Source organism: Erpetoichthys calabaricus, chromosome 4 (assembly GCF_900747795.2).
Source record: "Erpetoichthys calabaricus chromosome 4, fErpCal1.3, whole genome shotgun sequence".
NCBI classification, from domain to species: domain Eukaryota; kingdom Metazoa; phylum Chordata; class Cladistia; order Polypteriformes; family Polypteridae; genus Erpetoichthys; species Erpetoichthys calabaricus.
In genome coordinates this window covers 311,485,452-311,616,205 of record NC_041397.2, presented here as the reverse complement: position 1 = coordinate 311,616,205, position 130,754 = coordinate 311,485,452, and the positions used below count along the sequence as shown (strand labels likewise).

At 46.3% G+C, this 130,754-nt stretch overlaps 2 protein-coding genes across 2 annotated transcripts in view; both read right to left on the bottom strand.

Annotated features, from left to right (window-relative positions):
- The window catches only part of adamts1 (ADAM metallopeptidase with thrombospondin type 1 motif, 1), a 12,081-nt gene extending 11,837 nt beyond the window's left edge, over nt 1–244 (bottom strand). Inside the window, 1 exon segment of the mRNA XM_051926714.1 lies at nt 173–244. Within this exon segment, the coding sequence (XP_051782674.1) occupies nt 173–244 (72 nt within the window).
- Nucleotides 245–18,152: 17,908 nt separating this feature from the next.
- Nucleotides 18,153–93,042, bottom strand: LOC114644957 (A disintegrin and metalloproteinase with thrombospondin motifs 5). Its single transcript, XM_051926041.1, is given in 15 exon segments — nt 18,153–20,681; nt 20,683–20,735; nt 20,738–20,772; nt 22,791–22,852; nt 22,854–22,919; nt 22,921–22,971; nt 23,128–23,190; nt 23,192–23,232; nt 23,235–23,314; nt 23,410–23,450; nt 23,452–23,582; nt 26,086–26,379; nt 31,212–31,379; nt 37,590–37,722; nt 91,500–93,042. Coding segments are annotated over 15 exon segments (2,712 nt in total). The 5' UTR covers nt 92,526–93,042; the 3' UTR covers nt 18,153–20,213.
- Between the last annotated feature and the right edge of the window lie 37,712 nt (nt 93,043–130,754).

Genomic DNA, 130,754 nt, shown 5'->3' with positions numbered 1-130,754 from the left:
TGTCAAAATGTATTTTATAAAATGATAACGTAGCAATATCCACCATCAATCATCATCATGTATTTCTAAGAAGAGACCATAATCAAGATGAATGAGAATAATTTAATCTGACACACACTCAATCAGACGTCTATGGTGGGGTTTTGGGGGGTTCATAATACCCAAGACTCACCGTATACCCCATTTCGCAAGTGCGGTCCATATCTGAAACAATTATGCGGATCCACCTTAAGAATCCTCGCATCGCTCCCAGCCAGTGCCTGCACTTGCCATTTTCACCACCAGGTGTCGCCTGCGCGCCTCTAATGCCCGCTCGCTCAGCATTTCTTGAACAGAGGCAGGCAGGCAGGCAGGCGGTAGCGCCGCCGCCCCGACTTCAGACAAGCCGATTAGGATTTCACTGCGGGTGATGAAGGTCCCGAAGCTTTGAAGTGAAACATGGGGCGCACCCCCTCCTCCCCCCATTGTCTTTTGAATAGCTTTGTCCTTTCTTTATTCTGCCTCGGTTTCAAAGACCCTCGCACCTTCCGCCTACCTTCATAGACAGTGCGAGGTGGGGCGGGCCCGCGAGTGATGTCAATTAGCATTGAGAAGCGGCGCAGGTCTACAAAAGGGATTTGTGTCCATTGATCTGCAGCGGCTCCTTTGCTTTGGCAAACAGAAAGAAGTCAGCCCTGAAAGAACAACCTGCACATCCACCCGAAAGCTTTCTTCAAAGGACCTGGCGGCACGTGAGCTCCCCATTCTCTGCACACAGCCCCCCCATTGGCATCTCTGCGGGGTATAAAATCCACACAGGATCTAACACGTGTCGTGTACTCGGCCTTATCGCGCTGCTCGGCATTGTATTCGCGTTTCCTTTGTAAAGTGGCCTTTGATAGCTCATGAAAGGCACTACATAAAATAGACCCCTCTGAAAACACAGACACCCGAAACCTGGAACTCACTCGTCTAGATGGACCAGCACTGGCTGAACATAAAACAAAAGGGGGGGGGGTCCATTGGCCTAGGAAACAGTTTTTTATTTTTTATAATGAAGTTTAAAGGCTTCTGCTTGTCAAACGGGGCTGGGGGGGGGCTTGTCTTGATTTTTAGGTGTTGGGATGCGGAGCTTTATAATAATAAAATAAAAAGACGGCAGGTATGTAGAGCTCCCCCAAAGCAGTGGTGTGCCCAGGTGATGCCATTTCCTCTCACTGGAACTTTTTTTGTGATGCCACAGTCGTATGCCAAACCAAGAGGCAGCATCTAATGCGGACCCTCAAAATATTAGAATGAGTATCCCAGGTGACGTACAACATCCATCCATCCATTATACAACCCGCTATATCCTAACTACAGGGTCACGGGGGTCAACACAGGGCGCAAGGCAAGAAACAAACCCCGGCCAGGGTGCCCAGCCCACCGCAGGACATACAAAACATCCCAAATACAATTGGTTACATTTTCTTTTGTTTTTTTCCCAAATAGACAAAGAACAGGCAGGTGAAGTGATTTGCTGAGGGTCCCACAAGTGTCAGTTGTGGGATCTGAACCCTAAGTCTCAGGGTAGCCTCCGTGCCACATGTGTCACAGATGTGGAGGGCATTGAGCCCCTGACATTAACTCACTTAAATGGCAGGTGGCAGATTTTGACTTGGATGGTGCATTTATGAAAACTGAACATGTCTGGGAGCATCTGAGGAAGATAAGTAAGGAGAGCAAATTCTTACCAGCAATTAGGGATGATGGAAGAATTCATGAATAACATGGGGGGGGGGGGGGGGGCGTCATCCTTGACTGATGCGTTTGTCCAATAGCTGGCAGATACAGTTGGTTACATTTCCTTATTTTGCACCCTTCCTGCTGGGCACAGGCGGGGGTGAAAGTGACTTGCTGAGGGCCCACAAGTGTCAGTTGTGGGATTTGAAACCCTCAGCCTCAGGGGCGGGGCCACCATGCCACACGTGTCATGGATATGGAGGGCATTGAGTGCCTGACATTAACTCACTTAAATGGCAGGTGGCAGATTTTGACTTGGATGGCACAGTTATGAAAATTGAACATGTCTGGGAGCATCTGAGGAGGATATGTATGGAAAAGGAAATTCTTACCAGTAATAAGGGATGATGGAAGACTTCATGAAAAACATTAAGGGTGGTGGGGGGGGGGGGGTCCCTTTAACTGATGTGTTTGTCCAATAGCTGGAAGATACAGTTGGTTACATTTCTTTTTGCTCCTTCCAGCTGGGCACAGGTGGGTGAAGTGACTTGCCAGCGGTTACATGGTGTCAGCGGTGGGATTTGAACCCTCAGCCTCAGGGTGGCTACCATGCCACACGTGTCACAGATATGGAGGGCATTGAGCGCCTGACATTAACTCACTTAAATGGCAGGTGGCAGATTTTGACTTGGATGGCGCATTTATGAAAATTTAACATGTCTGGGAGCATCTGAGGAGGATATGTATGGAAAAGGAAATTCTTACCAGTAATAAGGGATGATGGAAGACTTCATGAAAAACATTAAGGGTGGTGGGTTGGGGGGGGGGGGGTCCCTCCTTGACTGACACGTTTGTCCAAAAGCTGGCAGATGCAGTTGGTTACATTTCTTTTTGCTCCTTCCAGCTGGGCACAGGTGGGTGAAGTGACTTGCCAGCAGTTACATGATGTAAGTATTAGGATTTGAACCCTCAGCCTAAGGGCAGCCACCATGCCACACGTGTTATAGATATGGAGGGCATTGAGCCCCTGACATTGACTCACTTAAATGTTAGATAGCAGAATTTGACTTGGATGGCACAGTTATGAAAATTGAACATGTCTGGGAGCATCTGAGGATGATAAGTAAGGAGAGCAAATTCTTACCAGCAATTAGGGATGATGGAAGACTTCATGAATAACATGGGGGGGGGGGGGGTTCATCCTTGACTGATGCGTTTGTCCAATAGCTGGCAGATACAGTTGGTTACATTTCTTTTTGCTCCTTCCAGCTGGGCACAGGCGGGTGAAGTGACTTGCCAGCGGTTACATGGTGTCAGCGGTGGGATTTGAGTCCGCAGTCTCAGGGTCTGCCTGGGTGTGCCCTTTTGTGTGTAACTCTCATGTCCTGAACATTAATTATGATCAATAAGTATATTTTATGTTTTTAAGAATTTCTAAATAAGAAGGGTCTCTTCAGAGGCAAACGTGTGTGTGTGTGTGTGTGTGTGTGTGTGTGTGTGTGTGTGTGTGTGCCAAGACTTCTAATCTCTTCAACTGTTTCAGGACCTCAATATAATTTTAAGACATGGTGGTGCAGTGGTGGCATTGCTGCCTGGCAGGGTTCACTTCTGGAGTCCTTCCTTTGTGCCGCTGGCATGTTCTCCCCGTGCCCCTGTGGGATTTCTTCTCACAGTGCTCAGGTGGGTTGGTGACCCCATCTAGAAGTTGTTCCTGCCTTGTGCTGGGTGGGTTTTCCTCTGGCCTCCCCCAAGGTCATGATTAAGTGGGCCTCGAAAACAGTATGGTAGATGTGTTATTGGAGGGCACCCTTTATCTGTGTGTGCTGAAATGCTTCCTGACCGCGCGCTGTAAATGAGCCCACCTCATCAAAGACCCCCGTCACAGGGAGCTGATCGAGTGCTGACTCCCCCAAGCCTGTGGTAACAGAAGAAGCGCATCTTGGATTCACTTGCTAATGGCAGCGCTTGACTATTCTTTAGTGACAGAGAACTTTTCCATGAACTGAAGCGCCCAGAGAAATGACGGAAACATCCAGAAGGTCACATGGATGGCCACTTTGGGGGGGGGGGGGGGGGGGGCAATTCAATTTTAGATGCTGTATCTGGAAGACCACTTCATGCTGTTTAAAGGTGCTGAGGCGGTGAATCAGTCACCTGCCATCCTGATTCTTCACTGTGGACCTTTGGCTGGTGCTTCTGCTTTGGTGGCAATGCCAGCTTTCCGGTGCCAGTCCCAAAACAGATAACTTCCACCAGTGGTCTAGCATTACGCCATACTCCCCTCTCGATGACCACAAACAACAACAACAACAACATTTATTTCTATAGCACATTTTCATACAAAAAGTAGCTCAAAGTGCTTTACATAATGAAGAAAAGAAGAATAAAAGACAAATAAGAAATTAAAATAAGACAACCTTAGTTAACATAAAAAGGAGTAAGGTCCGATGGCCAGGGTGGACAGAAAAAACAAAAAAAAACTCCAGACGGCTGGAGAAAAAAATAAAATCTGTAGGGGTTCCAGGCCACGAGACCACCCAGTCCCCTCTGGGCATTCTACCTAAAAGTACCAATCATGTCCCCTGTGAAGTCCTGGTCATGTTGGGGGGGGGGCTTGAAGGTCCTCTGTGAAGGGTCTTGGTGGGGGGGGGGTCCCCCATGAAGTACTGATCAAGTTAAAGCATTGGGAGGAATTCCTGATCACATTTGAATATAGTTGGGGGGGGGCAGTAAGAAGTTCAAATCATAGTTTTGGGGGTCCCTGTCAACTCCTGATCACATTGAAGCACTGGTTAGGGGGGTCCCCCTCATTGCCTCATGTAGAAGTGTGTGATCTCACTTCATTAAGTCTTTGCCACAAAGTCCCAATCATGTCCCACGTGAAGTCCTAGTCATGTTGTTGTGGGGGGGGGGGGGGGTTGCTTGAAGGTCCTCTGTGAAGGGTCTTGGGGGGGTCCCCCATGAAGTACTGATTAAGTTAAAGCATTGAGAGGAATTAAACATGGGGGGGGGGGGGCACTAAGAAGTTCACTGTGGTCGGCAGGGGATTGAGTGGAAAGCTGACATCGACTTGAAGACTCAGTTCATCTTTTGGGAATTTATACAAGTGACATTCTTCATCTTTTGCTGTCTCTCATTTTTCAGAAAATCCTAAATTAGCTTCACTTTCCTCCTCACCCACCCTGTCCACATGAACTGTCACAGTTGCTCTCCAACATCAGCGTGGCCTCCGTCAATCAATGTTACTGTGGGTTGGTGTGACTAGCGCCCCCTGTAGGTCTGCCCTCCTTGCATGAGCGTCACTTCTTCTTGACCACAGACAGGGCATCATCTTCACTATGACCCTGCTCAACCTTCCTCTTTCTGCCCCGTTCTGCATCATTCGCTTGGACAACCTGACCTTGTCATTCAATGATAGGACTACATGTAGTCCGGTGGGGTCGGGGGGGGGGTCGTTATAAAGGAGTTTCGATTCACAGACGTCCCCACATCACAGTGCACAGGGGCTGCTGGTCCTGCCGCTTGAAGTCCACTTGAAGTTCGTACTGGGCGGCTGGAGGAAGCAACCGGAGGAACTTGGAAACTGCACAAGTGGCCACCAGATGGCGCTCACGCATCAAAAATGGGTTTCAGCCTGCGAGAAAAAAAAAGACTTGTATGGCATAAGGGGACGAGGGTCCGAGCAACGGAAAAAAATGTCGCTGCTTGTCAGTGATGAGACCCTGAGCACGACGTGTCACTTGGCCAGCAATGGGAAAAATGGAAAGTGGATCTGCTCCGTGATGTGAAAGGCGCCGTGGAACAGAAAGGGCGCTGGGGACACAACACACAAAAGGGCTGCTGCTTCAGGAGAGATCTCGGGAGGTCACAGGACACCCGTCTAGTCACATGGACTGCCGACATCCTCTCCTTCTTCTTTCTCTTCTCCCTCTTCTTCTTCTTCTAGTCAAAGTCTATTAATCCAGAGTAACAGAATAATAACTGCAATAATAATCATCATTAATAATAATAATAATACATTCCTTAATTTTCCAGATCCACTTATCTAATATAGCGTCCACAGAAATGATAACATTAACAAAAAGACAGCAACAATAATAATAATAATCATAATAATAATGATAATACTTTATTATTATTAATAAAAATAACTTTTTAAGGGTGATTGGGAATAACAACGGTATCAACACTAATAATTTAATGTTTGACTAATCTCCCAATACTCTAATTATAACAAAGTTTCACAGAAGAAATAAATAATAATAATATAATAATAATAATAATAATAATATAACAACAACAAAACTTTAGAAGCAGCAGTAACAACAACAGTAATAATGATGTTGATGATGATGACGATGATGATGGTGATGTGTTTATTCACTTATTCTCCTAACCCACTTATTTAATCACAGAATTACTGGGAATAATAAAAAACAACAATAATAATATAATTTAAAATGATTTATTTATTGAAGAATTTTCCAAAATTATAATTATAATACAGTAACGGAACTAACAACAACATTACTAATAATAATAATAAACAGAAACTGCAGAAGTGGCAAAAACAACAGGTAATATTTAAAAAACGATGATGATGATGATGATAATAATAATGATAATAATGTATTTATTTACTTATTTTCCACCAAGAACAATATTTTTATTGACAATTATTTATTTATTGACTAATTTTCCAAAACTCCAATTATAATACAGGATCACAAAAATATCAACAACAACAACAACAATAATAATAACAATAATAATATTAATAATAATAATAATAATAATAAGAAGAAGAAGACCAGCTACAAAAATAATGATGATAAAGGTGATGATAGTAACAAGGATGATAATAATAATGATAATAACGTATCGATTAGCTCCTTTTCCAGATCCTCTTATTATAACACAGGGTGGCATGTCTACTATAACTACTACTACTAATAATAATGATAATACTAATAATATTGGCAGTGCCGCCTTGCCCAGAGTTGGACGGCTGTAATCTTCGTTTGCGCTCATCTCAGAAGTTCGACGGACGGTATGCGCGTGTCTACCTTTAAATGTTTCTACGCCTTTTAAGTGTCCAGCTATGGTGGTCCATGTTGTTAATTGTACTATAAAATAAACACTGAATCAATTTAATGAATGAACCAATGCTTTCTTTCTTTCTTTCTTTCTTTCTTTCTTTCTTATTTTCAAAACAAGAGAATGGAGCTGTCCTGCAGTGGGTTGGCACCCTGCCCAGGATTGGTTCCTGCCTTGTGCCCTGTGTTGGCTGGGATTGGCTCCAGCAGACCCCCGTGACCCTGTGTTCGGATTCAGCGGGTTGGAAACTGGATGGATGGATGGAGAATGGAGCTGAATGCAGGATGGCGTTTCCCTGACTGACTGCGGGCCTTTTCCACAACGCTGTCATTTTCAGCAGCTGCAGACAAACATCAAGTCACTGAATGGATACTCAGGTGCGCTTCACTCCACTACCAGCAGGTGGCACCAAAGTATCACACATCATTTGGCCTTCTCAGCTCGGCGCTACTGCTGACGTCAGATTTTTTAATTTGTTTCGTTTTTAAAGGATACTCAAGTGAAAATCACACAGTGAATTTTATAAACAGTATGTCCATGAAAAGCAGCACTTCTACACAGGTGCCTGCCTGCTCGTGTGACTCTAGCGGTGTTCGTGAGGCTCAGTGTCACCATCTTGGTCCCTGCTTTTCCCCCCAGTGACTCTTCTTGCACTTCTCAAAACTAATAATAATAATAATAATAATAATAATAATAATAATAATTCATTACATTTATTTAGCGCTTTTCTCAGCACTCAAAGCACTAACTGACTGCATAAGGCGGCCAGAGGAGATGGCCTGTCATGGCTGACTTGGTCTCTCAAACTCCTCTAAGCAGCCTGGCTCTGCCCCGTCGGTGCTGGGCACTGATGTTCACCTTTCAGTGGGATGGCCTGTCAGCACCTCACTTTGAGCCGGCAGACACGAGGAGCTCGCCAGGCTCAGCGTGAATCAAAGAGGGGCTCACAAACGAGGTCCTCATTCCTGGAAGCAGATCAGACAGGAGGTGTGGGCCGCCATTTAATCGGCTGGGCTTGTCAGGCAGCTGTTGACTTGTGGGGGATCATCCAGAAAATCCTCGCAACATCAGAGGAGAGATGGCGACGGAGACGGGCTGGCATGAATCTCAAGGGAGGAAATCGGTGAGAGAGGTGATGGAGCTGAAGGGGAAAAGTCAAAGAACTGGAGGACAAGCAACTCAGTTAGGGGATTTGTGGACACGTAGAAGGGGGGACTCCCACTCACATCTCTCACAGTTTAGTGGCCATTTTCCAGGTTCCTCGGCCCTCAAAGTGGGTATCGGAGCAGGCATTCTAACTGATGTCCACCTTCTTTAGGCCTCAGGATTCTTCGTTCCAATTTCATTTACCTCCACCCTTGAATTATGAAGTGCCGGAGCAGTGGTGAGCACAGATGTCTGACTCCCTTGGCTGGGCACTGGCAGCTTGCATGTTGTCCCATTGGAGAATTCTGGGTGTGCCCTGCAGTTTACTGGCACCCCACCCACGCTCTCCAGTGCTGCCAGCTTAGACTTCAAACTCCATGACCCCAGCTTGAATGAAGTGAGTTTGAGCGCATTATAGCCAGAGTGATGTGATGGGGTGCTGGAGCCAATCCCAGCTGGCACAGGGCACAAGGCAGGAACCAACCCTGGACATGCCATGGCACACATAGTAAGGTGGAAAACTTTATTGTCGTCTTCTCCACATCTATTGGTGTCCCTGAAGTTGCTCAGTGACACCCGGGTGTGGCATCACTGAGTACCTGGCATTACCCACTCACACTAAAAAAGTCTATATCGGCCAGCGTCACGCATGTGCGTCTGAGGTGCACCTTCAGAGCTCAGCCAAGGATATGTAATACACCACCAGGAAGAGAGGGGCAGCTTCGGCTAACTGTGCTGTCCTTTTTTCCTCTTCCTCAGCAGTGAGACGATGCCCATGGAGGGCACTCAGACCCAACTCTTCCACCCGGACACCTATAAAAGCCTGGCAATCCGGGACTGGGTGAAGTTAAAAGGACAGAGCTCTGAGATGCACACACGGCCATGACCAAGAAAAGCCACAAAGGCTGTGTCATGTTCTGTTTTGCACCCTCTGGTGCTTGTTTTGTTGTTTTTTGCCAAATTATTAAAAGGGGTGACCCAGCTGGCACTGACACTTTCTGTGGGTTGCACGTGACCACAGTCAGTCACACTGAAGCACTCATTATGCACATTTAGACTGCACTGCGATTAATACTGGGATACCTAAAATGGTTGTGTGAAACTCTTACCTATCATTGGTCCCAATACAGAATTAAAGAATTATTATGTGTAAGTTAATGGTTTTCTTTACCCATAAACACTCTAAACTGGTCAGGCTTTGAATTATGACACCATCATCAACATCATCCACTTACATCTCAAACTCTAACACAGTTTTTCCCATTGGAGCTCATGCTATCCACAAAGCAGCACCACTCTCCTAATGGTAAAACTTAAATTGTTGTGTGAAACTCTTACCTATTGTTGTTTCCAATACAGAATTAAAGAATTATTATGTGTAAGTTAATGGTTTTTGTTACCCATAAATACTCTAAACTGGTCAGTCAGTGACTTGTGACACCACCATCATCATCATCCACGTACATCTCAAGCTCTGACACAGTTATTCCCATTGGAGCTCATGCTATCCACAAAGCAGCACCACTCTCCTAGTGGTAAACTAAAATGATTGTGTGAAACTCTTACCTATCATTGGTCCCAATACAGAATTAAAGAATTATCACGTGGGAGTTGATGGTATCCATTACCCATAAATACTCTAAACTGGTCAGTCAGTGACTTGTGACACCATCATCAACATCATCCAGTTACATCTCAAGCTCTGACACAGTTATTCCTATTGGAGTTCTCGCCATCCACAAAACAGTATGACTCTCTTAATGGTAAACTAAAATAGTTGTGTGAAACTCTTACCTATCATTGGTCCCATTACAGAATTAAAGAATTATTATGTGTAAGTTAATGGTTTTCTTTACCCATAAACACTCTAAACTGGTCAGGCTTTGAATTATGACTCCATCATCAACATCACCCACTTACATCTCAAGCTCTGACACAGTTATTCCCATTGGAGCTCATGCTATCCACAAAGCAGTATGACTCTCCTAATGGTAAACTAAAATGGTTGTGTGAAACTCTTACCTATCATTGGTCCCAATAGAGAATTAAAGAATTATCATGTGGGAGTTGATGGTATCCATTACCCATAAATACTCTAAACTGGTCAGGCTTTGAATTATGACACCACCATCAACATCATCCACTTACATCTCAAACTCTAACACAGATTTTCCCATTGGAGTTAATGCTATCCACAAAGCAGTATGACTCTCCTAATGGTAAAACTTAAATTGTTGTGTGAAACTCTTACCTATTGTTGTTTCCAATACAGAATTAAAGAATTATTATGTGTAAGTTAATGGTTTTTGTTACCCCTAAATACTCTAAACTGGTCAGTCAGTGACTTGTGACACCACCATCAACATCATCCACTTACATCTCAAACTCTAACGCAGTTATTCCCATTGGAGTTCTCGCCATCCACAAAGCAGCACGACTCTCCTAGTGGTAAACTCCCTAAGATCTGTCATCAAGACTTGTCAACCCGTGTGGTGCCATCGAGCTGTCACACTGGGGTCAGCAGTCTAGCATGTTGAGAACTCTTTCGAGGATTTCCCTCGAGCACAGAGGAGTGACGAGAGTGTGGCGAGGTGGCACGTTGCTTTCTTTGGATTCATTTTCCTTTTCCGAGTCCCTAGTGTAACCCTGGGGGGTTTGGGGGCATCGGCGAGTTCGTTTTTGACTTAGAGAGTTGTTGTTTTTTGTTTTCTTTGTTCCATCGTTTTAATTCACACCTCGGAGGTTAGGCATGTGGACCGGTAATCAGAAGGTGACTCTACTCGGTTGGGCCCTTGTGCGAGGCCCTTGTGTATGACGTTAATCAACGTCCAGGTCTTCCAACTTGCAGGGAAAACTTCGGGGTCCGTGGCACTCCAGCCACCATAAAAAAAACCTCCCACTGGTTCCATTCCATCTGAACTTGGGTGGTCCTGAGGTGTCACCAATCGCAGGGCTGCACTCGGGTTCTAATCTGGGATGATGAGGTGGTTTGTCATGTGGTGGGTGTGCCAATGTGCTGCTCCTAACCTCCTCATCCTCCTCTTCCTCCTTTGAAGAGTGACTTTGCTAGTGTGAGTTTTGATTTTCTTTGTTCACCGAATTCACTTTCTTCACCTTTTCAATCCATCGATGTTTATTAAAACAGAACTGCCGTCTTTTCTCTCACTCTTCCTGCTACGACTAGCTGCCCCCTTTACAAGATTGAGCCACTAGGGGGCGTCGCAGCACCCCACACCCCCCCAGGCACAGCTTCACCAACACAGGTTCAGATTCCAGTAATGTGTTTTATTGCCACAGATCCCTGAATGATTTTCCACAGCAACACGACTCTTCCCTTCTCCACTTGTGCCAGGTGAGCTTCATCCGACTCATCTCCGGACCCCCCCTGGGGGGATGCCAAGCAGCTTCTTTTATACCTGACCCAGGAGTAATTACTGGCACCGTCACATTGCATCCAAGGAAGCACTTCCAGGTCAGACAGAACCACCCTGTGACAGTAGAGTCTGCCTCCAGCCAGTGCCAGTGCCAGGCTATTTTGCACCCTACACCAAGTTTATTAGTGTGCCAGCCAACTGTGCAGATGGGCTCCCCTCAACTTATGATCTGCACCCTAGGTGAATGGTGGCACCAGCCCTGCCTCCCGCAGCTCCCCTTAGTGGTACCTGAGAACCTGCACACCAAAACTACAACTCCCATAATGCCCTGCGCTTGGGCGTCCAATCAGGAGGCACACTACAGGTGGTCCTAGGGAATGAGTCTCTCCCTGTCCATCCGTTATAACGGCCTCCTGACTAGTTAAGGTACAACTTCCCAACCTGGTCGGGATGCCCATTCACACATTAAAAGGGCCTCACAGCCACATAAGGAACCATTGATGCCAGCCAACCCATGTGGCCCATTACACAAGGTATAGGGCGGGTACGGGAACTAATGCTAGTGTGGGGGCTACTTATTGTGTGTCTGGTGGTCACTAACCGCTACACAGCCAGACCTTAACAGCGGCTAATAAGACTTAAAAATGATGTGGAGAAAGACAAAGGAATGGGGGGGGGACGGGTGGGGGGGCATCTGTGCTGTATGTGTCTGGTGGTCCCATACTACTACACCATAAGGCCCAAGCGTAAGCTTTATTGGGTGCCAGTGAGACTTCTAAAGGCCCAATGAGGAGATGTGTGAATGTGGGCTTCATCTAGGGTGGGCTACCTGTGGTGGTAGCTGGTGGTCTCTTTCAGACGTAGCGTTTAGAATTGTGGCCAAACAGTTCAACCCTGCTTCTTGCTTCTGACAGATTGAAAATCCTTTGGCCTGCCTGTTCGCAATCTCCCGGTGGGCTCTCATGTGTCGTACGGCCCCTCTACCTCATCGGTGGAGTGTTGCAGTGACAGTTATCCTTCTGGAATTTTCTCCCATCTCCACACAGTCCCTCTGGAAACTCAGGGTCATTGTCACTATCAGGTTCTTGGTCACCTCTCTTACTACGGCCCACCTCCGCCTTTAGGGGACCGTTCATTGCTGCAGCCTCCTGACCCGAGACCTGTGGCCTGGACGAGAAGCCCACTCTCGGAGCTTGAATCTCTTTGACCTCTTGGCTTGCTTTTTGCTCATCTGTGCTGCCCTCTATTGGCAGGTCGGTGCCTTTCTTAATAAGTTACAGTCCATTGAATTGAGTGCGGGTGGCGTGGGGGGCTCCAAACAAGGGGCAGAAACATCTGAACCCTAATCTGTAAACGGTCACATTTCAAGTGTCCTACCATCCAAGTCAAGTCATGTGGCTTTATTGTCATGTGATCCATGTAGTGACACGGAAGAAGGGGACCACAGTGCAGGTCACAAATACATAAAGATTGGGAAGGGGATAGATAATAATAACTTGAGATAGTGAGTAATAAACAAATTAATAAATAAATAATAACAGCAATTAATAATAAAAAACATCAGTAGTGGCAAGTGCAACAAATGCACTGCACATAAATAGACACTAGGGGGAGATCTGAGGGCAGGGGGTCCGCTGTTAAAGAACCTGGCTGGATGCTGCAGAAGCTTGGTGGTCCTTCACAATGCTCTGGGCTTTTCAAAGATGGTGGGCCGGGAGGTCCCAATGATCTTGCCCTCCCTGATAGTTGGAGATGTCGCAGTTCCCAAACCAATGGTGCAGAATGTGCTGAGAAGATGGGGTGGTAGTCACTGAAGGACGTGGAGATGCTGCTGCACCTCCTTGTCTGTGGTGGTGGTGTTACTTGACTGAGTACGCTCAGCTGCCAGGGGGCACACCAAGGAATTTTGGTGGTCCAGTTCCCCCGCAGGGCTCTCGATGTGCAGTGGGGTGTGGACAGCGTGGGCCGTCCTGAAGTCACCAGTCCAGCATTAACAGGCAGGATCAGGACTGGCACTCCCTATGTGACCAGACATTAAGTGACACTAAGTGACCAGCGGACACACCACAGCACACCCTTAAAGTACGAGGGGGGAGGATCAAGCTAAAGTTAGAAAGTCAGACAATGGAACCAACCTTCACAAAGCTGATCATGCCATTCATTTCTCAATGGCATTTCCACCCTTTTCGATGCACTGGTGCCACCTGCCTGGCAGTGCCAGCAGAATAAAAGGTTTTGGTCTCGTCCTCACTGACACTCGTCATCGGACTCGAATCGATGACCACCCACATGTTTTTTTTAGTGGTCCACAAAGGTGGAAATCACTCGGTGCCATATCTGGCGAATGTGGCAATACCTGAAACTTCAGCTTCTCCAGACAAGCCTTGGTGTCCTTAGCAGTGTGTGTGCCATTGACATGCAGCCCACAAAAGGACCCCTCGAGACAGCAATCCCTGCCGGCTTCACAGTGGTCTCCAGCAAGTCACAGGGACTTGCACTTAGTGACTGTAGTGTTCGACAATAACTCGGGGGGCACTAATGGTGGCCAGGACAAGGCAAAACCTTTTATTCTGCTGCAATCCCGGCACTGCCTGGTAGGTGGCGCCAGTGCATCGAGGAGGGTGGAGACTCCATTGAGACATGAATGACGTGATCAGTTTGGTGAAGGTTCATTCCATTTTCTGATAAATCCACATTATTTATAACTTTAGCTTGACTCCCCCTCGAAAAATAAGCAAACCTTCTTGAACCTTCTTGATCCACTTTAGTGTTGCGGGGGGACTGGGGCCTATCCCGGTAGCATCAGGCACAAGGCGGCACATCCCAGGGACAATTTAGAGTCGCCAGTTCACAAAAGTCTTTGAGCAGGTGTAAAGAAAACCCATGCAGACAACAAGGAGAACCAGGGCCGTCTTAACAGCATTATAGACGCCCAACCTTTGGAACACCACACTGCTTTGGTATGGACTGGCATCCCAATCAGGATGGAGGGTGATATCTTACTGGGCCAAGAGGTCATAACGGATGGACTACATTAGTGTAGGTGCCACCTGGCCAGGATGGCACTAAGCTCCTATCCCAGTTTTGGGGGGGGGGGTCATATAATGGACAGACTGGGGGGGGGACAGGTTATCAAGGAGAGTTTATCCCCCAGGGTGAAAGGTGGCAGAGCTACTCTGGTACAGTCCTAGTTTAGACCCCTGCAACGTTCTGTTTGGAAATGGCAACCATCAGAGAAGATCCCCCTACTCTGAGGAGCCTCCACATGACCTGGAATTGCTTCTTCCACCGTATTATGTCACGACATCATAAAAGGAGCCATCATCTCAGCTCACTTAGAGGAGTCGGAGTCGGGAGGCAGAGAGCAAACCTCACGTGAAGAGTTTAAGGAGACGGACTTGTAGAGCCGTCATCCAGCTGTCGAGGTACGGTTATTAAGTCAATATCATTTATTGGGCTGTGTTTGGTGGAGATGTGTCTGATGTTGGGCGCCCCTGTATGGCCACATACTGTACTTTACATCACAAATTCACCTCATTACTCTTTATGGTCCTCTTACAGCCGTTCACATTGCAGAAGACGGCAGAACTTGCAGTGCTCACACCACTGAATCTCCACACTTTAGGCAAATCTGGATTTGAACCCGGAGTAGTGGACCTGCAGGCCCAGCCACCGTGCCCCCCCCCCCGTCTTCATTCATCTGTTCTGAGTGGTTTGTTTTAATAGCCAATACACGTTGCAATCAAAAGTGCATCCCGGTCAGACATGTTGAATCGGCGAACCTGCTAATGACATCAAGTCTGCCGAGCGTAAGTGTGCCATTTGTTAGAAGTGACGCGCGACATCTGTGAGTGTGTGTCACCTGCACAGGGGGGCCCAGCTTGTGATTTGGAGTAATGGGATTAGAGTTTGCCTCCCCCGCACCCCCACTGTGCGAGTTTCACGTTTCTTTCATGTTCTCCTCGTCTGCCTGCCTCAGCTATGCAAATCAAATTATCAGCCCTTGAAATTCCCCGCCCCTCGGTTTGCTCCTTCTTGGAGTTTCTCCCGGGTGGGTACACCAGTCCATTCCAGAGCCCACTTGCACTCCGTCACTCTGGGGGTTGCAAAGAAGAGCGAAGAATTATCCGTGACTCCATCTTCTGGTGGAGAGTGAAAGAAAATTAAGGAGCCCAGTAGTGCAGTAAGGGCTAGGGGGAGCTCAGCATCATATTTGGTGGCAAACGCTTCCATCAGTTATTTAATTAAGTGTTAAGATGTCTAGAAGGACCCCCAGCTTTGTGTTCATAATCCAATGTTTTTCTTTACATTATGCTGAATGTCATATGGTTTCTATCTGAGAGGTGGACCAATTGGCCCTGCAGTGGTCTCCATATCCTTGGTGTTGTGGCTGTGCATGTGCAACCTGAACCGTCCATGTTAAGCAATGAGGCTTGAAGGTCACCTCCTCTCTTTAAATGAGGGGACAGTTTAGAGTCACAAATTGACAGATGTCTTTGGGCAGGTGGCAGGGCACAAGGAGAACATGCCAACACCACTTAGAAATCAACAGTGTTGATGGTCGTTGGATCGGGAGGCCACAGTACCAGCCATTGGACCACCATACTGCATTTGTCTGTGTAACTGCTGGAACAGATGGACTGGGACCCTGACTGGGGTTGAGAGCAATGACTTACTGGGCTGGGAGGACTACATAAGTGGAGGGGCCATCTGGGTTTGATGGCTCCTATGCTAGTCGGGACCACCTGTTGTTCTTGTTTTTATCATCTCACACATGAACTTCTGAGGCCATGCAACACCACCCTGAAAAGTCCAGGAGCACTCGATGATTTAAAGGCAGCTACAGACATTTAAAAAGAAATGTCAGGAATGCGTCCTTCATGCGACGTTACACTGCATCCTGATTTTTCATCCACAGCTGAGGAAGACCACCCTAAGTTTGAAAAAGCCACAATAAAAGAAGCCGACATTTTGCAACTCTGTCCCCCGTGTTCTTGATGAACTCATTTTAAAGTCAGTGTTTCGATCCACTGGACTGATTTCCTTCATCATTTTAAACACCACACTCAGGTCTCCTCTTCATCTCCTTAAGGCTCAGCTCCTTCTGTCATTCCTCTTTGTTCATCCCCTGAATCAGCCCAGTTGCTCTTCTCTGGACCTTTTCGTGTGCTGCTATGTCCTTTTTGGAACCTGGAGACCCAAACTGCACACAGGACCCCAGATGAGGCCTCACCAGTGTGTTTTAAAGCTGGGGCAGACCCTCCTGTGACTTGTACTGCACACAGCAAGGCGCTATATAACCTGACATTCTGTGAGCCTTCTTAATATCTTCCAATTTTGTGTATTCAAAACTCACATTTTTAGTTCCTATGTGTAATTCTTTACATTTATTGACATTAAACTTCATCTGCCACAAATGAGCCCAAGCTGGTCTGCAGTGCAGCTCCCATTTTCTGCCCATCCACCTTGTCCAGCTGTATTTGTATTCTGGTCTAGAATGTTCCAACACCTGCCCCCTGCTGGACACCACCAAGACTTACCTTACACTGCAGCTCTCTCCAGTTTGGACTCCTTTCAAACCCAACATCATGTGTTTGGAGAGGCTAGTGGTGGTAGTGGTGGTCTTCTCCAGTATAATTGTACCCAGTTTTCTTTTTCCCATCCATCTAGTACTGCAGACAGTGAGGCCCCCTAGTGGTTTTAATTTGCCACTTCAGTCTCCACACCAAGCCCAAGCCCTGTTAGCACTCGCTCAGAATGCAGAGTGACGTACGAAAACTCGAGTGGGCAAAGGGGAGAACACGAGAGCTGCACAAAGATTGCGATAATGCACACACATAGGAACGTGTAAAGTGGCGCACGTGTTTGAGTTGGAATGCAGGATGTGGGCTTCTGGGGTGGAGGAGGAGAACAAGCTCCCCATTGGGTGGGCACACAGGGAGGTCCCCAAGTAACCGAGCCGCAATGTGTGGATGAGCATCTGGGTGTGTGTCATTAAGTCTCCTTGGGCATGCGTGTGTGTGAATGTGTCTCTGTATCCGGGCAGATCTGTGCATGTGGGAATGAGTGTGTGTGTGTGGATGAGCCTAAGTCTGCACGTTTGCATGTTCTTGTGTGTGAGCAACTGTGTAATTGAGTGTGCGTGTGTGAATATGTGTGTGCATATACACGTGTGTGTGTGTGTGTGTATGCTGTAAGGTCTTTGTGTGGGCCTGTGTGTGTGTGTAACTAAGTGTGTGGGTGCCTGCATGTACACGTGTCTATCGTGTGTGTGTGACTGTGTAAATGAGCGTGTGCGTGTAACCGTGTGCACGTTAGTGAAAGTGTGTGAGAGTGAATATATGTGTGCATGTACATGTGTGTGTGTATGCTGTAAGTCCTTTGTGTGGGCCTGTGTGTAACTGAGTGTGTGTGAATGAAGGCATGTGTGTGTGTGTGACTATGTGCACATGCATGAGAGTGTGTGTGTGTGTGTAACCGTGTGCATGTTAGTGAAAGTATGTGTTCATGCCTTTATGTCAGTGTGTGTGTGTTGAGTGTGAATATATGTGTGTGCATGTACACGTGTGTGTGTATGCTGTAAGGCCTTTGTGTGGGCCTGTGTGTGTGTGTAACTGAGTGTGTGTGACTGAAGGCGTGTGTGTGTGACTGTGTGCACATGCATGAGAGTGTGTGTGTAACCGTGTGCATGTTAGTGAGAGTGTGTGTGTGTGTGTGCTTCACACCCTCTGAGGAGAGTCGTCACAAACTGAGCACTCGGCTGAGACCCCAGCACGTTTTCGTCAAGAACACAAAGCCATCGGCACCATTTTTTGTTAAATAATAATAATTAGAATAATAAATAAATTCATCACATCGATTTCACATAGCAGTTGTACGAACAAACAATAAATTATTTCAGTGCTGTGTTTCACTTTCTCTGGCGTCCCCTCCCCTGGCGTGAAGGACTCGGGGGGCTCTGAGGCGTCGTCGAGGTGCGTGTGACGGGGGGGGATGGGCTGTGATCGGCCTCAGGGTGGGGTGTGGCCTTTTGTTATCTCCTGTGACGGACCCCCGTTCCCCCCCCAGGACGCTTCTGTGGTCCGTGTTGGCTGTGAGGGGAAACTGCTAACGGAGGCACCCCTGGCAAAATGACCCAACATACGTCGTCTAAGGAGCGCCCCCTACTGGCACCTTCCACCCGGCTCAAAAGCGGTGAGGTATGCTGGGAGAAAAAAAGAACCAACCCAGGAGGGGGCGCCACGCAGAGGCCAAGCCAGCAGCAGTGTCCGTGGATGAACACGCCGGCTCTCTGGGGGTCTCACTACCCACTGTGCTCCACCACAGTGCAATGACGATGGCTTGAAAGGGCAGAACCGGTGGCCCACACCTCATGCACCACATCCACACCGCTGGCACTCACCTCTGTGTGGCGCTGGCTCTTCACTCTTTACACAATCACTGAGAAATGGGTGGTCCCATTATGAAGTGTGGGTGGGGGGGCTGTAGAATTACAAGAATTACGAGACCCGCCTGCCAGCTTAAAATCCTGAACCACAGGCTGCCTGTGTCAGTGCATGTTGGGCTTCTTCATGCCCTCTGCGTCTCGCGTTGTCGCTGCTGCACTAGAGAAGGTGGATGCCAGGGGGGGCGCTCTGTCGAGGTGCCCATCCTTGTGTTCGGTTATTGGGTCACCACCTCGATATAGCACCATCAGCACCCTCATACTCAAGTGACTGGCATGTGAGGGAGGTGGGCTCTGAGGGCCATGTTTGATGCCCTTTCCCATCCAGCTGGCTCTGATCTTAGCGTCATTATAGGTGACCCGTTGGTGACGAGGCCACGCGTGAGAAGCCGACAAACGAATGAGAAACGTCCCGTGGGCTCAGCTGGCCTGCATTTTCCATCAGCGTCCCTTTTGAAGTCTCCCATCTCACGCCTCGGTGTATCGTGACGGGATTTGCAGGCCTGCCGGCAGGGGGCTTATGTGAAAACCAAACGTCAGGCGGGCATACGGGGATGGTGGGGGGGGGGACACGTCTGTCAAAGGCATTACTGGGATGAAAGCATGGACGTCTTTTTATCTCGTTTGTCTGACAGGCGTGTCCTTAAACTTTGACCCGCAACCCTCTCTGAAGTGGAGTTATGAAGCCCACCGCCACCCCGCCTGCAAAAGACATCAACCTTCCAAAAGCAAGAGGGCAAGCATTGGCACCGTGGTTATGAGTGGCACGATTGGTCCTGAGAGAAAGGTTCAAGTGATTTGAATTGATACAGATGAGCAGGAGGGTGGGCATGTCGGGGAAGGGGGGCCTGCGAGTGTGTGTGTGTGTTATGTTCACTCCTTATGTGTGTGTGTGTGTTAGGGGAGGGGTGGTCCAGCCATTCTATTTCCAGATGGACTGCTCCTCAGGAGTCCATGCCACACATTGTCATAATACCCATAATGCTCAGGACTGCTGTCGTAACCCAAAACCCCCGACCCACCCACCGTATGGTCCAAGGGGTAGAGACACATCCGACGACAGCCCCCATTTCCTGTTTCCAATTGAAGTCCTGGTCAGGGAGGGCGATCGCCCGGGGTCCGCACCACTGGACGAAGTATTGTATGTGCTCCAAACCCCCCCCCCAAGGACTCCAAGTGATGCCATTCAGGGGCAAAGAAGGCTCCGATGGGCACAGGTGGGAGCCTCGGGTCAGGTTCACTTGTGCAAAAACATGTCCGCCAGACGACTCCCCCACCCCACCTCCAGTAGCTCCAAAAATCCACCAGCAAGTGCGGGGGGTGGTTGCGTGGGCACCAGAACGGACCACCGCCCCTCCGCTGCTTTAAAAATAGTTGGTCTGTATAGTAAAAATACGGACAATAATATTCCTCGTAGCGCAATACAAAAATAAAGTTCCGATCCACAGGTTTTAGCATCGCTTGATCAGGCACTGTCTGAAGGCGGAGGGTCTCTGCTGCGCCTGGCAGCCCTTGGCCAGCTTATTCTGGCCGTCGTGACACTGGACAGTCCTCGTCTGCCAGCCGGTGTCGCAGGTCCGAGAGCAGGCCAGCCAGGGTCCCGTTACCCACCCCGGCAGGGCGGGCAGGAGGGCCGCGTTGCCCTTCGGTCCCTTTCCGGGGGGTGCCGCCGGCTTCTGGGGCACGAAGAAGCTGTAGCGTACGTCCAGAGGGTGACGGGCATCGGTGGCCAGGATCTGCACGGTGAGGCCTTCCCGCAGCGCGCCCGGTCCCATGGTGTGCAGGAAGTCGTCGCGCTGGCTCCAGCCGCTGTAGTTCATCACCGTGCCATTGAGGTCGATGATGGTCTCCGAGGTGGAGATCATGAACTTGCCGTTCAGCAGGTAGTCGCCGCTCTGCTTGCGCAGTGCCAGGTAGGCGGGTGTAGCGCTGCTGGTCCTTGGCCTTGTATTGGCGCACCTTGATGTGTGTGCTCCCTCGGGGATCTTCACCACGTCAGTGTAGCCTTTGCTGTGGCAGGAGGGAAACAGAAGAGAGAGAGAATGGGCAGTTAGAACAAGGTGGGGGTGGCAAAGCAGATGCCAGGCAATATTAAGGGCAAAGCTGGCATCATTTCTGTCTGTTCCACAGTGCTAAATAGGAAGGGTAGGAGCTTTGAACAATCAAGGGACACTCCCATTGGTCCGGTGATATGGGTGGTGGCTCCGCCCACTCGCCAACTCAATATAAGTCCTCCCTGACTTAAGGAGGCACTGTGGCTCAGCAGGCGTACTGCTGACCTGCTCTTGGCAGCCGTGCGAATGCCACATGGGTAAGGGTTGGGATGGGTAGAGCCCTGTGGATGAGCTCAGCTGGACCCTTCTAGACCTTTATTAGGCATGTGCCACCGACACCAAGAACTCAGGCTGGCATACACCTTTTAGACGTTTTCACAAAACGTTCTCCAACCCACCTTGATCTAATTAGGCAGATTATTGGAAAAGCTGGAGTCTATCCTAGCAGCGCCGGGTTCAAGGCAGGAACCAACCCTGAATAGAAATCGCTAATGAATGCTTTGTGGAGGAAAATGGGGGCACCTGAAGGGAAAAAACCCAAATGTCATATATAGTGAGAGAGACATGGCGCAAGTGGCATAGCGGTTAAGGCTTTGGACTACAGACCTTGAGGCTGTAGGGTGAAATCCCACTACTGACACCATCATAAAAAACAAAAGAAATGGAACCAACTGCTGTAAGTCATCTTGGGTAAAAACATCAGACAAATACGATGCAAACTCCACAATGATAACAACCAGGTGCCCAATTTGAACCTGGACTCCAGACCCAGGAGGCAGCAGGGTGAATCACGGTGCCATTCTGCATGTGTTTGCCCCACTTTGTTTAAAGTGTCACTGAAGACATTCACTCAGATATACTTTAAAGAGGCAACGTGGCCCCCTAGTGGCTAAAACACTGCACAGCATAAATGTGCCAGCCTGTGTGCCCCATGAAATGTTAGCACAATGGAAAGGTGCTCTTTAATGATGCTTTTTATTTATTCATTTATTGTATTTCTCCTTGATGGCATCTGAACTGTTTATGATATCATACAGGACTGACCAAAGTCCACGTCACATCATGTGACTATTTCAGCGATTTTCATTTACGTAATCCTAACGATTCAGAGGCGGTCAGCTGAGCACTATCTATAGGCCTTGCACTTCTATTTATTTGTTATATAGTGCCTTTTAAATCTATTTCTATTAAATTGTACCTCTATCTATCTATATATTATATAGTGCCTTTCCTATCTATCTATCTATCTATTATATAGTGCCTTTCATATCTATCTATCTCGGTCTTGACCTGTGTGAGATTTGAACCCGGGATCATGTAGCTCTGAGGTAGCAGCCTTATTCAACACTGCACCGTCATTAGCCCTGTGGTGTACTGGAACCCCCGTTCAGGCTTAGGTCCCACCATGCCCCCTAGTGCCCATCATTGCCCTAATTGGATGAGCAAGTCTGAACATTAAGATTTGGCCCCCTAGTGGATAAGATGCTGGACAGCAAGCCAGGAGATGCCAGTATAACCCCCCCGACCCCAACTGTGAGTCTCTTATTCTTCTGCAGCTCCTAATGTAGGAATGCAGAAATTGCACATGTGATTTGGAAGTCACTTTGGGTAATGACAGTGTGGTAAAATAAAAAGCCGCCAATGTGTGGGCTCAAATTTGATGAAGAGGGTCTTCTTTTTGACTTTGGTGCCCACTTTACATGGAGCGCTGTCGCCACTCAAACCCCATTTTTGCAATTTTACTTAATGGCAGAAACACCGAATTTAACATCGATCTCCGACTACTTCTGATGTTTATTGGGACCCCAAAATGTCACCAGGTGGTGACTTGATGCACTCCAAATGCCTGAAAGTAAACCTTCAGGTAAGTAAAGTCAAGCTGAGCTCTCCCTGGCACGACTCGACATACAAACGCAGCCCCCTTCACACGTCCCACCCCTCACTTTACGTGGCCCATAGCTGAAAGGCCATTACCTCTTCTTGGTGAAGTTGCCCACCACTTTGCTGCATCCTGAGTTGTCCCCACCACAGAGTGCCCCCACACTTGTCGAACATCAGCTTGGAGCGATGATGCCATCGCAGGCCTGTGCGCACGCACTTCCCCTCTCACACAGACAGAGTTGCTGTAAGGTCGACACTCGGTGCCATCGGTCACCTGCCAGGAAGGAGAATGGAGAGTGGTGAGTCAAAGGGGGCATCGCCACACTAAGTGTTTAGTAAAGAGGAAGGGTCTGTCAAAATGCAGCAGACTGGTACATGGAAATCACGTGCCATCCCACCGTCCGCTGCATGACCGTGTGCATCATCTTACCCTTGGAGAGAACACAACGTAGTAGCCAGTGCCCTTGGCGCGACAAGTCAGCTTGCACACGTCCCCTGGGCAGCACGCCGGCATACTTGGGCACCCACTCCACAAGGTCTTGACGCCCTTGGGGTCCGTCTGAAAGCCATTGCGGGCCTCGCACTGCTCCTGGCGGAAGCTCTTGCCCTGGTAGGAGAACACAGGAGACATTTTGAAGACCTTTGGCTGTGAGAGGCCCCCGCGTAGGACCCCACCTCACCCGAACTTGACCGGACTTACTGCTCGCCGGGCCACGCCTCCACATTGCAGGACCGGTAGATGGACCGCATGCCCAGTGCAGAATCGCCCGTTGTTGCGAGGTGGGGGATTATTACACAGCCGGTGGGCAAACTGGACCCCTCCGCCACACGTGAGGGAGCATTGACCCCAGGGACCCCAGGAGCTCCAGCTGCCATGATTGTGATCTGAGGAACAAAGAGAGAAAGAGACTGGCATGAAAGAGGTGGACAAGACAGATGAGTTGTCAAACAGTGACCACAGTGTGGCCACGCTGGACACTTCAACAATGGGCACACTGTGGACACGCTGGACACATCAACAATGGGCCACAGTGTGGACACGCTGGACACCTTCAACAATGACCACAATGGGGACATGCTGGACATTTCAACTTCAACAATGGCCACAACATGGACACGCTGGACACTTCAACAATGGGCACAGTGTGGACACACTGGACACTTCAACAATGACCACAATGGGGACACGCTGGACACTTCAGCAATGGGCACAGTGTGGACACACTGGACACTTCAACAATGGGCACAGTGTGGACATGCTGGACACTTCAGCTTCAACCATGACCACAACGTGGATATGCTGGGCCTACTGAAATGACCAAAATGCTGAGCCTGCATTCTAATTACAAGGACAATTATCCCTTCACTGACCAGAAGGCAGACCCTGTTCAGGTGGCCACAGAGTGGACAGGACATTCTGAACAGACACTATGTCATGAAACGCTACACAAAGCGGACATATCTTTTGGTGGGCTTGGAACTATGAAGGTAGTTCCTCACTGACCACAAGGTAGGCCGAACTCATGAGTTCACAAAGTGGACACGTCCTACCCATCATAACATACCTCATGAAGCTCACTCAAAGTGGACATTTCACTTGGTGGACTCTGCTTTCTTAGAACTATGGAAATGGACATGTCATTAGAGTGATACTGTGCCAACATAAAAACAAGACCTTTCACTTGGTGGACTCAGTATTCAAAATGCCACGCAGATAGTCCTTCATTGGCCATTGACCACTATCTTATGAGACTCTACACAAAGTGGACATTTCCGTTATTGGACTATGCACCTCACTGACCTCAGGGTAGGCCTACTCAGGTGACCATTGAGTACTAATCATGCAAGGGCCTCAAACGTGGTGGAGTCCTCTATTCAAAGTCATATGCATAAAGCCCTTCACTGGCCACTAGACAGTTGACCACAGAGTCACACTATCTCATGAAACTCTACACAAAGTGGACATTTCATTTGGTGGACTCTGTAAATGGTCTGTCACTGACCAAAAACATTGGTCTACTGAGGGGACCACCATAGAGTGGACCTGTTGCACCGATTATACCGTACTTTGTGGACATTTCACTTGGTGGAGTCTGTGTTCAAAATGTCACTGACCACAAGGGGGACCTACTCAGGAAGCCCACAGAGTGGACACGTTACAGAGACACTACTGTTAAAGTGCCATTTTCCAGGGTATAGCTGGTATTGTAAACACAAGTCTTGTCTACTCAAGTGTCAAACTGGACCGATCAAACACCATCCCATGAAACTGTCCACCTGGTGGACATGTACCTTGGTGGATCCCATAAAGTGTATAAGGAGACGACGTCCTTTAAACCAACCAAAAGGCAGACCTGCTTATGAAACCCTCACTGACCACACTGTTTGCCTGCTGTGCTGGTCACTCAGTGGACATACTCAAACTGACCAAATGCTATCACAGTAAACTCTCCACATGGTGGAGTCCTGTCTAGTGGAGTAGAGTGGACAGGCTTTAAAGGACATAAGCTACTCTCTTGTTGGACCTGCAGATACGTAGATAGTCCTTCAGTGACCACTGGCCTACCCACTGCTCACCACAGAGTGGGCATGCGGCACTGACCACAGGACACCTTTACTACTGAGCTAGTTGGTTTCACTTCCCACAACGTGGACACACGAGTGGACATACTGAGATGACCAAGTGAGCACCTCCCTCTAACTCTACACACAGGGAGCACTCGGCTTACTGGAGTCTGACACCTTAACATAAGGCAGGTGTCCCCTTCACCATCCACAAGGCTGACCCACTCAGATGACCGCAGAGTGGGTGGATGTGTTCTGCTGACCACCCTGTGTGGTGTGAAATATGCAGTTAGCCCTTCACAGCCACAGAACCTGCCTCTTCTGCTGACCATAAAATAGACTGCAAATCCCATTAAGCTCTCCACATAGTTGATGGACCCTTGAGTGGTCAGCTGAGTGGACATGCTGTGCTGGAGAATATGTCTGGTGGAATTCGTATTCTGAAAATAAGCAACATATTCTTTTAATGACTACCAGACTGACCACCTTCTAACATTGACGCAAGGTGACCAGCACACCGACCTCGGAATCCCAAGAGATGTTAACTGATTGGCAAAGCAGAAGCCAAAGGACCCCCCAAAGTTCAAATGGACACCACCGAGGTGACATCTAAACGTCTAAGTGGGCAACGCGGACTGGATGGACCAAAGATGATTCACTAAGTGGCCACAGCATGGTGACGTCTTTGATGTCACTGGCTGGTAGGACAATCATAACATGAATACATTGTGAAAGGTCAGGGTGGCTTGTAACTTAAGGCGATGCCAGCCTGGGATGGCCACCTATAGCCTAAACGGCCAGTGTCCCCCTGCTGTCCCTCCACTCCCACTCACCGAATAGTACTTCTTCCTGGTCTTGTCCACGCACTTGCCATGGAGACAGATGCGCCCTTTACCACACGGCGTGCCCTCCACTGCGGGTAGTTTCTTGGTGAGGCAGACCATCTGTCCTTGGCGAATGACGGCACACCAGAGTCGCGCACACACGTCCATGCCAGGACACACCGTGTACTCGGGTCCAAAAGCCAGCTTACACTGTCGGATGGCATCGTAGCTCTGGCCAGGAAGCTCCTCGGGGCCCAGCAGATGGCGCCGTGGAGGATCGAGAAGGCACTCCCCTGTGAGTAATGGAAGGAGAGAGACAGAGGAGGGTCAGTAAACATGCCCACCATGAGCCTTACTGTACTGTAACTGTATAATAGGACAATGCCAGGTCTAATGCCACTACGTCGGTCCATCATGTTGTCTCTGTGAAATGGCAGGGTGGCCTCGTGGTGACCTCCTTGGCGTTAACCCCTTGCATCTCTCGGGATTGGAATTCTATGTTAAAATGTTTAACCCTGAGTGTCTCTTAGGATAAGCTGTTAGGATCTCAGCAAGGCTCGGGAGAGCACACTGCTGCCATCTAGTGGATTTATTTTAAAAAAATAAAGAAAATGTTTAACTTTAGAACACGATGCATATAAATACTGTGTTTGTGAAGAAATAACTTTGACTTGGAAAAAAAAAAACAAACTTGCCCTTTAACTCCTTATGCAACCTGAACAGCACATTTTGAGCCCCAGCGGGTGACGCTCATGATGTAAGTGTAATTCTTGAATTGTCTTATGTTACAGCAGGGCCTCTGCAGACTGGCAAAGGAGCCGTGTGATAATAATACACACATGCCAGTCTGAGACTACCATTAAATCCACGTGTAACCTGATCGTCTGCCTCGGCTCAGAATGTCTAGCTGTGTACTGTGTGGTGTCGTGTTCAGCCTGTCAAATGTCTTAAGAGAGAACAGTATGGCACCCCCAGTGACTAAAGAGTGGTACTGCATAATATAAGGATGCCCGTCCTCTGCCAACAATTGACTACTTGTGTAACGTGAGTGAGTCTGATCACCTGTCCAGACTCAAATCGTATAGCTAGGCATTTCATGTGCACTGTTCAGCCTATTATATGTTTTAAGAGTGAACAGCATGGCACCCCCAGTTGCTAAGCAGAGGTACTGCGTAATATAAGGATGCCATTCACTGCCGACCACTGACTATTTATGTAACTTGAGCCAGTCTGATCAGCTGTCTGGACTCAATTGTAAAGCCATGTATCTCACATGTCATGTTCAGCCTCATATGTATTAAGAGAGAACAGTATGGCACCCCCCAGTGGCTAAGCACTGATACTGCATAATATAAGGATGCCCATTTAATGCCAACCACTGACTACTTATATAACTTGAGTGGGTATGATCACCTGTATGGACTCATATTGTAAAGCCATGTACCTCACGTGTCATGTTCAAACTATCCATTGTCTTCGGAAACAACAGCATGGCACCCCAGTTGCTAAGCAGAGGTACTGTGTAATATAAGGATTGCCCATCACTGCCAACCACTGACTACTTGTGTAACTTGAGTGAGTCTGATCACCTGTTTCGACTCAAATTGTATCTCATGTGTCTTGTTCAGCCTATCCACTGTCTTAAGAGACAACAGTGTAGTGTCCCCAGTGGCTAAGAAGCTGTACTGCATAATAGAAGGATGCCAGTTCAATGCCACTTACTGATTGCCTGTGTAACTTGAACAAATCTGTTCATCTATTTGGACTCAAAATTTATAATTGTATATTGTAGGTGTCTTGTTTAATTTGTCTATTGTCTTGAGAAACAACAGTGTGGCACCCCTAGTGGCTAAGCAGCTATGCTGAACAATATAAGGATGCCAGTTCATTGCCAACCACTGACTACTTGTTTAATGTGAGTCAGTCCTGATCACCTGTCTGGACTCATATTCTAAAGCCATGTACCTCATGTGTCATGTTCAATCTATCCACTGTCTTAAGAAACAATAGCATGGCACCCCCAGTTGCTCATCAGAGGTACTGTACTGCATAATATAAGGATGCCCGTTCAGTGCCAACCAGTGACTCCTTGTGTAACTTGAATGAATGTGTTCATCTGTTTTGACTCAAAATATGTATATACCATGTGTGTCCTGTTCAGTCATTCCACTGTCTTGTGTGATAGTAGATTGACCAGTAATGGCTAAGCACATGTACAACACAATATAATGATGCCAGTTCACTGCCCGACCACTGACTCCTTTCATAACTTTGGTCAGTCCAATCACCTGCCCAGACTCAAATTGTATAGCCATGTACTTCACATGTCATGTTCAGTCCTGTCATATGTCTTAAGAGAGAACAGTATGGCACCCCCAGTGGATAAGCACCAATACTGCATAATAAAAGGATGCCCATTTAATGCCAACCACTGACTACTTGTGTAACTCGAGTGAGTCTGATCACCTGTCTGGACTCAAAATGTATTAATGTGTATATACTGTGTGCGTCCTGTTCAGTCATTCCACTGTCATGTTTGATAGCAGATTGATCACTAATGGCTAAGCAGCTGTACTGCACAAAATAAGGATGCCAGTTCACTGCCAACCACTGACTCGTTTCGTAACTTTCGTCAGTCTGATTGCCTGTCCAGACTCAAATTGTATAGCTAAGTATCTCATGTGTCTTGTTCAGCCTATCCACTGTCTTAAGAGACAACAGTGCGGCACCCCCAGTGGCTAAGAAGCTGTACTGCATATGCCAGTTCAATGCCAACCACTGACTGCCTATGTAACCTGAACAAGTCTGTTCATCTATCTGGACTCAAAATTTATAACATGAGCCATGTGTGTCCCATTGAATCTGTTTATTGTCTTGGGAAACAACAGTGTGGCACCCCCAGTGGGTAAGCAGCTGTACTGCACAATAGAAGGATGCCAGTTCACTGCCAACCACTGACTGACTGTGTAACTTGAACAAATCTGTTCATCTATCTGGACTCCAAATTTATAACATGAGCTATGTGTGTCCCATTGAATCTGTTTATTGTCTTGGGGAACAACAGTGTGGCACCCTAGTGGCTAAGCAGCTGTACTGCATATGCCAGTTCAATGCCAACCACTGACTGCCTATGTAACTTGAACAAGCCTGTTCATATATCTGGACTCAAAATTTATAACATGAGCCATGTGTGTTCCATTGAATCTGTTTACTGTCTTGGGAAACAACAGTGCGGCACCCCCAGTAGCTAAGCAGCTGTACTGTATATGCCAGTTCAATGCCAACCGCTGACTGCCTATGTAACTTGAACAAGTCTGTTCATCTATCTGGACTCAAAATTTATAATATGAGCCATATGTGTCCTGTTGAATGTATTTATTGTCTTAAGAGACAACAGTGTGGCACCCTAGTGGCTAAGCAGCTGTACTGCATATGCCAGTTCAATGCCAACCGCTGACTGCCTATGTAACTTGAACAAGTCTGTTCATCTATCTGGACTCAAAATTTATAATATGAGCCATATGTGTCCCATTGAATCTGTTTATTGTCTTAAGAGACAATAGTGCGGCACCCCCAGTGGGTAAGCAGCTGTACTGCATATGCCAGTTCAATGCCAACTGCTGACTGCCTATGTAACTTGAACAAGCCTGTTCATCTATCTGGACTCAAAATTTATTACATGAGCCATGTGTGTCCTGTTGAATGTATTTATTGTCTTAAGAGACAACAGTGCGGCACCCCCAGTGGGTAAGCAGCTGTACTGCATATGCCAGTTCAATGCCAACCGCTGACTGCCTATGTAACTTGAACAAGTCTGTTCATCTATCTGGACTCAAAATTTATAACATGAGCCATGTGTGTCCCGCTGAATCTGTTTATTGTCTTGGGAAACAACAGTGTGGCACCCTAGTGGCTAACCAGCTGTACTGCACAATAGAAGGATGCCAGTTCACTGCCAACCACTGACTGACTGTGTAACTTGAACAAATCTGTTCATCTATCTGGACTCCAAATTTATAACTGTGTGCTGTGTGTGTCCTGCTCAATTCATTTATTATCTTGAGAAACAACAGTATGGCACCCCAGGGGCTAAGCCAGCGTTTCTCAACCTTTAAGTATTTGCGAGCCGAGTTGTCATAACAGTTTTAATCGCGCCCCCCTAACGTTTTTTTGAAACCCTAATAAAATTTATTTCTCTATTTTTTGCAGCCGATACACCGCTACAACTTTAAAATTCCCCTACGAATAGTGAAATTACGCCACATGTGGCAACATTCAGGGCGTGCCCCACAGTTTGAGAACTGCTGGGCTAAGCAGTGGTACAGCATAAGGATGGCAGTTCAATGCCAAACACAGGCTACTTGACTACCTTGAGTGAAACTGCACCCCAACTTTCCATTCAAAGTCCTGTCCTTCCCTCATTGGGGTGACCCTGCCTGAGTTAGTTCACCCCCTGGTGCTCACATTGCAGAAATGCAGAAACCATAAACACCACAGTCACAAAGAACCTTGGAAGGGTGCTCATGATAAAAGGCACTATATCAAGTAAGAAAATGTCGTCTTTCGATTGGTCATCTACGATAATGGAAAAGAGGGATACATACTGAAAGTGCGACTGAAAAGAGACCGAGTACTCACACACACCTTAAGTGTGTGTGTGTGTGTGTGTGAGGAGACACTTCATTAAAAACAAGACAGCTGGCACACACACTCCCTCTGTAGACACATAAGTGAGTTAGCCACAAGTTCTTGGCACGATGAGAGGGGCTGGAGAGCATGAGGCCAGGGTTCAAAGGCTAAAGGCAGAAACCCGTGATATGGGAGAGTAAGGGCAAGCGAGTGCCGTGTGCGCATGAGTGAATTTCAAAGTGAGTGCACATATTCAGGTGTGCATGACCATGTGCTGTCTGCACTGTGTTGTTTTTGTCTTTCTGGGCCCTAATTCATTGTTAGCGCCTTTTGTGGTTAAACAAGGCCACCGACGGCAGCCCATGTGTCCATTGAGACTGAGTAACAGGAGTGCATGCAGCTCACTGGCCTTGAGGGTAACAGGATCATTGAGATTTGTACCCGTGGCCATCTGAGCCACTCCCTAACACACCCCTACCACTCTTAGTCCTCATACCATGGCCATCGTCAAAGAAGTCCGTGATGGTGCTGGACGTGCACTTGCTCCAGGGTTTGGAGGCGTCGATGCTGGTTAGAATGGACGACATGAGCCGCTTGTCTTCCATGGAGCCAAAGTTCTCCTCACAGTACTTGGAGTCGTCATGGGATAAGCCCAACAAGTGTCCTGCAGAGGGAACAGGAGAAGAAATCAGAGATGGAGGTCACGGTAAAAAAAAGGTCACACACAGCGGCGGCGGCGGCAGAGGACAAGTGTTGTAAAGAAATCAACGGAATGAGAAGAACAAATGGTGTCCGGTGGACCCGCACGTCCCAAAGCTTTTCTCCAGACACACCGACCCCGTTTGTATCCCACTCAACGTCGTCAGCCTCTTTCGTCTCATAACTCAGTAGCTTCAAGGAAGAGTGGCAGACACCCATCCACTTCACTTTGTCCCCTCAGTCGGTCCATAGCAGACCATCCAGTCTCAACGCTTTCTGTTTGAGCCACCGGCCTGCACCTTGAATCTCCTCTGATCACAACCATTCGAGAGAAGCTCCATGGACAGTGACGCACTGTTAAAAGAGTTAGTGGCCCGTACCTTGAGCCCCGTGGAGTCTGATTGCTCAGGCCTCCTTCATAATGACTGCTCACAACACGTCGACACGCGCTCAGGGCCCACTCTACTTGGTGGTCGTAGGTGGTGGGGTGAAATTTTTAATACAATACAGACCGCCGAACAGGTCAGGTCAGGTCGGGGAGCATGCACTGGTAACTGCGCGTTGCTGTACCCACCACAAGACAAAACAGCTTGGGATCCTGGTTGGCAAGCTAATCCCCCCCCCAAAATCCCAAAGGTAGACACGCGGTCCAGTCCGACCCATCTATCTGCCACAGCCAGGTGTCACGTGAGTGTCCCCTTGGCCTGGTCCTCAACAAAGAGCCAGATCACCCTCGGGTAATCTCGCCACATGCCTCATTTGGGACCCCAAAGTCAAACCAGCGGTACCCAAGGATTCTCCAAAGAGACACCAAAGGAGTCCAGTCTTCAACTCAGGTCACTAGATAGCATCCATGTCTTACAACCAGGAAGCACCAGGATTCTCAAATGGTAACCACACCACGCTCGGACAATTGCTCACAATTCTCCTATGGAGACCCTCTGAAGATCATCCACGATTGTCCAAGGGTGACTCCACCCTCCCTCGTCCAGCAAATTTTCTAAATGTGAGGATCAAGCACGATTCTCCAATGGTGGACACTCGGACGATTGACCAGTTGGATGTTTAACAATCGAAATTATTTTTCCAGGGACCTCATGACCCTCCCATGACCCCCCAATATGTCTACTGACTTCATATGAAGAGTCACCAGAAACATGAAGGTCACTGCCGAGGTAAGTGAACCTCTCGACGAGGTCGACGCTCTCTCCTCAAACAGACACATTGATGTGCCCATGAGGTCATTAAAGGCCTGGCTCTGTCAGGACACCTGCAAGCCGAGACCCTCAGACTCTTTGCTCCGTCTCTCCAGAGCCCCCATCGCAGCCTCCATTGACTCACAGACCTCCGAACACTTGGACTAAATACGACTGTCTGGTTATATTGTTGTATAACACTTCTGCATACTAGCGATGCTTGGTGGTAACATCTGACCATTGAACAATAACATCAACAACAACAACAATAATAATAACAACAACAACAATAATAATAACAATAATAATTCACCAACTAGACAGAGGCATGGCATCATACAATTAATGGCCACAGGACTCCAGCTCCTGAATGCTTTGCTAAAGGCTGAATTCAGATTTGACCCATTGCTATGTTTGGCCACATTCGTCTTCCCCTCCAGTTCTGACCAGTACCCCTGTCCCAGCATCCCCTAACCCCCCCCCCAATATTACGATGGCTTCACATTAGGGATGGCATCAGGCCATCTGGTCTTCCCCAGACGTAGTACATGAAGTTCTGCTCAGAGAGATCCATTTTTTGTGTCATCTTTTTCCCTCCTTCTTTCCGAGTCCTCTAAATGGTCACACGCCTTTAATTCCAGAGTGGCCACCCCACCGTGAACACCTGCTTGATGGAGTGCAGCTGAGATGGTTCCGTCCTTCTGACAGGTTCACCTGTTTCAGCAGAGGAACGTCCGAAGCTCACTGTGTTCTTGGTCATCTCCTTGACCCTGGTCTATTATGTGTGGTTGCTCAGTTTGGCTGGATGGCCAACTCTAGGATGAGTCCTGCTAGTTCCAAACTTCTCCCATTTCGCAATTCTGGATCTCCTGGGAACACTCCAAGTTTTATATCCTTGCTCTCACCACAGCTTGACTATGGTGGTCTACAGAGAGTTCCTTAGGTTTTATGGCTTTGGTTTTTGTTCTGACATGAATTGTGAATTGTAGGACCTTCTATCCACAGGTCCATATGTGCCTTAATAAACAACCTCCAATCAATTCAGTCTGCCACAGGTGGACTCCACTCAACTTCTGGACACACATCAGGGAGATCTAAAGCAAACAGGACGGACCTGATTTAACTGTGGAAGTACCCAGAGAGTTCCTTGGACATAGTGGTTGGACATGTAGTATGAAATGTGGGTCCTTTTGTACCCAGCTACACACATGTGCTTTTATAGATGATGTCCAGTCTGGCACTGGTGGACTCCAATCAAGTTCTGGACACATACTGAAGCAAACGGGATGGAAATGAGCACAGTTTGACTGTGGAGGTCTACAGAGAGTCCCATGAACATCAGGGTTTGGTTTTTGTGCTGGCATTCAGTGTGAATGGTGGGTCCTTCAACACGCGGGTACACACGTGTGCCTGTCTAATCGATGTCCAGTCATTCAGTCTGCCACGGGTGGACTCCACTCCAGTTCTGGACAAATCTCAAGGAGAACTGAAGCAAACAGGACTGGACCTGACCACAGTTTGATTGAGGCGGTCTACAGAGAGTCCCTTGGAGATCCCAGCTTGATGTTAGTGCTGCCATGCAGTGTGATTTGTGGGTCCTTCTGTACACAGCTACATACATGTGCCTTTCTAAATGATGTCCAGTTAATTCGGTTTGCCACAGGTGGACTCCAATCAAGTTCTACAAACATATCAAGGAGAGGTGAAGCAAACAAGACGGACCCAATTTAACCGTGGAGGTCTACAGAGAGTCCCTTGGAGATACCAGCTTGGTGTTAGTGCTGCCATGCAGTGCGGTTTTTGGGTCCTTCTGTACACAGCTACACATGTGTGCCTTTCTAAATGATGTCCAGTCAATTCCATTTGCCTCTGGTGGACTCCAGTCAAGTTCTAGGAACATCTCACGGAGAATAAAAGCAAACAGGATTGACCTGATTTAACTGTGGAGGTCTGCACAGAGTCCCTTGGACATTGTGGTTTGGTTTTTGTGCTGACAGGCAGTGTGAATAGTGGGACCTTCTACACACAGCTACACATGTGTGCCAGTCTAATCGATGTCCAGTCATTCATTTTGCCACAGGTGGACTCCACTCCAGTTCTGGACACATCTCAAGGAGAACTGAAGCAAACAGGATTGGACCTGACCACAGTTTGATTGAGGCGGTCTACAGAGAGTCCCTTGGAGATCCCAGCTTGGTGTTAGTGCTGCCATGCAGTGTGATTTGGGGGTCCTTCTGTACACAGCTACACACATGTGCCTTTCTAATCGATGTCCAGTAACGTCAATTTGCCTCCGGCGGACTCCACCCAAGTTCTAGGAACATCTAAAAGCAAACAGGAAGCACTTGAGCACAATGTGGAGTGACACTGCAAAGGGTCCGAATACGTCTACGAAGGGGAGATTTCAGGAAATTTGCATGACTTTGTCATTCTGGGTGGGGTGGCACGGTAGGTCAGTGGTAGCGCTGCTGCCTCGCAGTTAGGAGACCTGGGTTCGCTTCCTGGGTCCTCCCTGCGAGGAGTTTGCATGTTCTCCCCGTGTCTGTGTGGGTTTCCTCTAGGGCGCTCCGGTTTCCTCCCACAGTCCAAAGACATGCAGGTTAGGTGGATTGGTGATTCTAAATTGTCCCTAGTGAGTGTCTGTGTGTGTGCACCCTGTGGTTGGCTGGCGCCCTGCCCTGGGGTTTCTTTCCTGCCTTGTGCCCTGTGTTGGCTGGGATTGGCTCCAGCAGACCCCCTTGACCCTGTGTTAGGATATAGCGGGTTAGATAATGGATGGATGTCATTCTGGGTTACTAGGTTACTGAGTGTGGATTGGTGGCCAAACTGAAATCTACAACCCAATAAAGTGTGCAGAAAGTCAGCGGGGGGGGGGGGGGGGGGATTTGGGGTCTCAGTCCTTTCTGAATCCCCTAAATTTTTAAAGCTAGGTGGGACAGACCCCCTAGCGCCCATAAGGGATGAAATGACACTACATTTGACAAAACAGAAGAAGGTGGCTCTGGTAGCTCTTCTATCTCTGGACACCTCGTACTGTGATACTTGTCACCTTAAGGCAGCCACCCTCTTCAATACCCAGGACTGCAGGGACGTGTTGACTTAAACATGGTGGCTGTCCTTTTGATTTCTTGTCACCCTGCTGCACATGTGTTTTAAGTTTCAATATCTGGATTCCTGAGGTTTCCATTCGCTCTTTAACATTCTCCTCCACGTATTTAAATTTTCACTGTCTTGATCCTAGTGTGTGTGTGTGTGTGAGTGTGCGTGTTCACCACGTGGTAGGTTGGCATCCCCCTCAGGCATTGTTCCTACTTTGATCCCAGTGCTCCGGCTTCCCCAAGAGCCCTGCTTTGGATTAGTGGGTTTCGGAAGATGGATAGATGGATGGATGGAGGTGTTTGGGATCGGCCCCTCCTTCCGGACTTGTCCGCTTTATCCTCAGCCTCTTTCCACCATATGGTCTGTGGCCGGCTGAATTACCATAATTTCAGGCCCCTAACGGGTCACAGCACCTTCCATGTGTTCTTTGTTAACAATCATCCCTCATAAGGTCCGTCAGATCCATCTGCGGATCCCTTCACCCTCATCTCCTGTACATGAAGAATCAGATGTTACCCTGACCTATGGACCCCTAAGCAGGCCCTTGACACGTTTAATTCATCTGCTAATCTTAAATCTTCATATCATAAGGCATCAATCAGGTCAGTCCAACCTTGACCTCACCCTAATGGACCAGACTGTGGTGTCCTTTGAGCCATCTTTTACAGCTTTGACCTCAGTTTCGTTACGGGCACCTGATGGATTATCTGACCTCATCGCATTCCTGATAATGCCAGGGTCACCCATCCGGCCAATCAGCACGTGGATTCCTCTCCCAGCTGTATTACTAAACGCAAATGCGCGGCTGTTTGACGTCGAGGGATCTGGAGATGTTTGGTTCACTTCATGCGGGGCGTGATGTATTTTTCGGCATTACATCAATCGCCCTTGCCAATTTCAGTTTGGGTTTTGTTGTTTAGTATTGTGATGGAGAGGCCATTTTGGTGAGGTCGTTTTTTTTTCTTTTTTTTCATTTCATCGGCCATCTTTGTTGTGGCCTGAGCAGCCATTTTTAATCTTGCGGTGTGGTGTAGTGACATCATCACCACCAGCATTTAAAAAGACAATGGCACAGCCTCAGGTTATCCTAGTTTGAGGATTTCCAGGAGAAATCTTTGCCGTGTGTGCTTCAGTTTTTGTACACACACATAAGGGATATACGTATTTTCGGTGAGTCTGTTTATCGACTTCCCCTCTGATTTTTGATCTTGCTAGCTTTGCTGGCTCGGCCTTATGCCCGCTAACCTCTGTTCAGCCCTTTCTTCTTCTCACATAATTCACGATAACCCGTTCCCCGATGAGACCCCAGCTGAAAGTCCTCATAGTCGGCCGTGAGGCTCCCCTTCAGTGCCACCTGAGGGCGACGTGGAGCCACGCTATGCCGCCTCGCCTGTCCTAAGCCTCTGAGCCCACTGCATCCGCCTTCCAATTCCAGCGTTGGCCTTGAGCCTTCTAGAATTGCACAAACGTTGCTCAAGTGGCCCTCCAAAGTGCTTATTTTGAAGCCGGGCTTATGAAGGAAACGTTGAGTAATAATAAGTCAGCCCGCTGGCTGCCGTTCTGCCTGCGCTTTCAAAACATGACTTCAGACTCTCACAGCTGGAATTCAAGCTGAAAGCCGCAGTGCAAGAATGGCACGGAGCTCCATGCCAAAAGTGTGGGATCAAACCTGCCCCCTGCTGGCCACACACCCCGGGAATCGGATCTTTCCAGCTGCTCCAGTGCTGGTTTATGCCCTTTTTCTTGTTTTTATGACATTTCCTAATGATTCTCGCTTATGGCGCCTGTGCTTTATCATTCCAACTAATTGACACTCTAGGTTGGCACAGCCCAGGTCATGCAGCCCGTTAATGCCCCTCAATGTGGTGAAGCCTACATACCGATCTCATGAGCCACAGTGAAGGCCGCGTGCAGCCCGTCGTCCTCGATTACAGCACAGCTTCGCTCCGGGGAGCAGATGGTCCCCACATCTGCCATTCCCAGGGTGTCACAGGAGTGGTGCCCACACAGGTCCTGTGAAGGAAAACAAGAGGCAGGTCAGTCAGGTGCCAGCAGGAGGGCGCTTCCGTCAAGGCAGTTAAAGGAACACGAGGAAGGAACAGGGGATGGGTGGGGGTCAGACGAGAAAAACGCCCAGCCGAGGGGGAGCACATGTCATGTCACTCCTCTATTCAGATTGGCTACGTTGGCACCACGTGTTAACTATAAATCCTTAATGCTCACCTACAGACTAGTCAGAGGGTCAGCACCTACAGTATGTATATGGAGACACTTGTGGGGGTCCTCTGATCCTTCTCGCCCACTCAAGTCTGCTGATGAAGGGCATCTGGTGATGCCACTTCTATGTGACATCAAATTTCATATGTAGCTATTAGCTGGTGGAATGAGATGCCAACCTCTATTCGAGTTACCAATGCCCTCAAGGTGTTCACAACGCATTTGAAGGCTCTCATGCTCTTGATATTCTCTCTAACCGATGGTGGCATTGATAGGAATTGTAACTGGCTGGCATTTAGTTCTGAGGTGATCGATTCTGTCACTTTGTCCTGTGCCACCTGTTCCCAAGCAGACCTCACAGACTGGTATGTACTCCATTATGTTGACCTCTTTTGTAAGTCACTTTACATAAAAGCATCTGCTAAGCAAATACATGAATAACGTTTAATGGAAATGCAAGCCTTGTGGTGGGCTGGCGCCCTGCCCGGGGTTTGTTTCCTGCCTTGCATGATGTGTTGGCTGGGATTGGCTCCAGCAGACCCCCGTGACCCTGTAGTTAGGATACAGCGGGTTGGATAATGGATGGATGGATGGAAATGCAAGCCGAAGGGGCAACCAGTCAAGAAGTCAAACAGGCGTTGAGTTTGTTGGTGGAAGGAAACTGCAAACACGAAAACGAGAAGTGAACCTGAAACTTGGACAACAGGGGATGTGTGATGCCCACCGTCACATTGCTGTCGTAGTGACAACACAGGTGGTGGCCTGGTAGCAACAGGCAGAGAGACCACAAGCAATGCAGCCATAGGTGCCATCTCTGGTGGAAGCAGACACGTGCCCCCCACCCCACACCAACCCCCTAAAAGAATGGGACCCAACTTCTGCCAACCCAACAAGAACAGTTGGTTGACCAACAATAAACAATCCAGCATGACGGAGCACCAGGCCATAAGGCCAAAGTGACAACTAAGTGGCTCGGGGTACAGGACAACGAAATTTGGGGGTCCAAGGACAGGAAACTCCCCAGACTGTCTTAACCCGTGGGCACGCTGAGTAGTTGCCCCCCACGAGCCCCCATGCTAATCTATGTATTTTGTGACTTGCTGAGTGGTTGCGTAGGTAGGGGGGGTCCAATGATGCTGTTAAGACGGCTCTGCTTAATCCCACTGGGAATCCTCAAGAGGCGGGTGGGCAAACAAAAACCCACCAATTCTGATTCTGCAAGAATGGGCAGCTGCCATCAGTCAGGATTGGGCCCAGAAGTTGATTGCCAGCCTGCCAGGGCCAATTGAAAATGAAAGATGGGCCAACGCTGCAAATATGGACTGTGGGCACCAACTTCATGTCATTGTCAGTCAAAGCCTTTGAAACTTCTGAACTGCTTGTCATTCTACTTCAGTCTACCAGAGAAACATCTGACACTGAAGATGCACACTGGGTGAACACCAACACTTGGGTCCTTCTCCAAACGTCTGGCCACGACTGTAGAAACCTGCAGGCACGACAGGAAGATCAGTGAGAAAACACGGAGCAACTGGGCTGTGTCAGGAGGCCTACTGTCATTTGTGCACTTCACGTTTCTCTAAAAAGAACAAATCATTGTTACACGATTCAAAAAAAATCATGATTACCTGTTCACAATGACTGAAACGGTAGCTCTCCACCATCTTCACAGATTCCTTACAGTGATGGTTGGTGACAACATAATCGTAATCTTAACATGAAGCCCCCATTGGTCATAGAAATGACGCCGACCAGCCACACCATTCAAACCACTGCCAGGTGAAGTGAATTACGTGGGATATCTCGATAAAATGGCACCACCCAAAGGGTGGGATATTTTAGGCAGCAAGTGACCCCGTCAGCAATGTGTTAAAAAGCAGGAGATATGGGTAAGCGTGAAGGATCTGAGCGACTTTCACAAAAGGCCAAAATCATTCATCATCATCATCATCTGCTCCACTTTGATCCTTTTGTTGCCTCCTCATAGAATTCCAGCATGTTAGTATAACGTGAGCCACCACAGCTATGCTGATGACACACAGCTGTACTTATCAATGGCGCCTGATGACCCCGACTCTCTTAATTCACTGACACAATGGATGAGTGGTCATAAGGAGAAAATAGACATTTTAGTGACTGGCAAAAATGGATATAAAGAGGTTATTAGAAATAAACTTGATCCATGAGGAATAAAAGTCAAGACGGAGGTAAAGAATTTAGGGGTAACTATTGACTCTGCTGCGGTGGGCTGGCACCCTGCCCGGGGTTTGTTCCTGCCTTGTGCCCTGTGCTGGCTGGGATTGGCTCCAGCAGACCCCCGTGACCCTGTGTTCGGATTCAGCGGGTTGGAAAATGGATGGATGGATACTGCTGATGGTTTACAAAGCCATTCTATAGTTCAGAATGTCTGACACCTTACACTCCAAATCGTAACCTTAGATCTTCAAATGGGGGTCTGCTTGGAATTCCAAGGGCTAAACTTAAAAGAAGTGGTGAGGCGGGCGGCCTTCTGCTGTTATGCACCTCAAATCTGGATTCACTGACTGATAGAAATCCGCCAGGCTAATCTGGTGGGGCACTTTAACAAACTGCTAAAAACCCGTTATTGTAACATGGCTTTCTCATAGCTTCATTTTAGTGTAACCCTGATATTCTGTATATGCATTGAATTATCATTCATGGTGGCTCCATAATGCGTACTGACCCTGACTTTCTCTTCTGTCCTTGTTCTGCACCCCAACCACCTGATCAAAGCGCCGTGATGTCCCTCCATTGATGGATTGAAGGCCACAAGACCATCATCATCATCAAATTCCTGCACGTGAAGCTTGAAGACCATGAGGACTGATTGAGATCACTAATGTTATGGGGGGCTAGGGTGGGCTCTCATGTCCTGGAAGCCCTGCAGATTTTATTTTTTTTCTCCAGCTGTCCTCCCTGGCCATCAGACCTTACATTTATTCTACGTTAATTAGTCAGTCAGTCATTTGCCAACCCACTATATCCTAACTACAGGGTCACGGGGGTCTGCTGGAGCCAATCCCGGCCAACACAGGGCGCAAGGCAGGAAACAAACCCTGGACAGGGTGCCAGCCCACCACAGGGCACACAAACGGGACAATTTAGAATCGCCAATGCACCTAACCTGCATGTCTTTGGACTGTGGGAGGAAACCCACGCAGACACGGGGAGAACATGCAAACTCCACGCAAGGAGGACCCAGGAAGCGAACCCAGACAGGTCTCTTAACTGCAAGGCAGCAGCGCTACCCACTGCGCCACCGTGCCGCTCACAATAAGAATAATGCAAGCTGAAAATATAGTTAACAAAAACAAAGTGTCTGTCATTTCCTAACCCGCTATATCCTAAAACAGGGTCACAGGGGTCTGCTGGAACCAATCCCAGCCAGCACAAGGCAAGAACAAACCCCGGGCAGGGTGCCAGCCTATCACAGGGCACGCACACACACACCAAGCACACACTAGGAACAATTTAGGATCATCAATGCACCTAATCTGCATGTCTTTGGACTTTGGGAGGAAACCCACGTAGACACGGGGAGGACATGCAAACTCCATGCAGGGAAGCGCTCTATGTTAATTAGTCTTCCCTTATTCTATTTTCTTATTTATTTGGTCTTTTTTTCTCTATTTTCATTATGTAAAGCACTTTGAGCTCCATCTTCTGTATGAAAATGTACGACAGAAATAAATGTCGTCGTTGTTGTTGTAGTCAAACATGACCCTCCTTCCTTAGCACTCCTTAGCAGCAGAGTGTTGTACCGTGTTAGCCATGGACTGATGAAGGAGAAAGTAGGGAGAAATGACAGCTTTTATTGTAATCTATTTAGTTAGTCAATGAAAGGTGTCATGTCACCCTACTTTCTCCTGTTCAGTTAAAACTCCTGCATGTCCTTGCCAGGTGTTGCTCAATTCTTAATAATTCCTGCCATTAATTTTTCTGTGATGCCCGTTAAGCTTACTGGCCTATAGTTGCTTGGATCTACCCGGACCCCCATTTTATATAACGGGGTGATAGTTGCCATGCACTGTGGCGCAGTGAGTAGCGCTGCTGCCTCGCAGTTAGGAGACTTGGGTCCTCCCTGCGTGGAGTTTGCATGTTCTCCCCGTGTCTGCGTGGGTTTCCTCCCACAGTCCAAAGACATGCAGGTTAGGTGCATTGGCGATTCTAAATTGTCCCTAGTGTGTGTGCCCTGTGGTGGGCTGGCGCCCTGAACCCGGGATTTGTTTCCTGCCTTGCACCCTGTGTTGGCTGGGATTGGCTCCAGCAGACCTCGTGACCCTGTAGTTAGGATATAGCGGGTTGGATAATGGATGGATAGTTGCCATTTTCCAGTCCTTCACAATGTCCCCAGTAACTTCCTATAAATACGTGTCCAGTGTTTCTATCGGCACTCGCTGGCCCCATTAAGAACTCGAGGGTGAGTCTGCTCTGGTCCTGGTGGTCTGTGTGATGTCAGCCTGTTTAATCTCAGCAGCTCTTCTCTCTCTCTCTACAATTTCCAAATCCCTCAGTACCTCCTTAGTGGTCCCTGTTACCACTCGGCGGTTTTCCACTTCCTCACTTGTGAAGACCTCAGATAAAGTCGAGTTTAGGGCAGCCGCTGTATCTTTAAATTCCCTTTTACTATTTCTCCTTGATCCCTTCATAACAAACCAGGGTGTCCTGGCGAAATTGCCCACCACGGCCTGGTCATGCTGGCCCCCTAATCACCTCCTGTCTCAAATTGGCTCTCTAATGTGCGGTAAGCTTATAAAAAATGGCTGCCGTCACATCAGCCAGGTGGCTGCTAGACATAGGTGGTCATTGAAGTGCCCCCCCCCACCCCCACTCCCTGAACTGTGTAATATAAATGGAATGAATTATTATTAATAGTAGTATTATTAGGTGGGATTTTTACCTCTCCTGTAGGGGGCATTGTGAGTCATTTTTGGGACTACTGTGTTCAGGGACCCCAAGTTCACCACACAAGAGGGGGGTCCAGAGGAGAGCGTCCTCCGCGGCCGACTCCTGGGGGGGAAATGAGCTGCGGCGAGGGATCGGAGGAGCAAACAGAGACGACATGAGGTGACGAGACCGAAGCTGCTCATCGACGAAAACACGGGGACATGGCTGGGAACGCTTGAACGTTTTCCTCACACACAGACAACCCCAGTTAGCGTAAGCTAAGTGACCGAGTGGTGTAGCAGAGTGCTCGTGGAGGCTTTTACTCTAAGTAGGGAGCTCTACTCGATGCTGTCATGGAGAAATTCGCTCAACTGGTTTGGTGAGCATGTTGGCCTGAATGGCCTCCTCTCAGAATCGTCCTACAGTTCTGGATGGGGCAGCTTGACTGAGTGGATTTCCCCCGAGTACCTGTACCACTAGAGAGCCACGACACGTGAAGTTCACCGGGACCTTCTCCCCCTTTGGATTTTTGTTTTAGACGTCCTGCCCCTGCGTCCCCCAAATACTCGATTACCCCTTGCCGATACAATGAAGCCATCACTGTGAGCCCGGCTGTCAGCGTCGATTCCCTAAGGCATCATCCCGACTGTGAAAACAGCAGCTGGTTTGCTCCACGTGGGCGCACGCCTGCCCAGACAGCTCGAAGTCCTCCCGACTGTGACGAATTTCTGGTTTTCAGTTCCCATAGTCTGACGAGGACCATGTGTCGGCTCGACCCCCTATGACCTGCACACATGGTCGACTTCAGCTTCTCTAGTCTTAGCGCCCCGTCTTCCACTCTGACTAGCTAGACACAGCTATGGGTGCCACACAACCCCACCTCATGCCGGGCATCCACATCCCCCCACAGCACACGCCTTCTGTGCCAGCTTGGCCGTGTCGTGGAACGTTGGAAATGCCGCGGCCAGATGCAGGCCTGTTTTTGTGATTGCAGCTGCCCGTGTTGATTTAGTAAATTGCCAGCCTCTTATTTGTTTATGTAGCGCTTCAGAAATTCCGAGTGACATCACCCCAGCCGGGCCAGATGGGGGGTGGTGGCCATCGACTTCAGCTTAAAGTTCAAAGGGTGGCACAGCACAGGAAACTGCCGTGGGGTCCAGAGAGACAGCGTGAAACAGAGCATGCACTGTCCAAAGGGGTATTTGGTACAGTGCCACCTCCATGTGGGTAACGGGAAACTCAGGCCTCACACACACACACACTGCCAGTACAGTACTGTAAAGCCAGCATTGGCACCCTGCTGGCTACAAACAGCCTGAAATCATGGCCTACAGAAAGAAGAGCCCCACTGGGATTGGCTTAACGATAAGGACCAAGGTGCCGCTTCACCTTGGCTTTGCCAGTATGTTGGCACCCACACTCCGATTAGCTGACTTGAGCCTGACTGCGTTCAGCTTGATGCCTTTATTTTACAGCATTAGATTGTTTGAATAACTTTTGACGAGAACAGGCCATTCAGCCCAACCAAGTGTGCCAGTCCATTCTGCTTCAAGTCGAGTTCTGAAGGTCAATAAAGTCCTGCTGTCCATCACACTACTTGGTCACTTATTCCACATGTCTGTGCTTCTCTGTGTAAGAAAAAAAGGTTTGTGCGAAATTTACCCATAACAAGTGTGTTATAAAGCTCGAGCTTAACATCCTGTGACTTGTGCTGCACACATCAAGGCGCTATATAACATGACATGCTGTTAGCCTTCTTAATGGCTTCTGAACGCTGTATGGCAGTTGATAGTCCACTACGACTCCTAAATCCTTCTCATAAGGTGGGCTCTCGATTTTCAGATCTCCCATTGTTTATTTAGACCTCACACTTTCATTTCCTATGTGTAACACTTTACATTTAGTGACATTAATTTTCATCTGCCACAAATCTGCCCAAGCCTGTCTGCTGTCCAAGTCCCAACAGATTCTCGATTATCTGCCAATCCACCTATCTTGAAATCATTTGCGCACTTAGCCAAATTGGGGTTTACAGTCCTATCCAGATCATTTAATAAATTGTTGTGTCTGTCTGTTCATCTGTGTGGCTGTGCGTCCGCCAAGTTGCTACCTTTCTCTTATATGCCACTTGGTATGGTATTTATAAAAGAAGTGCTAATGTTTGAGATGCGTCATCTGTTGGAATGTCATATGCAATGCATTTTATTACTACAGATGTTTTTGATGCACCATCTGTTGGAATGATATTTGCCATGCACTTAATTACTATGTTTGTGATGTGTCATTTGCTATTAAATTAATTCTATTATCACAGATGTTTGAGATGTGCCATCTGTTGAACTGTCACATGCAATGCATTTTATTACTACAGATGTTTTTGATGCACCATCTGTTGAAATGATATTTGCCATGCCATTTTATTACAATGTTTGTGATGCGTCATTTGCTGGAACGATAAATTTAAATTAATTTTATTACCACAGATGTTTGAGATGTGCCATCTGTTGAAATGTCACATGCAATGCATTTTATTACTACAGATGTTTTTTGAAGCACCATCCGTTGGAGTGAATTTTACTACTATTTTATTACTATATTTGTGATGCGTCATCTGCTGGAATGAAAAATGAAATGCATTTTATTACTACAGACGTTTGTGATGCACCATTTGTTGGAATGACAAATGCAATGCATTTTACTACTACAGATGTTTGTGATGTGTCATTTGCTGGAACAATAAATGAAATTAATTTTATTACCACAGATGTTTGTGATGCACCATTTGTTGGAATGACAAATGCAATGCATTTTATTACTACAGACGTTTGTGATGCACAATTTGTTGGAATAACAAATGCAATGCATTTTACTACTACAGATGTTTGTGATGTGTCATCTGGTAGAATGACAAACGCAGTGCATTTCACAACTTTGAATGTCTGCTAAAATGCTAAGGGTTGTAGCTGTCTGTCTGTCACATGATTACCTGCGAACTTGGTCTAATTGGGAGGTTGTGGCAGGATATGCACTGATGAAGCACAAATTATGGCTAGTGGAAACCTCTGTAAAGTTGTCAGTGTTTGCATCTGTCTGTCTATTATATAGTGCTTTTCATATCTATCTATCATATAGTGCCTTTCACATCGATCTATGAATTTATCTATCCTCTTATTACACAATACAGCTGCTTTAGCCACTAGGGGGCTGCGCGGTTCTCACATACGACAGCGGACAGTCTCAGCTGCACACCTACAGTACACTCTGAGTCCAGTCAGGAGATCAAACTCAGTCAAGACAGACAAACAGTCTAAGGTGGGCATTGAATGGGCATCCTCTTATTATTCAGTACAAGTGCTTAGCCACTAGGGGGCCACCAGAGGCGGCTTACTGCCCTTCCAAATCACAACAGACCGAATGAACAGCACCAATACAGTATCAGACTGTGTATTTAGGGTCCAGCCAAGCCAAATGAGTCGCTCAATTTATGCAGGAGGTCCCGAGTGAGCACAGAAATGGTTTTTGTGAAATCATGGAGTAGATGTGCTGCGCCGTTGGGGGCCACACTTTTACCACCTGGCAACACAGAAAGACTGAACGGCTCACATATTGTATAAAGGTAAACGTCCAGACAGGTGATCAGACTCAGTGAAGTTACACAAGGAGTTAAAGGTGGGCATTGAATTGGCACCCTCATATTATGCATTACAATGTTTTAGCCATTAATGGGTCACACTGTTATCACACAAGAAAGTGAGCAACACACCCACAGTGCACTGCGAGTCCAGCCAGGTGTACCCAACGTAAAACGAATGAATCCGTCAGTCCATCCAACGATTAATAAATGAATGAATGAACAAATGAATCAATCTGTCTACATCTGTCTTACAACAAATGGACAAATCAACCAATCCGCCCGAGCAATAATGAATGAATACACGAATCAATCAATCTATTAATAAATTAATGAATGAACGAACGAATAAATTAATCAATTAGTCCACCCAACTTACAACAAATGAATGAATCCACCCAGCTATTAAGAAATTAATGAATGAACAAATAAATCAATCAGTTAACCTGATGTGCAATGAATGAATGAATGAATCAATCAATCAATCAGTTCACCCAATAATGAATGCATGAATCAATTCACAATTGATAAATGAATCCATACAATCTATAATGAATGAATACATGAATCAATCTATCCAACTATTAATGAATGAATGAACAGATTAATCAATTAGTCCACTCATCTTACAATGAATGAATGAAGGAATGAATGAATCCACCCAGCTATTAATAAATGAATGAATGAACAAAGAAATCAGTTAACCTGATGTGCAGTGAATGACTAAATGAATTAATCTATCGATCGATCAATAAATCAATCAGTTCATCCAACTATGAATGAATGAATTAATTCACAATTGATCAACCAATCCATCCAATCTATAATGAATAAATTAAAGAATGAATCAATCAATCCACCAAATTACTAATAAAGTATTCAATGAACAAATTCATCAGTTAGTACACCCAACGTAGAACAAATGAATGAGTGAATGAATGAAGGAATCAATGAATCCACCTAATTATTAACAAATGAATGAATGAATGAATAAATCAATCAGTCCACCTAATGAGCAGTGAATGAACAAATTAATTAATCAATCAATTCATCCAACTATTAATGAATGAACGAATCTACCCAAATACTAATAAATTAATCAATTAGTTAGCCCAACTTTGGATAAATGAATGAATGAAACAATCCATTCATCTATTAATAAATGAATGACTGACAACCCAACTTTCAATGAATGAATGAAGTAATCCACCCAACTATTAATGAATGAATGCATGAATGAGCAGATCAATCAATCAGTCCACTCAATTTACAATGAATGAATGAATTTGCCCCCCCCCCCCACTTCCTGTGAATGACTTGTTGAATGTATGAGCCCACCCTCACGTCCTGAGCACCCCCTCGTCCTGCAGTGAGCCCGCTGATCTCTCTCTGCCTGAGAGCAGTTGATTACGTCTTTCCATTTTCTGGTGCTCATCAGTCGACAGACGAGATGCCACCCAGATCCTGCTCTTTCCGAATGGGCATGAGGTGCTAGGCCAACTTGTGCCAGCTGATGGTATGGAGTACTAGAGGACTCCTAATCTGTGGTGGTCACTCAGACGCTGGCCCTTTTGCAGTATCTGCGTCAGTCCCACTGCCAGTTTAACTGGGCACACTGGACATCCCAACCCCCCCCCCCCCCCCCCCCTTCTTCTTTTTTGGTTGCACTCACATTCATTGCCAGGCTCCTCTTTTTTTCCCACCTTCAGGAATGGACGCATTCCTCGCTGTGTCGGTGCCCAGTAGGTCAGGGGTCTCAGACAGTGTTGCCTGTAGGCTGCTGCCACATCACATTCCAAGACTGAGAGGGCGGCCCGAGACACAGGCGGGTGAGCTCACACACACACACACACACACACAGAGACGACAGTCGGGTTGGTCACGCTGACCTGGAATGCTCTGGCTCGCTGGGTCAGAGTGTCAGCGATGGCCTGCGGGCACCGTCAGTGGGCCCGATGCTCCCTTTTGTCGAGTACGGAGCGGCTGAGTTAGACACACAATGATGCACTTCATGTCTCCGGGCTGACATTTCCAACCAGAAGCTTTATGAGGGGGAACCTGGGGTGTTGTTTAGTCTCTTTGCAATCACACAAAAATTGTTAACAGATGGCGGAGGACCACCACATGGCAGGCGCACAGGAAACGCACGCTGCCCCTGAAGACAGCCTGTCAACATTTCGTGTTGTCGCTAAATGATGCCCCCAACCCCCCCCCCCCCACCACCACCACTATACTGTGTGCAGACACAAAGATGGTGGGCTGCAGACATCGAGGGCTTCTAGCAAAGGGGGAGCGCAAAGGCTGCCTGTGCTGGACAGATGGCATGCAGCGTTACTGGATATCACAATAGATACCCTGGGGTCACCTTCTTGACACCCACTTACCCAGCAGCATCAGGTGGGGGCAGGGGGATGCAGGAACCAACCTGGACGTGGCACCAGTTAATTGTCTGGGAGCATTTCTATTGTTGACAGTCTCCAGGAGCGGTCAAAGTGCTGCCAGGCTTCCTGTACGGTGGGCACAGGCAGGAGAGCCTTCAAGAAAGTCAATGATGGGGAGGGAAACAGCCACCCTCTGTCCCACCGTTTAAATAGCTGTTATTTATATAGTGCCTTTCAAGGTGAGCATCTTCTCTTCTCATGGTGCACTCTCTTCATGTTCCTGCAATGTAAATCCATGGGGGGGGCTCAGTTTACATGTCGGGGTCACTGGCTTGAATGAACAGGTTCACAGTTTCCTATGTTGGCCACCAGGTGGCCACAAAGTGTCACTGCGCTTTCTACCCCTCAGGACTGCAGAGAATTGGCTGAAGCTTATCTCAGATGGCATAAGGGGGCAAGGCAGAAATAAACACTGGACAGGGTGCCAGTCCATCACCGGGGTGAACACACACACACACACCCACCCACAATAAACCCACACATCACCATTTCACCTAACCTGCTTGTCTTCAGACACTGGGAGAACATGCAAACTCCAAACAGGGAAGCTGCGGAATGTGCATGGGCATGCTGGGTAGTTGCCCGGGGGTCCCCACGAACATAGGAGCCCCATGCTAATCTCTGTATGTTGTGACTTGTGTTGGTAGTGGCCCCAGTGCACAGCTTTGCCCGGGGGTGGCTTACAATGCTGTTAAGATGGTCCTGCACCTTGCATTAACATTTACTAACGTGTCTTTAAGGCAGGGGCGCTTTGATTTTTTACAGGAGAGACTTTTTTTTTGTTCTTTATTTTACCATATACTGTATTAGGAATTTGTTAGTTTTTGTTATACCCCTTAGGGTCAGCCATTGTACAGCGAGTGTCCCTGGAGCCACTGCAGGTTAAGGACCTTGCTCAAGAGCCCACCAGAGTAGGATCTCCTTTGGCAGTAACGGGGATTCGAACCGGTAACCTTCTAGATACCCACACAGATCCTTAGTCTCAGAGCCAACTCTCCAATATGTTATTCAAATGTAATATTTGATATTAATATTAATAAGTCAATATTAATAATATTATATTAATAATATAAACATTATATATATTGTGGCAGACAGCTGGGTCCCATGCCCGGCCAGGGTTCCCCTTCGACACTGGATCTGGGAGAGGAGCCATGGGATGCACACTATGTCCCCGGGAAGGTGTGGTGCCAGCCCTCCTGGGTTACATCGGGGCCACAGACATGGGACTTCTGGGCTCAGACCCGTTGGGCTCCGTGGCCACCACCCGGAAGAGCTGCACGGCTTAAAAAGCCCATGTGGGCCGGAATGCAGCCACACCCGGAAGTGCAGCTTAATGAGGCCAATCACCACCTGGAGCACAACTTCTGGGTGTGGCTATAAGAGAGGTCGACGCCCACCACTCAAGGAGCCAGAGTCGGGTGAAGGAGGAGGAGGAGGACAAAGCTCCCTGGGAGGAGTGGAGGAAGAGGAACATTTTTGATTTGTTTTGTGTGGTGCTTTGTGGGACTGTGCTGTAGCTGAGGGACACGGGGAAGACGTGACCCCCCCAGCGGAAGAAAATAAATCTGTTTGTTTGATTTTTACCTGTGCCTCTGTTGTCAGTCTGTGTCAGGTCGAGAGCCTATATAGCGCCTTTCCCTATATATATATATATATTTGTTGTATTTATGTTTGCATAATGTATACTGTATACATATGTTAATATATATATATATTATGTTTGGCTTATTAATATAATAAATTAATAATATAAAAAATATGTATGTGTATATATATATTATATATACTGTATATATGTATGTCCTGCGGTGGGTTGGCACCCTGCCCGGGATTGGTTCCTGCCTTGTGCCCTGTGTTGGCTGGGATTGGCTCCAGCAGACCCCCGTGACCCTGTGTTCGGATTCAGCGGGTTGGAAAATGGATGGATGGATATTATATATACATTTTCAGGACAGTTTCACCCCCGGGCTGACAGGGGCAGCCCCCTTGCTTTCCAGGTGGGGGAGGGCCACGGGTTATGAGCAGGGGAGCTCAAGCTTGTTAGGACCCATGGCCACCACCAGGGGGCGCATGGATATTTCCAGGGCCTTTATTTGGCCACACTCGGAAGTGCTGCTGGAAGAAGCTCGTTGGGCACCTGGAGTCCATCCGGGTGCCCTATAAAAAAGGGGCCAGTTACCACCACTCGATGGCCAGAGTCGGGAGGAAGAGGACAAAGACTGAGGAAGAGTGGAGGCGGATGGACTGGGACTGTGTATTGTCGTATTGGTTCCCTATTGGTGACTTGTGCACTGTGTGTTGGACTGTGGGGTTTGTAAATAAACTGGGTGTAGTGTGGCAAAATGTGTCTTTGTGTCTGTCTGTGTCGGTGTTAGGGTGGCTGTGCGCGCCCCGGGCTTCACAATATATATATATAGATATATGTTGTCACGCACAAGCGCATGGGAAGCGGCTTAAGGACCTGACGGGCGCCGCAAGACGAGTCGTGCCAGGGGACAAGGTTCTAACCTCTCTTTTTATTTCTCCAGAAAGAACGAAGCACCGCCGCCATAACCGTAACCGGAAGACCATTACGCACACCCACTTCCTTTCTAACCTCTGGTCCCTTCCTAATGACATCAATTACCCATCTACCATCATGACGCCCCCATCAATTTCATCACTTCCTGTCCGTCACTATAAATTGTCCGCCAGCCATTCTTTGTTGTTGCTTGTCTGTACTGGATTTTACTGACAAAAAACCTTTTACTTTACAGTATACAGGGCCTAAAAACCCCAAACCTTTACAGTGGTCTTTGTGTTTCTTTACAATGTATATATATATATTATATATATATATATATATATATATATATATATATATATATATATATATATATAATAATATATGTGTGTGTGTGTGTCTGGAGACAGACAAGAGTGAATTTTACACAAAAGTGGGTGTGAACAATCAGACGGCTCACTTAGTGTCACATTTCTAAACCAATCCAACGCCTCACAGAAGGCGGGGCTTAAAGTAGGGGCGGAGACTTGGACCCTGCAGAGAGCAGAGGTGCTCTCATTAACCTGGGCTGACAAACTGTCTAGAGCCGAAACGTCTCCTAAAAAGACCCCTAGGAGACATATACATATGTAAATATGCGGAGAGGACGCTGCACGTGTTAAAAATAAACAAACCTGACGCCAGGGAAAAAACCTTTCTAATAGCTTCAGAGTACACGCTGGTATTTGACAGCACTGATGGGCGAGCGGTAAACGTGAAGGCTGTTCAGCGTTACGACAACACGGTCAGAGTCGGTCAGCTTTAAAGCTATAATCATGAAAATATGAATTTGAAGTAAACGGCGGGTCACATTCCATCAAAAGGAATGCCGTTAAGAGAGAGGATAACGAAGAACCCCAGGCGATGCAGATTTCAATACGCAAAACACCTGAATCAGCAAATCTGCACCTTCTGACCGCACATCTAAACCCGTGTCGCGCACAATAATATTGTTCTGCATTTACTTAAGTGTGTTATGTCAACAGCTGTGCACATTGCAAATAAAAGTATTTAGTAGTGTCAAACACGCCGTGATTTCCAGCATGTTATCCATCCACAGACCACAACACTCGTCTAAACTTGACTTGCTGTTGTTATGTCATCATGTAATGCACTCGTCCAAAAGACAGGAAGCCATCATAGAAGACAGAAGCCCTTCTCCAATATGTGGGGCCAAGAAGCTGCGGTGGTCCACAAGTGTGTGGGGGTCTGTCGCTGCACCCTTCGGCACTCTGGAGCGGCGAGTCGCCTGTTCAGTTTCGTGTCCCACTCTTCCTGAAACCCCGGCGGTTTAAAAGTGCGTGGACTGGAGGAGTTTGTTTGAAGCCCTGTAGGTGGAGCCTTTCCTCTATTCACTATAAATGTGTCCCCAGACATGTACTTAAGTGCCTGGAGCATGTGAAAGGCGCTATATAAATAAAATCGATTGTTTGAGAATCACGTCTGGCCCAGCGAGACTGCTGTTGCCTAAACTCGCTCTTATCAAGTCAAAATGCTTCCAGGCTTTCTGCCCGGTGGGCTTCAGAAAGTCAATGATGGGCATGGAAACAACCACCTTGTGTTCCCCAGTTCTTATTTACTGTATATAGCGCCTTTCAAGATGAGCCCCATCCCAGGGTACACTCAATTGTTTCCTAGTAGGCTAAGTTGGGTGGCGGGGGCTCAGGGTACACAGGGGATCACCAACTTCAATGAACAGGCCACCTTATGCTTTACAGTGCCCTCTGTTGGCCACAAAGTGTCACAGTATTTCCTAACACTCTGGGTCCCGGGGTGAAGCCTATCCCAGAAAGCATTGGGCGCAGGGCAGGAACAAACCCTGGAGAGGATGCCGGTCTATCACAAGGTGATCACACAGACAACCCACCTAATCTGCATGTCTTTGGGATATGAAGGGTGGGGGGGGGGGGGGACACTGAAGTACCTACAGTACATAGACACAGGGAGAAGACACAAACTCCACACAGGCAGGACCCAGGAACGTGAACCCCAGAGAGAGAACACCTCACTGATTTTATAATACCAAATGCTGGCATTCATTATTAGCTGGCAGGGGCACTTGGGTAGTGGTTTCAGCTGACATGGCACAGCTCCTCCCCGTACATCAGGGCCATTCTTAGCAGTTTGGGGGCCCTACGCGGTTCAGAAATGTGCAGGGGGGGTCCGGAATGGCAGAGCAGACCCCCCCCCCGAGCTCAGGAAGGTGTTCTAATAAGACATCCGGAAAAGGCCTTAGATGACCAGTAGGCCTACATGTACGCTCGTGTGTATGCAGAGTGGTAAAATATTGATTTTGTTCTGGATCTGGTAAAGGCTGGTAATATAGAGATATTTCATGATTTTATGGGGATCTCTCTGAATGAATCCGAAACAAACCTCTAAAATGAACATTTGCTATACAGTAATCCCTCGCTACTTCGCGGTTCACTTTTCGCGGATTCACGACTTCGCGGATTTTATATGTAAGCATATCCAAATATATAACGTGGATTTTTCACTGCTTCGCGGGTTTCTGCGGACAATGGGTCTTTTTACTTGCTTCTTAAGTTGGTTTGCCCAGTTGATTTCATACAAGAGATGCTATTGGCGGATGGCTGAGAAGCTACCCAATCAGAGCACACAGTTAAGTTCCTGTGTGCTGCTGATTGGCTCAGTGACAGAGCATTGCATTAACCAGGAAGTCTCATCTCACTCATGCAGCATTAACGTGCTACTGCACAGAAGATGCAAATGATTGCAGAAAAGGTAAAAGTTTTGGATATGTTGAAGGAAGGGAACAGCTACACTGCTGGAGGACACCATTACAGCATAAATGAGTCCACGATTCTTTTTATCTAAAAAGGAGGAAAAGCATATAAGATCTACGGCCGCAGTGTCCTTTAGGCAGGGTGCAAAACGAGTTGCAAGTGGACATGATAAGGCAGTAGTCTGGATGGAATCTGCTTTAGGAATCTTTGCAACAAGGTCGACGACATCATGACTGCCTACAAGCTGCTACGTGTACTTCGCCATACAGTAAGTGTAAACTTATCTACCGATTTCATATTGCTTAGCAGTCGTCCCTGTTATTAATAGAGTAAATGGTGGGTTGTAAACAATACAGGGAGGGTTTAAAAACGTCCAAATACACGTTAAATAATTAAATAAATATGGTGTCTCTACTTCGCGGAAATTCAGTTATCGCGGTCAGCCTTGGAACCTATCTCCCGCGATAAGTGAGGGATTACTGTAGTGCATTTGGCAAAGTTACAACGGTGTGACAATATTATTAGGGATTTAGGTGAAGATTGCAATTTGGATAATAAATTCCCATTGTTAATAAGACTAAGAGATGCACTGAGCAAACGGCTGCAGTGCCAGGGGCCCCAGGCCCACAGCCTGACAACAACAAAAAAAAAAAATTGTAAGTCGGGGCCGGGGCCGGGCCCGGGGGTCCCCCTCACGGTCAGGGCCCTACGCGGATGCGTAGATCGCGTATGCCTAAGAACGTCCCTGCATACATCTTCCCCTGGCACCAGCCAGGCTCCAAACAAGACGCGCTGGACCTGGCGTGATATGTGAGCTTACGCGGCAGTTCTAGACATGTGACCTCAGGCTCTCTCACACACACACACACACACAGGCATGGCCATGCTGCTGGGCCACACACACACGCGTACACACTCCATCTGCTCCCTTCCTACAAACCCACGCCCATCATTGCTCTGGCGGCCAGAGGGGCCGTGCCAGGGACCACGCAGGGCACAGAAACCACGACGCGAAGCTCGGCCCTGCGGCCCAGCCAATGTGGTGCACACGTTGCTCATCCCCACCCATTTCCCATGGAGATCTGCTTTCAGGGAGCTCGGCAGACGCGGCGGCACGGCTTGTGCTTTCTGTCCTTGACGAGTTGCAAAAGATGTGGCGGTGTCTAATTATAAACTGCAAAAAAAAAAAAAAAGATATGCGGAAAATGTTGGTGGGGGGGTGGGGGGGGGTCACTGAAGTCCAGCACAAGGGGTGAACGGGGTCTTAGGTGTGGCCTAACGTCAGTAACGAGAGCGAGAGAAATGACAAAAAAAAAGAAAGCCACAAAAGGGGACACAGTGGGGACAATAGGTCACATCACTCTGGGGACAGGCCAGTCAGCCAACATTCAGAGGGGACATGCATACGTTGGGAGACCCGGTGGGGCACGAAGTGAGGGGCAGCACAATTCTGCACTACAATAAAGCCTTGAAATGCCGAGGTTGGGGGTTCCAATCCCACTGCTGACACCTGTGTGACCCTGAGCAGGCCCTGGAAAGACAAAAGAAACGGAAGCCATTGTATCTCAAATGGTGTAAGGCGTCACACAAATACAAAATAATAAATAATGCAGCTGCGATTGAGGAGGAGCCAGCAGGCCAGTTGGTAGGTGATAACAAAGACGGGGACATGCGGTGGAGGGCAAAGACTCATAACTCAGAACTTTGGAAGGCTGAGCCCCAGTCATTTGAAGTTCTTGATCCTGGCTGTCTAGGATGTTCTATCAAGTTCTTCCACCCTGTTCTGCCACCAACTCCACATTTGCAGGCTTACTGGCCACAACACCTGACTGGTGACCTAGAAGTTGATCTAGAATAATCTAGAAAAACTCAGAATCCCAGAAGAGATCATAACATCACCGAGACCAGACCCTCCAAGTGGATTATTGTCATGGAGCTTACGATTCCTGTGGTTGGATTGGATCCGAGAGGTCAACAAAGCGAAGTGAGCAGGACATGCCGAGCTGGACGGGCAGTGCAGGGAGAATGGCAGGCGGGCAAGGTGTGAGCAGACTGAAGTTCACTGGCCAGTCTTACCATCCTTGGCACCTGCGAGCCAAGATCTGTAAAGACAGCCACTGAATGGGAGAGGAGAGTCGTGCATGGGCCAACTTAACGTATGGGCACGCTGCCTACACTAATGTAGTCCATCCATTATGACCTCCTGTCACTCTCCATCCTGGCTGGGATGCCAGTCCATACCAAAGCAGTATGGTGGTCCAATGCTTGGTCAGCACCCCTCACCCTGTCGATTTCTATATGGAGCTGGCACGTTCTCCACAGGGCCGTCTTAACGTATGGGCACACTGCCTAGGGACCCCACGAGCCCCCATGCTAATCTATGTAATGTTGTGACTTGCTGAGTGGTTGTGTAGGTAGGGGGGACCCAGTGCACTGCTTTGCAACATGGGGCCTATAATGCTGTTAAGACGGCCCTGGCACCCAGGCCTGTGCCCGAAGAGTCCATCAGGAAAATGAAAGGTAGAAAAAAGACTGGCACTGACATAAGGGTCTGCTTTAAGTCACCAAATGTAGCATGTGCCTTATCAGTCCATGCCACATTGTTTGGGCCCCTCGTCTTCGTCATATCAGTCAAGAGTGCCGCTCTCTCAGAAAATCGGGGTACAAACCGGTGGTAGTAACCCACTAAGCCGAGAAAGGCTTGGACTCAGGGCCGTCTTAACGCATGGGTACGCTGGCAGTGAAATGCCCATGAGCATAGGAGCCCCATGCTAATCTATGTAATGTTGTGACTTGCTGAGTGGTTGTGTAGGTAGGGGACCCCCATGCACTGCTTTGCCCAGGGGAGGCCTATAATGCTGTTAAGATGGCCCTGGCACCCAGGCCTGTGCCCGAAGTGTCCATCTGGAGAATGAAAGGTAGAAAAAAGACTGGCGCTGATGTAAGGGTCTGCTTTAAGTCACCCAATGCAGCATCTGCCTTATCAGTCCATGCCACATTGTTTGGGCCCCTCGTCTTCGTCAAATCAGTCAAGGGTGCCGCTCTCTCGGAAAATCTGGGTGCAAATCGGTGGTAGTAACACACTAAGCCGAGAAAGGCTTGGACTCAGGGCCATCTTAATGCATGGGCATGCCGGGCAGTCGCCCCCCACGCGCCCACATAAGTTGTGACTTGCTGAGTGGTTGTTTAGGTAGGGGCTCCCAATGCATTGCTTTGCCACTGGGGCACAAGTCCAGTCACCTGGGTGTGAGGGTCTGAAATTAAAAGACCCGAGACTCTTCATGAACCCCCCAAGAACATCACTGTCCATGGTTGGCATCCTATGATGTCCCCGAGAGGGGAGTGGAACATGAGGCGTAAAAGGACAGAATAATTAGAGCTAAAGTGTCGGCTTGCCACCCTAATCAGGGGACAGGCCACCCACAGCATGGCAGTAACTATTTACTGAAATCAGAGGAGGGTCAAGCTGGGTCACTCTTATCATTTGAAGAAGCAACACTTAGGACAGTCCTGCTAGAAGGATGCTACTTAAGCTTTCTAGACACAGGACACTCCAGTCCCCAGGGTCACAAAATCAGAGGACCTGCTATCCATGGGGGAGTCCGTCCATGCAGGGGACAAACAAGTCCTGACCGCATGGCGTGTCACTCATCAGACAGACTAATCAGACAATCGAGGGGGCCATTCATCTTGGAGCAGACTGGATCAAATGTGTCACTCACTCTAGGGGGGGGGGTTTGCGGGCAGGTGCCTGTGCCAGGACTGAAGACACATCACTAACAGAACATGACAAGATAATTAGAGGATAATGAGAGCAAAGTGAGCTACTTAGGATGAAAATGTTTCACCGGGGGACAGGCAGAACGTTTTGCTCTGGTAATTATCCAGTAGTCCAGACAGAGGATACTCAGTTAGACCCTTAAGTGCACGAGCTGGATGTCACACACACACACACACACCGGCTGACATCTGCCGGCTATTAACAATGTTACCATCTATAGAGAGCTTCGTTTTGGAAGAATGGCCATCAGGCGGCTACCTAAGGGACAATGACAAATGTCACACCGGGATAGTAAATAAAGACGCGCTGTCACAGAATGTTACAGGGCATGTCTCAGAAAGACAGTGAGTGATGTGATGTCACGATGTCATCCCAAGGTCCTTTTGTCACAGACACGATGGTGATGCCATCGAGCGTCCTTAACAAGACGTCACGTCAAGTATTTTCTTTGCCAAAATGAAAACATTGCAGTGGATTGAGAAAGCGATCGTGACCCTGTCACTTTCTGCGCGCTGTACTGTGTTGCAGATGTCATTTGAAATGGACACATTTGACATTTTTGCCCACCCTTCTATACTCGATAAGCCATACTGACAAAGTGAAAACGTGTTTTCAGAAAGGTATCCAAGACTGCTAAAAATCAGAAATTGAAATTCAGACCACCAATTCAGTGACACTCAAGCTGCTGCCCCCGCGACCCAACCTTGGATAAGCGGAAGAGGATGGATGGATAATTCAGAGACACCTCTGTTTTTAACAGAGACATAGACATAGACCCCCGGGCAAAGTAGTGTGCTGGGACCCGTTTTGATACTAAAACAGAAACCTACACAGGCATCAGAAACATCGTGGGTCCCTATGCCCAATTGTGCCCACTATGATAAGATGGCACCAATTCCAGTTCTGAGTCTTCTTGGTGAGGCTCTACAAGCTTTGCACACCTGGCAGTGTATCCCATTCTTCCTGGCAGATCCTCTCCATTAAAGTCTGTAAACTGCCACCTTCAGGTCTCTCCACTATGAGGTTTAAGTCTGGGCCTTTAAGGACACACAATGACTTACACCAAAGCCACTCCAGCGCACTGTCTTGGCTTTATACTTCAGGTCATTAAACTGTCACTCCACTCTGAGGTGATGTTATCATCAGGGACCTCTCTGAATTGGGCTGTATTCACCCTGCCCACAATTCTGACCAGTGTCCCCTGTGGTGACACCCATGCTGCTGACACCACCATGCTTCACCATAGGGATGGTATTTGGCATGTGAGGAGCAGGGCCTGAACTTCACCAGACATAGCGCTTGAACTTCTGCCCAGAGGATTTCATTTCTGTCTTATCGGACCAGAGACTCTTTTTTGCTTCGTGCCTCTCAGAGTTGTCACACACGTGCGATTGGGAGACGGCCCGAAAGGGCCTAAATGATAGTAATTCCACGCCAGACCAGGGGGCGGTGGGGTGCACTCTCTCTTTCTCTCAAACTCTTGCAGACCATTCCCAGGAAATCCCCAATGATGTCACCTGCCCCCCCGGGTGCCAATGATGACGTCACTTCCGGGCCCGACGACATCATTTCCGGGTCCGGCGGCAAAGATGACTTCCCTTCCGGTTTTCCGAACCCCCAAGTCAAGTCAAGTTGGGGAGCATGCACTGGTACAACACACTGCCGCACCCACTACACGTCGAAACAGCTCGGGATCCCGGTTGGCAACCCCCCAGGCAGACATGCGGTCCAGTCCTGCCCCTCTATCTGCCGCAGGCCAGGTGTTACGTGGGCGACCCCTTGGCCTGGTCCAGCCACTCGGGTCCCCAACAATGAGGATCTTATGATCCGGATCACCCACGGGGGAAACACGCCACATGGCCGTAGTGCCGTAACTGACGCTCCCTCACAATGCAGGTCATGTGCCTCATTCGGGACTCCATGAGCAACACAAAGTCAAACCAGAGGTACCCAAGGACTCTCTGGAGATACACAGTACCAGAGGAGTCCAGTCTTCATCTCAGGTCACTGGATAGCGTCCATGTCACACAAACAGGACGCACCAGGACTCTAAAGACTTGGACCTTCGTCCTTTTGCATAGATATCGGGAGTGCCACACACCCCTTTCCAGCGACCTCATGACCCACCATGCTCTCCCAATCTATCTACTGACTTCATAGGAAGAGTCACCAGAGTCACATGAATGTCACTGCTGAGGTCAGTAAACCTCTCGATGAGGTCGACACTCTCTCCGCAGACAGACACACTGCTGATGGCCGTGCCCAAGAGGTCATTAAGGGCCTGGCTGTTGGTTTTTATCAGGACCCTCAGACCCCTGACTCAGACTCTCGAACGCCCCGATCAGAGCCTCCATTGACTCTGTGAAGATCACAGCATCAACAGCAAAGTCAAGATCTGTGAATCTTTCATCACCAACAGATGCCCCCCAGCCGCTGGACCCCATGACCTTGCCCAACACACCCAGTCCATACAAGCATTGAACAGAGTAGGAACACACCCCTGACGAACCCCAGAATCTTGATTTAATCTGCAGAAGAGGGTTGTATTTCATAATTCTAATGAGGGGCCATTACTTTTTGCATAAAAAAAGAAGTGTTTTTTTTTTTTTTTAGATTATTTCTTTAAAGTTTACTAATACTTTGTGTATGTCATTTATGTATGAGGCAATCAAACCTCGATAAATAAAGTACATTATATTCATTGCATGCAAACTGGTGTTTATGTGAATATTTCTGGGGAAGGGGGGGGTCCATAGCTTTCATCAGATTCTTAAAGGGGTCCGTGGCTCAAAAAAGGTTAAGAAATTACTGTCCTAAACGGAGACCACGTTACGGGGCCTCAAATCATTCGAGAGGCAGACGTGCGCTGCACATTTAAGAGTTAAGAAGGCACAACGCACCTGCAAAGAGCGACGACAGCAGCGCCACATGCTGGAGAGAAGATGAGAAGAGGCGTCTCACTCTCACGCACAATGCCTGGGGTGCCTTTAAGATCAGACATTCAGCGGCACTTCTGACAGGGTCATCACTTCACATTTCTCGCGTGCTCGATGCAAGACGGCGAGAGGCAGGCTGGAGGGCAGATATACCGCCACCCAATATTCTCAGCTGTCATCTTGATGTGAAAAGAAAAAACGTCAAAAACATCCGCCGGAGGACGAGTGTGAGTGTCTAGTGCTATTTCGCTCTCTTGGTCGCCCGTTCTTTCTTTCTTTCTCAATTACCCCGTTTTTTAAACATGACTCATTACCCAATTAAAAGGGCTCGCACTACAAGCCGCTGTTGAAACGCGTCCATCCCGCAATGTGATACAAACCGCCAATTACATCAATTCTATTCAAAACGGAAAATTAGCGAACCAATCAGATATTCTGTATTTATAGCGCGACACAAACGAACTGTCAACTGCGCACGCTTTGGCACATCCAACCAGTCAATCAATTACAAACCGCCAATCAGATCAATTCTATTCAAAAGGTGTCAGTAGCGGGCCAGTCAGACAGTCCGTTTTTATGGCGCGAAGCACACGCACTGTGAACTGCGCACGCGCGACATAACAGCGCGAAGTTGGGAGGCAGCCACGCGCTTAAACCTTCAATGAGACTTCGCGTTTGTGCTCGCTTGAGAAAGAACTTGATATGGAATCGAAATTTCTGAGACGAGATGTATTTGGTTTCGAGAGCAACTAACGGATCTGCTAAAGACGTGGAGGTGAACGTTGTGTTTCCCGTAGAGAGCGCAGAAATATTACTCAGCGTACTGAAAGAAAATAAAAGAGAAAGCATGCCAGGTAGGCCAGAGAACTTGAAGAAGAGATCATTCATGTAAGCGTTTGACTGTTCGCATGCCATTTAATAAACTACGACCTGAATGGCTTTGTAATTTAGTTGAGTTATGGTATGTGCCAGCTAAGTCAAAATGGCCGTACACTCTTTTAAAAATCTTCAAGAATCTCAAGAACTGGAGCCGTTCGAAACAACGCGCCGTTAGTCACGTAGGGTGAACAGAGTCTCCTGGAAAGAATACACGACAATACAGATACAGACACATTCACAGGACAAGGGCACTCTCATCATAAGGTATACTTTATTACTTACTAGCTGTCCACCGCAGCACTGCCCATGTAGCAGTGAAACAGGACAAACTCAAAAAATCAATAAAAAGTAAATAAATAAATTGAACAAAATGTATTCATTTGTATTGAGAAGAATTTATATTGATAGCTTTGGTATCCAAAGGCCTCTTGATGTACAATATTTTTGGTTTTGCTATCAGGGGTGAGAATGTATCTGTGATGTAAATGTAAAAAGTTGACATGGTATCTCTGGCCAAGCGGAAGGTGGGTATGAACCCACATCAAACGTTGGCACTGTATCCGATCGTGTTCAGTTCTGACGGGAGAAGAGCACGTGGCCGTGATATCTCTGACCCTCTAAAACACACGTAGCTCTGATCTCTCTCTCAAAAACGTCAAATGTTACTCCTTAACAATCTATAGACGATAATGTCTGCTGAACAAACATGCAAGCTAAATGGAGGCAAGGTGCGCTCCAACACGTGGCGATAGGTACAGCGACTCGAACGGTGGCTGGCACGTGAGTGAGTGAGAAGGGTCCTGCCTGGCTCCCCACTCCTAACATCCTGCTTCCCCCTCCCCTTGATCCGCAGCCAGCCGCTCTCTTGGATTCACGTGAATAAATTTGGTGTTGCAACCAAACTATGATACTTAGCGCGATGAGAGAAGTCGCAAAATTAACCGAAATGTTCGAGTAAATTATAAAAGAAAAAAACAATATCTAAATCCATTAAGTAGATCTCTTGAAAAGCGGACAGACAGACAGATGTTGGATTTTATATATATATATATAAAATATATATATATCGTTGTACCCCGTGGCTTCGCCCACATGGTAATGAAACAGGACAAACTTTAAAAATCAATAGACGTTGGCACTGTATCTGGTTGTGTTCAGCTCTGACAGGAAAGCGTTCTCCGCCTTGGGAGAAAAGCACATGGCCGTGATATCTCTGCCGATGAGCAGCTACCCTCTAAAAAAACATGTAGCTCTGATCTCTCTCTCAAAAATGTCAAACATTACTCCTTAACAATCTGTAGATGTTAATGTCTGCTGAACAAACGGGTATCGCTAGCTAAGTGGAGGTGAGGTGCGCTCCAACACGTGGCGTGAGGTTAGCATGTCACTAAGGGAGGCTGGTGAGTGAATGAGGAAGGTCCCACCCCTCCCCCCCTCGGCCCACAGCCACTCTGTTGGATTTGCGTAAGTACATCGGTACCGCAAGCGAACTCTGGTACTTAGCGCGATGAGAGAAGTCGCAAAATCAACCGGAAAGTTCAACCCCCCGTTAAGTCATTCTCTCATGAACAGAGAACAGACGTACAGATAGAACGCGTTCGGACCACCGAATTTTTAAAAACGTTTCTTAGCGAGCACCTATGGGCCAAGGGTAACGTACATTCCAAATTTCAAGTCCCAAGTCGGTTCGGGAGATTTTGTGATGAGTGAGTGAGTCGGTGGTATTTGGCTTTCATATATATAATGTAGATTATTGAGAAAAATAACAAAATCTTTGCACAGACAATTTAAATTATTTCAATAAAAAGCAAATGCCAGAGGATAAAAATAAAAAAAAAAGACATTTCAAATAGCTATAAGCTCTCATGAAAAGGCAACAGACATTTGCTGGATTATATATACAGAGGGCGGCACGGTGGCAGGGCCGGCCCTAACAATTGCGGGGCCCTATGCGAAACGGATTGCGCGGGGCCCAGTCGGGGTAGGGATAAGGATAATAAGTGAAAATTAAGATTTTGTATTAGAAAATAAATTCGTCTTTGCATTTTATTCATTATTTTCTAAGTACAAAATCACGATCAAATTAACTTTACTTTACGAGCCTTGCGTGTAGCGAAGTCATACAGTATATCATCAAAATTTTGTTTCCTACATAGATCACGCATAGCTGAAGCCTCATTTGCTTCCTTCTTCTTTTTCTTATGTCTCTTGACCTTTTAGGTAATTTTCTATCCATCTCACACCAAAAATCTGCAAAATATAGCAGAATAAAAAAAATGAAAAATGAACAAAATAAAGTATTTACTGATTTATTACGTCGTTATTGCATTTGATTACGTGATTTAACGTTTGCATTTGATTACGAGTAAATAAAATTAAAAAAAAATACCTTAAGTCTACCAATTTAGGGGAACTTGAGGTAAGATGAACCACTTTTTAAAATTCCTTGTCAAATCCACATTTTTTGCTTTTTACCAGTAATTTTCAGTCAAATTATTGTTCATGATCTGCATATGCATGCGCTTGTCGCTTAGGGATGAATCGGTACGTTTTGAGCAAGTGTTTGTGAAAAAATTTTTTTTTTATCTTACCCCTACTACGGGTAAGATGAAACAATCGTTTGGGTAGACGAATCACATTATTTTATTTTGTAAAACTATCTTAAACATTTGAAATGAGAGACTATTCATAAAACAAATTGTATAAAGATACAAGTTGACGTGCCGATGATTCTATGGCTGACTGTTAACATAGGGTGGGTTATCAATGTACAGGATCTTCGAATTTTATACAGCGCTTGTTTCTGAGGAACAAGCTTTACTCACCGGTGAAAAAATCTTCGTCTGGCAGAAAAGAGAAAATTTAAACCACTGCCGGTAAATTTCAAACTATTCATCCAAAAAATCGATAACATCATCTCCATAAATAGCTCCTCCTATTTGATTGGTTTCACTGAGCTGAGCCATCATAAGGTTAAGAACGGTGTCTGTTTCATCTTACCCCAAGTTCCCCTAAATGACGAGTTTAGAGATAAAGCACCCAAGCAGCTACAATTTTTTTTCAATTTTATTTACTTGTCGTAATCACTTGAAACAACGACGTAATAGATAAAAAACACTGTAAAAACATAAAAACAGAATAAACACGCAGATCTATACATGATTATAAGTTATAATAGTTTAATTTAATAATTTACACCTAGAATTAGCGCGGGGCCTATGAAAGTGCGGGGCCCACTGCGGCCGCATAGGTTGCAGTGGCCTAAGGCCAGCCCTGCACGGTGGCACAGTGGGTATCGCTGCTGCCTCGCAGTTAGGAGACTCGAGTTCGCTTCCCAGGTCCTCCCTGCGTGGAGTTTGCATGTTCTCTCCGTGTCTGTGTGGGTTTCCTCCTACAGTCCAGAGACATGCAGGTTAGGTGCATTGGCGATTCTAAATTGGCCCTAGTGTGTGTTTGTGTGTGTACCCTGTGGTAGGCTGGCGCCCTTCCTGGGGTTTGTTTCCTGCCTTGCACCCTGTGTTGGCTGGGATTGGCTCCAGCAGACCCCCATGACCCTGTAGTTAGGATATAGCGGGTTGGATAATGGATGGATGGAGAATATAAATAAAAGCAATCGGAAGGCATTTATTTAATCAAAATTACACATTCTCTTTCAAGTGAGTTCACGAATCTTATTGATTTGCTGCACCCCGCGATGGACCGTCAGACCTGTCCAAGTGTTGCTCCTGCCTTCTGCCCAATGCTTGCTGGGATAGGCTCCAGCTTCGCCACCACCAGACCCTGTCCCGGATAAGCAGCATGATGAATGGATGGATGGATTATTTTTGGCTGCTGAAAACACAGGTGGGGAGACACCCTTTGGGGGGAACTGGGTGCATGCAGGTGCCAACTCTGGAAAGGGCACCAGTTGAATTGTGAATTTCCCCTTGGGATTAATAAAGTATCTATCTATCTATCTATCTATCTATCTATCTATCTATCTATCTATCTATCTATCTATCTATCTATCTATCTATCTATCTATTATATATTGCCTTTCACATATCTATCTATCTATCATATACAGTAATCCCTCCTCCATCGCGGGGGTTGCGTTCCAGAGCCACCAGCGAATTAAGAAAATCCGCGAAGTAGAAACCATATGTTTATATGGTTATTTTTATATTGTCATACTTGGGTCACAGATTTGCGCAGAAACACAGGAGGTTGTAGAGAGACAGGAACGTTATTCAAACACTGCAAACAAACATTTGTCTCTTTTTCAAAAGTTTAAACTGTGCTCCATGACAAGACAGAGATGACAGTTCCATCTCACAATTAAAAGAATGCAAACATATCTTCCTCTTCAAAGGAGTGCATGTCAGGAGCACAGAATGTCACATAGATAGAGAAAACAATCTCTAGCAAACAAATCAATAGGGCTGTTTGGCTTTTAAGTATGTGAAGCACCACGGCACAAAGCTGTTGAAGGCGGCAGCTCACACCCCCTCTGTCAGGAGCAGAGAGATAGAGAGAGCCAGAGTTTGTTTTTCAGTCAAAAATCAATACGTGCCCTTCGAGCTTTTAAGTATGCGAAGCACCGTGCAGCATGTCGTTTCAGGAAGCAGCTGCACAAAAGATAGCAACGTGAAGATAATCTGTCAGCATTTTTAGATGAGCGTCCACATCGTCTAGGTGTGCGAACAGCCCCCCTGCTCACACCCCCTACGTCAGGATCACAGATAGTCAGCGCAAGAGAGAGAGAAAGAAAAGTAAGTTGGGTAGCTTCTCAGCCATCTGCCAATAGCGTCCCTTGTATGAAATCAACTGGGCAAACCAACTGAGGAAGCATGTACCAGAAATTAAAAGACCCATTGTCCGCAGAAACCCGCAAAGCAGCGAAAAATCCGCGATATATATTTAAATATGCTTACATATAAAATCCGCGATGGAGTGAAGCCGCGAAAGGCGAAGCGCGATATAGCGAGGGATCACTGTATTGCCCAGGCTTGACTGCACTGGTGGCTGGAGCTCCATGTGTGTGTGTGTGTGTCCTGCCTATCTCTGTGTGTATCTGCACTTCAGTGTTAATCTCTGATGGGCTTTGCTGAGGATCAGGGGTGCTAGATGTGTAGTTGGACGGTCATCTTGCACTCATGCATGACATGAGTTTGGTTATTCCATTCCAAAGGGTACAATAGATACAAAAGACAATATATGATAGATAGATAGATAGATATAGATAGATAGGATAGATATGTAAAAGGCACTATATAATAGATAGATATGTATCTATCATATAGTGTCTTTTGTATCTATCTAACAATCATATAGTGTCTTATGTATCTATCATATAGTGTCTTTTGTATCTAAGACACTATATGATTGTTAGATAGATACAAAAGACACTATATGATAGATAGATAGATATGTTAAAGGCACTATATGATAGATAGATAGATAGATAGATAGATAGATAGATAGATAGATAGATAGATAGATAGATACAAGAGACACTATATGATAGATACAAAAGACACAATATGACAGAGAGATATGTGAAAGGTACTACAATGATCCCTCGCTATATCGTGCTTCGCCTTTCGCGGCTTCACTCCATCGCGGATTTTATATGTAAGCATATTTAAATATATATCGCGGATTTTTTGCTGGTTCGCGGATTTCTGCGGACAATGGGTCTTTTAATTTCTGGTACATGCTTCCTCAGTTGGTTTGCCCAGTTGATTTCATACAAGGGACGCTATTGGCAGATGGCTGAGAAGCTACCCAACTTACTTTTCTCTCTCTCTCTCTTGCGCTGACTTTCTCTGATCCTGATGTAGGGGATTGAGCAGGGGGGCTGTTCGCACACCTAGACGATATGGACGCTCGTCTAAAAATGCTGAAAGATTATCTTCACGTTGCTATCTTTTGTGCAGCTGCTTCCTGAAACGACATGCTGCACGGTGCTTCGCATACTTAAAAGCTCGAAGGGCACATATTGATTTTTGACTGAAAAACAAACTCTGGCTCTCTCTATCTCTCTCTCTCTCTCTCTCTGCTCCTGACGGAGGGGGTGTGAGCTGCCGCCTTCAACAGCTTTGTGCCGCGGTGCTTCGCATACTTAAAAGCCAAACAGCCCTATTGATTTGTTTGCTAGAGATTGTTTTCTCTATCTATGTGACATTCTGTGCTCCTGACACACACACCTTTGAAGAGGAAGATATGTTTGCATTCTTTTAATTGTGAGACGGAACTGTCATCTCTGTCTTGTCATGGAGCACAGTTTAAACTTTTGAAAAAGAGACAAATGTTTGTTTGCAGTGTTTGAATAACGTTCCTGTCTCTCTACAACCTCCTGTGTTTCTGCGCAAATCTGTGACCCAAGCATGACAATATAAAAATAACCATATAAACATATGGTTTCTACTTCGTGGATTTTCTTATTTCGCGAGTGGCTCTGGAACGCAACCCCCGCGATGGAGGAGGGATTACTGTACTGGTCATCTGCAGTCCCAGCTGATATCAGTAGGGGGTGCTGCTTGCTAAAGTAATATCACATTGTGTGATCCAGAGGGGTGGAGGTGAGAGCATTGACTGGACTGGACTGTATTGAATTACGACAAACTACTGTGACGTCTTTTAAAATTTTTATCATTAGATTTTTTGTAGGGGCGGCACGGTGGTAGCACTGCTGCCTCGCAGTAAGGAGACCTGAGGTTCACTTCCTGGGTCCTCCTTGTGTGGAGTTTGCATCTTCTCCCCGTGTCTGTGTGGGTTTCCTCCCACAGTCCAAAGACATGCAGGTTCGGTGGATTGGCGATTCTAAATTGTGCTTGGTGTGTCCTGCGGTGGGTTGGCACCCTGCCCGGGATTGGTTCCTGCCTTGTGCCCTGTGTTGGCTGGGATTGACTCCAGCAGACCCCCGTGACCCTGTGTTTGGATTCAGCGGGTTGGAGACTGGATGGATAGTTGGATTCTTTGTAGCTAAAATTGTTAAAAAACAGGAAAATTGGTTCATTTTCATTTTACGAATCCCACACATACAATTCAGTATAAGAAGAACAGCAGCAGATGTACTCTAGGGCTGAAAGGTTTGCCTTTTTTGGAGCCTTAAACAGAATATTAGGGTTTGGCATCTCCGTGTGAGTTGGGGGGCACTGGAGTTGATTGCTTATGCCATTCAAAGCCCTGATTTTAAAGGGTGACAGCGTGGCCAGTGCAGGATCCCAAATAAGTTGTCACTATCTAACCTGCATAGTCCTGAACAGGGTCGCAGATGGGTGCCGGAGCCTATCCCAGCCAGCATAGTGCCCAAAGCAGGATTAATCCCCTGGATTGGATGCCAGTACATTGCAATGCAAACACACACTAGAGCCAGTTTACCATCGCCAATCCACCCAACCTGCACGTCTTTGGACGGTGGGAGGACTTGGGACACGAACCCTGGTCTCCTTACTGCGTGGCATCCCAAAATAAGAGATGGGTTAAGGGGCATGATGTGAGTGTGTCCCATGGGTGGGCGCATGAGTGGCACCTGTTTTGGCCCAGCAACCTATCTAGGGTTTCATGCCTACTGCTGTTGGGATATACTGTGATGAAGCCAAAGGAGTCTGGCTGCATACCCCAGAGTGTGGCACCATTCAGGGGCCTGTGGCTGGAGGTCTGAAGTGGAGAGTCTTGGCACAGGGTGATGGATCAGGATGCTGGGCTCTGATGCTGGAGGTGTCCAATAAGGGGAGGGGGAATGTTCTAGAATGTAACTTTACAGTATATAGCGCCTTTCATATGGTTAACGTGACCCCAAGACACTAAGGCCATGTATCTGGCTGGGACGCCATTCCTTTGGACTTTTCAGTTTTCATCCTTTGCAAAGAGTCTTACGTTTATTATTTATTAAATGGGTTCAGTGCATCCATGACGCTGCATTGTCTTCTTACAGGCTGCGCCATTTCGGTTGACGGTTGCTAAGCGCTTACCAGGGAGTGTGCGACACGTGACATCATCATCATCATCAATGCAACTGCATAAAGGTCAGTGTCGTGCATTTCTCGATCATCTGACTTTTCAGATCCTTCCCAAGTTAAGGCCTCTAGCGACCGCTCCTGCTAGCATCCCGGCCTCTCCCATTCTGTGACTACGATGAACGTTTGCTGGATTCGGCTCTGGTTCCTTGTCCCCGTTTTGGCTCTGAAATCCCGACTTTAATTCTTTTGTTTTATTTATCTCACGTCGTCACGGTTATGACCTCTGCCTTGTCATTTTGACTTTGTGACTTCTCCCGATTTTCCATTTCCTTTTAAAACTTCTTCTGGTTCGGAGCTGACCGAGGGAGTGAATGGTGGTGGTGGGTTAAACCGAATCCAGGGCCTTGTCCAGTCCTATCCCGCACAGGTTCAAGGTGGCAGGCTCTTGATGATGGGGGCACATGGACTAATTGATCCACAAGCACAAGACTTACATAACAAAATGAAGCCTTCAGCCATTTGCTAGCGTGCACTCCAGTGGGTATGGGGACAGTGCCAATGCGCCCTTGGGCATGTTCTCATCGGATCAATGAGCTTCAGTCTGCTGCACACTGAATGCGGCCTCGAGAGGGCAGAGGATGACCAAAGACACTTTGTTCTGACATTCAGATGTCCCACGGCGGGCTGACACGCCCCCCTCCCCAGGGTTGATGTGGGGGAGTGAAAGGTTCACATTGTGTTATGCAAGCTGTGCGGCTCTGTTTGACATTTTAGATTTATGTAATCAACATTAAAAGCTTATTATATTTGTGTCTTTCTTTCTCCCGACTGTCATTTCAAGCCCTTTACTCTAAAAACAAGCGATGAGGGTTCCTGATGCAGGCGGCATGGGTGCCACATATATGGGCGGGTGGGCAAAATGACCCCAGTTAAGCCAAAACGAAAAAAAGTCATAATCCCGGGCCACCTTAAATTCCTTTCCATTAGCGTCTTATGTTACACACGGAACACACACGTGAAATGCATGTGTTCCAGATAACGACATATTATTGACCATCTACAACACCAGGCACCTCACCCCCAGATAAACAGACTTGGGTAAGGGGGGGTCCGGGGGTGATGGGATAGCAGGCTGCCTGCTGCTGATCGATACATTTGCAAAACAAAAAGACACCGAAGGAGAGGTGCAAAGGAATTTAAGGTGGCCCGGCCTTACGACTGTTTTCATGGGCTTCAAGGATTCAGGTATTAAGAAAGGAGTCACTGGTGCCAGGAAGCCAGTAAATGCTTACCCTTGTGGGCATACATACATTTTATACCTTACTCAAATTCAGTTTGGGGATGTCAGGGGTCGGAACTGGGTGCATGCAGGTGCCAACTCTGGAAAGGGCACCAGTTGATTTGTGAATTTCCCCTTGGGATTAATAAAGTATCTATCTATCTATCTATCTATCTATCTATCTATCTATCTATCTATCTATCTATCTATCTATCTATCTATCTATCTATCTATCTATCTATCTATCTATCTATCTATCATATAGTGTCTTTTGGCGATTCTAAATTGGCCCTAGTGTGTGCTTGGTGTGTGGGTGTGTTTGTGTGTGTCCTGTGGTGGGTTGGCACCCTGCCTGGGATTGGTTCCTGCCTTGTGCCCTGTGTTGTCTGGGATTGGCTCCAGCAGACCCCTGTGACCCTGTGTTCGGATTCAGCGGGTTGGAAGATGGATGGATCTATCTATCAATCATATAGTGTCTTTTGTATCTATCTATCTATCTATCTATCTATCTATCTATCTATCTATCTATCTATCTATCTATCTATCTATCTATCATATAGTGTCTTTTGTATCTATCTATCTATCTATCTATCTATCTATCTATCTATCTATCAGATAGTGTCTTTTGTATCTATCTATTATATAGTGCCTTTTCTGTCCGTCTGTCTGTCTGTCCCACTCACACACAATTGCTACTGCTTTTTAAATGAGAGGTAGGTGATGTGGCCCCCACTGGCTATTCTGTGCATGAGGTTACCCGTTTAGTGCCCCCATTTAGTTTACTGGTTAGTTCAGGTGTAAATCCATACTAATTAACATACAACATGTTGCTACTCTGGTGAGGATGAGGGAGTACAGTTGGTGAAGGTGGATGAGTTTCAATACTTGGGATCAACAGTACAGAGTAACAGGGAGTGTGGAAGAGAATGCAGGCAGGGTGGAGTGGGTGGAGAAGAGTGTCAGGAGTGATTTGTGACAGACGGATTTCAGCAAGAGTGAAAGGGAAGGTCTCCAGGATGGTAGTGAGACCAGCTATGTTATATGGGCTGGAGACGGTGGCTCAGGAGACAGAGCTGGAGGTGGCAGAGTTAAAGATGTTATGATTGGCATTGGGTGTGACGAGGATGGACAGGATTAGAAATGAGGACATTAGAGGGTCAGCTCTCGTTGGACGGTTGGGAGACAAAGTCAGGGAGGTGAGATTGCGTTGGTTTGGACATGTGCAGAGGAGAGATGCTGAGTATACTGAGAGAAGGGTACTAAGGATAGAGCTGCCAGGGAAGAGGGGAAGAGGAAGGCCTAAGAGAAGGTTTATGGATGTGGTGAGAGAGGACATGCAGGTGATGGGTGTGACAGAGCAAGATGCAGAGGATAAAAAGATATGGAAGAAGATGATCAGCTGTGGCAAAGCAGCTGAAAGAAAAAGAAAACGATGTTGCTACTCTGCAGTGCCATGGTGGCATTTCTCTAATGTCAGACAATCTTGGTAAGGGTGCCTAGTCCATCTCTTCCAAATGTTTAATAAATGAATGCGACTTTAAACCAGCTCTGTATTAGAGAGTGCAGGTGTGTACGTCTGGCACTCTGGTGCCCCATTAAGGGCTGTGTCCTGTCTTGAACATGATGATGGTGGTGATGATGATGATGATGCCAGGGCAGGCAGGCTCCAGTGCCCTTGGTGAAACCTGAATGGGGTAACCGTGTATGTAAAAAGGATGAATGAACACCTTGTGCTGGAGCTGGGTGTGAAGATCCAGGTATATCAGATAAAGGTGGGCTCTTTTGAGTCTTTAACTCGTTTTACGACGGAGCTACACAATGCGTAATATTCTGCACAGTGCTTATGATCACGGAAAGGACAATGTAGTGTAAGTCCACACGTCATCGTAGGACACACAAAATAAAGCTTTTCTTTGGGGTCTTTCAGAGCAAAGAAGCACCACAGATGTCCTAATGTGCTACCGATTTTCATCTTTAATTTGTTAGCCTCAGTCAGGATGCTCTGTACGGCTGTCGATGAAGGTCACCCGTGGAGTTGACTATTGTCACCCCAGTTCTAGTGTGCTGTCATTGTCACTTAGTAATTCTTATTAATATCAGACACGGCCTTTATTAAGGTCTCGATACGCAGTAGTCCATGATCAAGAGGTACATTTCGTCTGCCTCCACTCTAACAGGGCCGTAACTCTTATTAACCCCTGACTGAGCCTTTGCGAAGGCCTCGTTGTAGATCACTAAGTGACATGCAGACGCACGCTGTAGTTAGTCCCTATTCTTATGTGCTACTAGTTTCCATTCATACATTTTCCAACCCGCTGAATCCGAACACAGGGTCATGAGGGTCTGCTGGAGCCAATCCCAGCCAACACAGGGCGCAAGGCAGGAAACAAATCCCGGGCGGGGCGCCAACCCACCGCATGGCTATCAGTTTTAATTTGTTTATTAGATGATGAGCATTTATCACGCTCAAGGAAGGTCACCCGTGGAATTATCTGTTGGACTGCAGGGAGACCCCCAGTTCTAGTGTGCTGTCATTGTCACTTAGGTATTCTTATTAATATCACACACGGCCTTTACTGAGATCCTGATAGATAGATAGATAGATAGATAGATAGATAGATAGATAGATAGATAGATAGATAGATACTTTATTAATCCCAAGGGGAAATTCACATTCTCCTGATGTGTAGCAGTCTGTCATCAAGGTGTCAATTTAGGCAGCCTACACTCTAGCAGGTCATCACTTGACCGTAGTTAAGTGTCATTAACATCTAATAGAGCTTTTGTTAAGGTCTCGTTGTACAGCACTAAGCGACTCAGAGTTCACACTACAGATGGCTGCTGATTTTAGCCTTTAATTTGCCTATTTAATGGCAGTCAGTGGCTTTAGCCAGGGTGCTCCTCATTGCTCAGTATTTTAGTGTGATAGTCTGTTGGACTGCAGGTCACCCCCAGCTCTAGCGTGCTGTCATTGTCACTTAGTAATTCTTACTAATATCACACACGGCCTTTATTAACATCTTGATACGCAGCAGTCAGTGATCAAGAGGTAAGTTTAATCTGCCTACACTCTTAACACGGCTTTAATAAGTTTTATTAACCCTGACTGCGCCTTTGTGAAGGCCTCGTTGTACAGCACTAAGTGACATGCAGACGTACGCTGTAGTTAGTCCCTGTTCTTATGCGCTACCAGTTTTAATCCTTAATTTGTTTATTAGATGATGAGTATTTATCACGCTTGATGAAGGTCACACGTGGAATTTTCTGTTGGACTGCAGGGAGCCCCCCAGCTCTAGCGTGCTGTCATTGTCACTTAATAATTCTTATTAATATCAGACATGGCCATTATTAAGATCTTGATACGCAGCAGTCAGTGATCAATAGGTACATTTAGTCTGCCTACACTCTTAACACGGCCATAATAAGTTTTATTAACCCTGACTGCGCCTTTGTGAAGGCCTTGTTGTAGATCACTAAGTGACATGCAGACGCACGCTGTAGTTAGTCCCTGTTCTTATGTGCTACCAGTTTTAATTTGTTTATTAGATGAAGAGCATTTATCACACTCGATGAAGGCCACCCGTGGAATTGTCTGTTGGGCGTGCAGGGAGCCCCCCAGCTCTAGCGTGCTGTCATTGTCACTTAGTAATTCTTATTAATATCACACACGGCCTTTATTACTATCTTGATACGCAGCAGTCCGTGATCAAGGTGTCAATTTCGGCAGCCTACACTCCAGCAGGTCATCACTTGACCGTAGTTAAGTGTTATTAACATCTAATAGAGCCTTTGTTAAGGTCTCGTTGTACAGCACTAAGCGACTCAGAGTTCACACTACAGATGGCTGCTGATTTTAGCCTTTAATTTGCCTATTGAATGGCGGTCAGTGGCTTTAGCCAGGGTGCTCCTCGTTGCTCAGTATTAAAGTGTGATTGTCCGTTGGACTGCAGGTCACCCCCAGCTCGTCATTGTCACTTAGTAATTCTTATCAGTATCACACACGGCCTTTACTGAGATCTTGATGTGTAGCAGTCCGCGATGAAGGTGTTAATTTCAGCAGCCTACACTCCAGCAGGTCACCACTTGACCGTAGTTAAGTGTTATTAACCCCTGATGGAGCCCTTGCTAAGGTCTCGTTGTACAGCACTAAGCGACTTACACTTCACACGACAGACGGCTGCTTTTCTGATGTGCTACTGACTTTAGACGTTGAATGGCGGCCGGCGGCTTTACCCAGTGTGCCCCTTATTGCTCAGTTGTAAAGTGTGATTGTCGGTTGGACTGCAGATGACCCGTTTCTGGTGTGTGCTGTCATGGCGGCAGAACCAGACCACGCATTTACGGTATTAAGACCTGGAGACATAGCAGTCAAGGACTGAGAGATGAACGGTAGGCAGCCCACGTTGTTATGTGTTTCACTTTTGACGTTTGTAAATCATATTAAACACCAAATAATGCTGTGGTTTGGCTCTTGTCGTATAGCACTTAGTGACTTGCTGACACAGTGTAGATGGCTGCTGTTCTAATGTGCTGCTAAATAATCAAATTAGAGGCTAAGTTAAGTCTTTCATGTGCGTATTGAATGGTGGCTATTTACAGTACTTGCTCTGTACCGCTCCGTATTAAGGTGGACTTGTCAGTTGGTAGCCCTGTTTCTGGTGTGCTGTCATGGAGCCTTTTTAAGAAGGCATTTTGTAATACCTAGCCATCCATGTCTAAGAGATGAACTGTAGGCATTTTTTCTCTGAATTCACTGTCGTAATCGTCTTTATTTATTTATCTGGTTTGTATACAATGCTATATACTGTATACCCTGCTGTTCTTTCTTATATTTAAGTGCCTTGAGCATGGGAAAGGCGCTATATAAATAAAATTATCCTGCATTGTTATGTGTTCACAATTTACCTTTCAAAGTTTTACTAAAAACCTAATTGGCCTCGGTTTTTTGTCTTGTTATATGTTAACAGGCTATAGTGGGCGTCTACGATGGGCTGAAGTCGAACTAATCAACGTAGACCTCCATATTGATGTTGGCAGTTCATCATCTATAAGAGTTTTGTAATGCATGCAATAATACAATGCATTGCATTCGTCATTCCAACAGATGGTGCGTCACAAACATTAACACACTGCTTTCACAAATCTCATACCAAATGACATAGAACAGAGATACGGTTGTCACACACGTGCGATTGGGAGACAGCTAAAGGGCATGAATGATAGTAATTCAACGCCAGACCAGGGGGGCGATGAGGGGCGCTGACTGTCTTTCTCAATCCATCCACGGGGAATCCTGCATGTTTTCCGGCGCCATTGATGAAGTCACTTCCGGTCTGGCGCCACTGATGGTGTTACTTCTGGTCTCGGCATATAAAGCCACCATCTTTAGCAACCAAAGTCTGTTTTAGACTCAGACTTGTGAAATTATTTAACCGTTTGCAGCCAAAGCACATTATACGTGTGGCTGTCCCAAACCTTTTTGATGTCTTTGTGTCATTTTTTTTGTGACGCCGTATATACTCGTGTATAAGTTGGGGGTCTGGAAACTCCAAAAAACCAATCATAAAATCAGACCCCGCCTTATACGCCCGTTCAAAAATACAACACTTAATTTTTCAATTTTTTAACATCTTCTTGTCTCCTTCCAATCTCACACCAGTTTCTCAGACACATTGAATTTTGTTGCAGCAGCACAGTTCCCAGTTTCTTTCACCACTTCAATGACGTTTAATTTCAAACCAGCTTCATATTTTCTTCTGATCGAACGCTCCATCTCAGATAAGGGATGCTGTTACGATAAAGGTGTATGAGGGTGTGAGATACAAAAAACACAAAATAGTGCAAATATCGCTCCAGAATAGTCTGGGTATTACCGTGTGGTCACATAGGCACAATACATAGAAAAACAAAAAGGCTGTGTACTCCGTACGTACTCTCTCGGCTGGGCATTAGCATATCATAATCTCTTGGACCAATAGCGTGAGTTTTCCATATTCAACTTCTACGACTGACATTATAAAATTCTGGAAATTTTATGGTAAAATTAGGCCCTGACTTTTACGCGGGAGAACTTAAACGCGAGTATATACGGTATATACATTGCATTTGTCATTCCAACAGATGGTTTGTCACAAATATTGACAGAGCTTTTACGAATCCCATTCCAAATGGCATAAGAGAGAGATTTATGCATTGCATTTGTCATTCCTACAGATGGTGCATCACAAACATTTGTAGTAAAAACAAAAAAAAAAAAAAAAAAAAGCACTACTACTGCGTGCAGTTTGGGTGTCCAGGCTACAAAAAGGACATAGCAGCACTAGAAAAAAGGTCCAGAGAAGAGCAACTGGGCTGAGTCCAGGGGCTACAGGGGATGAGTTATGAGTTATTAAGGAGATGAAGAGGAGACCTGACTGAAGGGTTTAAAATGATGAAGGGAATCAGTCAAGTGGATCAAGACGGTGACTTTAAAATGAGGTCATCATGAACACGAGGACACAGCTGGAAACTTGTGAAGGGGAAATTTCACACAAACATGAGGAAGTTTTTCTTCACACAGAGAACCACAGACACCTGGAATAAGTGACCAAGTTGTGTGGTGGACAAATCTCACGTCACTTGTGTGGCATAATCCACAGGTCAAGTCATCCAATTGTAGGCTTACAATATCCCAAAGGCATGTTACTGTTAAACAAAACAACTTCTGGAAAAACACTCTTGTGAATAAAAATGGAAAGCGCTCAGTGGAGGGTTCTGAGTTTGTTACCCCAGTGGTGGCCAGTGGGCCCCAATGAGATCAGCCTTTTTAATCTTTTCTACATTTTTCCTGTGTAAGATTTCCTTTATTAGGTTATCATGTTGGTTTTATGCTTCATGTGTTTGAAAGAAAAATGCAATACATTTTATTTGTACACATGACAAACGCCTTCCACTGAGAATGTCACCAGTGACTTTGTAGGAATGGTGGACTGCAGTTCTGCTCTGTTTAATTTGAATTGGATGACATTTCTGCACTTCGAGTTAAGCGCCGGACCAGTGGGTCATGATCTCTCAGGGACTGGCCAGCTAGTGAGATAGATAGATAGGTATGAATTTGGTATAGTTGGTAGGATAACAGATAGATACAGTAGATAGATAGATTTGAATTTGGTATAGTTGGCAGGATAACAGATAGATAAATATAAAAGGCACTATATGATAGATATTAATTTGGTATAGTTTGCAGGATAACAGATAGATGTGAAAGGCACTATATGATAGATAGATATGAATTTGGTATAGTTGGCAGGATAACAGATATGAAAGGCACTATATGATAGATATGAATTTGGTATAGTTGGCAGGATAATAGATGTGAAAGGCACTATATGATAGATATGAATTTGGTATAGTTGGCAGGATAACAGATAGATAGATAGATATGAAAGGCACTATATGATAGATATTAATTTGGTATAGTTTGCAGGATAACAGATAGATGTAAAAGGCACTATATGATAGATATGAATTTGGTATAGTTGGCAGGATAACAGATAGATAGATATGAAAGGCACTATATGACAGATAGATAGATATGAAAGGCACTATATAATAGATATTAATTTGGTATAGTTGGCAGGATAACATAGATGTGAAAGGCACTATATGATAGATAGATATGAATTTGGTATAGTTGGCAGGATAACATAGATAGATAGATATGAAAGGCACTATATGATAGATATTAATTTGGTATAGTTGGCAGGATAATAGATAAATATGAATTTGGTATAGTTGTCAGGTTAACAGATAGATATGAAAGGCACTATATGATAGATAGATAGATAGATATGAAGTTGGTATAGTTGGGAGGATGATAGATAGAACTTTATTTGTTCCTTGGCTTTTTACTGAAACGTTTAAATTAAATAAACAGGTAAATAGATAAGTGTGCAGATGAGTTTTCTCAGATTGGGCTGATGGGTGAATCGTCCGCCAGTGTGAATGAGTGCACAGACCCTGTCATGGAGTTTCATCCCGTCCAGGGATTGTGTCCAGTCCTTCGCCCAGTGTTCCCTCTACATGCCCGGCCATTCAGTACTTTGAACTGGATTAAAACTCTCTGAGAATGTGTTCATAAAGGGATTTATGTCGATAAGGATGGGATGTCAAATAAGCAATCAGTCCATTGATCAAGTGACTCTAAGCGTGGCACCATTTTGTACTGTAACACGAGCGGCTCTAAAAAGCTCTTTGCGACCGCGCACCATGAAAGACGCTCTATAAATAGAGTTGGAGGTATCGATTCGCTAGTGGTGTTCGTTACACGCGGCCCGCCTGACTGAGCCTCTCCTCCCAGGTCTATTTTCGAGGCTCCGTCTCTGCAGACGCTCAAATTTAGACTCCAGGCGCGCCTGTCTTGTTTGCACCCTGCATTTCGGGAGCTTCAGGCGGTCATTTGGAGAGCAGTGACCCCCACGCTATGCTGGCCAATGGACTGTCCTGAAGATTTGAGTTTTTAGCTGGCCCACAGCTTGGCCACCCCTTTTATTTTCTCTGTAGTTTTAAATTCATCTCCTTGTAGTTGCATGGCTTTCTCCTTCAGGCTTCCATCAGCGTCATGTTTGTATTCTCATTTGCATTTGCTGCTTTAGCTCTCATCTCTTGAGTCAGTGAGCCTCCGCTGTTTATTCTTTAATGGACACTGATGCACACTGTTCATCTATCAGTGGTGCCGATTCATTCATTCATTCATTCCTTCACTGGCCCGTTTTGTACTGCCGTTTAAAAGGCTGAAGAATGGCACCCGAGCTCAAGTTCACATTCATTGTCACTGTCTGCCAAACAGAGGAGCGCCCTCAGCTGCACACCCGTCCCAAAGTGCTAACGCAGCATCTCTATATACGAGGGTATGTCTGCCAGCTGCTCTTACACGCTGTAATGAATCCCCACTTAAGCCGGGCGCGGTCGATCGGCTGCTTTCTGCATTGTGCTGCCATGTTGCTTGGATTTTAATATTCTGACCTGCACTTGTGTGTTGTGTCAAAGGGACATTCCAGATCATTCATGCTTCTGTCACTTTTTCAAATGTTTTGTGACACGTGCTTACTATGCTGCCTGTCTTATTAAATAAAGATTCATTCATTCATCCGACCACAGCCTGTCTGTGTACATTTAAAAGGTGACCACAATAATGTGCAGGACAGAAAAGAAACACTTCACTGCTTGACTTCTCTCCAGTCACGAAAAGCATCAGGTCACCCTGCATTGTGACAAGAGCGTCTTTGAAATTTGCTTGGTGGCGCTGATTAATGCACAGGCTGTTATTTAACATACAGTGAGGACGGCCCCGCCCAGCTCTCTACCCCTGACGTCACACTTCCCCCTTCTCCTCGGACCGCAGCGTCTGTCTCTTGGATTACCGCGAATATATCGCTCCTGAAAGCGAACTATGCTTCTTAGCGCAATGAGAGAAGTCGCAAAATCAACCGGGATGTTCAAGCAAATTATAGAATAAAATACGATCTCAATCCTAAATTTAAGTAGTTCTCTCATTCGTTAACCAAGCGGAGTTAAGGTTACGCCCCGGGGCAGACGCGTCAGTGAGGAGGGGCCCCGCCCCTCTCCCTGCAGCTGGATGAGTCTCTCTCTCTCTCGGATTCCCGCTAATAAATCGGTACCACGAGCGAACTATGATGCTTAGCGCGATGAGAAAGTCGCAAAATCAATCGGAATGTTCAAGTAATTTATAGAATAAAACACGATCTCGATCCTTTAAGTAGTTCTCTCATTCGCTAACCAATCAGAGTTAAGGTTACGCCCTGAGGCAGACGCGTCAGTGAGAAAGGGCTCCGCCCCTTTCCCCGCCGCCCGATGAGTCTCTCTCTCTCTCTCGGATTCCCGCTAAGCAAGTGAACTACGATACTTAGCGCGATGAGAAAGTCGCGAAATCAATCGGAATGTTCAAGCAAATTATAGAAAGAAAAAAAAAGATCTAAATCCGTTAAGTAGTTCTCTCATGAAAAGCAGACAGACAGACACTGGGTCTAAAAAACTGTAGAAAATTTCGCGTTTGAACCACGAAATTTTTAAAACCGTTTCTTAGCGAGCACCTATGGGCCAAGGGTAACGTACATTCCAAATTTCATGTCCTCATGGTTCGGGAGATTTCGTGATGAGTGAGTCAGTGGTATTTGGCTTTTTTATAGATAGGTAGATAGATAGATATACACTGCCTGGGTGTTGTGTTTAGTACTAGCTGTCCCCTGTGGCACCGCCCGTGTAGTACTGAAACAGGACAAACTTTAAAAATCAATTAAAAAAATGTAATAATTTATATTGAGGATAATTTATATTGATAGCTTTGGTATCTGAGGGTCTCTTGATATACAATATTTTTGGTTTTGCTATCAGGGACGAGAATGTACAGTAGCTCTGATCTCTTTGCCAAAAATGTATCAAGTTGGCAAGGTATCTCTGGCCAAGCAGAAGGTAGGTACGCTCTCACCTGAAACGTTGGCACTGTATCTGATCGTGTTCAGCTCTGAGGGGAGAGCGTCCCCCGCTCTGGGAGAAGAGCACGTGGCCGTGATATCTCTGACCCCCTAAAACACACGTAACCCTGATCTCCCTCTCAAAAACGTCAAACGTTACTCTTTAACGATCTGTAGATTATAATGTCTGTTGAACAAACAGGCATCGCTAGCTGAGGGGAGGCAAAGCACAAGTGGTGAGAGGTAGAGCGACTGGCGCCTGAGTGAGGATGGCCACGCCCACTTCCCCCTCCCCTCGGCCCGCAGCGTCTGTCTGGGATTTGCAAGAATAAATCGGTACCGCAACCAAACTATGATACTTAGCGCGATGAGGGAAGTTGCAAAATCAACCGGAATGTTCAGGAAAATTCTAGAAAAAAAGCCGATCTAAATCCATTAAGTAGTTACAATTTATTTTTGTATAGCCCAAAATCACACAAGAAGTGCCACAATGGGCTTTAACAGGCCCTCCCGCTTGACAGCCCCCCAAGCCTTGACTCTCTAAGAAGACAAGGAAAAACTCCCAAAAAAATGGAAGAAACCTCGGGAAAGGCAGTTCAAAGAGAGACCCCTTACCAGGTAGGTTGGGCGTGCAGTGGGTATCAAAAAGAAGGGGGTCAATACAAAACGATACAATACACAGAACAGAACAAATCCTCAATACAGTATAAAAATAAAAAAATTTTACAAGTACGGACCAGAATGTAACAGTCGATGATATCCCATAATATGATGAGTCCTGGAGACCTCAGCCATCAAGCTGCTTCCCCCATTTGGCCATTCCACAGCTGAAACCGCGCTGTGCCAGCCAGTCCGATGAAAAGACCCCTCTATTCCTGTGATCCTCCATATGGGATGACTTTACCTTAGGCAGGCCAAACAGCTTGGCAGGTGGGCCGTGGGCACCTCTATCCTTCTCTAACTGAGCGGCTACACGCCGAGGCTGGCGTGTAAGTGAAGATGGCCCCGCCCCACAGACATTGGATTTTATATATAGAGAGATGAAAGGCGGCTGGCATGGTGGCGCAGTGGGTAGCGCTGCTACCTCGCAGTAAGGTAGACCTGGCTTCACTTCCCGGGTCCTCCCTGTGTGGAGTTTGCATGTTCTCCCCGTGTCTGCGTGGGTTTCCTTTCCTCCCACAGTCCAAAGACATGCAGGTTAGGTGAATTGGCAATTGTAAATCGGGGTGTGTGTGCGTGTGTGTGTGTGTGTGTGTGTCCTGCGGTGGGCTGGCGCCCCGCTCAGGATTTATTTCCGCCTTGCGCCCTGTGGCTCCAGCAGACCCCTGTGTTGGACGATGGCTGGCTGAAAGGCGCTACAATGGATGACGTTTCACTCATGGAGATGTCCGTGCTGCAATATAGAGAGATCTGTGATAGAGCTTGTTATGAAAGGTGCTATGTGTTCCACTGATTAACAAATCCATTGTTACACTATGGGGCAGGTTAATGACTGCCGCAAAAAACGGATACGACAACATCAGTGGGGTGCACTGCATCTGCTGAACAAATCCAAACCGTATTATGGAATGTCACCTACTGTTGAATTCTGCCCAGTACTTGTAATATTTCTATTAAACTTGTGTTCTCTTCTGTGTATTGGGTTGTACCCCCTTTTTTTTTTTTTTTTTTTGGACACCCACTGCACTCCCAGCCTACTTTGTTCTTTATTTCACCTTACACAATTTCTCGTATTAGGATTTTGTTTGTTTTCGCATACCCCTTGGGGGTCAGAGCACAGGGTCAGCCATTGTACAGCACCCCTGGAGCAATTAAGGGCCTTTGCTCAAGGGCCCAGCAGAGTAGGATCTCTTTTGGCAGTGACGGGGATTCGAACTGGCAACCTTCTGGATACCAGCGCAGATCCTTAGCCTCAGAGCCACCCTAAACTGGAAAAGGGGGTCTCTCTTTGAATTGCCTTTCCTAAGGTTTCTTCCATTCCAAACAAGTGTTTTTTTTTTTTTTGGTTGGGGGGACAGGCTGGTAGAGGGGATGCTGTCAAAAGGCAGGGCCTGTTAAAGGCCATTGCGGCCTACCTTGTGTGATTTTGGGCAACTATACAAAAAGACATTGTATTGTATTGTAATGTGAACTGCTGTGAAAAGCAGCGCTTACCATGAAAGGTGCTATATGATATATATCGATGGGCAGACTCCGTTCATGAGGGGCTTTGTGTCTTCAATGTTAACGTGAGTTGGTCTGTGCAGAGAATTTTAGTAGCACTCTCTGTGAAAGGCGCTATATATGATATATTGATCTGTGCATGAACCACTCATAATAAAAGTTGTTGTATTTTGTATTGATTGATGTGTTAGTAGCTTGCCATAAAGATGCCATCTGAATCATTCATGTATGAACTAAAGACCTGGGCTGACCTCACCACGGTGGGCATTGAGCCTTCTTGAATGGTAACATGAATTGCTTGAGACTTTTAATAGTGCTTACTATGAAAGGTGCTATATGATATGTATCGATGGGCAGACTGCTCATGAGGTTCCTATGAAACTTACTGTATGATGTACTGATTAATGTCTTCATTGCTTACCATAAAGATGCCATCTGATACATGAATGAATGAATGAATGGCTGGACTGACTATGACCATGGGGGGGCATTGCGTCTTCTTGAATGGTAATGTGAATCGCTTGAGACTTTTAATAGTGCTTTCAATGAAAGGCGCTATATGATTTATATCAGTGGGCAGACTGTTCATGAGGTGCTTTGTGTCCTCAGTGTCAATGTGACTTGATCTGTGCAGAGAGTTTTGACAGAGCTTACCATGAAACACACTTCCTGATATACTGATTGGTGCCTTCATCGCTTACCATGAAGATACTATGTGGTACATGAATGAATGAATGAATGGCTGGACTGACTACGACGATGGGGGGCATTGCATCTTCTTGAATGGTAATGTGAATGGCTTTATTAAGAGACTGTTGAAAGGGCTCACTATGAAAGGTGCTATATGATATACTGATTAATGCATTCAATGGACTGACTTTTTTTTTCTTCTTCCAGGGTAATGTAAGTGGTGTTGTGCAGAGAGTTTTGACAGCGCTCACTGTGAAAGGCGCTATATATTGATCTGTGCATAAATCACCTATTATAAAAGTTGCTGTATGTTATGTTGATTGATGCAGTAGTGGCTTACCATAAAGATGCCATCTCATATATTCATGAATGAGTGAATAGCTGGACTGACTACGAGCATGGGGCGGGGGGGTTTACTGAGTCTTCTTGAATGGTAACGTGAATAGCTTGAGACTTTTTTAATAGTGCTTACTATGAAAGGCGCTATATGTTATATTTGTTCAGTCATTTCAGAGGTGGACTGACTCTGTCCCATGAGTCTCCATGTGTCTTCTTTAGTGTTAATGTGAGTTAGTTTGTACTGAGATTTTTTGATAGGACTTACCATGAAAGGCGCTATATGATATTTGATTCATGCATTCATTGCTTGCCATAAAGATGCTGCAGGATGTGAAATTGAATAAATTTAATAAATGAATGCCTGGACTGACTATGCACTCATTTTAATGTGAATTGCTTTGTTAAGAGACTTTTGACAGTGCTTCCTATGAAAGGCGCTATATCACGTATTTGATGAGTGGTTGAATAGATAGGCAGACTCTGTTCATGAGGTGCTTCTTCAATGGAAACGTGAAATGTTCTGTCTGAGAGTTTTGATAGCGCTCGCTGTGAAGGGTGCTACATGATATACAGTATTAAAAAGTCCATAGATCACTTATTATAAAAAGCACTATATGCAGAATTGAGTGATGCATTAATTACTTACCGTAAAGATGCTCTATGACACACAATAAATGAATGAATGGTAATTGTGACACTATCTATTATTATAATGCTCGGTAAACTAAAGCTGGATTCCAATACGCACAGTTAACGCGGGACACTTTTGTGGCTGACATTGAGGGGCGTGCTGAAGACACGGCCAGCCATTCTTTTATTAACTGACTGCGTATTGTGTTTGAAGGGCTTGGTAGTGCTCTCTTCTATCAACACTTTTGTCATAGGATTTGTTATATAAAGTGCTATGTAATGGACTGCCTGCATGCATGCAACGACCTTCAGGCGCACGTCCTTCTCAAGTGATTTGTGAATCGGGCCAGGAATTAAATGGTCACTAAGAGCTCAGACCGGCACATTCATTCAGTCGCTCTTGGAGAGAATTTCAGCTGTAGTACTGATTCTGGTATTGGGAGCTTTGTGGTCTGCTCTTTTATATGAAAGGCAATTTTTATAAAGTAAATATTGATTGACACATTTCTGTGTACATGTTGTACTCGGCATCACACTGAACTGTGGTGTGAACTGCTCTGTAAAGCACAGCGTTTACTATGAGACAGCCAGCCAGTCAGCCAGACGGCCATTTCCAGAGCCGTAGGACACCGGGCCTAAAATCAAGACGCGGCCACGGATGAGCTCGCCAGGCACACGCTGTGTGAAGCACTAGAAGCACACTTTGAGTGAGTGCTTACAGGGAAAGGCACTGTGTGAAAGAAATACGAAGGAAGGCATCCTAATAACTGACTCCTGGAATAAGGGCATTAATAAAATGAGAGAAAGAACAAATCACTCGTCAAGGACTGGGAAAGAAAAAGGAAATGTGAGGCCCAGCGTGTCCTAGTACTGCAATAAAAAAGATACAGAAAGAAAGTACTGTCTGTCTATTATATAGTGCCTTTCATATCTGTGAATTTCCCATCGGGATTAATAAAGTATCTATCTATCTATCTATCTATCTATCTATCTATCTATCTATCTATCTATCTATTAATTATATAGATAGACAATGAAACACACAATATATCTATCTATTATAGTGTTTCATCTATCTGTCTGTCTTAAATAGTGCCATTCATATCTATCTGTCTATCTTATATAGCGCCTTTCATATCTATCAATCATATAGTGCCTTTCACATCATCTGTCTATCTTTCATATTGTGCCTTTCATATCTGTTAATTATATAGTGTGTTCCATTATCTATCTATCTATCTATCTATCTATCTATCTATCTATCTATCTATCTAATATAGTGTGTTTCACCTATCAATCTATCGTATATAGCGCCTTTCATATCTATCAGTCATATAGTGCCTTTCACATCATCTATCTATCTATCTATCATATAGTGCCTTTGATATCTATTATATAGTGTGTTCCATTATCTATCTATCTATCTATCTTATATAGCGCCTTTCATATCTATCAATCATATAGTGCCTTTCACATCATCTATCTATCTATCATATAGTGCCTTTGATATCTATTATATAGTGTGTTCCATTATCTATCTATCTATCTTATATAGCGCCTTTCATATCTATCAATCATATAGTGCCTTTCACATCATCTATCTATCTATCATATAGTGCCTTTCCTATCTATTAATTAGATAGATAAATATGAAAGGCTGCGGTGGGTTGGCACCCTGCCCAGGATTGGTTCCTGCCTTGTGCCCTGTGTTGGCTGGGATTGGCTCCAGCGGACCCCCGTGACCCTGTAGTTAGGATTCAGCGGGTTGGAAAATGGATGGATGGATGGAATATGAAAGGCACTATATAAGATAGATAGATAGATAGATAATGAAACACACTATATAATTGTTAGATATGAAAGGCACTATATGATAGATAGATAAATATGAAAGGCACTAAATAAGATAGATATATAGTGTGTTTCATTATCTATCTATCTTATATAGTGCCTTTCACATCATCTATCTAATTAATAGATAGGAAGGCACTATATGAAAGAGACAGATGATGTGAAAGGCACTATATGATTGATAGATATAAAAGGCGCTATATAAGATAGATAGATAGATAGATAATGAAACACACTATATAATAGATATCAAAGGAACTATATGATAGATAGATGATGTGAAAGGCACTATATGATTGATAGATATGAAAGGCGCTATATAAGATAGATTGATAGATGAAACACACTATATTAGATAGATAGATAATGGAACACACTATATAATTAACAGATATGAAAGGCACTATATGAAAGAGATGATGTGAAAGGCACTATATGATTGATAGATATGAAAGGCGCTATATAAGAGATATAGTATTTCATCTATCTATCGATAGATATATAATGAAACACACTATCTTATATAGTGCCTTTCACATCATCTATCTTATATAGCGCCTTTCATATCTATCAATCATATAGTGCCTTTCACATCATCTATCTTATATAGCGTCTTTCATATATCTATCTTATATAGTGCCTTTCATATATCTATCTATCTATTATATAGCACCTTTCCTTTCTTATCTATCATGAATATTTTTGACCACAGCTACTGTATGTGAGAAGGCTTGTTACGGTGCTACTATATCCTTGTTAAATAAAGACTGACAAGTGTTAGGAGGCACTGCTCGCGAACCTTACAGTACATTATCCCTAAAGTGTTCAGAGGTACTGCTTGTAGTGAAAGGCGCTATATAGAGTTAACATTAAACAAATCATTAGAGGCCAGGATGGTACGCCTCTGTACTGTGAATTGTCACACAAAGCTGTCCGTGATGGCAGTGTACGGAAAGGGCCATATAAAATGAACAGCATCTGTGTTCGTTAACAGAGCGCCGGGGTGCCTCGTGCGGCGTGCTGCTCCATCTTGTCCGGTGATGTCCGCCGCTCTGTCCCGCGTGCTCTCCGTGAGGAGGCTGCGATGTAAACGCAGCGATTCAATGAAGGAGCGGACGCCATTTGTTGTTACGTCCAGAGTATTGCTAAACTCTCTGCGCTAGTCTTGTATACACGGCGGATCGCTTTATAATGTATATGACTGTTTGTCTGTTTAATCTTGAGGACTCTTTAGGTGGTTATCCTTTGTGCCAAAGTTTGCTATGTAAATAACACATTCGTTCAGGAATAGGTGACACAATGGCACACTGGGTGTTGTCACTCTGGACGGACTTCAGTCTGGGGGTGTTTCTGTGTTCCTCTTCCTGTATTTGTGGCATTTTGGAAGTCTGGCTTACTACCACACAGTCTGATATTCTCACCTGACCCAGGACGAGTGCATGACGGGGAACTGACCACCAGTGTTTTTGCTCCAGAACTCTGTCCTTTGCAGGTGGGACAGCCTCGGGCTCGTTGTTGTAGTGATAAGGTAAAGAAGAAGCTGTGCCCCGTGCCATGCTGTATCCTCCTCTGACGTGAAGTACGATGTAATGGTAGAACAGTGCCAACTGAAAGAGCTAAAAATAACTTCGCGTCCTGACCTAAATAAAGATCAGAAACGAGACCGGGAGACTTTAAAGAGCTCGCATACCAAAAATATTTCTGTGCATTTAATAGCGCTGTGTGTTGAACTCGTATAAATAAATGAATTGATAAAAAAAAACACTAAAAATTGTTAGGGCAAACCTACAGATTTGAACCAGCGCTCCAGCGCACGAAGGCACGATTCTCAAACGCCCGCTAGAGTGCACTGCAGTCGCTCTGGAGCCCGTATTCTCGCTTCAGTCTTAAGTAAACTGTAAATAAAACTAACGAGCTTGGGAAGGACACCAAATTTGTGCTGGCTCGAGAATTTTTATTTATATATATATATATATATATATATATATAATAAAAAATTTTTTGCAACACCTCTCCTCTCACGAATTTTGACGCGCGAGCCCGTTAGAAAGGAGGAGGCAGGTGTCGAACGGCGTGCACGGCAGTCGCGGGAGCGTGCGTGTTGAACTGCTGTGGTTTACCACCCAACCATTCTACCGCGCAAATTGGTGGAGCGGCCACATGGAAGGAAAGGAGTGGGGAGGACCAGAGTGCAGTTGTCGGTGTGCGGAGGTGATTTGTGCAAATTGTGCGTGCCGATGATTGTCACGGAGCGCAGAGGAACAAAAAAAGGCAAAGCGAGCCTGTGTGGAAAGGAGCCAGGCCGGGGTGTGTAGGGAGGAGATACGGAAGATTTGAATAGCTAGATAAACCGATAGGAAAGGCGATGTGTACATCTGGTAGATAGATAGAGAAAGAGAGATGTGGAACGCGATACACGAGTGCTTCAATAAGCTAGAAAGCAAAAGGCAATATATTCAACTGAGATATAAAAAAGTGCTATATAACAGATATGAAGGGTGCTGTAAGACAGATAAAAGTAATGGCACAATACACAACTGATAAATAGATGTGAAAGGCGCTATATGCAACTGACATATGAAAGGCGCTATATAATACTTAAACAGATATGAAAGGTGCTGTAAGACAGATAAAAGTAATGACACAATACACAACTGGTAGATAGATGTGAAAGGCGCTATATGCAACTGACATATGAAAGGTGCTATATAATACTTAGATATGAAAGGCGCTATAACACAGATAAAAGTAATGACACAATACACAACTGGTAGATAGATGTGAAAGGCGCTATATGCAACTAACATATGAAAGGCGCTATATAACACTTAGATATGAAAGGCGCTATAAGAGAAAAAGGTGCTTTATACAGCTGATAGATATCACAGGCAGTATAAGCTAGAATACAATAGGGGCTGTATAATGTGGACAGATATGAAAGATGCTACAAGACAGATAAAAAACGTTTGGCACTATATACATCTGATAAATAGATATGAAAAGCGGAATAAGCTAGAAATCAAAAAGCACTATATACAACTGATAAATACGTAAGGTGCTATATATTTGATAAGAAAGGCGCTATAAGATAGAAAGCAGTGGCATTATATACGACTGATAGATATATGGAAGGCACTGTACAATACAGGAGTTTGAAAAGCGCTATTTACTATTGATGAAAGGTGTTTTATATATATACAGTGTATATATATAATATATAAAAGATGCCATAGATAGGAAAGACGCTATATAATAAATAGGCTGATATACAACAATGGATAGATACTTAATGTGCCATATAATACACATAAATATGAAAGACACTGTAAGATAAAGGAAATCAAAGGTGCTATATACTACTGTTAGATTTGATAGGCGTTATATTTTGGATCGATAAATAGGAAACATGCTATATGATAGACTGGTAGATATGAAAGGCGCCATAAGATCTTGAAAACAAAGGTGCTATATATAACAACTAAATAGATTTGATAGGCGCTATATAATAGACAGATATTAAATGCGCTACATGCAACAACTAGGTTGACATATGAAAGGCGCTATATACAAATGACATAGATATATAAATGTTATGAAGGACGCCATATACAACTGATAAGTCGACACATACGACAGCCTAGCGCAGAAACAGTGCAGCCAACTCCTGAACTTCCTTGCAGCCCCTCTCCCAAACTGACCCTCGAATCCCGAACATCAGGAACGCAACGCAAACTTGTCAAAACTCAACAAGTCCCGGCATTTGCAACGAGCTGCTGCCTAACATCAAATAACGCCTATGCAAGAGCGCTTTGGGGGTCGGCCTGGGAGGGGCTCCCAGATTAAAGGGTGGGCTCTGTGCCTACAATAATAGCCGCGCAGCCGAGGATATTGAATGTAACAAGAGTTTCGTGAAGTTTTCAAGGAGCGAGAGGGAGCGCGGCCTCGATGAAACGCGCCGCCTGAACCGCTCACCCTGGAATGGCCGTAATGGAAAACAGTTTTCGGAAGCGCGCGGCTTCCAAAATAAACGTGGCGGGGTGCGCGCAGTGGGTCGAGTAGACTTTACAGATCTCTCTCACGACCCCGTAAGCGGGGCACTCTGTCTGCTAAGCAAAACCACAGGGGAGGACTGGAGCCACTCCTTCGGCTCACTTTTCATCGGTGTGATGAGCGGATTGGCACCGTTTACTTGTCGAATCCAATCGTGTTGGCGGCGGCCACAGCAACAGGTGTGCCGGAGAGTCGCGTGACGCGCCAAAAGTGGCGTCACAAGCAGATGGGAATGAGAGTCCCGCCTCGAGCCCCGCGATCCCAGTCCCAGTGGTGCAGGCTTACCTGTCTGGTGAACAGAATGGCCGCGTCGTAGTGTTCCTCGTGGTCGTCGTCCAGTTGGTTCTGCTGGTTCTGCCACTTACAGAAGCTCTTCAGAGTGGTGGCCGCGTTTTTGTTCACCTCGATGCCCTTTTCCTTGTCACTGAGCACCACCACCTTGACCACCGCCAGTCGGATCGGGTTTTCGATGCTGGCGTGCCCGTACAGTCTGGACGCGATGGACGCCAAGGTCAGCAGATAGTGTTGCAGGTCCTTCCCGTACTTCTTAGACATGGACTCGTCGGCAACCAAGAGCAGCTCGACGTGCCTCGCCCTGGAGACCGATCTCCGATTTCGTCCTCCGCGGACGCTTAATCCCTCCTGGGATCTCCGCAAGCGTTGCCTCGCCAGCACCTGCTCCTGATGGTGCCACCCCCAGCCTCCCTTCCGGGTTCGCGTCCCACAGGTGTCGAGAGCGGGGACGGCAGCCTCGAAGCGAAAGCTCTCCCGCGTGTAGTAGTGCAGACCCCGGTGCGAGTCCTGGTCCGAGCCGTACACCTCGTTCTCCGCTCCCTTAGCCCTGATGAGGGGCTTTACGGTGTAGCGGGCGTGTCTAAGGGCAAAAAAGCCGTCCAGCCCCCCGCACAGGTTGAAGAGGGCCAACGACTCCGGGTGCGAGTCCACTGTCCCCCGATAGTAGCACTCCCTATGCGCCGGGTCTCCCTGGATCACGTCTACGTATTTGCTGTTGAAGTGGTGGGACAAGACGGACTCGTCCCTTTCCATATCCAACAGGAACTTCTTGCCGTCGGCGTACAGCAGGTATCCCACCTTGCCATCCCCGGAGTAGATCTGGTCGATGTTCTGCACGATGCCATTTTTCCTGCGGGGTGGTCGGTGTGTCCGACGCTCGCTTTGCAGCCTGCCTCCCGCGACAGGTGGCAGGGCAGTTCGGGAAGGGAAGTTCGACTGGGATAGATCCGAGTCTTCCAGGTGCGCGCTCACGGAGCAAAGAAGCACGAACCTCCAAAGCAGCCTCGGAGACACCATGGTGAAGTAGGAAAAAAAAAATTTATATATGTATTAAAAAAAATAAATAAATAAAAGCAGCTTGCGGCTCCACCGGCGCCAGCGCTTTAATTGGTTTGCTGGCGCTCAATCCTCTCTGAGAGCTCCAGCAGCAGTCGGCGCGGGGTCCCGAAAAACCGGCACATCGGTAGAAAGAGCAGCGGAGCCGTCGCAAACTTGAACATGTGGAAACTCTCCTGCTCGCAGGTAAGGAATCCCTCCACGAAGAAGTAGGGGAATGAAAAACAAGCATAAGTGAACAAGCATTAAAGCGCACGCACACGCACAATTTTAAAAAAGAAATAAATAAGTCAGGCGCCCGCACTCGAGGCCGCCGGCGCTCCCCAAATCTCCAGATGTGAACGCGGAGAGCGCAGGGTGTAATGTGAAGATGAGAAGAGGCTGAACAATGAATTTATAGCGGAATGACATTGCTGCTTGGGCTATTTCAGCAATTGGTCACAGCAGGGCGAGCGAGAGCGAGAGAGAGAGAGAGAGAGAGAGAGCGCGCGCGCGAGAGAGAGAATCCCTCTCTCATACACACACACACCACTCCCACACTACTTCGTGTACACACATACACACACACTCCAGGCAAGAAATGATGCTTGCAAGGAGTAGGACATTTTTCAAGGCTGGGTTATATCCCCCCCTCCCATCACAGACACACACACACACATACATACATACATACACATACACACACGCATGCGCACGCGCACACATTTTCCGAATCCCTTTCTACCGCGCGCACTTTTCAAGGCAAAGTAAACTCAAACCATCTCTACCCCCCTTCATTCCTTTGCTCTTTTACTCCATTTGGTTTTTCAATAGACGGGCTTGCGCTATAGACACACGTACTGATGCGCGTTTGGGGTCGGAGAATGGGGTGGGGGGGCGGTGATCCGACTCCAGCGGCCGAAACGCGAGTGCAGGATGACTCCATCCTCCAAATGTTTGATGACGATGTAAACAGGCCGGGGCGCAATTAGTTAACAGTTTGGAAATATACGCTGACTGGGACGCGCGCCAGCTCGCTTAGCGCTGACACCCGGGGGAGCGCTCTCCTCGGCTCCGCAACTTCAAGAATTTAAAGCAAAACACTCGCGATTGCCTACATTGTCAATGGGCGCGTCCACCTGCTGACTGGGTAGCTGGGTAGACCCCCCCCCCCCCCCCCCTTCTTTACCTGAGGGCTTGGGTGTTGGTGCCAGAGCTGTTTGGGAGCTTTTTTGAAATGAGAGATGTCGTCACGCGACCGCGTGTCCCCACAACAGCAGGGTGAGCCGAAGAAAGTTTATTTTGTTATTTATGCCAGCGTCAAAGCCGTAATGGAGAAACCAAGTGGCATTGCCAAAGACGGATCATCCTCGGAGAGCGACACACTTTATTCTTGCTGTTATGCGATCCTATTAAAGAGTCACGCACTTGAGCGGCGTTGACGAGCTGGGAAGAGTGATGCACTTCATTATGACAGGAGGACAAAGAGAAAGGCGGTTTCATTTATTCAGAGGGCATAGGGTGGCAGCACGGAAGAGCGATATACTTCATAGTTCTGAGAGATGGTGAGGATGAGTCATGTGCTTCAGGTTTTGATTAGGAGAGCTGGTCATGGCCACCACTGGGCTGTGTGCAGTGCATTGACTGCCATTCTCAGATTCGGAGGGCAGAGAGGGGCAGCTGGGGAAAAGGATGAGCTGGATAGTGTTATTATGATTAAAATGGCCTGGCACCAGTGTATAAAAATAATAGTAGGTTGGAGGAATGTAAGGTTTCTGATATGGAGTGCAGTGTGATTCACAAGTAATAAGGAAGGTGGCACCATTTTATAGATTGGTATTGATGAGAGGAAGGTGGCAGCGCATGAGACTGGTATGCCTAGGCAGATCAGCAACCAGGGCACATGTTGTGGCACCATTTCATGCACTGGTATTGATGGAGGGGAAGGTGGCAGTGCAGCAAACCCGTTGTACCATGGACCTCTTTGTGGCACCATTTCATAGATTGGTATTAATGGGGGCAGAGTGGCAGTGCAGGAGACTGGTGTGCCTTCTTATTGAGCGGGCAGGTTAAAATGGGGCCCACTTTGAATGTCATTCTGGGAGTGCCGAGCGGACGGGTCATAAAGGTTCAGGCAGGCTTTCCACTTGGAGCTCGGCTGGGTGCAGACAAGCAAGCAAAGAGAGGGGCTTCCTGAGCTGGGGGCTCGCACTGCGCTTCGCAGGATGGCCGCTTCACTTTTCCGTCTCTCGCTGTTAAACAAACACTGCGCGGGATGTGTTTGGCACTCTCTTTCCTCTTAATATCAACTCTCAATCCATCACGAGGAAGATGAGGGCAAAATGAGGTCCGACTTTGGAAAAATAAACGTCTTCCGCACGGGACTAGGACGCAGGGAGATCTGGGATCAAGGGTGAGGACTGGGGAATAAGAGCGGAGAGAGGCAGGGCCCTGTAGTCAGACATCAGGATGGGGAGGGAAGCTGAGCGGCCTGGTGGTCAAATGTCACACCTGATTGGCCATCGGAGCCTCAAGCCAAGGCCATTATGGGCACCTGAAAAGGCAGCTCAATGCTCGGGTGACAGGAGAACCATCACAGAAAGTGTCACCCTGTATTCTCAGTGTGGCCCTGAGGTAAACATGCAGAGGTTAGTGCCCATATGACCACAAGGTGAATGTCAAATTGTAGAGACGGCGAGAGGGTATGACCCCGGGGTCAAGTGGCAGACCCTGTGTTAAATGGGACCCCAAGGTAAAGAAGCAGACCTCAATGACTGGAAGACCACAAGGCATTACATGATAGATAGATAGTTAGATAGATGTGCAAGGCACTATATAATAGAATAGATAGACAGATAGATGTGAAAGGCACTATATAACACAGATAAATGAAAGGTGCTATATAACAGATAGATTTGAATGGCACTATATAGCAGATAGACAGATAGATAGATTTTAAAGGCACTATATAATATAACACATAGATGGATACCTCCAACTCAACTCACTTGGACCCGATGATGCCACCAGGACCACATCATCTGCCAAAAGCACTTTGAGCTGCTTTCATGTACGGGAATGGGCAACTAGAACGAAACATCGCTCTTCATGTTGGTACGTATTGTGTAACTGACAGTTATGATTTATAGTGGCCAGAGTGGTGTGAGGCCTTCAAAAACAGCCAAGGAAGCAGGCCAGAGTCCCACCAGCCCACCCAGAGGAGGGGCACCAGAAGGCAACCCAACTTCCACTAGAGGAGGCTGGCCCAAAACTGTGCTTCAGAATCAAAGATCACAAAAATATACAATGAAATGTCTAAAAGAAAAGGCTTTATATAATCAAGAGATAGATAAATACCTATGAAAGGCACTATAAAATATATAGAGTAGATAAATAGACATCAATGCATGGCCATGCAAGGCAGTCTGTAATAGACAGAAAATAGATAGATGTGAAAGGCACTATATAACATAAATAGATGAAAGGCGCTATATAACAGACAGATAGATGTGAATGGCACTATATAATAGATAGATAGACAGATAGATGTGAAAGGTACTATATAATATAATAGACAGATGTGAAAGGCACTATATAATAGATAGACAGATAGATGTGAAAGGCACTATATAACAGATAGATAGATGTGAATGGCACTATATAACAGATAAATAGATGAAAGGCGCTATATAACATAGACAGATAGATGTGAATGGCACTATATAATAGATAGATAGACAGATGTGAAAGGTACTATATAATATAATAGACAGATGTGAAAGGCACTATATAATAGATAGACTGATAGATGTGAAAGGCACTATATAACAGATAGATAGATGTGAATGGCACTATATAATATAATAGACAGATATGCAAGGCACTATATAATATAATACATAGATAGATGTGAAAGGCACTATATAATATAATAGACAGATGTGAAAGGCACTATATAATAGATAGACAGATAGATGTGAAAGGCACTATATAACAGATAGATAGATGTGAATGGCACTATATAATATAATAGACAGATATGTCCGTGAAGTTAGCAGCAGCTTAGCCCTGACAGACAAGTGAGGATTTTATATGAGCGCACAGACATATGTGTAGGTTTATATGCCAGTGCCTCTTTGTATGTCCTAATGATAATAAATAAAGTTAATGCAGATCATATTTGTTAGCTTATTTAGTCAGTTGTTAAAGGCTTGTCTTTTTTCCTTCTTTCAAGCTTGAAGCTCCGTGTCAATGTTGTCCGCCATAGTTACCATTTATTTTAGCCTTACAGCAGTGTGGCTCAACCTGTGGAGCGAGATATCTACAAGGGGGTCGCCAAGAAAAATGGAAATCGAAGAAGAAGCCATTTATTAAAAATAAAACTCGTTTATTGCAACTATTGTTGTGCATTATATAACATTGATAGATGAAAGGTGGTATATAACAGAGATGAAAGTCACTGTGTAATATAATGCATAGATAGATGTGAAAGGCACTATGTAATATAATAGATAGATAGATGTGAAAGGCACTATATAACATAGATAGATGAATGGTGCTATATAACAAAGAGATGAAAGGCACTATATAACAGATAGATAGATGTGAAAGGCACTATATAATATAATAGATAGATAGGTGTGGAAGGCACTATGTAATATAATAGACAGACAGATGTGAAAGGCACTATATAACAGATAAATAGATGAAAGGCTCTGTATAACATAGACAGATAGATGTGAATGGCACTATATAACAGATAGATAGATAGATGTGAAAGGCACTATATAACAGATAGATGTGAAAGGCACTATATAATAGACAGATGTGAAAGGCACTATATAACAGATAGATAGATGTGAAAGGCACTATATAATATAATACATAGATAGATAGATAGATGTGAAAGGCACTATGTAATATAATAGATAGACAGATGTGAAAGGCACTATATAACATAGATAGATGAAAGGTGCTATATAACATAAAGAGATGAAAGGCGCTATATAACAGATAGATAGATGTGAAAGGCACTATATAATATAATAGATAGATGTGAAAGGCACTATGTAATATAATAGATAGACATGTGAAAGGCACTATATAACATAGATAGATGAAAGGTGCTATATAACAGATAGATGTGCAAGGCACTATATAATAGAATAGATAGACAGATAGATGTGAAAGGCACTATATAACATAGATAGATGAAAGGTGCTATATAACAGATAGATTTGAATGGCACTATATAGTAGATAGACAGATAGATAGATTTAAAGGCACTATATAATATAAAACAGTTAGATGTATACCTCCAACTCAACTCACTTGGACCCGATAATTCCACCAGGACCACATCATCTGCCAAAAGCACTTTGAGCTGCTTTCATGTATGAGAATGGGCGACTAGAACGAAACATCGCTCTTCATGTTGGTACGTATTGTGTAACTGACAGTTATGATTTATAGTGGCCAGAGTGGTGTGAGGCCTTCAAAAACAGCCAAGGAAGCAGACCAGAGTCCCACCAGCCCACCCAGAGGAGGGGCACCAGAAGGCAACCCAACTTCCACTAGAGGAGCCTGGCCCAAAACTGTGCTTCAGAATCAAAGATCACAGAAATATACAATGAAATGTCTAAAAGAAAAGGCTTTATATAATCAAGAGATAGATAAATACCTATGAAAGGCACTATAAAATATATAGAGTAGATAATAGACATCAATGCATGGCCGTGCAAGGCACTCGGTAATAGACAAAGCACCCACCGCAGGACACCTTGAGTGTCGCAGTCCACAAACACATGTTGGGCATACTCCGATGAACCACCCCTTCCCCAGAATTGTCATTAGAGTAAAGAGCTGGCCTGGTGTTCTGCAAGAATCCAAAGTTTGACCACCAGAAGGACCCTTCCTTCTAGCACCCTGACGTATAGTAGACCTTCCCAGGGAGACTGAGCCGTGTGACACCCACCCCAAAGTTGAAGCACACCTTCTTTAAAAATGGGAATCACTACAAAACTGATCAGAAAAAAATAGGGGGGCCCACCATACCATTTCGCCAATCTTGAGGCGTTGTACCCAACTTCAATGCGATGTTGAGGAGGTCTGTCAGCCAAAAGAGCCCAACAGTTTCCAGAGCCCTCGGCAGCTCGGGGGTCCTGCTTGAACTACCTCACAGAATGAACAAAAAGTAAATCCAGGGAGGCACCACTAGAATAGAAAGTTAGACCCCTGGCTGGCATGTGTGCCACTCCCTCCTCTATTCTTTTATCTTTATTCATGTTCATCTCCTGCTCACTTTCTGTCTCTTCTTCCTCCAGCAGCCCCACTCACATTTCTCTTCAAATCCTCACGCAGGGATGTTGAGTCCAGTAAAGACCCCCCCGCCGATCACTGGGTATCCACATGACTGCACATATCTCAGCAGGGGGGCTTCATCTCCCAGCTTATGGTCGGCTGCCTCTCCCAGCTGAATGTCAAAACATGTTGTGCGTCTGCTGTCTTCCCAGACTCAGATGATGCCCACCTGCCCGCTTCGGTTTCAGGTATGGCGAGTCACAAGGTGGAATGGGGTGAACCTGCTTGACCTCTGCCCGGCCTTTGACTTATGACCCTACCGTGGGGATCAGGTGATTTCAGAAGGCTCGGCGGGAAAAGGCGCTGCAAGCAACTCAGCCTGGGAAAGTGGGCATAGCTTACAGATTTTGGAATGGGCAAATAGGTGGGCATATGTGCCAACCACACACAGAAAAGAGTCAAGTCGAGTGGTTTTACTGTTATACCATCAATCTACTGTATTGCAGGGTACGGTGGCATGAAATAACAGAACCGTGTTGCTAGATATACATGCAGTGCCCTCTGACTATTATTGGCACCCCTTGTAAAAATTAGTAAGAGGGGTCAGAAACAAATCCATGTTTGCTGAAGAACTGAAAAAAGTGAGAAACATCTGCCCTTTAATTGATCAACAAGTTCATTCAAAGACAAACAAAGCCCTCATCAAGAAATCAATATTTTTAACAAAACCACACGTGTGCCACCATTGTTGGCACCCCTGCCTTTAATTCTTTGCACAACCTCCCTTTGCCAATAGAACAGCATGGAGTCTTCTCTTGTATCCTTTTCTAAGGTTGGAGAATCCAGAGCCTGGCATCCGAGACCCCCATTCTTCTTTACATAATCTCTCCAGATCACCCTGGGGGTTCTTGCCCCCCGTGTCATCTCCTCTTCAGCTCACTCCACAGGTTTTCAATGATCAGGGGACTGAGATGGCCCTGGTAGAACTTTGATTTGGTGCCCAGTTACCCATTGCGGGGTGGATTTGGATCCTTATCCCGCTGGAAGATCCAATGACACCCCAGTTTTAGTATCTCGATATTTCATGGAATCCATGATGTGACGTACCCTAACAATGTTTACTGGTCTTGTGGAGGATAAAACAGCCCCACAACATCACAGACTCTCCACCATATTTCACACTTGGCACTTTCATTATAGCCATCCTTATTTCTACACCAAGCCCACTTTGCGTGTTTATTCCCAAAAGACCATCAGACCACAGAACACGGTTCCGGTCAAAGTTGTAGTAACGTTTTACAAACTGCAGCCTCTTACGTTGGTGGAGAACTGACAGAAAAGGCTTACCTTCCAAATCATCTGTTGGCATGAAGATGCCCATGTCTGGTGGCGATTCTGGACACTTGATAACCCTAGGATTTGACTTTTTACTTGCAATTCCACACCGGTGACCCTTTGGACATGTGATTGCCTCTCTTATCATCCATTTCACTGTACATGGCAGGTCAAATAAACTTGGGGTCCTCTTCCAGGCAAGTCTGCCACCATTCCTGTTGATGACCCCTTTTTGGGCATTTTCAGGCAAGGAGCTATTTTTTTTTTTATAACCATTTCCTGAGTTATGAAGGGCAGCACACTTCTTCCTCATTTGGATTGAGTCTTCTCTTTTCTTTGCCATGATGATGGCTGATTAAGGACATTTGGTTCTATGTCTCCTCACATTTGTATCCCAGTTCATCAGGAAGTCCGCTGGAAAGTCCCGATACACTCCAATCAACTTAACAATCTTCTTCTTTGTCTTTTGGCTGCTCCTGTTAGGGGTCACCACAGCGGATCATCTTCTTCCATATCTTCCTGTCCTCGTCATCTTGCTCTGTCACACTCACCACCTGCATGTCCTCTCTCACCACATCCATAAACTCCTCTTAGGCTTTCCTCAGTTCCTCTTACCTGGCAGGTCTATCCTTGGCACCCTTCTCTCAGTATACCCAGCATGCATCTCTCCTCTGCACCTGTCCAAACCAAAGGAATCTCACCTCTCTGACTTTGTCTCCCAACCATCCCACCTGAGCAGACCCCCTAATGTCCTCATTTCTAATCCTGCCAATCCTCATCACACCCAATGCAAATCTTAACATCTTTAACTCTGCCACCTCCAGCTCTGTCTCCTGTGCCACCATCTCCAACCCATATAACATAGCTGGTCTCACTACTGTCTTGTAGATCTTCCCTGTCACTCTTGCTGATACCCGTCTGTCACAAATCACTCCTGACACTCTTCTCCACCCATTCCACCCTGCCTGCACTCTCTTCTTCACTTCTCTTCCACAATCCCCATTACTCTGTACTGTTGATCCCAAGTATTTAAACTCCTCCACCTTCACCAGCTCTACTCCCTCATCCTCACCATTCCACTGACCTCCCTCTCATTCACACACATGTATTCTGTTCTTGGTGGTCCTACTGACCTTCATTCCTCTCCTCTCATATCTCCACCTCTCCAGGGTCTCTTCTTCACTTCTCTTCCACAACCCCTGTTACTCTCTACTGTTCTTCATCTACTTCCTCTTCTTCTTCTCCCATTAGGGGTGACCACAGCAGATCATCTTCTCCATATCTTTCTGTCCTCTGAACGTGTTAATCAATTAAAATTCAGATGTTTCATCCATAAACCTTCTCTTATGCCTTCCTCTTTTCCTCTTCCCTGGCAGCTCTATCCTTAACATCCTTCTCCCAATATACCCAGCCTCTCTCCTCTACACATGTCCAAACCAACGCAATCTCGCCTGTCTGTCTTTGTCTCCCAATTGTCCAACCTGAGCTGACCATCTAATGTCCTCATTTCTAATTCTGTCCATCCTCGTCACACCCAATGCCAATCATAACATCTTTAACTCTGCCACCTCCTGTTTTGATTTCAGTGCCACCGTCTCCAACCCATATAACACAGCTGGTCTCACTACCGTCCTGTAGATCTTCCCTTCCACTCTTGTCCAATTGAAATGGGACACCTGCTTCAGTCCCATTGGTTCACATTCATTTCCAAGGGGACCAACAACTGTGGCGCACGTGCGTGTTTCTTAAACATTTTGATTTCTTGACGAGGGCTTTGCTTTTCTTTGAATGAACGTGTTAATCAATTAAAATTCAGATGTTTCATCCATAAACCTTCTCTTAGGTCTTCCTCTTCTCCTCTTCCCTGGCAGCTCTATCCTTAGCACCCCTCGCCCAATATTCCCAGCATCTCTCCTCTGTACATGTCGAATGTTGCCAATCTCGCCTCTCTGACTTTGTCTCCCAATTGTCCAACTTGAGCTGACCCTCTAATGTCCTCATTTCTAATCCTGTCCATCCTCATCACACCCAATGCAAATCTTAACATCTTTAACTCTGCCACCTCCTGCTTTCTGGTCAGTGCCACCGTCTCCAGCCCATGTCACATAGGTGGTCTGTAGACCTTCCCTTCCACTCTTGTCCAATTGAAATGGGACACCTTCTTCAGTCCCATTGGTTCACATTCATTTCCAAGGGGACCAAAAACTGGCGCACGTGTGTTCTTGTTAAAAATTTTGATTTCTTGATGAGGGCTTAGTTTTTCTTTGAATGAACGTGTTAATCAATTAAAAGTCAGATGTTTCATCCATAAACCTTCTCTTAGGCTTTCCTCTTCTCCTCTTACCTGTCAGCTCTATCCTTAGCATCCTTCTCCCAATATACCCAGCATGCATCTCTCCTTTCCATATGTCTGAACTGGTCAATGCCACTGTCTCCAGCCCATATAACATAGCTGGTCTCACTTCCGTCCCATAGACCTTCCATTTCACTCTTGCTGATACCCGTCTGTCACAAATCACTCCTGACACTCTTCTCCATCCACTCCACCCTGCCTGCACTCTCTTCTTCACTTCTCTTCCACAATCTCTGTTACTCTGTATTGTTGATCCCAAGTATTTAAACTCATCCACCTTCACCAACTCTACACCCTGCTTCCTCGCCATTCCACTGACCTCCCTCTCATTCACACACATGAATTCTGTCTTGGTGGTCCTACTGACCTTCATTCCTCTCCTCTCATATCTCCACCTCTCCAGGGTTTCTGCTTCACTTCTCTTCTACAATCCCTGTTATTCTCTATTGTTCTTCTTCTTCTTTCGGCTGCTCCCGTTAGAGGTTGCCACAGCTGGTCATCTTCTTCCATATCTTCCTGTCTACGTCATCTTGTTATGTCACACCCATCACCTGCATGTCCGCTCTCACCACATCCATAAACCTCCTCTTAGGCCTTCCTCTTCTCCTCTCGCCTGGCAGCTCTATCCTTAGCACCCTTCTCCCATTATACCCCTCATCTCTCCTCTGCACATGTCCAAACCAACACAATCTCGTCTCTCTGACTCTCAACCATCCAACCTGAGCAGACCCCCTAATGTCCTCATTTCTAATCCTGTCCATCCTCATCACACCCAATGCAAATCTTAACATCTTTAACTTTGCCACCTCCTGCTTTCTGGTCAGTGCCACCGTCTCCAACCCATGTCACATAGGTGGTCTGTAGACCTTCCCTTCCACTCTTGTCCAACTGAAATGGGACACCTGCTCCATCCCATTGGTTTACATTCATTTCCAAGGGGGCCAACAACTGTGGCACATGTGTGTTTTTGTTAAACTTATTGATTTCTTGACGAGGGATTTGCTTTTCTTTTAATGAACGTGTTAATCAATTAAAAGTCAGATGTCTCATCCATTGTGGTGGGCTGGTGCCCTGCCTGGGATTTGTTTCTTGCTTTGCACCCTGTGTTAGCTGGGATTGGCTCCAGCAGAACCCCGTGACCCTGTAGATAGGATAGAGCGGTTTGGATAATGGATGGATGGATGTTTCATCCATAAACCTTCTCTAAGGCCTTCCTCTTCTCCTCTTCCCTGGCGGCTCTATCCTTAGCACCCCTCGCCCAATATTCCCAGCATCTCTCCTCTGTACATGTCCAATCTCGCCAATCTCGCCTCTCTGACTCCCAACCGTCCAACCTGAGCTGACCCTCTAATGTCCTCATTTCTAATCCTGTCCATCCTCATCACACCCAATGCTAATCTTAACATCTTTAACTTTGCCACCTCCTGCTTTCTGGTCAGTGCCACCGTCTCCAACCCATGTCACATAGGTGGTCTGTAGACCTTCCCTTCCACTCTTGTCCAACTGAAATGGGACACCTGCTTCAGTCCCATTGGTTCACATTCATTTCCAAGGGGGCCAACAATTGTGGCACATGTGTGTTTTTGTTAAACTTATTGATATCTTGACGAGGGATTTGCTTTTCTTTTAATGAACGTGTTAATCAATGAAAAGTCAGATGTCTCATTTTTGCAGTGCAAGCTGACGGCTCTTCGACAAATAGGAGTTTTGTTCTAACTCTGCTTACTCATTGTTACAAGGGGTGCCAATAACAGTGGAGAACACTGTAAAGACACGATAAGGGCAAGCAAATGAAGAACGCTACTATACTATAAACAGATAAATAAATGATTAATGTGTAATTGAATTAAATAATAATAATTAAAAAATATTAATTACAAAAATAATAATAAAAAACAACGCGGATGGATGGATGGATGAATGTGTAACAAATGTTCCTCATATATACAGTGCATCCAGAAAGTATTCGCAGCGCATCACTTTTTCCACATTTTGTTATGTTACAGCCTTATTCCAAAATGGGTTAAATTCATTTTTTCCTCAGAATTCTACACACAACACCCCATAATGACAACGTGAAAAAAGTTTACTTGAGGTTTTTGCAAATTTATTAAAAATAAAAAAATTGAGAAAGCACATGTACATAAGTATTCACAGCCTTTGCCATGAAGCTCCAAACTGAGCTCAGGTGCATCCTGTTTCCCCTGATCATCCTTGAGATGTTTCTGCAGCTTCATTGGAGTCCACCTTGTGGTAAATTCAGTTGACTGGACATGATTTGTAAAGGCACACACCTGTCTATATAAGGTCCCACAGTTGACAGTTCATGTCAGAGCACAAACCAAGCATGAAGTCAAAGGAATTGTCTGTAGACCACCGAGACAGGATTGTCTCGAGGCACAAATCTGGGGAAGGTTACAGAAAAAATCCTGCTGTTTTGAAGGTCCCAATGAGCACAGTGATCTCCATCATCCGTAAGTGGAAGAAGTTTGAAACCACCAGGACTCTTCCTAGAGCTGGCCGGTTATCTAAACTGAGTGATCAGGGGAGAAGGGCCTTAGTCAGGGAGGTGACCAAGAACCCGATGGTCACTCTGTCAGAGCTCCAGAGTTCTTCTGTGGAGAGAGGAAAACCTTCCAGAAGGACAACCATCTCTGCAGCAATCCACCAATCAGGCCTGTATGGTAGAGTGGCCAGACAGAAGCCACTCCTTAGTAAAAGGCACATGGCAGCCCACCTGGAGTTTGCCAAAAGGCACCTGAAGGACTCTCAGACCATGAGAAAGAAAATTCTCTGGTCTGATGAGAAAAAGATTGAACTCTTTGGTGTGAATGCCAGGCGTCACGTTTGGAGGAAACCAGGCACCGCTCATCACCAGGACAATACCATCTCTACAGTGAAGCATGGTGGTGGCAGCATCATGCTGTGGGGATGTTTTTCAGCAGCAGGGACTGGGAGACTAGTCAGGATAAAGGGAAAGATGACTGCAGCAATGTACAGAGACATCCTGGATGAAAACCTGCTCCAGAGCGCTCTTGACCTCAGACTGGGGTGATGGTTCATCTTTCAGCAGGACAACGACCCTAAGCACACAGCCAAGATATCAAAGGAGTGGCTTCAGGACAACTCTGTGAATGTCCTTGAGTGGCCCAGCCAGAGCCCAGACTTGAATCCGATTGAACATCTCTGGAGAGATCTTAAAATGGCTGTGCACCGACGCTTCCCATCCAACCTGATGGAGCTTGAGAGGTGCTGCAAAGAGGAATGGGCCAAACTGGCCAAGGATAGGTGTGCCAAGCTTGTGGCATCATATTCAACAAGACTTGAGGCTGGAATTGCTGCCAAAGGTGCATCGATAAAGTATTGAGCAAAGGCTGTGAATACTTATGGACATGGGATTTCTCAGTTTTTTTATTTTTAATAAATTTTCAAAAACCTCAAGTAAACTTTTTTCACGTTGTCATTATGGGGTGTTGTGTGCAGAATTCTGAGGAAAAAAATGAATTTAATCCATTTTGGAATAAGGCTGTAACATAACAAAATGTGGAAAAAGTGATGCGCTGTGAATACTTTCCGGATGCACTGTATATATTCACTACTAGGGGTAGATCTGAGGGTTGGGGGCTGCCCAGAGTTCTGATGGGTAGACGCTGTTGGAACGCCTGGCAGAGTTGGTTCAGACACTCATGTGCCATCTGCCAGACGGACGTAGGACAAAGAGACCGTGAGAGAGAGAGGTGGCAGTGAGGGGTCCTTCACAATGCCCTGGCCTTGGCAGATACAACACTGTACAAAGATGGTAACAATCGCCCGATACGGGAAGCGATCACTACACTACACTACACCACCCGCGAGGGAAGAGAACGATGTTTGAAGGACATAATAGCATTAACATGTTCTCGGCCCCTCTTCTCCCCTTTAAGCGCCCACCCCAATACTTGAAAGAAATCAGATGGTAGTTGAACTAGTTAAGTGGATTGTAATCCGACATTGATACGTTTACATGCCCGGTGACTGGGTGCTCATTAGTGATCTCTTTTTTTCCCCCCCTAGATGCCCTCCACCAGCCTCCCTACCCAGAGTGGCCAAATCTTCATCCTCAGTTTGATAACACAAACAGATCTCAAAAGAGATAAACGTAGTCCGTGAAATGGCGACGAATCCTGCAGTACAGAGGGGGGGGAAAAAGAAAACAGTCCTCGGGCAAAAATGGCGTCCTGGCTGGCTATCCTGAAGAACTTGGGACACAAGTCTGACTCGCCAACGGGAGCACCTGGAGAACCTCAAGTCCATATTCCACAACCTCTTGCCTCTTCTCGGGGATATGCCTGACTTGTTTCAGCTTCGGGGTGGCCACCCACGAACAGCAGACGTCCCCTGGTGAAGTCTGATCACGAGATGTTCTTTAAGCGTCGATAGCTGTGCTCCTTGACACCCTCATCCTCGATTCGCCTTTCCCCTTAAAAAGAAAAGTTTCCCTTCTTAGATGTCATGGCAGCTGGAATCCTTACCGGGTGGAGTCCGCCCCAGCACTCGGTCGTCCACAATCGTGCCTGAAGAAGATCTTTCTTAGATACCCTCCCGGGCCATATAATACGGTGACGGCCAGTCCCGCTTGTCGTTTTGTGTAGCCGTGCTACAAGATGTCGTCAGTGGAGGGCAGAGGGGTCCCAATGATCTTTTCTGCAGTAAGCACTATCCATTCTAGGACCCCCTTACGGTCAGAGACTTCTCAGACCAGACAGGGACGCAGCTGGTCAGAACTCTCTCGGCAGTGAGAATGAGGGCAGGTCAGCATGGCTGGAGGAAGTGGGGGTACCACTGCACCTTCTGATCTGTTCTGGTGGTGTTAATTGACCAAGTAAAGTATACTGCTTGGTGGGGGTCACTCTGTGAAAGTATTTGACAAACGCAGGAAAAAGGTCTCGGGGCAGATGCACATACGCAAAGGTGAAAGTTTGGTTCAGTGGACAACAGATCTCGACAGACTTCTGTCCAACAATAGAATGAAACAAGACGGGCAAACATGGTGGCTTTAAAGATGGGCAGGGGAAGTGATGTCATTGGCGCAGGATCCGGAAGTGACGTCATCGGGGCCGCCCCCCACCATAACACCCGGGGAACTGGAACTGAAATCATTGGGCCCCCGGAAATGGAAGTGATGTTATCAAGGGTCCGGGAACAGGAAGGGACATCATCAACCAACCATCACACACACACACACACCCCTAACCAGCCCCCCACACTCCACCAACCGCCATAACACCAAACCTCCGGAAACTGGAAGTGATGTCATTGGCAACACCCACCACCGCTTACCACGGAACCAGAAGTGATGTCATTAGGCCGGGAGCCGGAAGTGATGTCATCAGGGGGCTGGCACCAGAAAATGATGTCCTTGAGGTCCCCAGAACAGGAAGTGACATCATCAGCCAACCATCACACACACACACACCCCTAACCAGCTCCCCACACTCCACCATCCTCCATAACACCAAATCCCCCGGAACCAGAAGTGATGTCATCAGCAACACCCACCACCCCCACCCCCATACCACAGAACCAGAAGTGATGTCATTGGGCCAGGAGCCGGAAGTGATGTCATCAGGGGGCCGTCACCGGAAAGTGATGTCCTCGAGGGCCCCAGAACAGGAAGTGACATCATCAGCCAGCCAACCCCTAACCAGCACCCCACACTCCATCAACCCCCACCTCACCCCCCAAAACTTGAAGTGATGTCATCAGCAACACCCACCCCCCCCCATACCACAGAACCGGAAGTGATGTAATTGGGCCAGGAACCGGAAGTGACATCATCAGGGGGCCAGCATCAGGAAATGATGTCATCAAGTCCAGGTGAAATTTCCTGTGGTTGGTCTGCCGATGGAAAAAGAAGAAGGATCAGTACACCCTGCTACCCCCCTGGTCCGGCACGGGATTATCATGTTGTGAGTGAGCCCTTCAGCTGCCACCCATGTGCAAGGCCTTTGGTGTTCTGGACCAGGCCTACCGCAGAGCCCTCAATGTGCAGTGGGGCGTGGACAGCATGGGCCTCCCTGAAGTCAACAGGGAGTCTTTCATCTTGTCGACATTAAGAGACTGACTATCACACTTGCGCCGAGTCGGCCAATCATCATATGTCTGTCCCGTTAGCTGACTCATCTCCATTGGCGATGACGCCCACCACCATTGTGTCATCCACAAACTTAATGATGGTGTTAGATGAAGTCAGCAGAGTGAACAAAAGTGGGCTGAGTATGCATCCCTGGGGAGGGGGCACCAGTGTTTAATGTGTCTGTACCATCGATGGTGTTCTGACACGGACTGTCTGGGGTCTCTCTCTCTGTCAGGAAGTCCAGGATCCAATTGCATAGAGACATGTTGTAGCCTAGCAGACCTAACCTCCCTAGGAGCTTCAGGGGGGGTGGAGGGGTGATGGTTATTGAAAGCCGAAATGACGTCCACTGAAAAACATTCTAGCAGAAGTGTCCCTTTACTTCAAAAGGGATGGTTTGGAGTGATTGGCCAAACTGGAGAGGGTCATGTGACATGGCCCAAGACGGGCACCTTGGAGCCCTTCATGATGAGGGGTGCAAGTGCTCTAGGGCGATTAGTCATTGAGGCAAGAGGCAGAGGACTTCTCGTATGATGGTGGTGGTCGTGATGTGTCGTTCACGAATGAGAAGAGCCAACTCCTGTTGGTGGGAGACCCGAATCTTCAGCTGCTTCTGCTAAGCTCTAATGAGAATATATGCAAGGCAGGGGGGCGGGACTTTATTTTTTGATGGGCACACCATGCGGCCAATCACATGCAAAGAAAGACTAGGATCATACAATTATGTGAAAGAAGGAAGGGTGGGGGGCAGATGCTCCAAAGACAATGAGTGTAGGGGTACATGCCAGATACACAGAGAGATGGGCAAAAAGCTGGCATTTGTGAATGCCAACCTGCAATGAAGACTTTTATCTAAAGTGTCATAATGTCAACACTTTGGCCTTTAGTTATATGATTTGCTTGCTGTGCTTCTGTGTTCAGTTGTTCATTTAAAGGTTTGATATCATATAGTGCCTTATCTATCTATCTATCTATCTATCTATCTATCTATCTATCTATCTATCTATCTATCTATCTATCTATCTATCTATCTATCTATCTATCTGTCTATTATATAGTGCCTTTCACTCTATCTATCTATCTATCTATCTATCTATCTATCTATCTATCTCTCTATCTCTCTATCTCTCTATCTATCTATCTATCTATCTATCTATCTATCTATCTATCTATCTATCTATCTATTATATAGTGCCTTTCACTCTATCTATCTATCTATCTATCTATCTATCTATCTATCTATCTATCTATCTATCTATCTATCTATCTATCTATCTATCTATCTATCTATCTATTATATAGTGCCTTCCTATCTATCTATCTATCTATCTATCTATCTATCTATCTATCTATCTATCTATCTATCTATCTATCTATCTATCTATCTATCTATCTATCTATCTATCTATCTATCTATCTATCTATCTATCTATCTATCGAGAGCACTGCCTGTTCTTCCTAAGGTGGGATGGACTGCCTGGTAAGGGTATGTCTTTCAGGTCTTCAAACAGCACATAGCAGTTGGCATCAGCTCTGCAGGCAAGGTGGCATGGTCTCACTGTATAGTCTGCGGTGGCTTGACTGTCCCTGCCACGTGTGTCTCTGGTGTCCTGAAAGTGGCTGTGGATCTTCTTGCCATCCTCTCACTGAGCTGCTTTGATGCCCCTAGACTGACCTCGCTGTCCTGAGGGCTACTTTGTCACCGAGTGACTGGTACTTATTGTATTGGCCAGGAGAGTCTTACCAACATGTCGACCAACACAACCAGCGTGATTAGATCCTAGTGCAGCATTTGACACTCAGGTCAGACATGACATCCAGAATGGAGAACATGCTGGAGATCTCTCTGGTACTGCCCTCCACTGGTTTAACTCCTCTCTGACTGACAGGCAGGAGTTTGTTAGCCTTGGCAGCAGCAGCTGGTCACACAAGGGCTCTGTCCTCGGCCTTCTGCTCTTCTGTATCTCCACGCTTCCTCACGGCCATGTTATCTGTAGCTTTGGACTGGGCTATCATTTTTATGCAGATGACACTCAACTCTGTTTCACTGTTAATAGCAAAATGTCACCTGAGCTTTCTCAGCCCGCAACTTCCCTCCTTTGTGATGGAGCAGAACTCTTTAAAATGAAATTGAAACAAATCTCATCTCCTGCAAACTTGCACTAAAAGGGCAACTTAAGCACATGAGCTCCTCGTCAGTCGGTGATCTCATCAGACCTGCTTCTGATGCAAGGAACCCTGGTTTCGTTTTTCGTTCCTCCCTTTCTTATTCAGCCCACCTAAACCACATTAAGAAACTTTCTTACATGCACCGCCGTCACGTATCCCATGTTTGCTGATTCCTCTCCTCTTCTAATGCTGAGACACTCGTCCCACATCCATTATTGTAACTCCCTTCTGGCAGGTGTCCCTTCTAGTCTGCTATCACAGCTCCAGCTGATTCATAACTCTGCTGTGAGAGTTCTGACACAAACCTGCAACAGCGAGCACATCACAGCCATCCTGCTTCACCTCCACTGGCTCTCTTGTGTCTTACAGAATTGAATATAAAATTCTACTAATAACCTACAAAGCTGTAAACGGCCTCACACCGCACTACAGCAGTGACCTTCTCCATCACTCTGCTCCTGTCCAGCCACACTAAGGTCCTCTGACTCTGGCCATTTTGTTGTGTCCTGCACTCTGTGGGTGACAGCGGGGCCTTCAGCTGTATATAGCGCCCTGACTTTGGAAGGACTTCCAGAAAATAATGAGGTCCATTCATTCTTTTAAAAGACAACTGAAAACTCATCTGCTCAGGTAGGAGTCGAACTTCACCAGACATTCTGACTCCTCTTTCAGTCCTCCTCTCTGTCTGTCCAGATACTCAGGATACTTTCTGTGTGTGTGTTACATCACAAATGATGGGATTTGTTCAGGCTTTTCTTTTAGTATTGAATGTACTATTTTAGTCTGGCTTATTGTCTTTTATTCTATTTAATGCCTTTGTATAGCCTGTATCTGTCTGTTTTAGTGTTCTCTTCAGGAAACAATTGTATCCAATGTTACAGAGACCTGCTGCTTCTATATGAGACTCTGTGAAGCGCCTTCAGCATGGGAAAGGCACTATATAAATAACATGTATTATTATTAATTTTTATTTACATATAACATGTAATACTCTCATGTCTTTAACATTATATATGAGAGACACATGTGAAAGGCCCTATAAAGCACATAGATAGAAACAAAAATCACCGTATGATTGATAGATAGACAGATAGATAGATGGAAAGGAAAGGCACTATATTATTAATAGATAGATAGAAAGGGCACTATATAATAAATAGATAAATGGAAAGGGGGGCGGCACGGTGGCACAGTGGGTAGCGCTGCTGCCTCGCAGTTAGGAGACCCGGGTTGGCTTCCCGGGTCCTCCCTGCATGGAGTTTGCATGTTCTCCCCGTGTCTGCGTGGGTTTCCTTTCCTCCCACAGTCCAAAGACATGCAGGTTAGGTGAATTGGTGATCCTAAATTGTCCCTGGTGTGTGCTTGGTGTGTGGGTGTGTGTGCCCTGCGGTGGGCTGGCGCCCTACCCAGGGTTTGTTTCCTGCCTTGCGCCCTGTGTTGGCTGGGTTGGCTCCAGCAGACCCCCGTGACTCTGTAGTTAGGATATAGCGGGTTGGATAATGGATGGATGAATGGAAAGGAAAGGCACTATATAATTAATAGATAGAAAAAACACTATATTATTAATAGATAGATAGATAGAAAGGGCACTATATAATAGATAGATAGATAGATAGAAAGGAAAGGCACTATATAATTAATAGAAAAGGCACTATATTATTAATAGATAGGTAGATAGAAAGGGCACTGTATAATAGATAGATGGAAAGGAAAGGCACTATATAATTAATAGAAAAGGCACTATATTATTAATAGATAGATAGATGGAAAGGAAAGGAAAGGCACTATATAATTAATAGATAGATAGATAGTGCAGTATATAATAGATAGATAGATAGATGGAAAGGAAAAGAAAGGCACTATATAATTAATAGAAAAGGCACTATATTATTAATAGATAGATAGATAGAAAGGGCACTATATAATAGATAGATAGATGGAAAGGAAAGGAAAGGCACTATATAATTAATAGAAAAGGCACTATATTATTAATAGATAGATAGATATATAGAAAGGGCACTATATAATAGATAGATGGAATGGAAAGGAAAGGCACTATATAATTAATAGAAAAGGCACTACATTATTAATATATAGATAGATATATAGAAAGGGCACTATATAATAGATAGATGGAATGGAAAGGAAAGGCACTATATAATTAATAGATAGATAGAAAGTGCAGTATATAATAGATAGATAGATAAATGGAAAGGAAAGGCACTATATAATTAATAGAAAAGGCACTATATTATTAATAGATTTAAAGGGCACTATATAATAGATAGATAGATGGAAAGGAAAGGCACTATATGAATGATAGATAGATAGGAAAGGCACACTGTAGAATTAATAGATTATTAATAGGCCCTTTATGATAGACCTATAGACTGATCACCAGGCAGATATCAACGGCGTCATATACAGTAGATAGAAAGATAGATATGGGAAATAATACATACATAGTAAATAGATTTGTTTTGTAAAAGGCACTATAAAATAGTTGGACAGGTAGTATGAAAGACATAGAAAGCAGTACATAACTGAGTGAGAGAGAGTTATGAAAGGCACTATGTGATGGATAGAATGATGAAGAAAAATGAACAGGAGGACACCGCAGACAGATATGAAAGCTGCTGTATTGTAAATGGTTAGATATTAAAGACACTATATAGAAGAGAGACTGATAGAATAATGGACATGAAAGGCACTATTTAATACAGAGAGAGAGATAGAGATGTAAATCTCTAAATAATAAACAGAGAGATATAAAAGGACCTGAATCATAGACAGATAGGTAGGTAGACTGATAGACACTATACAATACATAGTGAGATATTACTAGTAGTGTATACGGTATATAGTGAGGCAGTACATACTGAATAGATATGTAAATGTGAAAGGCACTATACAATGTACGGACAGATAGATAGGAGAGGCACTATATATTAAATAAATATATAGATGCCAAAGGCATACGTATATAATGGATAGACAGACTGATACAGAGTCATGAAAGGCACTATATAATACATAGACAGACATTTAGAATTGAGAGGCACTATATAATAAATAGTAGATAGCTGCATATACTGAATAGATAGACTGTTAGAGAGACATGAAAGGCACTAAATAATAGATAGGTGTTAACAGCACTATGTAATAAATAAATTGACAGATAGATGTAACAGGCACTGTATAACTGATAGATTTGAAAGGCACTACATAACTGACAGATGTTAAAGACAGTATGTAATAGAAAGACTGATAACAGCATGAGAGTCATGAAAGGCAGTATACAACACACAGACAGATGGGAAAGGTGCTATATAGATAAGACTTTATTATTATTATTGTTGTTATTATTTATATTATTATAATTATTATATATCCGAGAGCTATGAGAGCTCCCCTACTCAATGTGCTGCGGCCTCAGTTGTGCCCTTAAAACACCAAGTCAGCGCTGCTCTGAACACCTATGGCCGTCCTACTTGAGGGTCTTTGTCGTTGGCCTGAACACGGTGAGGCGCGCAGTGTAAATGTGACCCTGCCCTGATTTTCTCTCCATTCCAGGAGCTTTAAAGGCAGGTAAGTGCCCCCCCACCCCACACACACACACGCCCGCCCCCAGACACATTGATTTCGCTGTGATTAGACGTGAAGGGGGCCGCCGAACAGGCCTAGCAGCTCGTGAGCTCTGATTGCCGTGCGTCCTGATATTTCTGTGCTGACAGGTAAGGGACGCCATGTAATTTGCATCCCATAAAGCTCTTATTTTTCAGCTCTTTGTCAAGACAAGCCACAGTTGCCTGATTAGACTGCAAATAATTCATGGAACCCCCTCCAGCCCCCCCAAAAAACGCCAACGTATAGATTACAAGTGAAGCCTTCTTTTTTTTTTTTTTGTATCTGTTATTAATTTCAGCGAAGCGTGGCCGGCCGTGCATAATGCTCACATCTTATGTAACATGTGCAGGCAGCGGGAGACGCGCCACTCTGCTCTCCTACAGCGCTTTTGGAAGAAAGACAAGTGGGAAAAGTCAAGGCAGGTACTGAGGGGGGCACTGTGACCTCGGGGGGGGGGGGGGGGGGGGGGGGGTAGGGCGGGAATGAGAGGAGCTCCTTGAAACCAAAGAGTTAACTAAAGATGCCAGGCTGGAATTGTCTTTCATGCCACACAGTCCACCTCGTTTGGAGACGTTTAGAGGTGGTCTCAAATGGGTGCTGAGATAATCTGACATTGAGCTGACATGTCACTGTAGTCTGGTGCCATGTGACACGTCAGTCAGATCGATTCGTCACACATACACACTTTGTCATTCACTCTCCTGGATGCTCTCACCCAGTCCCCCGACTCAGGGCCGACTTGGGAGGTCTGGCTGTAAATGGCACCCAAAGCCAGTCATGGGACACAGGACTTTCATAAATGGAGGATTCCTGTTGTTTCTTTTGTAATACCCATTGACGTGGTGTCACCTGCAGAACGTGCTGTTGGAAGTTTAAATGGACGACAAACTGATTTAAAGACTCACAGTCCCGTATGCACTGTATGTGTACTAGAGGTATACATTTGTTTTAAAGAATTTAACAATTTTGGGGTAAATGGTGGCAAAGGAAGCCAGCAGTTTGCTGCACTTGTACTATTGTGAACTGGTGACACAAACATCACAGAAAAAGGGTGAAAGACCACCCACAAAGCAGGCCGGGACCATCACTATTGACAATATCTTCCAAAATCTTGAAAAAATCAACCATTTCCAAGGGGGTGCACTTATTTTTTCACGTGACCGGTCAAAAAAAGGAGAGGAAAAAAAATGACATTGTCTAAAAAGGCAGACTTTAGTGAACAAGTCCTTTGGGCTGCTCCCGTTAGTGGTTGCCACATCTTCTTCCATATCTTCCTGTCCTCGTCATCTTGTTGTGTCACACCCATCACCCTCATGTCCTCTCTCGCCACATCCATAAACCTTCTCTTAGGCCTTCCTCTGCTCCTCTCGCCTGGCAGCTCTATCCTTAGCACCCTTCTCTCAGTATACCCAGCATGCATCTCTCCTCTGCATGTGTCCAAACCAATACAATCTGTCCAATCTGAGCTGACCCTCTAATGTCCTCATTTCTAATCCTGTCCATCCTCGTCACACCCAATGCCAATCTTAACATCTTTAACTCTGCCACCTCCAGCTCTGTCTCCTGTGCCGCCGTCTCCAACCCATATAGCATAGCTGGTCTCACCACCGTCCTGTAGACCTTCCCTTTCACTCTTGCTGGTACCCGTCTGTCACAAATCACTCCTGACACTCTTCTCCCCCCATTCCACCCTGCCTGCACTCTTTTTCACCTCTCTTCCACAACCTCTGTTACTCTGTACTGTTCTTCTTCTTCTTTCAGCTGCTCCCATTAGGGGTTGCCACAGCAGATCATCTTCTTCCATATCTTTCTGTCCTCGTCATCTTGTTGTGTCACACCCATCACCTGCATGTCCTCTCTCAGCACATCCATAAACCTTCTCTTAGGCCTTCATCTTCTCCTCTTCCCTGGCAGCTCTATCCTTAACACCCTTCTCTCAGTATACCCAGCATGCATCTCTCCTCAGCACATGTCCAAACCAACACAATCTCGCCTCTTTGACTTTGTCTTCCAACCTGAGCTGACCCTCTAATGTCCTCATTTCTAATCCTGTCCATCCTCGTCACACCCAATGCCAATCTTAACATCTTTAACTCTGTCACCTCCAGCTCTGTCACCTGTGCCACCGTCTCCAACCCATATAACATAGCTGGTCTCACCACCGTCCTGTAGACCTTCCCTTTCACTCTTGCTGGTACCCGTCTGTCACAAATCACTCCTGACACTCTTCTCCCCCCATTCCACCCTGCCTGCACTCTTTTTCACCTCTCTTCCACAACCTCTGTTACTCTGTACTGTTCTTCTTCTTCTTTCAGCTGCTCCCATTAGGGGTTGCCACAGCAGATCATCTTCTTCCATATCTTTCTGTCCTCGTCATCTTGTTGTGTCACACCCATCACCTGCATGTCCTCTCTCAGCACATCCATAAACCTTCTCTTAGGCCTTCATCTTCTCCTCTTCCCTGGCAGCTCTATCCTTAACACCCTTCTCTCAGTATACCCAAGCATGCATCTCTCCTAAGCACATGTCCAAACCAACACAATCTCGCCTCTCTGACTTTGTCTTCCAACCTGAGCTGACCCTCTAATGTCCTCATTTCTAATCCTGTCCATCCTCGTCACACCCAATGCCAATCTTAACATCTTTAACTCTGTCACCTCCAGCTCTGTCACCTGTGCCACCGTCTCCAACCCATATAACATAGCTGGTCTCACTACCGTCCTGTAGACCTTCCCCTTCACTCTTGCTGATACCCGTCTGTCACAAATCACTCCTGACACTCTTCTCCACCCTGCCTGCACTCTCTCTGTCACTTCTCTTCCACAATTCCCGTTACCCCATTACTATCTCCCGACTCTGGCTCTCGGAGTACTGGCTGCTGGCTCCTTTTATACGGCTCCAGGTGCTTGAAGACCTAATTCCGGCAGCACTTCTGGGTGCAGTGGAAGAGCTGCTCTGTAGGTGCCCACGGTGTAGTGCCCACAGATCCCAACAGGGCTGCACCAAACTCCAACTCCCATGAAGCACTGCGGGAGTCCAAGGCACCGTTGCAATCCAGGACATCTAGCATTCCAGGGGAGGGACTGTCCCGAGCAGGCTTGCTCCCCCAGTCCATACAGTGAATACAGTGAAGAAGCGTCCCAGCTAGACAAGGACCCTGGCCATCTGTGACAGTATTTATTGTCACACACGTGCACATGGGGGGCAGCTAAAGGGTTCAATACACCAGACCAGGGGGTGACGTGGTACACTGATCCTTTCTCTTTTTCCATTGCAGACCCATTACGGGAAATTCCACTTAGGCCTCCATGATGTCACTTCCGGTCAGGAGCCCCATGACGTCACATCCAGTCAGGAGCCTCATCCATCACCTGCTAGTCCCTTTTATAGGCCGGGAGGGGCGGAGCAACAGCTGCATCCTCTAAAGGCCACACCCCCCTACTCTACACACTGGACTGTCTGAATGAACACAGCAATCAAGTACTATGACAGGCTGTTATTGATAATTATGAAACAGAAATTTCCAGAAGGCCTTGTTCTTCTCCAGTTTGCAAATAGTAGTAGCAATAATAGCAATAATAATAATAATAATAAAAACAAGAATCATTAGGGGATAATAAAGTAGAAACCAAAAGAAAACAGAGAAAATTTTAATAGTAACCTCCATAAGTCCAAGGCAGAGCTGAAGCAACTCACAGCCTGCCAGTCACTTAAATAGGCCTGGGGGCAGAGCCACAGCTGCACTCTCAGGAGGCCCCGCCCCTTTATCTCAGTGTGTGAACTACAAGCAACATGTGGCCACACCCCCCTGCTCTACACACTGGACTGTCTGAATGACCACAGCAATCAAATGCTATGACGGGCTGTTATTGGTATTTATGTATTTAGTATTTAACTCACAGCCTGCCAGTCACTTAAATAGGCCTGGGGCGGAGCCACAGCTGCACTCTCAGGAGGCCCCGCCCCTTAAGTTCAGTGTGTGAACTACAAGAAACGCGACGTATCACTAGTAACACTGTAATCAGTCAGTCGGTCATTGTCCAACCCGCTGTATCCTAACTACAGGGTCACAGGGGTCTGCTGAAGCCAATCCCAGCCAGCACAGGGCGCAAGGCAGAAAACAAACCCGAGGCAGGGCACCAGCCCACCGCAGGGCACACCCACACCCACACACCAAGTACAATTTTGGATCTCCAATGCACCTAACCTGCATGTCTTTGGACTGTGGGAGGAAACCCACGCAGACACGGGGAGAACATGCAAACTCCATGCAGGGAGGACTCGGGAAGCGAACCCAGGTCTACCTTACTGCGAGGCAGCAGCGCTACCACTACGCCACCGTGCCGCCCAACACTGTAATAAAAAATCACAAAATAATTCAAAACAAAGATTACAGAAAACAGGAGACAGGAAGATATTCAATAACAAAACAATGTTAAGAAGACTAAAACAATATAAAGACATCTGAGCCAGGCCAAGGCCCATTGTAGGATTCAGGTCTTTGTTTTGAAGTTGTAGGCCTTTGTGCCACCCCAGAGCCCCCCCCCCCCCCCCCCCCACACACTAAACCTGACCTGGATTAAGCAACGTTTGGTAAATGGTTGGATGGCTGGATTTCAAAACCCCTTTATAACCCGCCCCCCCCCCCAAAATGGGCCCAGATGATGGTGCTTGTCTTGTGATCTGCCTGCAGCTCCCCAATGGCACAGACGGCTGCACATGAGCGTCTGGATTCCATCATTGCTGTCTCTCCTTCTGTGTTTTCGAAGCACCTGCACACTTAGCGGTTACTTTTTATTTATTTAATTTCTTCTGCACTCCGATTTGTTTTGTGGTCTCACATGTCAGGACGGCTGCAGCTGGGCCTTTCATTGTTTGGGGGGGGGGGGCGTTGGCGCCTAGTCACTCACTGTCTTCTGTCAAACAAGTCAATCGGCTCAACCAGAGGAGCTGCCCTCCGTGGCATTGCCCCCCCACCCCCCCTCCCCAAACAAGCACCCTCCTGTGGCGGACAGCCCGGGATTATAAAACAAAAAATGAATATAAAACGAGTAATTGCGTTAAGACAAGGGTGCAATTACTGAAGGGGTGAAAGAGAATGGCCACCCACCAGTGTCTCCATTCCTGTGGCTGCCTGTCCTGCCATCATTCACCCTGTCAGTCTTTTTCTTCTATTGACTGTCCATTCCATCCATCCTTCAACTCGTCTGTCTGTATGTCTGACCATCCATCCACCCGTTTTTTCTATTGACTATGCATTCCATCCATCCTTCAACCCTCCTGTCTGTCTGACCGTCCACCAACCAATCCATCTGTCTCTACCTGTCTGTCAATCCGTCCATCGCAAACCCTAGAACTGCCTCCTCTGTCCCACCTGTATGCCACATTGAGGTAAAATGAAGACATAACACTTTGAACCCAATGGTCAGTCCAAACTGTTTGTTAGAATAAACTCCCAACACCTGAGTCCAGGTTTAGGTCTTTCTATAAAGGTCACAGGCCACCACTGTCCAGATTTGGGCCCCGAGATTTGCGGAAGCATTTGATCGCTGAGCTCCATGGGTTTATGGAAGACAGAGAACAGAAATCCAGCTCTAGAAACCAAAGTGAATTTGTGAATTTCCCCCTGGGATTAATAAAGTATCTATCTATCTATCTATCTATCTATCTATCTATCTATCTATCTATCTATCTATCTATCTATCTATCTATCTATCTATCTATCTATCTATCTATCTATCTATCTATCTATCTATCTATCTATCTATCTATCTATCAAAGAACTCTGTTCCTGCTTCTAGGGTCTCAAAAAGCTATGGAGACCTGTCCCTTGGTCCTACCAGCCATCGATCATCACACCATGGTCTAGATTTGGGTACTGAATGACTAGAAGACTGTAGTGGGCTGGTGCCCTGCCCGGGGTTTGTTTCCTGCCTTGCACCCTGTGTTGGCTGGGATTGGCTCCAGCAGACCCCCCGTGACCCTGTAGTTAGGATATAGCGGGTTGGATAATGGATGGATGGGTGACTAGAAGACCTTGATCCCTAAGCTGCATAGGTTTATGAAGAACAGGGGGACAGATAACAGAACTCCACATCTAGAAGCCATAAAATTACATTCGGGCTTCTGGAGTCTACAGCGGCTATAGTAACCACAGTCATGCCACCGTTTTCTTCAGTCTAGAGTCGTCATCACAGGCAGCAGATCATCCTTACCCCAGGTGGTCCTGGATACTACAATACATCCATCCATCCATCCATTTTCCAACCCGCTGAATCTGAACACAGGTTCACGGGGGTCTGCTGGAGCCAATCCCAGCCAACACAGGGCACAAGGCAGGAACTAATCCCGAGCAGGGTGCCAACCCACCGCAGGACACACACAAACACACCCACCACACACTAGGGCCAATTTAGAATCGCCAATCCACCTAACCTGCATGTCTTTGGACTGTGGGAGGAAACCGGAGCGCCCGGAGGAAACCCACGCAAACACGGGGAGAACATGCAAACTCCACGCAGGGAGGACCCGGGAAGCCAACCCAGGTCTCCCAACTGCGAGGCAGCAGCGCTACCCACTGCACCACCGTGCCACCCCCTACTACAATACAATACAATTAATTTCTGTATAGCCCACAATCACACAAGAAGTGCCACAATGGACTTTAACAGGCCCTGCCTCTTGACAGCCCCCCAGCCTCGACTCTCTAAGAAGACAAGGAAAAACTCTTATAGAGGACAAAATACAATATAACAGTAAAATAAAAAATATTACAAGTAAAGAACCAGAACTCAACAGTCGATGATATCCCATAATATGATTTGGATTTGTTTAGACTCCTGGAGACCTCAGCCATCAAGCTGCCTCCCTCTATTGGCCATTCCACTGCTGAGTCAGCCAATCCGATGACAGGACCCCTCTACGTGATGATTCCTGCAATCCTCCATCAGGGATGACTTTACCTTAGGCAGGCAAAACAACTTGGCAGGTGGGCAGTGGGTACCAAGTGCCACATTTGAGTACCGAGAAGAGAAACAGAATAGGTGAGGAGGGTTAGTAACAAATTATAACGATCATGTTACTTATGTGGCCGGCACGATGGCACAGTGGGTAGCGCTGCTGCCTCGCAGTTAGGAGACCCAGGTTCGCTTCCCGGGTCCACCCTGCGTGGAGTTTGCATGTTCTCCCCGTGTCTGCGTGGGTTTCCTCCAACAGTCCAAAGACATTGTCCCTGGTGTGTGCTTGGTGTGTGGGTGTGTGTGACCTGCAGTGGGCTGGCACCCTGCCAGGGGTTTGTTTCCTGCCTTGTGCCCTGTGTTGGCTGGGATTGGCTCCAGCAGACCCCCGTGAACCTGTGTTCGGATTCAGCAGGTTGGAAAATGGATGGATGGATGGATGGATGTATTATCCTCTCATTTTTATTGAAATATAAATATATTTCCTATATATTACAAGTCTGCGGTGGGCTAGCACCCTTCCCAGGGTTTGGTTCCTGCCTTGCGCCCTGTGTTGGCTGGGATTGGCTCCAGCAGACCCCCGTGACACTGTAGTTAGGATATAGCGGATTGGACAATGGATGGATGTTACTTATGTTTTAGAGCTAATGACTAACAACAGAGATGTAGAGTTAATCAGCAGCTCTAGTCAGGGTGTGCTAAACTGAAGTTGTGAGTCTTCAGCCTGAGAGTGAAGGGGCACCTCTGATAGTAGCAGGCAGACCACTCTACAGTTTAGGGGGTCCTGTAACTAAAAGCTCGACCTCCTACTGTTATTTTATGAATCCTTGGAGTCGTAAGCAGACTGGCATCCCGAGATCTTAAGGTTTGGAAGTCATGATAAGTTCAGACAAGTAAGCCGGATCTCAGCCATTTAATGCTTTATATGTTTAAAGGAGGATTTTGAAATCTGCCCTAAACTTAACCGGGAGCAGGTGTAACAACTCTAGGACTGGAGTTATGTGTTCGTATTTTCTTGTTCTTGTAATAATTCTCAACTGGCGGCTGTATAAAGAACACTTTGAACATCCAGTGAACACAGCACAGCAGTAGTCAATCCTACTGGAAATAAAGGCAGGGATTAATTTCTCAGAATCCTGCTTATTTAGAAAGCGCCTGAATTTCCCAACATTTTTTTACTAAAGCCTTAAGTCCGGGCACTGACGTCTCTCTAGCGCCGTTGATTCCCTGAGCTGCATAGGTTTATGAAGAACAGGGAGACAGATAACAGAACTTCACATCTAGAAGCCATAAGATCGCACTCTGGCTTCTAGAGTCTATAGTGGCTATAGGAACCACAGTCGCGCCCCAGTTTTCTTAAGCCTAGAGTCGTCCTCACAGGCAGCAGATCATCCTCACTCCAGGTGGTCCTGGGTACTAAAGCCTTAAGTCTGGGCACTGACGTCTCTCTGAGCTGCATAGGTTTATGAAGAACAGGGAGACAGATAAAAGAACTCGACATCTAGAAGCCGTCCAACACGTTTCTGGCTTCTCGACTCAGTAGGATCTATGGAGTCGAGATCCAAGTTGTTTGGTTCAAGCACTCCCAGTTGTGTCAAGTGCAGCCGAACTGCGTCACTCCAGCTGGTCCTGGGTGCTGTGGGTTCGATTTTAGCCTTTTGACATTTCTCTCTAAAGCCTTTCTACAGAGAACAGCAGTCTAGAACCCAGAACTGTCATTCTGGAACCTAAAGCCACGCTCTTAGTTCTCCTCAACGGGATGAGTCTAGATTCAGGGTTTGTGTAAAGGCCACCATGACCCCATCGTCTCAATTCCAGTACTTATTGAGCTGCCATAGTTTTACTGGGCACAGGGCACCACATAACATGCCCCCAGTTCTAGAAGCTACTCCTCACTGGGGTCCTTGTGCAGTACATTCAGGGCTAGAAGCAGTAAGCAGTCCAGATGGCAGTCCTCTTGCTCCAGGTGGCACACAAGCCAAAGCCCCCACCTTGATGCCCACCCCTGTCAGTTCCTGCTCCCCAAAGTGCAGTGCCGCCCGGCTGAGCTGCTGATCTCACAGCATTACCTCATTGCTGGCTGCTGCCAATCCATAATGCCTCTGGGAGGCTGGCTACTGCTTTATTGGCTTTGGCTCCGATACACAGCGTTGCCCGTTCCCAGCCCTTCCCTCTTCACTTTGGGACTAATAAAGAAGATGCAGCCCCAGGCTGATGGAGCAAAGCTGCCTTTGATAGGCCTCGCCTTGCACTGGCATCCCGCGGCGGGGGGGTGAACACTGGCGACGCCATGAACGGGCTCACCTCTCGTGTGTTCACCGGGCTAAGCAGGGACCTACCTGTTCAATTCACTCACAGGGCCTTGCAGATGAGCGGCTGGGAGATGGCAGCGGCGCCCCTCTCAGATCCTGCCGTTGCCAGCGGCTTGGCGATTTGTCGCGCGCCTTTTGTCAGACGTGATTTGTCAGCGTTTTTTTTTTTCAAGAGGGCCCCCTGTTTACACGTCGCTAATTTCATTCAGATTGAAATCTTGGCCGGGCTTCACACCTCCGCGCTGTCGCTTCCGGGTGTTTCTTGGAGGTCTGAGATCTCATCCAAACCCGGCAGCTGCTTTCAAAATTTTCACGGCACTTCCATCTAAAAGAGATTAACAGGGCCGTCTGCTTAGTTTAGCGGGAGCCTTCGTGTCGAATCAGAGCTTCCTGAAAAAGACCGCCATCCAGGGTGGTGGGAGAAAAACTCGGGCAGTGCCAGTCAATAATATGCCACCACATCCGTATCATCTACACCTGCCATCCATCCATTTGTGTCACTAAACCCATTTAATACAGTTTAGAATTATGGGGGTGTCCAGAGCCTATGCCAGCAGGATTTACGAACAAGGCAGGAATACTGCCAGCAGTGGGCGCCAGTCCATCAAACCGCACTAAGCCCGCATAACCACCGTCCATCCTTGTGTTATTAAACCAGCTTATCACAGTTTCAAGGGGTCAGAGCCCTTCCATGGAGCCCTGGGCACAAGTTGGGAACAAACCTAGCAGGGGGCCATACCTGTATCGTCACTACCCACTTCTTCATTTTTTTATAAAACCCGATTAATCCAGTTCAGAGCTGAGGAGGTCTGGGTGCAAGACAGGAACCACCCCTTTAGGAATTGCCAGTCCAGCACATGGTACCAAACCCATCCCATCCGTTCATCCATCTGCTATTAAAACTGAGTTCAGAATTGCTGGGCTCTGGGGCTGTTAAAGCACACACAGCAGAGAGGGCACCATTCCATTGTAGGGCACCACTCCGGTACCATCTCCAATCAAACATCCTCTGTTGAACCCGCTTCACTCAGTTCAGAGTTAAGGGGCTCTGGGCCTTTCTTAGAAGCACAGGGCAGCGATAAGAGAACCCGTTCAGAGCTGAGTGGGTCACAACCTACCCCAGGGGGCAAGACAGGAACCAGCCCTGTAGGAAGTGCCAGCCCATCATATGGCAACAAACCAAAATCATCACCATCCATCCATTCATCCATTCATTCATACATCTGCTATCAAACCTGCTTAACTGAGTTCAGAATTGATGGGCTCTGGGGCTGTTAAAGCACACACAGCAGTTATTAACTCCTGTAGACGGCGCCATTCTATTGTAGGGCACCACTCCTGTACCATCTTCATTCAAACATCCTCTGTTAAACCTGCTTCAGAGTTGAGGGGCTCTGGAACTTTCTCAGAAGCACAGAGCAGCGATAAGAGAACCCGTTCAGAGCTGAGTGGGTCAAAGCCTACCCTAGGGGGCAAGACAGGAACCAGCCCTTTAGGAAGTGCCCGTCCATCAAATGGTAACAAACCAAAATCATCACCATCCATCCATCCATCCATCCATCCATCCATCCATCCATCCATCCATCCATCCATCCATCCATCCATCTATTCATACATCTGCTATTAAACCTACTTAACTGAGTTCCGATTTGATGGGCTCTGAGGCTGTTAAAGCACACACAGCAGTTACCAACCCTAGAGAGGGCACCATTCTGGTACCATCTCCAATCAAACATCCTCTGTTAAACCCGCTTCAATCAGTTCAGAGTTGAGGGGCTCTGGGCCTATCTGAGAAGCACAGGGCAGCGATAAGAGTCCCAGTTCAGAGCTGAGTAGGTCACAGCCTACCCCAGGGGTCAAGATAGGAACCAGCCCTTTAGGAAGTGCCAGTCCATCATATGGCAACAAGCTAAAATCATCACCATCCATCCAATCATCCATCTATTCATACATCTGCTATTAAACCTGCTTCTAAACTCAGTTTAGAATTGAGGGGTTTCTGAGCCTACTAAAGCACACACAGCAGTTACCAAACCTATAGAGGGTGTCATTCCATTGTAGGGCACCACTCCGGTACCATCTTCATTCATCCATCTGTTATTAAACCTACTTATACTGGTTTAGAATTGAGATGTCTGGACGTATCCCAGCAGCATTGGGCAGAGGGCAGCAGTAAACTCTACAGGGGGCACCAGTCCATCATAATACACCATACCTGTATCACCACCATCCACTCCTTCATTTTTATTAAATCTGCTTAATGCAGTTCAGACCTGAGGGCGTCTGGGTGCAAGACAGGAACCATCCCTTTAGGAAGTGCCAGTCCATCATATGGCACCAAGCTCATCTAATCACTCTCATCCATCCATCCATTCACCCATCTGCTATTAAACCTACTTAACTGAGTTCAGAATTGAGGGGTTTCTGAGCCTGCTAAAGCACACACAGCAGTTATTAACTCCTGTAGAGGGCGCCATTCCATTGTAGGGCACCACTCCTGTACCATCTCCATTCATCCACCTGTAATTAAACCTACTTATACTGGTATAGAATTGAGATGTCTGGACGTATCCTAGCAGCACTGGGCAAAGGGCAGCAAGAAACTCTGCAAGGGGCACCAGTCCATTCTATGGCACCGCACCCGTACCATCACCATCATCATTCATCCACCCTTGTGCTATTAAACCTGCCTAATCTAGTTAAGATTTTTAGGTAGTTAACGCCCTGGAAACAAGGTGGGAGCAAACTGTGCAAGAGGCTCCAGGCCATCATATTACACTCTGTCTGGAGTACCATGACCTGCCCTCCGTTTCATCCCTTCATCTCTCCATTACCAAACCCACTTTACCTGAGCCATTCCCCCACTTGTTATTAAGTTTACTTCGTCCAATTCAGAGTTGAATGGGATTCAGCTCATCCCAGGGTGCAATACAGGAACCAATCCTGTAGGAAGTGCAAGTCCATCTCATGCTGCCAGACTCATCTCATCGCCATCCATCCATCCATCCATCCATCCATCCATCCATCCATCCATCCATTCACCTGCTGCTCAATCTGCGTCATTCAGTTCTGAATTGGAGGGCTCTGCAGGCAGAAGTCACCAGCCCTGTAGACGGTGTCACTCCAATGGGTGGGCACCATGCCTGTGTTGTGTCCAATCCTGTATTAGTTATTAAAACTGCTTATTTCAGTTCAGAGTTGAGGGGTCTCGTGCCAAGTTTTCCAGCCCTGTAGAGGGCACCATTCTTTTGTAGGGTGCCACTTCTGTGTCATCTCCATTCCTCTATCTGTTATTAAATCTGCTTATTTCAGTTCAGAGTTGAGGGGTCTTGCACCTGTCCCAGCATCGGTGGGCACAGGGCTGGAATAAACCCATACAAGGGGGTCCTCAGTCCACCTCTGTATCATCACCATCCACCCATCTGCTTAATACAGTTCAGAGTTACTGGGGGGGGATGTCCTGAGAGCCCTGGACACAAAGTGGAAACTAACCCAACAGGGGGGTGCCAATCCATCATACATCACCAGTGTGTCTCAGCCTTTACTGTCTTGTCGCCCAGTGTTACCTTTTTAAATGTATTGATGACCCAGAAGTGAGGGAGGTTCCCCCTGACTTTAACAGCTGGGGGGTGGGGGTCACCATTCATGGCAGACACAATCAAGAACAAATATTGCATAGCACTGTTGATCACTTGTGCACCTAACAATGGCAACCCGTGACCCGCTGGAGGCTGCCCACCAACCCACAAGTGGGTTGTAAACCAAATGGTTGAGAAGTTCAGAACAACACCATACCTGCATCGTCACCAGCCATTTTTTAACTAAACCTACTTAATCCAATGTAGAGGTGAATGAGCCACAGCCTACTCCGGGGTTCATGAGAGGAACCAGCCCAGTAGGAAGTGCCAGTCTATCACGTGGCACCAGAGCCATATCATTTCCACCACCCATCCGTTCATCCATCTACTACTACGAGATAAGGGGTCCTGGGCCTATCCCATGATGCTCCTGTAGAGGGCACCATTCCCTTGTCGGGTGCCATTCCTGTGTCATCTCCAATCATCCTTCTGCCAGCTGTATAGCGTAGTAGTTAAGGTTTTGGACTTCAAACCGTGAGGTTGTGGGTTCAAATCCCAAATCCCATAAGTAAGTCACTTTACCAATGCTGTGCACCAACTGAAAAAACAAAAGAAATGGAGTCGATTTTATTTCAAAAATTGCAGGTTGTCTTTCGATAAAGCCAAATAATAAGTAATAATTATAAGTCAAGCTCAAAATGGTTCGCAGATTGGGCCCCCAGGTGCTGGACTAAACTGGCTCACTCAGGTGCTGTCCTTAATTAGACTGCTGTCCCTTGAGTGTGTACTGCTTCAGACTGTTTGGCAAACTTAAACTGAGTGGGCACGGGCACCACGGTGGTGGTTTGAGTGCCAGATCCTCCCTGTCACTGTGCAGGTCTCCTCCTGGTGCTCGGGTTTCCTTCCACTGTCCAGAGAAATGCAGGTTAGGTGAACTGGTGACGCTAATTTGGTCCCAGTGTGTGTATGTTAGTGTGCCCCCTGTCCAGGATGTGTTCCTGACCTTGCACCCTATGCTACCTGAGTTAGGCTCCAGCCCACCCCTGACCCTGGTGTAGTTTGAGCTGATTATAAAATGACATGACATGTCTGATTGGCCTGCAGTCACCTGAGAGTCCACTACTTCAAGTTTAAACCGGTTGGCAAATCAGATTCTCAGGTGATTGGTTAACATAAACAATCCTTATGATGCCAAACCGGCTTATTCCAGTCTATACCTTCAGCACAGGGTGCAAGCCAGGAGTTGCTAGTCCATCATACTACACCATACCCATATCATCACCATCCGTCCCGGCCTGTGTTATTAGACCCTCTTAATGCTGTTTAGAGTTTCAGGGACTCAGCAGCTCTGGGCCCCCCATTATGAGACACCAGGCTCATATCATTACCATCCATCTGTCTATCTCTGTTATTAAATCCACTTAATCCAGTTCAGATTTTCAGGGCACGGGGTCACAGCTTGTTCTGGTGGCAGTGGGCACAGGGCAGGTCTAATAAAGGTCTATTTAAATAGAGCTGAACTATCGTGACAGTGTGGCAGAGTCTATTTAAATAACCTCACCCTATCATCACGGTATTACAAGGTCTATTTAAATAGATCTGAACTATCATGACAGTGGAGCAGAATCTATTTAAATAACCCCGCCCATTTATCACTGTATTACAAGGTCAATTTAAATAGAGCTGCCCTATCGTGAAAGTGTGGCAGAGTCTATTTAAATAACCCTGCCCATTTATCACTATATTACAAGGTCTTCTTAAATAGAGCTGCCCTATCATGGCAGTGTAACAGAATCTATTTAAATAACCCCACCCATTTATCACTGTATTACAAGGTCAATTTAAATAGAGCTGCCCTATCGTGAAAGTGTAACAAAGTCTATTTAAATAACCCCGCCCATTTAGTACTGAATTACAAGGTCGATTTAAATAGAGCTGCCCTATCATGGCAGTGTAACAGAGTCTATTTAAATAACCCCACCCATTTATCACTGCATTACAAGGTCTTTAAATATAGCTGCCCTATCGTGAAAGTGTGGCAGAGTCTATTTAAATAACCCCGCCCATTTATTACTGTATTACAAGGCCTATTTAAATAGAGCTGCCCTATCATGACAGTGGAGCAGAGTCTAGTTAAAAGTGCTTCCCCCCCTCGGTCACAGTATTACATTACAGAGACTATTTAAATAGTTCCGCTCTGATGTAACAGTGTAACAGAGTGTAGTATTTAAATAGCCCTGCCCCGTGGTCATAGTGAAGCAGGTTCTATTCTGATAGCCTCTCCCTATCATTACAATATTAATAGTGTCAATTTGAATAGCCCCGTCCCACCACTATAGTATAGCATAGCCTATCTAAGCCCATTTCCTGTCACAGTATAGTAGGGTGTATCATTACAGTATAACAGGTTGTATTCTAATAGCCCCCATCACTACAGTCTTTTTTTAACAATTTGAATTGCCCAACCCACAGGAGGTGCCAGCCTATGTTACAAAATTCACTTGATCTTCATCCACTCCTCTGTTACTACATCTGGTTGTGAAATGCAGCTGGGCTCAGAACAGGAACCATCCAGGGGGTGCCAGTCCACACACCTGGCCAATATAAAGTCACCAGTTCACCTAAGAAATACAAGTCAGAACCTAACCAATCAGCTCAGGGTGAAAGGCAAGAATAAACCCTGCAGGGGGCACCAGTCCTGCAAATCCACAAGCTATCCATTCATCCATACTTTAATCAGCTTATTCCACTTCAGAGCCATCATGGGTGCTATAGCTTATCTCTGCTGTGTTGGGCACAAGGGAGGAATCAGTCCAGCAGGGGGTGCCATTCCTTATTCCATACCTCATATCAGATCTGCCCTATCATAACAGTGTAACGGGGTCTATTTAAATAACCCCGCCCATTCCTCATATATTATACTCGCCTAATCCAATGTCGATTGGCCTCCAGGGGGCACAAGTCCATCATATGTAAGAGTTTATGAGTTGACCGGAAACTGACCCTGAAAGTGCTTATGGGCCGTGGCTTAAAATGGACCCTGGGCCAGAAGGTCATTGGGCTGAGTCAATAAGAGAGCCGGACAAGGGTTCAACGGCCAGGAGGTGGAGATGCCCTATGCGTTTAAGTAAAGGCGCCAGGGTTAAGAAAATGGAGTACTTGGTATTAGTCTGAGCTGGGCTTATTTTTTTTTCTGTTAGGCAGGGCCTAAAGGGCCAGGTCTATGGTTTCTTTTTTTGTTCCTTTTATGTTGATACTTTGAGTCCTCGCTTGTATTGTCCCTCCTTTTGTTTATTTTTTAATTATTTTAGTGGCCTCCTTGGAGTGTTACCCATATTCAAAGAGTGCCACCCCAACAAATTCATAACCTTAGAGGGTTCCATTTCTGGCTTCCTTCAGGCCAGTGATGTGCCTTCCTGACGTCCCAAGATAGGACAGAGTGGTAGTACTGAGGGTTCTGAAGCGC